Raw genomic sequence first — 144,179 nt, forward strand, 5'->3', positions numbered from 1 at the left:
TAATTTCCTTCCTCGGGTCTGATTTCAACATATGTGGTCCCTCATATGAACCACCGCTCCTCAAATTAATTAAGTTTACCGTCTCGTGTGGATTTTTTTTAGCTTGTGACGGTAAATGACCCGGTTTCCTTGTGGACTGGTTCGCGGCTAACTGGGCAACTTGAGCTTTAAGTGCCTTGATGGATGCATCGTTTTGTTGAGCACTCAGCTGCCACTGCTTTGTCAACGACTGCAACATCGTCTTCAACTCACCTAGCTCACTTACCCCACCAGAAGACGATGCACGTTGATTAGGTGTTGGAAAGTAAGAAGGCTTCTGAAAGCCTTGTTGAGTCTTATGTGGAGGGACATACGGTTGCTGCTGCTGCGGAAAATGGGTAGGATGGAGCACATTTTGACTAGTCCACCTCAAATTAGGATGGACAGCCCCTTGGTTGTTATAATAGGAACCCCCTCCTTGCCTATATTGTTGAAAAGCAAGGACCTGTTACTTCTCCATAAGACAGCTAACAGCAGTGTGACCGTCATTGCTCCCACATCTCTCACATGTAACAGTCTCCCCTCTAGTAAGCAGGTGAGCCGTCTGAGGCTCCCCAACAGAATGTAGCTCCAACTTATCGAATCTAGCATTCATGGCTTCCAGCTGAGCAACAACTTCCTTATCGACTGCATGAACTGTTCTAATACCATCCCTCGGGTTTCCATACTCAGCACAGTGGTTCGCCATCTCTTCAATAAGGGCCCATCCCTTATCATCGTCAATGTTCTCTTGGAATCTTCCATTAGATGATGCATCAAGTATGGCTCTGTGATCATCGTAAAGCCCATTGTAGAACTGGTTGGACATAAATCACAGATCAAAACCATGGTGAGGAAGAGACCTCACCAACTTCTTGAAATGGGACCATGCTTCATAAAAAGTCTCATCAGGTGCCTGCTTAAAACTCGTGATCTTTGCCCTCAGCTGATTGGTGCGCTGTGGAGGGAAATATCTCTTATAAAAAGCAAGAGCAAGGGTCTCCTAGTCTGTAACCCCTGCGGCTGTGCGCTCCAAATCAGTTAGCCACTCCCTGGCTGAGTCGGTCAAAGAAAAAGGGAACATAACCTCCTTAATCTTGTCTTGAGTTACCCCCTTTGTGGCAGGGATAGTAGAACAGTAGTCCGTAAAGACCTCCATATGCTTCCTCGGGTCTTCACCTGCCACATCTCTAAAGAGATTTCTCTCCACCAGATTGATATAGGAGGGACGGATGTCGAATGTATTCCCATCCTCAGTCTGGAGATTGAAACCCTTTGGAATTGATGATGCTTTAGGCTCCGAATGACTAGCAATGTTCAGCATCTTTACTGGTTGGCTTACAGAACTAGAAGTATCTTCTTCAAAAGATGGATTTTCTGTAAAAAGGAAATGCTGAAGCTCTGGTTCGAAAGTACTCAAGTCTTCCTTTCGTGATTCTCTTTGCAGACGAAGTCTATGCCTAAATAGTCTCTCTGGCTCAGAATTAGCTGCAACTAACTCAAACCTGTCTGACCTGGGCATACACAACACTGAAAGAAAATAAATAGGAATTGCCTCAAGGAATAAAAATTCCCTGAGACGGATAAAATAAACGAAACAAAGACAGATAGGGCAATTGCCTCCCCGACAACGGCGCCAAAATTTGACAGGGTTGTCGTATACATATAAAAAATAACTAACTAAACTAACTATATAGCTAGGGAAGTCAGGTCGATCTCCTCAGGGAGGCAAGATATCTGTAAGAGTCCGTCTATTTGGTCACAAAATGGGGGGTGTTTAAATTGTTTTTCTAAACAAAAAGGTTTAAAGGAAGAGAAGCAGAGAAAAGAGCGATAAAGGCAGAAAAGGATGCTAAACTATCAATAAAGAGGGGACATGTCAGGATTTCGGTTCACTACGGTTGTCCAGTGACTCAACTGTAAACAACTTAGATAAATTACTGTGAGACGGAAATGGAAAAGTCCTTCCGGTCCACTTTCTATCCTAAACTTCCACTAACTTAACTTCCGTCCACTTCAGGGTAGTCTACTATTCATAACAGGTCTATTTAGTCCAATCTTCCGATCCAGGATTAAATTTAACCAGATTAAAAAGGAGACTCAGAAGCGTGCACTCAACTAAGTCGGTAAAATACAGTTATATTGCTATGGTGACAGAATCTCACAATTAATTCTTCTAACCTATTTACTATATCGTCACATTTCTACCGTAGATCCCCTAATCCCGACATGAAACAGATTTAGCTACTCATATCGCTATTAATACTATCAATACTAACAATAATTAAATAACCAATATTTAACATGATAAAACAATAATGAAGATGCATAAAAGGTAATTAGGGCAGAAATTTAATGAGACAAAACAAGTAATTAAAATGAACAATTGAAGGATTAATATTAAAGAGGGAGAAAGAGATTACAATCATAAGAATCCGGCATAAAGAACAAGCAAATCTGAGCGAAATAACCCCGAAAATAAAGTTACAGTGAAGAAGAGAGAGTACGCAGTCTTAGAAAAATAGATGAGATAAAAAATGCTAATAACCTAGTTGACGTATGCTTAAATATAAAATCAACTAAGTTCAATAACTAAAACAAGTTCACGGGCTAATTAAAGCCCACGAAAGCCAAAACCACTCGATCGAGTAGTCTGAAACCACTCGATCGAGTAAAACTCCAGATAATCTACTAGATCGAGTAGAATTGTTACTCGATCGAGTAACCTCTCTTTCCAGCTCTTCTTGATCGAGTATAAATCCACTCGATCAATCAACCAAGGCCACAGAAACCACTCGATCGAGTAATAAAACCACTCGATCAAGTATTCTTCCTTCAAATCAGGTCAAACTCGTACCCGACTGCCTCGTAAACTGTGCCTTCACGCATCCTAATGCAGGAACTCACTCCGAAAAATCCCGTCTCCTCAAAATGCATGCAAAAAGGACGAAAAATGGTACGATTCAACTACTTTCGCTTTCATTTCTACAAAACGGACAAAACGAACCAAAGTAGCCAATTCGGGGGCAAAATGCAATATAAAAAGTATGAAAGTACATAGAAATACGTGCTAAAATAGACTAAAAAGACTATATAAAATGCACATATCAAATGTGGTGTTACTAGTCTTATCTGTAAGGGACATATTGATCATTGTCAATGATGGAAGACTTAGGAGAAGATTAATACATCTCCATGGTAAACAGACCTATAAAGATAGTTCTAAGAGGATATTAGCGTTAAATGAATATTCTTATGTTAATAAGAATCTTGACAAGTTCAAAAGTATTGAACATGTAGAAATTGAATCCACATGCTTCCGCTGCGGGATTAAATCATTATGCTAAGATGTATCACCATTCTTAAACTTCGTATACTTGGAGTATGACGAGAAGTTATAAATCGAATCTTTGAGAGAAGTCTCTATATAGCCACATAGTTTATTAGTTAGTACTCAGGAAGTACTAAAGATAAGAAGCTAAGCATTTAGAAATTAGATGAATTTATGTGCAAGGAGTTACACAAAAACCATATTCTAAACGCATAAGGATGGTGAAAGAACCATCTTGGCTATATTAATTAAGGAGGATATCTGCTAGAAACATCCTAGGCAGTTGAACAATGAGATATACACAACAAAAATTGAGTACACTTGCAATAAAGAGATATGCAAGAAGGAGGGGATCATATTAGCTAGGATTCGGTTTTGTGAATTGGAGGAACTATGGTAGTTCGTTCCAATAACCGAAGTTCCTATCCCTACACACTGTGAAGACAGTGGGAGTTATTCAAGGGCAAGAGAGCCTATGTCTAGATTGGATATTGACATGTACTCAAAGAAGTTCTTATAATACTAGATTATTCACAAGAATGGGAAATAGTATATAGTAAGGTTAGGGAAAGTACAAAGTGTTGCTAAAACTTGCTAACCAAGGCTTTTTCATAGGCTAAGCATGATAAGTCATGCCATTTCAATTGAGTTGAGATGTATAGTTATATACAATATTAAGTATGGATTATAGATTATAGATTATGTAGTAATATGATATGGTATCAATTTTACATATGTGATAATAAATTCATCGTTTAAGTTTTATCAAAAACTCTTTTATTACTTTGTTATATCCAAATAGGTTGTAAGGACAATGTTTAACCCTATTAAAGTGAATTGGATTAATATAGTAATGGCCCCTAGTTGCTTATATGAGGTGACGTCTCCAAGTGACTAGAGTGTGATGCGATTGATGGTAAGTTCAAGTGCCATAGAGTCATAAGAGATGACTAGTCGATCATATAGGCAGACTGTATGGGACACTTTGTCGGGCAGTGACCGCTTATAGAGTTCTGGTAATTTTTATAAAGCCTGGTCATGGCGAGAGCTACTATAGTATTCTTTTGAGTCAATTCTTTGACTAGAGACTGTTCGCCCAAGGTGGCACAGTTTCTGAGTGTCTTTGATTTATGCTCTATGATTTTCGTAACTGAGGTCAAATGGGCATCTTTTAGGTCATGATGAGTTGTGGCTATTCTAAGGGAATAGTGTGTCCACCCCTTGTCAGGGTTATCTTAAATCTCAGGGCCACTCGAGGAGTAGTGAACTGAAAATGCGTGGCCACGCTCGGAAGGTATCTACGGTAGATAATTCCGGTCAAACAGTTACTCTGCAGATCGAGGAAACAACTTAAGATATGATCAAATGCAAGTAGGACCTGCAAGACACCTTGCATTGAGTGGGAGATGATGTAATAGGACAAGAGAATTGGTGACGCACACTTGTCTCAGACAAGTGGAAGATTGTTAGAGTATGTGTCCTCAACAATAGTGCGATCACATAATAAATCTCATAACAAGAATACAAAAGGGATGATTCAATTATATAGTCAACTGATAAACATTAATTGGTAATGATTGGCTAACTAGAGTTTGACATTACTGTCGTTTGACGGTGGTGATCAGTTGATCCCTTAAGGTCACGCCTATAGGACAATTCCCTTAACTGATAAGTTTATTAATTGTATGTCGATACAGATTAATTAATTCCTTAAATTGGATAAATTTTATCAATGAGTGAGAGTTATATATCTTATTGTAATGTGATTAAATAAGATTCAATTTAGTAATTAATTTGTTATCACAAAATATTACAAATGACAAATTACAAAGTTAAAATGGAGTCCATTTTTTATGGTAAAACCGGTTTTAGGGGTGTTATAGGGTGATTAATTTTGTTCTTATTTTATTCATTTGCATGCTTAAGGAGGACATGCTTGCATTGCCTTAATCTAGTCTACTAGCTAGACAAGCATGCAATTAAAATAAGAAAAAGAAATCTCTCACCCTACCCTATGCAAAAAATCGGCCACCCCCTTATTACATGGGAAGTTGTTCTCATTTTTGCACCACTCACTACTTCTCACATATTCAAAATGCATAAAATTGTTTTCATGCTTAGAATTTGTTCTAAAAATCTAATATCATCAAGAGAATACTATTGTAGTATTAAAATTAATATTAGATCTAAAATTTAATGAGACTAATACATATTATCTAGTTAATAATAGTATTAGTGTTTGAGATAGTCTTGGGTGCAACTAAGAAGAGAGTTCCTTTCTTGGAGCTTTGGGTTTTGGAAGATCATCCATCATAATAAGCTCAAGATCTAGATTAGGAAGGAATCCTAATATAGTGCCCAAAAGTTTTATCCATATTGTATGTAAGAAATATAATTTCTCCTTTTTGTTCATTTTGTTATGCATGCACTAGATCCACAAGGTTTATATTAACAAGTTATTTAAATCACTATTAGAAGAGTCTAATAAGGGTATATGAACCTAACATCTCTAACCTCACAGTCAACCGCATTTTGATGTGCCAGGGTTATTTCCCGGGCCTACCTCTCCACCCGCTAAAGAGAACCTTGCCTCCCTTGAAACATGCCAAGGTCCCTAACATTCCCTTCGGGCTAGGAGCCTACCAATGAAGAGATCCAGGAAATGAACCTCCTAATACGAAAGCGCAAAAAGTACGGAGTCATCCTCTGTCCCTAACATCTGACTCTCAATGGATACTTCATCTCCGAGGGAGAATCTGAGCTCTACAACGGCCTTCATGAGCCAATCTACGACTCCATAGCTAAAGTCAAACACTCAGGCGTAGAGGTCTTTCAAGACTGCTACTTCATCCTCGACTACCACTCCGTAGCTAAAGTCAAACACCCAGGCGTAGAGGTCTTTCATGACTGCTACTTCATCCTCGACAACACCAAAGCTGCGTCGACCAAATCTGATTCGACCTCATGCCTGGATGGACAAGCCGTCAGTCTCCTTTCCGGAGAAGACAACATCAAGCACCTACACTATGAGGACATCATCAAAATTGCTCTAAAAGACAACCAGTTCGATCCCACCGCTTTAATCTCTGATATTGACCCGGAGAGAGCTACACAAGGCTGGAGGAAAACTGTCAAGTGGACCGATCGCCAATGCTTCATCCTCAAGGTCACAACTGGAGAAGGCCCTATGTTCAAAGAGGAAAGTGAAGGAGAGTCTGAGTCAGACTCAGAGTCAGATTCTGTCCTAGCTCATAGCGCTCCTGATATCCCAGTCAAGCTCCCTTTTCCATTGTTTTATCACAAACTTGTGCCTGCTTCAGAGGCCGAGTCAACTAAGGTTATCCCCACTCCCATGGAAGGTAGCAACCTGGAGTTTGTTCCAGGGGCCACCTCCTCTACTGTGTCGCCTCTAAATACGCATGAGATGTCCGTCCTATCCGAGCTTTTCGCTCAAGTCGACTTAATGAACGCTAAGTTTGCTTATTACTCGTCTCATTTTAACTGCAATGCAATTCTGAACGAATAGTAGGAATTTGACTTGAGTGACTACCCACGTCACATAGCCAAAGTACTCGACAAACGAGAGGATATGACCCCCATCATTGAGGAGACAAAACCTATTAACATATGAACCAACAACACACCACAAGAACTTAAGATAGGGACCACCCTTGAGCCCTCGTAAAGACAGCAATTCATCAACCTCCTGCACCAATACAAGGACGTATTCGCGTGGTCCTACAAAGACATGCCTGGAATCGACAGGGAGATTGCAGAGCACAGGATACCCATTAAACCCGGAGCTAAACCCGTGAAACAAAAGTTGCATCGAATGCGCCTTGAATGGGCCTTGAAAATCAAGGAATAGGTAGACAAGCAGTTCAAAGCCGTATTCATCAAAGTTTCTGAATACTCTGACTGGGTGGCCAACATAATTCCTATACCCAAGAAAGACGGGAGAATTAGGCTTTGCGTCGACTTCAGGGATCTGAACAAAGCAAGTCCAAAAGATGACTTCCCTCTGCCACATGTTGACATCCTGGTGGATAATACCGCCGAGCACGCCCTACTACCATTCATGGACGGGTATGCTGGGTGCAACCAGATCAAAATTGCTGAGGAAGATATGCACAAGACTGCATTCATTACACAGTGGGGTACATAATGCTACACTGTCATGCCCTTCGGTCTAATCAATGCCGGAGCAACTTATTGTGGACATGGGTCACCCGTGGCGCGCGCGGAAGCGCTTGAAATAAGCGTGCATTTGTGGAGTCGCCACCAATTTTTATAGGAAATTGGAACCGTTTGAATAACTCGTGTCATGTCAAGACACAAAGTAGTGACATGAACACTAAGAACTTGTTACCCTTAGGATTCTATGTCTAGAATGACTCTCGTGGATGTCAATGAACACGGATGTGCACAGAGATATAGAGTAAGGGGTGAGGGTACGTATTAGGAAGTCCTTTTACTGAACACCTAATCCCGGCCGCCTCGATAGCGGCCTCTACTAATGATTAGGGAAGTACTCATAGTTGATATGTTGTCGATTATATGTATGCAATGCAACATCCAACGTTTTAAACCTAGCATGTGAATTATACTATGTCAGTGAACAAGTAATTAGGCAACAAATTATGTCGAATTGGGAATTAGAATTAATTATATGTGAAAAACAAGTAAATAAAGCATACATAAATACGATAAATAAATAACGATAATTAAAATAGCAATAATTAAAATTACAAAGAATTAAAATGGATGATCGATTTACGTCAAAAATACATTCAAGACGAACATTTGAAGTCCATTAGACTACGTAAGGAGGCTCGCAAGCCATAAGAAGAAACCATACCTGAGACTTCTTTCTCGAGACGTTTTCGGAGTTGTATAGGAGCTAATGGTTAGACCTAACCGGAGTTGCGTAGAAGCTAAGGGTAAGACCTAACCAGAGTTGCGTAGGAGCTATGGGTAAGACCTTAAAAGATATGTGAGGATTGTGCTAGGGTGTGGGATCCTAAAAAGCTAGGCGTATAAGCCTGGGCAGTTTGGGAACCTAAAGTGCTAGGTGTATGAACCTAAAAGGATGGTCGGTATGGGAACTTTTGGAGAACGACACCCCTGCCGAGGTCCGGGAGGAAACAAATGTTGCAGTATTTGTCCTCAACAATAGTGCGATCACATGATTTAAAATCATAATTAAATCTCATAATAAGAATACGTAAGGGATGATTCATTATATAGTCAACTGATCAACATTAATCGGTAATGATTAGCTAACTAGAGTTTAACATTACGGTCGTTTGACGGTGGTGATCAGTTGATCCCTTAAGGTCACACTTATAGGACAATTCCCTTGATAGACAAGTTGATTAATTGTATGTCGATACAAGTTAATCAGTCCCTTAAAATTGAACAATTCATTTGTGAGTTAGAATATTGATATTTTATTGTAATATTGATTAAATAAGATTTATTTTAGTAATTAAAAGATTTTATTACTAAAATTCATTATTGTTTGTGAAACAATCAAGTTAAGAATGATTGATTGATTATAATTGAAAAATGTTGTGAATTATAATAGTGTGACCCATTTTATTTATGTGATCAAGAATTACTTGACAATTTGTTATATGTAATTTAATTAATGTATATAATGATATTTATTTGATAAATATGCATTAAATTACTTAATAACATGTTATATGATACATGTGACATATTGTGTGACAAATGAGAAATTGACAAAATAAAATGGGAGACCATTTTATATATTAGTCGAAAATGGAGAGGTTGTGGTGGATAGCAGGTGATTTATTTTAATAGTTAGAATTACCATCATGATGACCCTAATTCACTAGCCTTACACACCTAAAGTATAAAAAAGAGAAAAAGAGAAAGGGAGATGGCCATGCATTGGCCTTCTAGCCTCTCCCAAACCGGCACCCCTTCTCCACTTAGAGAATAGGTTCTCTATATTTTTCTCTACACATTATCACTATCATTCATTCACTCAATCTCACCTTATCTCTCTAAAAATAGTTTAGAAACTCTAAAATTGTTCGTCTAAAATTCTAATATCAATATATGAGATTACTAGTGTAGTAATAAAGATATTATTAGAATTATTTTAAGGATACTAGTATATTATTCTAGTTAGTTAATATATTAGTTTGAGGGTTTTTGTTTTGGGTGCAACAAGAGGAGGATCTCAATATTTGGGATTTGGAGGATCATCCATTACATTTAAGCTCAAGAACAAATAAGGAAGGTGTCCTATTAGTGCCCTATTTTCGAACCAACAACAATGTAAGAACCATTGTTTTCTGATTATATATTTAATTTAGTTATGCATGCACTAGATCTAAAGAACTCATATTAAAATGTTAATTAGTTCACTATAAGAAATGTCTTATAAGAGGTATATGAACCTAACAATTGGTATCAGAGCATAGGATGTTGCATGCATAATCGATTTATTGTTTTTTCGAGTTATTAGTAACTTATTTAAAACTAAAAATTTGAATATTGATTCATGTTGTATATTCTGGTCCTAATATGTATTTAGGTCATTTTTATGATTTATGGTATTTTATTGCTCATTTTAATGATTTTTAGTGATTTTATTACATTTTAATGCTTAAAATGGTATTTAAAATACTAAAAATAGTTAAACTTAGTTTCTGACCTTGAAATTTTTATATGACCTCACATGCATATTTTTCTTATTGTATGTAAAATTTCGTATAATTTGATTTATTTTGCATGATTTATTATTTTTATGAGATAGGCCATGAAATTTTAATATGTTGTCGCATGCATATTTTACTCACTGTGTGTAAAATTTAAGATGAACTTGATTCATTTTGCATGATTTATGATTTTTTAATGTAAAAATGACATAGATAGTGAATATTTTAGCATAAATGGCTAAATGAAATTACATGGCATGAGAAAATTGTTTTAGGTTGCAATATTATCCCACTTATCAGATCTAAAGTTGTAAAGTTGATTAGATTAATTTTTGTATGCTTTAGATGTTTTATTTGATAAAACCGATAAATCGCAACTACTTTTTCTCGAAATAAATTCGAAAATTTTAACCATGATTTTTGACATTATGAGTGTCATGGATATATTCCAGAATGTTCAAAAATTAAAAATTCAAATTTTGAAATTATTCTAATTAAATTTTGATTTATTTCATAATATTTATGATTTTAGGGTCAAAATGAGCATGAAATTACATCAAGTTGAATTATTGTCAAAAATTGAGTAATGACTAATGTTTCAGACCTAAGAGTGTTAGCATAATTAACTTGGACTAAAATTAGTTTTTAGTATTAATTTACGATTTTAATAAGTTAAAAGTCGTGAATTTCCATAAAACCGGGTTATATGATCGATATAAGTTAAATAGGGCGATTTGGCACATAATTTGGCATGATAGACACATATTATAATGCTGTATATTTCATTGTTGAATGTCATATTTTATTTATGTAATTTTGAATTATGTAATTTTATCTTAGTATGGCCTTAGTTTTAATCGATATTACCCGTAATATAAGGGGATATTGATTCGGTTGTAATTTAATGTGATCTCGTATCACTTTTATTTTTACTAATTTTTCATATTACAAATGTATAATAGGAATAGCTATGTATTTTTTTTTATTTGTAATTCCGGAGTTTCTTCAAGACGGTGCCATTCGGAAAGGCGTTCCGACAAATACGGTGTTCTAGGGAGGCGTGCCACTTGAAGTTTCGAGGGACCTAAGGAGTTGGTTTCCGATTATGTAATACATTATTTGATTACTATTTTAGGAAGGCCATACTAGGAATTTATTATTTGCTTTGCATTTCTTTTAATATGTTGCATGCATTGCCAAATCGTCATAACAACAAATGCATATCATATCGAGTCATCAACCGTGTCAATTATAATTATCGGTAATTCGACTTTAAGTTCACTTAAAATTGATAGATAATAAATTGACAAAACCTTTACTTTTAAAAGATTCAGACTTAGCCTTACCAAATAGTAGGACCCATGACTCCCCATGACATTTGGGGTAGGTTCGGTTTTCCCAAGGTGCCTTCATTTGTCATTGGATAAGTGGGGTAATAAAACGTTATTACACGCGAAATTTCGTTGGTCTCAATGGGATATTATGACTAGTCTTATGTTCCATGGCTAGATATAGATTTTATGAAAAACATCGACCGGGAGTTCTAAAGTAGAATCAATTAAAAAGTTAATTCACCAAATTTGTATAAGTATGGGATGTATCGGTTTCCCCGTGCCCATATTTGTATAAAGATAGATCTCGAAATTATTTATTATAGTTGGGTAGAGGTCACTATATAAATGTTAAACTTGTTTAAAAATATTTACAAGTTTTACGACGATTAATGTTTATAATTCCTTCATTTTCTATTTTGTAGTCAATTTGATTAGTTTGCAATGTCGACTCCAATTTCATCCGCATCAACTAGCGCAAACGCTCCACCACTCCCTAATGCTTCTTGGCTCCGATCCTTCATGGATCGATGTAAACTTGAAAAGAATGGTTCTAACTTCACCGATTGGGATGCGCAACTCCGTTTGGTCGTGGAAGGTGACGACAAGCTTCGTTACCTTTTCAAATCCGCTCCCACCACACCTACTACTAGGTCAACCACCGTGATGGTGCGTTGTCGTCACACGCCTAATCAATCACATTTATATTTCTCAACAAACAACTAGTTAGTGGTTAAGTCGAGGTCGATCCACGGGACGGTGTGCTTTAGGTTCTAAGTCTATCTATCTTAATTTATGCTAGTGTCACAATTGATTTGGGTTTGTAGTTGGTGAGTCTAGACTAATGCAAGCAATAAAGTGGAACAAGCAACAAAAGGAAGGATGTAAACAAATGATTAAAAATGCTAGGATATCATGGGTTCATAGGAGATTAATGGAAGTTGATCATAAAAACATGTTCTCAATTATACATCAAGCACTTATTGTTCTGATGGGAGTTGGTGTATAAGCTTACAATCCCTAAGAAGGTTTGGGTCCTGGAGCCGAATCGATTAGATTATACAACACCTACAAGTCGACTTAATCCTTCCTATTCAACATTATGCATGGTCTAATGAGGCTCGAGTTGGTTTATATGCTTACAAGCCTCATTGAAAAGATAGGTGATGGTTAAAAAAATGAAAGGATTCATAGGCTCGCATTTCATCAAACATAACATGTGCATAAGTTGAAATCACAACAAGCAAGCAAATTAATTATGAAAAATATTAGATTAAGAACGAATCATTCCCCATGTTTGTTTCCCCTAATTCCCCATTAATCCTACCTAGAAGACTACTCACTCATTATCAACTTCAACAAGCTAATAAGGTTGTCAATCATATTAACAAAGCAAAACACGATGAATAAATGAAAGTGATTAACAATAATTAAACAAGGGTAAAGAGAATTATACCTATGAAGATGATTCCAAATAATAAAGCAAAGAATAATAGAAGAAAACTTGATTGATTGATGAAGAGTTGTCAGTTCAACAATAATAACCCAATAATATTCAACTACCCAATAATAATAAACTTGAACAATGATTAAGGAAAGATTAATGTGTAATTTTGTGGAATGATTGAGATTTATTTATTCTAATCTACTCCTAATCTAATCTAAGGGGATTTCTTCTAAGCTAAGAGAACTTTGCCTCCACTAAGAGGGCTTAATCTCTTGATTATTACAAATCGAGTATATAGAGTAGTACATCATTAGGTTAAGCAAGGGTAGATTAGTAACTAGCATTACTAAGTGTTGAGTAGGGAAATGCAAGTCCCAAAGGAAATGCGCATATCCTGTTGCTAGTCCTACCACGATCCGCTCGGATCAGCTTGGAGCATGGCCAGTCTGTGAAGGAATCCGCCCGTCTTGCAGGGAAGACGCTCAGATCAAAGGTGTTGGATCCGCTCGTCCTGTGCTCAGGCCGCTCGAATATGGACCAGGCAATTCGCCCGTCTTGTGCTTAGGATGCACGGATCTTCATACAGTTTTCCACCTCTTGCTTTAGAAACCCATGATCTCGTATACTCTTTATTCTTAATTCGTCGGTTTCCGTTCTTGCCTCTTCTTTAAACTAGTCCATCTAAGATCGTCAACAAGCTTCCGAATATGCACAAGGGACAGGAATTCCGCCTCATTATCTTCTTTCCTACAAGACATATACAATGCAATAGGAAAGCGAAATAGGAAGGAATTGACGGATAAAATGGTCATGAAATGCTATATTAGTATGCAAAATGGGTTCAATTAGGGGACTAAATGTGCTCAATTAAGAGTCACATCAAACCTCCCCAAACCGAACCTTTACTTGTATCGAGTAAAGAGGTGACTAGAACTAGACCTTTATTTAAACTATCCTTATAATATAACGATGTGAGACAATTAGCGGGTCTCACTCCGCCCCTTCAACTCACAACAAGACATCCATGAGGTAGGGTGCCTTCTTGCAAGGCAAGGTAGGGCTTGCTAAAATGGCGATACATCCAAGCATTAAGCACACAAAATAAGTAATGGATGCATCTACAAAAGAATAGCCACTTTCCTTATCTAAGTGGCGAAAATAATCTAAGGGGGAAGCAATTCAAAGGTACACACTTCATTATAGATATTATTTCTCGGCGCTACTAAGTCTAAGAGGATACCAACAAATCACCTACAAGTTGTGTCAAAGTAGGGTACTTTTGTCCTCAATCGCTAAATGCTTTTGTCAAGAGTAGGCTCCCTATGGTGTTAGAAACATTGTAGGATTGTGGAATTCCCCTATTGCGTAGACAAGAAGAAGGGTCGTCCCCTTTCCACCATGCAACAAATAAGATCAATGGATAAAAGGGATCAAGATTTTTTGAGTTTCACATTTGTAGCTTGCTTTTGATTTGTTTTACCCCCCAATTTCTTGTGGTATTTGATATTTGAGAATATTTCTTTGCCCTTTCTTTGATGTTTGGCATTTTTGATACTTGGCAATTCTTTCAATTTTTGCATTTTTGAACATTTTTAAAAGTAACCCTATTTTGTAGCAAGGGTACTTTTATTAAAGCATAGGAGTCTATTTTTGCTCCTCTTTTCATTGATGCATTTTGCAAACTTTTGGATTTTCATTTCAATTCTTGAACTCAATTTTGGAGATTTTAGTGCCAATTCCTTTTTTGTTGGCAAAATATATATGATGATAGAAGTGGAAGAACGGTTGCATGGCTTCAAAGGTCACCTTGCAATAAACGGTAGCCAATGAGTTATCATACCACAAGGTACTCTTGACTAGGCCTTAGTGCGTGGGTCACAAGATACTAGTATGATACATCCTAGGGTGTATTGAGGGTATTCTAGCAAACAAAGTCTAAAGGAGAAAAAGTATTTACAAGGGCCTTATATACACTTGTCAAGCTTCCCAAATAGGCATTTTCACAACATTTTCTAACCATGCAACTACATGCCATGATGCAACTAACATATATACAACTCTAATGCATATGCTTCTATCAACTATTATGCCATGTAAACTAAATGCAAACTCCTAACAGCACATAGATACACAAGCCGCAACAACAAAATACACCACATCCTCCTTGACATGTAAGCCCATCCTCTTCATATGAATAATGAAAAAGAAATAGAAGGGAAATAGGGATTAGAATGATCATACCAAGCGGTCTTCACATTCTCTTGACAATGCCTCAAATGTAGTGTTGTATCTATGTGAGAAGAGAACAAAACACAAGTATATACAATTCTATACTACTAAATTAAAGAACATGTTTTTGAAATTTTTAATTTTTTATGGATTTTGTTTTTATGAAATGAAAGAACATATTTTTGGGATTTTTCGTAATTTTTCATTTTTTTTTTGCATTTGGAATATAAATTCCCATCCCTCACTTTATTTTGGACATTGTCCTTAATGTACATGTAGGAGTAGGAATGAAAAAGAAATACATGTTTTTGGATTTTTGATTTTATTGAAATTGAAGTACAAATGCAATGATATGATATGAATGAATGCATGTTCTAACTAAATGCAATTCTATATGACATATATAACAAATGAATGCAATCTAAACTATACTATATGATGCATGTTTTCACCTATGATCAAACCTCCCCAAACCGATTTAAGCACTATTTCTAGTGTAGAAATGAATAGGTTTGGTCATTAGTGGTTAAATGAATGCAACTAACTATATGAAATATATCACAATGCAAACTAAACTACTTTTATGAGATATATTACAATGCAACTATACTATATAAACTAACTAATGAAATATGGAATATAATACAAATGAAACTAAATGCAAGATAATTGAAAATGAAATAAAACTATACATGAGAGAAAGGAAAATAAAGAGTATCATACAATTGGAGGTGGTGTGGTAGACACCTCTTGCCCTTTCATTCGTCGTCATCATCGTTATTGTGGTATCCATGCCCGCTAGAACCTCCTTGGTCATACCCTCCTCCTTGGCCAAAGAATCCTCCACCTTGGCCGCCAAAGTTTTCGTCTTGGTTCCCTTGGTCAGGGAAAAAAAGGTGCGGTTGAGCCCAAGATGGGTGCGGGCCTCTAGGGTTGATATACCCTTGTTGAGCCATGTTATAGTAGGAGGGGTACTGGGCCAAGTAGTTGTCAACCCTCCCATCGTAAACTCCAAGATCGACACGTTGCATGTGTAACACCCCACGGTAATTGAAGAGGTCCAGTGATAGACTTAAATGACTAATGCTTAAAGGGATTTGATGTACTACTCATATCAACAAAGTGCACTTTCTTTTATGGTCATCCATGTGAAAGAACTCCAAAGTTAAGCGTGCTTGACTGGGAGTAGTCTTAGGATGGGTGACCTCCTGGGAAGGTTCCCGGGATGCGTATGAGTGAGGACAAAATGCGCTATAAAGGACCCGTGTTGATCTGTGGGCCATGTACACAGCCTGGTGAGCTATCATAAGTAACCGCTCCCGACCCTAGGTTTGGGTCGGGGTGTTACAGCATGAGCTTCATTAAGTCATTCATGTTTGGGGCTCTTGGATCTTGGGGAGTGAATTGTACATATGGCGTCGGGTAGGGCGGAATGGGCACATATGATGGTGGTATATTACCCCGTTTCGGCAACTCATGAGGTTGACGGGGTTGACGAGATGCTTCTTCTCTTTGAGGAGGTAGCTCGGTGTAGGTGAGTACCGACTCAACCGTGGCTCGGTAGGTGGTACGTTCTACCCCATGAGGACAATTGAAGAGCATCCCTTTGTAAACCACTCCACACTTCCGGCTTGATTGTAAGTGCACCATCGGTGGTGGTTGAAGATAGCATCTTCGCCAATCAAAGTGCTCCCTTGGAGCTCTCCATAGGCCCCATGAAGGTTAAACCCAGGGCAAAGATCGTTTGCCAACATTGTGGTTAGGCCTCCAATCACAAAGGTCTTAATGTTAGAATTCCCTTGAGCATAATCAAAGAACCTTGTAAGCATCTCAAGAGGCGTGTTTAAATTGTAAGCCCTCATCCCTTGAACATTTAAGTAGGACTCTAAGAAGGTCAAGTAAAAAAGGGTGCACCTATCTTGTTCTAGCCTCCCATTGATGGTTCCGGCTATAAAGCGCTCGGTGATCCGAATCACCGGATATTGGATGGCAAAGGTATAGTATTGTTTTAAGGCATAGAGTTCCCTCCCGGAGATGGCTCCTCAAATGCTGTTAACAATGAAGTTGGAGGGCATATCGGTGTTTTCCCTTGGCACTTCAAGACCAAAAATGTTTGCAAATTGGTCAAGGGTTAACCTATGGTCTTGATTACAAAGTCGGAACTCAAAACAAACATTTCTCCGAGTATTAGTGACGATGTGGAGACTACACAAAAACTCGAGGGTAAGACTTAGGTAGGTATTCTCATGAGCATAGAATAGCTTCCCGAGACCCAAACCATCGAAGAACATTTCGGTTTGATACCTTGTACCGAGAACTTCTAAAACAACGGTATCAATAAATTGAGTGGGCTCGTAATGCTTACCTATCAAATGTACGAATTTTTGACGGTGTTCATCGCAAGTGAAGATTACCTCGGGGAAGTATTCGAGTTGTTCAACACCTTGTATCACCACATTGTGATGGCCCCTTGCCTCCCTTGGGGTGCATGAAGAAGTACCCTTGCGCTTTTTAGGTGCGGCCTTGGCGGATTTCTTGCCCTTGCCTCTTAGGTTCATCATTTTTGATTGAAAAATTAGGGTTTTGGGTTTGTTTTTGTGATGGGGATTGTTTTTGATGATGATATGAGATTTTTAGGAGATAATATAAGGAAAAAGAGGGATGGTGGGGGTGTTTATAAAGGATATGGGTGGGGGACGAGTGGTCCAGGGCCGGGCTCAGGCGGATGATTCGAGAATTCTGTCAAAAAGCTGCGCCAATCCGAGCGTCCCATGCGTTATCCATGCATCTTGAAGCAGAGGTCCGAGCATCTTGTGCTGGAGACGCACGGATTCATAGTCAGGGAGCTGTGTAAAATTACATCTAGTTGAAGATGAGCAGATTGCTGGGGAGACGAGCATCTCTGCTGGGACGAGCGGATTCTGGATAATCCGTGCGGAATCTCATCCAGTGCAAGAAGTTTCTTAGGACGTTGTCTAGGACGATCGTCTCAAGGCCAATCCGAGCGGATCCTTTCTGGGACAGGCGACTCCTTGCTAATCTGGGCGGATTCTTAGGCAGTGCGGATTTGAGCTCGTAGCATGGCTCAAGACGAGTGTCTTGCGGCCAGGCCGGGCGTCTCTTGCTGTTCTTCATCAATCTCTTGTTCCTTTCTTTTGAATTGTTTACCTTACACCCTTTTGTTATTCCTTCTTATCATTTTCTGAAAATATGCTCGATGAATGGGTAAGGAACCCTCTCTCACTTCTCTCATGCAAGAAAAATAAAGGTATATACAATTTTATATAATGCAGAAATTATGGGAAGGCATATCTTACAAATGGTGGTTTGAGATAGGACTCCACCAAACTAGTTTGAATTACGAAGATTCTTTGTCCATAGAGCTCAAAGCTCTTAGAAGAAGATCAAAGGCTTGTGAGCATGCCCCAAATAAGCATAAGTATGGTTTGCTCAAACTCAATATAAAGCTTGGCAAAGGAGGCTTGTCATTCATTCTTTCTTTCACTTTGCCCTTAGCACTTGAGTGTTTGTAATGCGTGAAATTAATAAGCCCATGATACTTGTCAATATGAGGCATGAAGTATGGCTCATTTTTATCCGGAGACTTCCGCTTACCACCTTCTTCTCTAATTTTGGTGATGATGATAGCATTTTGATTTTTTAATCCTTCAAGAGTAGAAGGAGAATTCTCATGGCATTGATGACGGGGTACCTTAGGAATTGAGATTTTGGGTGCCAAATATCCACAAGTAAGTTCATTCGCAAGTTTGTTCTTAAGCTTTTCCACCAAGTATCCTTTATATGATGTTTTGACTTTTTGAAGAAGGTCCACCATATCATCTGTTGGAATATGTGTCCTCCGACAATAATGCGATCATTATTGTCGATCATGATGATCACATGTTTAAATCTCATTTCAAGAATACATGTGGGATGTAATATTTTACAGTCAACTGGTCCACACATATCGGTAATGATTGGCTGACTAGAGTTTGACATTACTGTCGTGCGACGGTGGTGATCAGTTGATCCCCTTAGGTCATACCTATAGGGAAATACTCTTAATTGATTATTTAATTAATCGTATGGCGATACGAGTTAATTAAATTGCTTAAAATTGACGGATGTTTTTGTGAGTAAAGTTAACATGTCTTATTGTAATTTGATTAAATGAGATACGGTCTAAGTAATCGAATTGTTTTATTACTTAGATAAAATAATTGTTTAAGAAACAATTGAAATTGAAATTGAATGAATAATTTATTATAAATACAAGACGTTGTAATTTATAATTTGATAAACCGTTTTGGTACAAGTAATTACGAATTACTAGTCGATTTTGTAAATGACATATTTTTTGAGTATGTTGATTTTTAATATGTTAAAAATACATTACAATTTCACATGTCAAGTAACATGCATGTCACATATGTCACAATTGACAAATGACAAAAAATAAAATGGACCTCCCATTTTATTAAGTGTACCGAAATAGGAGGGTTAGGGTCTTTAAAATTTTGTTAATTATTTTTAAGTGCAAAACACAATGATAAGACCTTGCTTGTAGCCTTGCATGCCTATGATTCTTGGGTAGAAAAACTAGCCCATGCATTGGGCACTTTTACTCCTCCAACCGGTTTTAACAAGAGGAATGATAGAGTTTTTCCTCTATAATTTTCATTTACAACTTCAACTCATTTTCTAGTGTAAGAAAAATAATTCTCTCTACTATTTGTGAGAATCTTAGAGAAATAAAATAACAAAAATTACTCCCTCTTGGACCGATTTATTCAAGAGCAATTACAAATATTTTTGTGTCAATTTTTATAGTAAGACTTATATTATTACTAGATAATAATAATAATATTAGTTATTAAGAGGTTTCGTTGGGTATATGCTTTTGGGAGAGATTCTAAACTTGAATCTTGTTCATCCATTATTGGAAAGCTCAAGAACTAACAAGAAGGAGCTATTGTTGGTGCCCATAAAACCGAAATCATATAGTAAGAACAATGATTTCTTCTCTTATCTTATTTATGTTTGCATGCATAAGATCCAGAATTTACTTTATGACTAAATAAATTGTTTCATATATGAATATGTAAATTAATGTGATTAATATTTTCTATCAAGCGGTATCATGAGCCTTAGGTTGTTTGCATGCAAATCGGTTTATAGTTTTTCCGAGTTATAGGATTAACATACAAAACTAATTAATTTGGTTTTATGAAGATAAACCTTAAAATAAATTTGCATGTTAAAAGTTTCTGGTCCTAAGTGATTTTTAGGACATTTTGGTTTGTTTATGGATTTTCTTATTCATTTTATATTATAATGGCATTAAAATGTGATTTTTATGATAAAAATGTCATTTTTGGACTAAAAATAGCTAAACTTTGATTTTTTAAGTGTTTTTTGGATATGGTTTCACTTATATTATCTACTGATGGCCTGTAAACTTTCATGATAAAATGAGTTGCTTTGCTCGAAATAAGGATTTTTCAAGTTAAAATCGTATTTAAATGGGAAAATAGGTTAATATGAGTTATATTTTGAATATGGTCATGGAAATTTCGTATGATGTCACATGAAATTTTACAAGATGTGTGTAAAATATTTGGCTATAATTAAGTCTTCATGCATGATTTATGAATTTTTGATGAAAAATCACATAAATAGTGACTTTAATTAGTAAAAATGCTAAAACATACTTCATGACTAAATAAAAACGTCACATGTTGCAGTTTATCATATATTTCAGATCTAAAAGTGAAAAGTTGATGAAAATATTTTTCCTTATATTTTTATGGTGATAATTGTTAAAACCGATAAACCGCAACATTGTTTTTCTCGATAAATTTTCGAAATTTTTAACCTAAGTTTTTGAATAATATGAGTGTCATGGTATTTTTCCAGAATGTTCATGAGCTTAAATTTCAAATTTTGAAATTATTTGAAATTTTTATGATTTAATTTGAAGTTTATGGCATATTTTTGTATTTTAGGTCCATTTATGAACAATATTAAGAAATCTAGGTTAATTATTGTCAATATGTTAGTGGAGACTAATTTTGAGTCCTAAGTTGGTTAGGGTAATTAACTTGTACATAAATATGAATTTATGTAATTATTGTGATTTTAAAAGGTTAAATCACGCAAATCCGTAAAAACCGATTAATATACGATATTGGCTCCTTAAGGCGATTTAGCATAAAATTGGGCATGTTCATACATATTATAATGCTGCATTTTATTTATGATTGTCATATTTTAATTTTATGTAATTTTTGAATTATGTAATTTTACTTAGTATAACCTTAGTTTTAATTGGTATTACCCGAAATGTATGGGAATATCGATTCGGTTGTAATTAATTGTGATCTCGTATCACCGTTTTGTAATTTAATAGATTTATTTTTATTTTAATTACAAATGTATAATAGGAAATTAAAGAAAATGTTGCCTTGAAATGCGTGCCAAGACCGAAGTTCAAGGGACCAAAGGACTTGGTTTCCGAATTTTTAATAGTTTATTAGATTTACTTTTTTAGGAAGGCCATACTAAGATTTTATTTTTGCTTTGCATTTTATTTATATGTTGCATGCATCGCCAAATCGCCATAACTAAACATGCATTTTAAATCGAGTTTATTGACCGTGTCAATTACAATTATCATAGTTCACCGCTTTAGTTCACTTAAAACATGATAGATAATAAATTGACATGATAGATATTTATCCACCGAATTCATGTTGATGAGGGATGTATCGGCCCTACCGTGCCCAAGTTGATGTCGATTTGGATCATGGACACATTTATTCGAAATTTGGATTGAGCTCAACGGAAGTATTCGTGACCGTAGTCGCATGTGTTCCGGGCTAAAGATAAATATTAATGTAATTTTATCGACCAAGAGTTCTAAAAGTAGAATCGATTAAAGAGTTAATCCACCGAGTTATATTGATAAGGGATGAATCGGCCCTACCGTGCCCAAGTTAATATGAATTTGGGTCTTGGGATCATTTATCATAGTTGGGTAGAGGTCACTATGTAAATTCTTTGCTTGTTATTATATTTACAAGTATTAATAAAACGATAAATGTTAAGTTTTCCACTATTCCGTTATCATATTGTTCTATTTCTTTACCACAATTCATATACGATATCATTTCGTTTTTTGATTCAAATCTCCATTAAAACATCGTAACTAAAGACAAAATTTGAATTTTTCTTCTAAAAACCTCGTATTATCCATTGTAAGGATCTCTTGTGAAGAGTATAGATGAAAGTTATTCGCGATCAAAAGGGTTTTTGATTTTTGACTAACATATCTACTTACAATAAATTGGTTCTCATATGCTTAATTGAGTTAAGTACTTTGAAACGTTAAATCATTTTGGTGACTAGATTTGTTGGAAATCGTAATAGACCAAAATACCGCAACCACTTCAATGAAAGTTTTAAGACTAAACGAATAAAATGAAGAGTAGTCTTCATGAAATTCAATTTTGCTTCTCTAAGCAAAGACTCATTGAAATGAGTGGGAGCATTCTCTTAACCGTTAAGAAAAGGACGAGTTGCCAAGAAGTAAAGATTAGAATGGAATTGACAAGACAAAGGTAAAAGTAATGACTAAACCTATCAATTCCAATCGATAAATTTTCCTTTTGGAGGTGTTGGACACTAGAAAGGAACCTACCCCAAATTATTGAACAATAGGCAAATTAGTTGTCAGACATCTAGTGAGACTTTCTTCTATAAATGTTTATTTGATTGACATAAATTTTGGTAGTAATACTTCGTCAATAGTAGAAACCGGTGGTGGTTTTCATCATTGTATTTGATACATAGGATGATTAGAATATGACGACTAGCAACAATAATGTTGGAGAGTCATTGTGTACTCAATCTAGTTTTTGGGTTTAGAGTTGTACTTAATTGTGACTATTAAGTGCATAAACTCTAAATAAGAATATAATAAACTTGTTAAGATACAAAAGAGTTTTTCACTTTTGTGACCCTATACACCATGGTTTGATGTATGGCTAGCCCATTATCAAGGTGATTATATTCTAAACCAAAATGATATATCATGTAGATGATGTCAGACTCAAATTGGTAACCCAAAATTAAACCTTAAATTCTGGAATGATGATCGCAAAGAGTTATCGAGTACTCTTGAAACCATTAGATTGTTAATCTTATGGTATATGCATATCTTGTATTCAAAGCAAGATGTCTCGTGCCTTTTGGTTGAAAAGGAGATCGATGTTGTAAATCATTGATCCAAAATAGGTTGATCATTTTCTTTTACCAACGATTTAAGTTGACACTAATGTGTTCACTTAATAAGGTAAATAAAGAAATCTTTAAATAAGTTCAAAGAGTTCCAGGAATCACGATTTAGTCGTGATGGGATTATCAAAGTGAAGACTTTAATAGAAGCCAAATGAAATGTGATATAGTATCACAAGTTAATCTCTCTTAACACACATTATGGGATAATGTGTGGTTGGATAGGAAATCAAACGCTATTCGATATGGTTTGGACTTCAATCAAGTTACTTTGAGTTACTTGATCCTTTTGGGGATTTAATCATTTTGTCTAAAATTTATTTTTCCACTAAATCTAAAATGAATCATATGAGATATGAAATGGTAGGTTACCATGTTTGTAAGTTTTCAAAAGAAACAAATGCTCATTTTTCCTTACTATAATCACGAGTACAACGGGATTGTGGCTCGTGAAGCTGTCTTTCTAGAATACAAGTTTATTTCTAGAAGACAGAGTGAGAGAAATTATTCAAGAGCCACAAAAAATGTTATGTCACAAGAAACTGGTCTTTCTTGGCTACATGAGACGTCTTGTGTAAAACGTTGTTTCTTCAAAACCTAGGAGGTTAAAGTCATCACTTGTTGAAGATGATGAATTAGGGTTACCTTTAGAAAGTAAAGTGCTTGCAACTTACAAAGAAATCATTTGATTCAAGTTTATTACTTCTGGAAAGTAATGAACACATGACTTACATGAGAGTGTTTAAGTCACAACTGAATACAAGCCTTAGAGCCATAAAAATCCTAATAAAATTCCAAGTGGAATTATTGGATATCAAAGAGAGATATCAAAGCTTGATTAGTTTCAAAGTGTTTTGCACTATTCAGGTCTTCTTAGGGATTGTATTTCATTATGATCATATATAGCGAGTGAATCTAAAACCCACTTTTTAAACTTGAAGGAATGTATTAAATACATGTCTTGAGTTTTGTAGATTCTTGCAATCCTAAGATAATGTGAAACTTAAGAGAGGGTCTTAAGTAGGACATCAACGAGTTGGAATCAATGTTTTGATCATGTTATAAAAATTTTCTCGATAAGTCGAGAAGATGTGTTTATACATGGAGTTTAGTGGGAGTTACAGTAATTTTAATTAGTCTAATATGTGGATGACATATTGATCATTGGGAATGATTTATGACTTTTGGAGTATAATAATACATCTTGAATATCCGGTTTTATGGAGATAAATCCACATGATATTAGCATCAAATAAGAAGTCTTATGTTGATAAGATTCATGATTAGTTCAATCGAGTTGAACATATTTGATTGATTCAATTTGTTTCCGCTGCGGAATCAATTAAATAGGAAATGATGTATGACACTTTATATACTTTGAGTATGATGAATTGTTTCAAATCGAATTTATGTAATAATTACGAAGTAAGCCATAAAGATTACCCTTAAGTGCTTGCAAAAGCATTAAGGATGTAAAGCAAAGTATTTTTGATGGAATTTTGTGTAAGGGTGTTACACAAATGACAATTGACAATTGAGATTGTGCATGGTTTCTGACAAAACCATAATCAAAACACATTAGGAGGGTTACTAACCATTGTGGCTATGTTATTTAAGAAATAGATTTTCTAGAATCGTTCTAGGCAATAAAGAACAATGAGAGATATTTACAACGGAAATTGAGTACACTTGAAATCATGAGATGTGCAAGAAGGATGAGTCCCGCACACTGTGAAAACAGTGGGAGCAATTTTAAGGCTAGAGGGCCTATGTCTAGATTGGATCTAGACACGTACTCAGAAAGTTTTGTAATGCAAATGTATACATTACAAAGGAAAACGAATATGTAGTAAGTTTGAGTTAAGTACAAGAAGTTGATAAAACCTACTAACCAAAGCCTTTTCATAGGCTTAACATGATGAGTCATGTCATTTCAATTGGATTGAGATTAATAACTACATACAAGATCAAATTAGATTATAGAATATGAAATAGTAATCAGGTATTGACTATTCATATGTGATAATCACATTTGTCGTTCCAGTTTTTAAAAATCTGAAAACTCCTTTTATACCTTGTTACATCCAAACGGGTTGTAGAGACAATATTGAACCCTGTTAAAGTGAACCCGGATTAACATGGTATTCGCCCATAGTCACTTGTATGAGGTGACGTCTCGAAGTGACTAAAGTGTGATGCGATTGATGGCAAGTTCAAGTGCCATAGAGTCATGTGAGATGACAAGTCGATCACATAGGCAGACTGTTAGGAACTTTTTATCGGGCCTTATGACCGCTTATAGAGTTCTGGCAAATTTATATAGCCTGGTCGTGGCGAGAGCTACTATAGTATTCTAAAGAGTCGATTCTTTTGACTAAAGATTGTTCGCCTAAGGTGGCACAGTTTCAGATTAACTTTGATTTGTGTTACTACGACCTTTGTAAATGGGGTCAAATGGGCATATTTTGGGTTATGATGGTTGTGGCTAGTCGAAGGGAATAAGTGCGATAGGAATTTTCCACCCTCTTGTCAGGGTTAAAATAATATCTCAGGGCCACTCGAGGAGTAATGAAATGGAAATGCGTGTCCACGCTCGGAAGGTATCTATGGTAGATAACTCCGGTCAATCAGTTGTTCTCCAGATCGAGGAAACTACTCTCGATATGATCACTTGCAAGTACGACCTCAAAGACACCTTGCATTGAGTGGGAGATAGTAATAGGACAAGAGAATTGGTGACGCACACTTGTCGAGGACAAGTTGGAGATTGTTGGAATATGTGTCCTCCGAAAATAATGCGATCACAACTGTCGATCATGATTATCACATGTTTAAATCTCATTTTAAGAATACATGTGGGATGTAATATTTTACAATCAACTGGTCCACACATATCGGTAATTATTGGCTGACTAGAGTTTGACATTACTGTCGTGCGACGGTGGTGATCAATTGATCTCCTTAGGTCATACCTATACGGAAATACTCTTAATTGATTATTTAATTAATCGTATGCCGACAGGAGTTAATTAAATTGCTTAAAATTGACGGATGCCTTTGTGAGTAAAGTTAACGTGTCTTATTGTAATTTGATTAAATGAGATATGGTCTAAGTAATCGAATTGTTTTATTACTTAGATAAAATTATTGTTTACGAAACAATTGAAATTGAAATTGAATGAATATTTTATTATAAATACAAGACGTTGTAATTTATAATTTGATAAACCGTTTTGGTACAAGTAATTACGAATTACTAGTCGATTTTGTAAATGACATATTTTATGAGTATGTTGATTTTTAATATGTTAAAAATACATTACAATTTCACATGTCAAGTAACATGTCACAATTTACAAATGACAAAAAATAAAATGGACCTCCCATTTTAATAAGTGTACCGAAATAGGAGGATTAGGGTCTTTAAAATTGTGTTAATTATTTTTAAGTGGAAAACATAATGATAAGACTTTGCTTGTAGCCTTGCATGCCTATGATTCTTGGGTAGAAAAACTAGCCCATGCATTGGGCACTCTTACTCCTCCAATCGGTTTTAACAAGAGGAATAATATAGAGTTTTTCCTCTATAATTTTCATTCACAACTTCAACTCATTTTCTAGTGTAAGAAAAATAATTCTCTCTACTATTTGTGAGAATCTTAGAGAAATAAAATCACAAAAATTACTCCCTCTTGGACTGATTTATTCAAGAGCAATTACAAATATTTTTGTGTCAATTTTTATAGTAAGACTTATATTATTACTAGATCATAATAATATTAGTTATTAAGAGGTTTCCTTGGGTATATGCTTTTTGGGAGAGATTCTAAACATGAATCTTGTTCATCCATTATTGGAAAGCTCAAGAACTAACAAGAAGGAGATCTTGTTGGTGCCCATAAAATCGAAATCATATAGTAAGAACAATGATTTATTCTCTTATCTTATTTATGTTTGCATGCATAAGATCTAGAATTTATTTTATGACTAAATAAATTGTTTCATATATGAATATGTAAATTAATGTGATTAATATTTTCTACCATCATCTCCAACAATCATAGGTTCCATGGTGGGTGCGAAAAGGTCTTTATAGGCAATAGGGGAGAGGCATTCATTTTCTTCATGATATGATATGTCAAATTTTTCAAGGATAGGCTCCTCAAGTAAGGTGATTTCACAAGTCCATTCTTCTTCCCTATTCCAAAGGTCCTTGCAAGACACATATTCCCCATAAGCTTCTTTTACGATATTGCCATCATGGCTATCTTCATAAGAATCATAAATAGGGGCTTCATCTTTCTTCAATAGTTCACCCTCCACCATCTCAATATTCACATCAAAAGTTACACCCTTATACTCACAAAGGCTAAAACTTATTGGCGTATTCAACCTCACATCTTTTTCATCAAACAAAACACTTTCATACTCATAAGAGCTCAAGGAGATTGGCTCTTCCCACTTCTCATCTTCCACATCAAGGGTTACTTTTTCAAACTCGCATTCATGGATATCGTCTAAAGGAAGGTGAGGGGTAGTTATTTGGGCTTTCTTCATTTGTGAAATTTGAATTTCCAACTCCTCACCTTGCGTAACAATGCGTTGAAGAACATTGTTGATGAGTCATAATTATATACATATTTATGTCTCCCCTTAATTACTTTTGATACGGTTTTCGTGCTAGTTTATATCATTTACATGCCTTTTATGTTAGAATGTTGATACTTACGCCTTTTGATGTTTAATGCAGGAATGATGCATTTGAGGAGAAAAGGAATGAAATGGGCATCGCAGAGTGAGCATGAAGGGATATACGAAGCATGGCACGAGAATCCATAAGAATGAAGGAAGAGAAGTTAAGAAGAAAACACGAAGAAAAGAGCTTCTTATTAAAAATGCCTACTTTGAAGAGCATATCTATAGTTCTACAACAGATTATCAAGTTTTTTTAATTGGAGGTGAAATATTATCTTCTTAGCTTTCCAACGCCACAAAAATCGCTTGTTTCTGACAAGTAACGAAAAAATGGCGGCTGTTTGAAGTTCAGTGCGCGAAGGAGGAAATTGGTGCCTCGATCGAGTCAACCTTGGCTCGATCGAGTCACCTCTCGACTCGATCGAGGAACCAACCTAATCAATAAACTTTGCAATGTCGAGAGTTGGGGTATCTGGGAATTGGTGCCTCGATCGAGTGCACCTTGGCTCGAAAGAGGAACCACTAGTTTCCGCAATATTCCGCAAATTTCCTTAAGTCGGTTATGACTACTATAAATACCAAAACTCGTACTCTAGGTTATATTACTCCTTATTTTACATAGGTTTAGTATAGCTACCTTAGAAAACTCTCTCAAATACTTAGTTTAGTTTAATTATTGTTCGGATCTATTGCTTTTAATTACGGTATTGTTCTAATCTTTCTTCAATTATTATTTCAATTACTTGTTTATCTTTATTATTGTTCATCATGTTTTCCATTACTATTATTGTTATTCATTCTATTATGCGTAGCTAATTTCCTCATCTAGGATGAAGGGGATCTAGGTTAATTAAAAGGGGAAAATTGATTAATTGCTAGGGAAATCATATAAGTTGTCGTTTGATTATTGTTCTTATTCTAGTTAATTAACTTAGACCCGAGTTGTTAATTAGTGTAGCGAATTAATCCTTTCACCGACCGGGTTAGAATTAATATAGGTTGCGATAATCAAATAGATTGTATCTAATTATAGCGACCGCATGTTAGAATCGATCTAAAGGGCATAATAGAGTCGACCGATCTTATGACCTTAGACAGCTTGACAGATCTAGCAATTGATTAATAGACCCCATATAATTGACCTAGTGAACCGGAAATCCTAGACCTTTAATATTATTGTTATTTGCCCTTTAAATTACTTGCAATTAGTTGGTTAGCATACAAACAAAACAAACCCCCACAATTGGTTACTTTAAGACAGATTTAAATATAAACAAACTAGATAATCACCGCCTCCCTGTGGATTCGACCCTGACTTACCGCTAGCTATTTTGTTAGTAGTAGTTTAGGTTTACTTTGATTAAGGTGATACGACTTTAGCCTTATCAAATTTGGCGCCATTGCCAGGGAGGCAACAATTGTTCTGTTTTTTCTGTTTATTTTTGTCTTTTGTTTCAGGGAACTTCATTTCCTTGAGACAGTTTTATCTTTTCTTGTTGTTTTCGTGTATGCCCAGATCTAACAGGTTAGAGATTATAACTTTTGATCCCGAGCCAGAAAGGACTTTTTGGTACAGACGAAAATTTCAAAGAGAAGTAAGTCAAGTGGAAGACTTGAGTACACTTGACTACGAGCGGTATACTTTTGCAGAAGATCCGTCCTTTAAAGAGGACACTCTTATTTCTGCAGCTGTGACTTCTACAACGCCAAAGATGCCGATATTGGCAAGTTACTTTGAACCCACGGTTCATTCTTGGAGTTTACCTGACGCCCCTGCTGCTGCGTCATATCTATGGAGCAAGGAAGTGGATGAGATAGAGAAGCTGATTTATGGAGATGTTCCTCCTCCTGAGATGGTTTACAACTGTGATGGGAATGTTAACATAGAAGCTGAATTGGATGCTTTGGATGCTTTCAGAGAAGAGTGAGTTAGAGTTTTTGATGCAGCTTCTATGACGGACGAAGTGCCTTATCTCCTTCCTCAAGAGGATGACCTGAAGAACAATGACCATTGCTCTTATTTTACATTAGATTTTGAGTTTGATGAGCAAGAATTTTATTTGTCATCTATTTTCTCTTGGACTATTTATTGGTGCTACTTATGCTTGTGTGTAGCACATGCGCTACTTTTTGATTTACTGTTACAAGCATTAACTTGTATTGATTATGGTTTGTGTGCGCATTTGTCTTAAATGCAGGAAAGTTTGCCCGACAGAAAGTTTCCTCGATCGAGTGTCATGGAGCTCGATCGAGTCACCTCGTGTTTTTGGTCAATAACGTAGCCAGACGATGATAGTATTTGCGAGGATGATTATTTACCCCTGTTTTACAGCTGGTTTGGGGGAATCATAAGCTCTTACCCGGTATTCTCTTCCCTTGTACCTTCTTTTATTGTATTATCTAGTTATTTCCCATTCTTTTTGTTAGTTGTGTCCTTTAGGTTGCTGGATTTGTGTGTGATTGCAATGTTGTAGGCGTCACAATGAGGACACTGTGACATTTAGGTTTGGGGGAGGGTCTTTTATTATGTTGTGTGCTTTTTATTTATTGTTGTGTGCATTTATATAAAAAATCCATAAAAATTAAAAAATTTCAAAATACAAAAACATGTTTTTCCTTTGTTTTAGGTCGAGTCTTGGTGAATTGAATAACAATGATGTTAAATTGCATTGTTTTTGCATTTGAATCTCAAATAGTTGTCCATGTACATTGTTTTGATTCGTTAGGCATGAAAACAAAGATCATAATTCATGTTTTTACCGTATTGACATGCCTTATATTGATTAGATTTGACATAATTACGTTGGTAAACTACTTAAATTCTGAGGTCTATAGAGCTTCCAAGGCCAGAAACATCAATAAACTGGTCTCATTGTCAATTAGGCTTGAGTGTGGTTTCTCCTTGTGAAATGTGTAATATCAAATTGCATAAGTGTGACATTGATTTCTTGATACTTTTATTGCTTTCATTTGACTAAGTACATGTGGATAGGCGATTCTTATCGTTCAAATAAGCCTTACATTACCTTTTGTTAGCCCGTTTGAACCCTTGTAGCCAATATTAATTACATCCTATGAGCTACAATCCAAGAATTTGCCTACCTTTTCGGGACAGTCGCAGTTGCTTGTTTATCATGTTTATTTTGCTATTATGGTTGGGTTGGGACTTATTGTTGTCATGTGCGTATAGCAAAATACTTTTAGCGATTGTGTTGTATCCTTGTGTTGGAAAAAGAAAAATATGAAGCAAAAGAAAAAAAAAAAGAAAAGAAGAAAGAAAAAATCGAAAAATAGAAAAAGAGGAAAGAAAAGAAAAGAGATTGCTTCATTTGGTTTTGTCAAGGATAAAAAAGATGGTTGTTAGAGTCAAATGTATAATTGGAGAGTAGTTTGTTAGCTTTCATATGTTGTAAAGTTGAGATCATTTCTCTAAGTTGGGTTCTTTTGTTATTTTAAGATTTAGATTTGGTTTGGGTTAGTGCTGCGACTACCGTCTTAGCTCCACATATCCATAACGTGCTTTGGGACAAACCACTTCTATTCCTTTAACCCATTTGCCACCCTTATTGTCCTTCATACATGTACTTTTGTCTACATATGATTATTGCATATTAGTTGGGGAAATGCCTATCACATTAGATTGCATGCATGTTTCATAAGTTGAGTGAGTGTTTCTACTTCTTTCTATCTTCACATATAACTCACCCTATATACTTATGAGTGCATGAGTGAATCCGCGAGAATCCGACTAATTTGTCTTGCAAGATCGAAAGGTATTTGGCATTTGTATCTAGTATGGTGACTTGAGACTTGAGCTACGTTTTTTATTTCCCGTACCTTTGAATTTTTTTTTATTGGTACACTTTAGTCATTACTTTGTTACAAATATGGATAGCTTGGGATTTGTATTTGCATTAAACATTAGCTCCGAGTCGTTAATTCGCCATTTGTATGATTGCCTTTTGTATTGTGTGTTGCTTTGCTTGAGGACAAGCAAAGAGATGGTTTGGGGGAGTTTGATGAGTCATAATTATATACATATTTATGCCTCCCCTTAATTACTTTTGATACGGTTTTCGTGCTAGTTTATATCATTTACATGCCTTTTATGTTAGAATATTGATACTTCCGCCTTTTGATGTTTAATACAGGAATGATGCATTTGAGGAGCAAAGGAATGAAATGGGCATCGCAGAGTGAGCATGAAGGGATACACGAAGCATGGCACGAGAATCCATAAGAATGAAGGAAGAGAAGTTAAGAAGAAAACACGAAGAAAAGAGCTTCTTATTACAAGTGCCTACTTTGAAGAGCCATATCTAGAGTTATACAACGTATTTTCAAGTTATTCCAATTGGAGGTGAAAGCTTATCTACTAATATTTCCAACGCCGCAAAAATCGCTTGTTTTTGACAAGTAACGAAGAAATGGCGGCTGTTTGAAGTTCAGTGCGCGAAGCAGGAAATTGGTGCCTCAATCGAGTCAACCTTGGCTCGATCGAATCACTTCTCGACTCGATCGAGGAACCAACCTAATCAATAAACTTTGCAATGTCGAGAGTTGGGGTATCTGGGAATTGGTGCCTCGATCGAGTGCTCCTTGGCTCGATCGAGGAACCACTAGTTTCCGCAATATTCCGCAAATTTCCTTAAGTCGGTTATGACTACTATAAATACTAAAACTCGTACTCTAGGTTATATTATGCCTTATTTTACATAGGTTTAGTATATCTACCTTAGAAAACTCTCTCAAATACTTAGGTTAGTTTAATTATTGTTCGGATCTATTGCTTTTAATTACGGTATTGTTCTAATCTTTCTTCAATTATTATTTCAATTACTTGTTTATCTTTATTATTGTTCATCATGTTTTCCATTACTATTACTGTTATTCTTTCTATTATGCGTAGCTAATTTCCTCATCTAGGATGAAGGGGATCTAGGTTAATTAAAAGGGGAAAATTGATTAAGTGCTAGGGAAATCATATAAGTTGTCGTTTGATTATTGTTCTTATTCTAGTTAATTAACTTAGGCATGAGTTGTTAATTAGTATAGCGAATTAATCCTTTCGCCGACTGGGTTAGAATTAATATAGGCTGTGATAATCAAATAGATTGTATCTAATTATAGCGACCACATGTTAGAATCGATCTAAAGGGCATAATAGAGTTGACCGATCTTATGACCTTAGACAGCTTGATAGATCTTGCAATTGATTAATAGACCCCATATAATTGACCTAGTGAACCGAAAATCCTAGACCTTTAATATTATTGTTATTTTCCCTTTAAATTACTTGCAATTAGTTGGTTAGAATACAAACAAAACAAACCCCCACAATTCGTTACTTTAAGACAGATTTAAATATAAACAAACTAGATAATCACCGCCTCCCTGTGGATTCAACCCTGACTTACCTCTAGCTATTTTGTTAGTAGTAGTTTAGGTTTACTTTGATTAAGGTGATACGACTTTAGCCTTATCAATTGTCCCTATTTTGGCTTTCCCCTAGCATTTGTTTGAAGAAGTTTTATTGATCTCCCATCATTTGGAGAACCACATTTTGAATTGCAAATTCATGCTCAATTTGTTGTTGTGGGTGGGTGTAAAAGTGGTTGTATTGTGGCAATTGAAATTCATCATGAAGTGGTTATTCAGTGGGTGGTTGTTGTGGATATTGGATGTGGGGATTTTGGTGGGAAAATTTAGGGTTGTAGTTAGGATTTTCATTGTATGAGTTGTAAGGTAGGTTTGTGTTAACTTGCTCCTCAAACTCCCCATACCCATAGTCATACTCAAAAGATCCACCACATATTCTATATATCAAGTCTTGAGTTATCATAGCTAAGACAAGGAAACAACTACAAACATGGAAGCCACAATAAAACGGTAAGAATGAACCTTGAGGGACAAGTTCCTCAAGATTAAAGCACAATTAAAAATAGACAAACAAGTAAGAACTTAATCACATAACACCGTCCCCGGCAACGGCGCCATTTTGATGGTGCGTTGTCGTCACACGCCCAATCAAACACATTTATATTTATCAACAAATAACTAGTTAGTGGTTAAGTCGAGATAGATCCACGGGACGGTGTGCTTTGGGTTCTAAGTCTATCTATCTTAATTTATGCTAGTGTCACAATTGATTTGGGTTTGTAGTTGGTGAGTCTAGACTAATGCAAGCAATAAAGTGGAACAAGAAACAAAAGGAAAGATGTAAACAAATGACTAAAAATGCTAGGATATCATAGGTTGATAGGAGATTCATGGGAGTTGATTATACAAACATGTTCTCAATTATATAGCAAGCACTTATTGTTGTGATGGGATCGAGTTGGTGTATAAGCTTACAATCCCTAAGAAGGTTTGGGTCCTGGAGCCGAATCGATTAGATTGTACAACACCTACAAGTCGACTTAATCCTTCCTATTCAACATTATGCATGGTCTAATGAGGCTCGAGTTGGTTTATATGCTTACAAGCCTCATTGAAAATATAGGTGATGGATAAAAAAATGAAAGGATTCACAGGCTCGCATTTCATCAAACATAACATGTGCATAAGTTGAAATCACAACAAGCAAGCAAATTAATTATGAAAACATATTAGATTAAGCATGAATCATTCCCCATGTTTGTTTCCCCTAATTCCCCATTAATCCTAGCTAGAAGACTACTCACTCATTATCAAGTTCAACATGCTAATAAGGTTGTAAATCATATTAACAAAGCAAAACATGATGAATAAATGAAAGTGATTAACAATAATTAAATTAGGGTAAAGAGAATTATACCTATGAAGATGATTCCAAATAATAAAGCAAAGAATAATTGAAGAAAACTTGATTGATTGATGAAGAGTTGTCTATTCTCCGATAATAACCCAATAATCTTCAATTACCCAATAATAATAAACTTGAACAATGATTAAGGAAAGATTAATGTGTAATTTTGTGGAATGATTGAGATTTATCTATTCTAATCTACTCCTAATCTTATCTAAGGGGATTTCTTCTAAGATAAGAGAACTTTGCCTCCACTAAGAGGGCTTAATCTCTTGATTATTACAAATGGAGTATATATAGTAGTACATCATTAGGTTAAGCAAGGGTAGATTAATAAATAGCATTACTAAGTGTTGAGTAGTGAAATGCAAGTCCCGAAGGAAATGCGCATATCACATTGCTAGTCCTACCACGATCCACTTGGAGCACGACCGGTCTGTGATGGAATCCGCCCATCTTGAAGGGAAGACGCTTGAATCAAATGTGTTGTATCCGCTCGTCCTGTGCTCGGGCCACTCGGATCTGGACCAGGCAATCCGCCCGTCTTGTGCTTAGGACGCACGGATCTTCATACTGTTTTCTGCCTCTTGCTTTAGAAACCCATGATCTACGTATACTCTTTATTCTTAATTCGTCGGTTGCCGTTCTTGCCTCCTCTTCATACTAGTCCATCTAAGATCGTCAACAAGCTTCCGAATATGCACAAGGGACAGGAATTCTGCCTCATTATCTTCTTTCCTATAAGACATACATTATGCAATAGGAAAGCGAAATAGGAAGGAATTGACGGATGACATGGTCATAAAATGCTATATTAGTATGCAAAATGGGTTCAATTAGGGGACTAAATGTGCGCAATTAAGAGTCACATTACGCCGCTGTAAGGGAAGCCTATGAGGCCTACCTAAAAGAGCTGGCCGCTATCAAGAACGTCTTGATTTTCTCTAGGATAATCCAATATGAGGCGGCCTCCGCATTTTTCGAAATCAACATCAAAGAGGGCCAAAAGGTTAGCCCTCATGTGCTCAAATTGATTGAGCTTGTTGAGATTCTTAAGATCCAAGGGGTTGACATTCCCGAAAAACTCGTTATAGACCGAGTTTTACATTCCTTGAACAAAGTCAAAGCATATGTGCAGTTTAGGGTAAACTACAATATGCAAATCATGAAGACTTCTCTCCATGAATTGCGCAAATTACTTGTACCAGCCGAGAGAGATATGGGTCTTAATGTTACCTCAACCAAGGATGTGCTAGCAATTAACAATAAAAGCAAAGGGAAATTTAAGAGGAGTGCTAATAAGAGCAAGAAACCCACTTCCTTCAAAGGAAAAGGAAAAGCAATTAAGAAAAGCTTTTCCAAAAAGGGTGCTACTTCTGAAGACAAATGCCATTATTGTAATGGCATAGGACATTGGAAGAGGAATTGCCCGAAGTATCTTCGAGATATCAAAGCTGGAAAGATTGTTCAAGTAGGTAATAAATAAAATTCTCCCTATCATTTATGTTTTGAATTTCAATCTCAACTTTGATATTTGGATACAAGTTGTGATTCTTACCCCTTTTTAATATGTTTTTAAGGGCATCCGAGCAAAGACAAAAGCAAAGACAAGCAAGCCTAAGGAGGCTCTTCAAGGGAAGCTAGAGTAGTCGCCCATAGTAGAAGACTTATGGAAGCTTGGCCTTTATATTGATAGTCTTCTTTTTATTATTGTATTTTGAACTTGTTGTTTTAGAACTCTCTTAATTTCCTTTTTAGACATGGGAATTAGTTTATTTCCTTTTATTTTCAAGAACAAGAAGTTGTATTTGAATTTTAGTGGCTTGGTTTTCAACCCAAGTCATTGGGTTTGTGAAAATTTTTCGTTCTAAAACTTGTCATTATACACCTCACACATCAAAACATAAATTATGTTGACTCAATTAATCATAAAAGAATTACAACGATTGGATCATTGTAATTAGTTCATAAGCCAAGAATTAGATTCTCAATTATGCTTTTGTGACTTAACATCACATCTTATTTGATATAAGAAACAATGATTTTAAAGTCAAAAGGAGTTATTTGAACTCTAAAAGGGGAAATTTTATAAACCAATTGGCTACACAACTTAACTAAAACTTGAGACCACTTATAAGAATCCATACGAGCTATGGGAGAGCTTAAGACCTTAATATTATGTTTGACATGGATATGAGTCCAATCCTTTACTATATAAGGACTAGTCTACTTTGAAGCTTGATTATAATGTATTTACAAAAGAGTCATCTATTAAGGTTATAATATATGATATTTTCTTACTTCACCAACATAAGTCTGAAATGATTTGTTGCTTATAAGGCTATCTTTCGAGAAAAATAGATGTATTTTTCAAAAGATAGAGTGCACTACTACAGATACAGCCTATAACAACGGGTAAAAACCGTTGTAAAATAAAAAAGCGGACGTTGTTAAAGCGGCCGTTGTAGAAGGTATTTACAACGGTTTGCTTATTTAGGGAAACCGTTGTCTAAAGTATTCACCACGGTTAAAAGCCGTTGTTGTTGGGTGTGCTCCGTTGTGGAAAGTGTTTCAAAATTTTGGAGGGAATAATATAACAAAGGTTGTCGTATGTATAACCGTTGTTGTAACATTCCCTCCAAAATTGTGAAGTCTTTTGACAACGGGTTTATGGTACATACCCGTTGTTGAAATTTTTAGTAACAACGGTTTTATGTTTAATACCCGTTGTTGTAATTTTACCTCCAAAATTGTGAAGACTTTTAACAACGGTTTTATGTTTAATACCCGTTGTTGAATATTATGCGCGGGTATTTGTGAATGTCATTCACAACGGTGTTATTTTTATTAACCGTTGTGAAAAGTATTCACAACGGTTTTTTTTAGTAACCGTCATTATTACATACTCCTAATGTTTTGAAAAAATAAATTTGTTTCATGCCATTCAAAAACCTGCATATGTCAGAAGAAGATATACCAAAGACTAAAGATAAATCACATTTGGGTTCATCGAACTCAATAGATTCAATTCAACCACAACAAAGAATTTGCATCATATATATATATATACTTACAAGGAGTTGAATTTACATGAACTAATCATTCCCTAACTTCAACAAAAAATTTACTAATAAGTTGATCTAAACTCTGAGTATCATGCATTTCTAAATATATTCTAAGACGTAGTTGCCCCACATGTCTCTTACCTCGTCTATATCTACACTTGAGTCTTGCTCAACTGTTGAGACGGGTTGATTGCATACTGCGGAAAAAACAAAGAGAAGACATTATGGTATATATAGCAGCAAGCAAGACAACATTAGCAACATCATGGTATATATATATAGCAGCAAGCAAGACAACATTAGCTCTAATTTAAAAAAAAGTAATAAACACATGTTTAAATTATTACTAACCTTATCTGGAATAACGAGATATCTTCGCCTAATAATCTCCAACATGAACCAACAAGCGTAGTATCCACATTGTATGTTATCCGGTGGCGAGGGGCCTATTATTACATAAAAAAACAGACGAGAGAAGGCTCACATCGTCAGAATCTTGAACTTTAGGTATTGTATTAGTATTAAACACAGATTTTGCACTTAATGTTATTGTATTTGAGCACGTACCCCTGTTATCGTAATAAAATCAGGGCCAACATCAGAATCTTCCGTGGGTTGATCCTGCTCGTTTGCTCTTTTCTTCTTAAAGGCCCTTTTTTTAAAAAATAAAAAAGGAGGCAGAAACTAATTTTTTTAGGGGCAAAAATATGAAAGAACTTTTTTCTATAAATAAAAAATGAAAATGTTATTATAAATAAATCAGTATTATAAACTTACATATTAATCAAGTGCTTAAAAGTCTCGCTTGGTTGATTATGTAAAGAGTCCAACCAGAAAACTTTATTCCTTGTCGGCATGATGGCTGCTAGCACCCAATGAGTCCTACATCAAGAGACATCATCATTATTAACAAGTACATATATTAGGTATGAAAATGCAATTGTAGGGGGAAACGTAATATTAATTTGTTTATTACCCTTTTTCATTATAAGCGCGAAAATCGACTTCTTGGTTGTCGCCAATTCTTTGAGCAATATAATCTACCCGTTGTTCGAACGAGAAATCCGGAATAAATAAAGATAAAACATAGGGGCACAGGAATCCGTATAGATCAGATGGAATTTTCTTCTCGGGGATCACTTTCAATTTCAATATCCTACATTATTACGGTATTAATTCCGGTATTTAAAACACTATCTAGTAGTCAGAATATTAGACTATGAAATTATTTATTAAGAAACTTACTTCATCCAAACAAATATGTGTGATACATCAATCTGGTCTAGGCCAGCCCATACGGCTAGCAGATCCCATGATATAAGCGCTTGGCGCTCAGCCCCTAGAATATCCTCCTCGAGCGGAATAACTATCACTTGCTCGGTGGCTATGCGAAGGCCAGCCTCCTCATGCAGTCTCATCATCGTCACCGTTCTTACTTTTTGCATGTAATCCTTCCCTTTATATTTTGTGGAGTTTAAACTCCTAACTTTCAGGTCCGGGAAAGAATGAGTCTTTGATTTTGTGCTACTACCACCAGCCTACACATGTAGTAGATAATTAAAATAATAAAAAATCCAAAGGTAACATATCCTAGCAGTTGGAGTAATAAAAATAAAAGCGTACTTAATTAAATACCTCGTCAACCTGCTCTTTCAATGATGAGGTAGTAGTAGCAGGTAAGACTGGTGGGGACTTAGGCTTATCAGTCTTTTTTGTCCCCTACACAAAATTACCATGCTTCTTATAAATACAGACAAAATATAAATAAAGGGAGCGAGGTTTTTAAAAAAATGGAGAAGTTAATTAAATACCTCATCAAGTTGTTGTCTCGACGAGGTCGTTGGCATGTCTGTGGACTTAGGCTTATCCGCCAAAGCCGCCTTTTTTGTTCCCTACAAAAAAAAAAATAACATATAAATTTAACATATAAAAACATTCAACAACTAAAAATGTAACATATATATAAAGGTATTTCTTCTAACCCCAATCGCTTTCCATTTGCTCGGGCGCGGAGATATCTTCGCCAAGTAGATGTGAGTATCGAGACCATTGGATGAAACTTCCAAGCGCATCTCCCGAATGGTAATGTCGTCACGAATGGGACGGCGGTTGAAAGTTTTCATGGCCTGGATTGATTGTGTAGTTATCTCTACTATTCTATGATTCGGCAAAAGTTTTTCGCCATGAACTACGATTTCGCTGCAGATTTGTTTTCTACGAGACCCCGGCCAACACGCACATGTGGCTTTTCGATTCTATTAGGGTCAGCAAGAATAACTGGCCTCTTGTTTACGGCCTGAAGAATATACACATACATTATTATATCTTTGCAAAAACGCTTCAGCATTCAAAAGATTTTGCAAAAACGCTTTCTGTCTCAGGCCGATTTTTGCACAAACTTCAATATAAATTTAACTAATTAAACACTTCATGCATACCTTACTGAAAACAGGGAACTGACTTGAAGGGGATGTATGCTGTTTTCCATCAGCCGTCTTCTCATCAAGTTGCATCTCCTTTTCAGACCCATTATTTACCTAATAAAATTAACCATGTCAGAAGTTGGCAGTGAACACACCCCCTAATCTTACCCAAAAAAAAAAAACAAAAGAAAAATAAGGAAGTATTAGGTACCTGATCGGCTTTAGTTGTTACAACTTCAGAAGCATTATTAGGTACACGATCTTTCGAATCTCGTTGACCGATACTTCCTTCTCATGTATTGCCAAGGTAGTAGCGGCCTCTTCACCAATCTGTTGTACCTTATTATTACCCCCTTTAGAAATGACATCCTCCATCATCTTCACTTCTTCTTCGGAAAGCTTACCTCCAGCATTCAGCTTTAGTAGTACGGATGCCATTAATCAAGTCGCTTGCTAAGAATGTAATGTGTCGGCAATTTTTATCCCAACAATAACATGTGAATTGAACTTAAATGAAAATAATAGAATAAATGTTACCATGTCGGCGTTCTCGGACTTAGTCTTCCTTTTCTTCTTTATCGGGCAGTTTTCCCATAATATTTCGTTACTCCAACCTGTAACGGACGCCCCTCAAACGACCTGGATGTTCGGGTCGGCCGATCGCTCTAGCAAGAACGTCATTACGACCACCGGGAGTGAATTTCCCTTCTTCTACCTCTTTCAATACGTTATCCTATAATATATTAAATAAACTTAAAATTATATTTGTGACTAAAATAATAAAGTTAGTAATGAACTCGTCTTAATAAAATAATGCTTACTATGTTGGCCAAAACTTCCTCATCATATTTGTCATGCGACGACAAGGGATCCTTTAGGCGTGTGCCCATGTTTATAAGTTACATGCCGATCCACCTCTTTCACTCCCTTTGCCACCTACACATTAACATGGTAACATTTATACACGTAAATGTGTATCAATGCAAGTCCAAGTGTGATTAAAAAAATAAAGTCTCACAGGGCAATAATGCATGCTACTTACGAGGTCCTCTTCTATCTTTTCAGAACCGCCTCGAGAACCATAGAATTTCCCCTTCTTGCATGAAATGTTAGCACGATTTCTTTTGCTAACGGCCTTCAAATAATTATATAAAAGCGCAAGTAGATGAGATAATAAAAAGATTATATAAAGGACTCATTAATTAAAAAATTGATAGGTAAATCGTTAAAAGGCGAGGATATTTAACCTGAAACTTCTCAGTAGTTCTCATCTTTTTGAAAAGATCCCATTCTTCTTGCTTGATGGTGGGACACTTGTTTTCCGGTGGGCTCTTACGCATCTCCCCCGTTGCCTTGTCCACATACAACCAATCCCTAGCAACGCCACACTTCCACTGCCTGTGGACATCCGCTGCCTTATGCATTAAATACTCATCATGGCTTATATCGGGTATAATAAAGCCTTCCTTTATACGAGCCAAGTATAACTCCGCCAATTTTGGATTCAAAGTTCTAACATCATCTAAATGGATAGGCACAAGCTGTCTTGTGCAAGCACCAATCCAATCGGAGAAAAGACCGCATTTGGGCGTAGGGAAACCCTTCTCACTCCATGTTATTTCGAGCACATTTTAGCGGCTATAGTGCAAGGACTTTCTTGCACTTCGTAGCACCCCTCTCACCAGGCTTATTATCACCAGGCTCATTATTCTTTTGACTTCTTTTACGTTTTTCACCCATGATAATCCTAAAACCCAAATATGAATGATATAGTAAATGAACAACTTAACAACGTACATGCAGAGTATTATCTAAAACCCTAAACCCTAATAGGAATGAAAATTTAAAACAACAGATTGAGCTTCTAAAATCCTAAACCCTGATAAGAGGAGTAAAGTAGATGATGCGGGATGATAAAGATAACAAAGAAGACGAAAAACAAACAGATGCATGAAAAAGAAACAAGATGATCGTCTTAAAACCCTAATGACGAAACACAAAATTAAAGTGAACATACCTGTTGATGATGATGATAAAGAGAACGAGCAGGATGATAAGGGAAGGCAACGGAATCGGGCTTGAAAGCGGCGGCGACGGCGGCGACGAGAATGTAAAAAGCGAGGAAGAGAGAAGAATTAACTCAGGATACCAACGGTTGAACTAATTATAATGTTGTGTGTGTTTGTGTATGGCATGCTGTATGGGTTTCTATATTAGTTTTTTATTAAGACAAACTATTGACAACGGGTGCTCAAAGAAGAACCGTTGTTATATGTTAATAACAACGGGTCAATAAAAGTAAACCGTTGTCAAAAGTTTATTACAACGGTTAAAATATACCCGTTGTAATATATTTTCACCAAATTTGCGCCAAAATGAAATATGTCAAAAAAAATAATTGACAACGGGTAGAGGTACTACACCCGTTGTTGAAAGTATTAACAACGGGTAATTTAAATATAACCGTTGTTATTGTTGAACCTCTTTTTTTTTTTAAATTACTGTAATTCCATTACGGTCCAAACTGTAACAATACATTTGCAACATTATTCAGCAATTTCAACACCAGCATCCACATCTAATAATAAGATCAAGAAAATAAGACAACTTACACCAGCATGCATGCATACTGTATGTGTCCTGATGAACTATCTCAGGATCGGGGACGTTTCTTGGATGTCATAGTTTCTTCGTTAACCCAAATACCTTCACCATGGTCATCACGCATATAGATGCTTTCAGTGTCCTCATGATCAGTGTCAACATCGTCGAAATAATATACAGTGGTAGACTGATCCATTCCCTCAAAAACGACATCCTGATCATCATCATCATTATCGGATGGACTACTCATTCTTTTCCTTATAGACAGTACAACAGACCACTTCTTATCCATAGGATCGGTGACATAGAACACTTGTTTAGCTTGGGATGCCATTATGAAAGGATCATCCTTATTATTGCCAACCTTACCCAGATTGACCAACGTAAATCCCATCTTATCCTTTCGGACACAATGGATGTTGTTATCAACCCAGTTACATCGAAACAAAGGCATTGTGAAATCAATGTAATCTAGTACCACAACACCTTAGCCGGGATCCCTTCCTTATCCTTATAACGCCACTCCAAACATTTAGGGCAATTGGTTAAGTTTTGATATAATTTCCGATACAATATGCAATCATTTGGACATGCATGTATTTTCTCATATTTCATACCCACTCCTCTTATTAGTTTTTTCGCCTCATATGTCTTAACAGGTAGAACATTACCATCAGGAAGCAACTCCTTTATCAAGGCTAAAAAACTAGTGAAACACGTGTCACTCACCCCATTTGCCCCCTTGATATTATACAACTTCACCACGGCCGACATTTTTGTGAACTTACAACCGGGATACGAGAGGTGCTTGGACTCACACAACTTCTCATACATGTTGTTAAGGTCATCCCAATTACTAGTGTCATCACCTACATCTTCAAAAGCAATGGACTCATCATCATTCTCTTCATTATCTATAGACCCAACATTCAACTTCTCTACTTCCAACTCTTCCAACTCAAAAAACTCGGCAAACTCAGGATCATCAGTTAGCCTTTCGTGTACCTCAACATCATCTTCTTCAGAGTTATTCTCTTCCTCTAATGATTCCCCATGAAAAATCCAAAGTGTATAGGATCGACTAAATCTCCACTTTTCTAGGTGTATTTTAACGTCAGGAAAAGCCATATAGCTAATATTACCACATCTTTCACAAGGACATGCAATACTAGAAGAACCTTTCAAATTGTTCGAAACGAATTCATAAAATTCAGCTAAACCATCCTTCTAGGTGCGGTCACTCATATTTGCATCAATCATCCAAGTTCGAGTCATTATTCTACATTCGTAATAATAGGCAACTAATTCAGAAAATACAATAATAGGCAAACAAATAAACGAAATTCAGGAAAGCAATTAAGCTAAATTATCAACAAATTAGATAATAACCCAAAAAATCCTATATCTAGTTATAAGCGTTGCTAAGAAACATATATATATATACCTGATTGATAAACACGATGAGGGAGAGAACACGTGACAACAGTGACGGAGATGAAGACAGAGAGACGATCAGGGAGGAATGGAGGATGATATAGTAGCAGTATTAGCTTGTGTTTGTAGTGTATAGCAGAATAAAGCAATATGTTGTTCTTAAGATTTTCATAATATTAATAACAACGGTTATTGAGTCTACAACCGTTGTTAAAAAGTATTAAAAACGGGTTCTAATATAACCGTTGTGATTACTTTTCACTAATTTGGCGCCAAACCATTAACAACGGTTAAAATTTAACCGTTGTTATTAGTTTTTTCATTAACAACGGTTGTTTAAGTATGACCCGTTGTTAAAACAAATAACAACGGCTAACAACACATAACCGTCGTAATTAAGTTTGGTAAAATTCGCGGAATAAATTCTACAACGTGTTTTGATGATTTTCGTGAATAAGCGTTGTTAAAGGGTCGTTGTGGTTGCCTGTATTTGTAGTAGTGGTGGGAGAAAAATAGCAACAAACATACAACTAGTTGGGAACTAGTGAGGAGACATAAAGAAAGCGTTATTAAGTGAAACTCATGACATGTGAGGAGACCAAAAGAAAGCTTTCTTAGGTAAATCTTTAGACTAGTGAAGAGACCAAAAGAAATTGTTCTTTAGATAATTAGATTATAAAGTGGTTGTATCAAGTAAATTCAATTATATTTTGCATAAGAGCCGTATGAACTAAAGTAAAATCATTGCAAAAGGGTAAATTGTTTAAAAGTTGCATAGACAGGCATAAGAGATGTCTACAAAAGCTAAGTTAACGTGTAACTATGCTAAGATCCATGTTATCATTGCTACACCTCTTAGTGTGTATGTTCAAGTTAGATGTCAAAACCAATTTCTAAATAAGTATTTTGTTACATAAACACAAAGTTTTAAATATCACTTAAAAATAGCAATGATCCTTTCAATCATGTGAAAAGAAACTAGTTTTCACTCGAGTTGTCGAGAAGCCATATGTATGCATGGATTTGAGTGGGAGTCAAGATTGCAATGTATAGACATAAAATTCAGTGGGAGAGATTGTCTTCTATATTGATGTCATATTACTCATTGAGAATATTAAGCTAACACTACCATTGATGAAAGAGTGTTTAAAATTTTCAATTTTCAATTCTCAATGAAAGATGACATACTGCATTCCAAAATTCAAATCTATTATGAAATAGGGAATTTTAGATTGGCACTTAGATAAGTATCCTATATTGATGAGATTCTTGATCTGCTTAACATCAACAAGGTTCAGTTGGTTATTCATATTGATGAAAGTATAATTACTATGATAGAGTCATAGTCGCTCACTGAACCTAATAAGTTATTGATCACATGAAATCGATTGCTAATATTGTTGGAGTTTTTGTCCTCCACAGTAGTGCATGATAATATTATTAAATCTCATTAAGGAATATGCATGGGATATTCATTTGCAATACTAGTCAGCTGATCAACGTATATCGGTAACGGTTGGCCAACTAGGGTTTGACGCTACTGCCGTGAGACGGCAGTGTTCAGCTGATCCTTTTCGGTCACACCAAATGGAACGAGCCCCAACACGAAAGCTAATTAATTATATGAGATACAGTTTAATTAGTCCCTTGATTAAATTGACTAAGAGTTAGTCGATTAATTTATTTTAGAGAGACATCGAGTTGTGAACTCGAGGCGCGGAAATTATTATTTAATTATGCGATAATTAAATAATGAATTATTTGAGACGGGAATTAATAATTAAGCGGTTAATTGTTAAATTGGTACTAATTGACTATTGTGATTAGTATTGGTACGTAAAATATATGTGTAGTTATACACGTATATTTACTGAGTGTTTTAGACGATATTAATCGGGAAGTATTTAAACATAAATCGATGTTTAAAGTAAAATTTACACGTATTTGTACGACAAATATAAGAACCAAAATGGACCCGTAAATGAGACATTGGACCGTGTAAATGGACTGTAGTGGATGACTATAAACATAATCATTTCACTTTGCTTGTTTTTCTTTCATAAGTCATCTTATGATCATTTGCATGTGATATAAGATTGGACAAAAATAAAACAAGTACGCTCCCTCACTCCACCTACTTCCACCGGTTTTCCTCCTCTATATAGACCAACAATTGCTCATTTTAAACACTACTTCATTTTTGTGTATTTTGAATGTGAATGAAGTTGTTGGTCTTTTCTCTCTAAAATTAATATAAACATTTTTACTAAGTTGTTAATAAGCAAAAATTGTTACTAAGATTGTTAGTAATATTTATATATTATCAAGGGTAATCTTACTAATATCTAGTTAATATTTGATGTGACCATAATTGGCGCATATTTAGCCCCCGAATTACCCTTGTTTCCATGCTTTTTAGTGCTTATTTGGGTCATTTCTTATCTTTAGTTCTTTGTTTTGCATATTCTTTGAGATTTTGATCCCTTGGTAGGAAAGGAGTAAGAATCTTGCATTTTCATGGCAAATCAAGACTAAATTGATCAAATTCAATGACCAAGCATCAAGGAGAGACAAGATTAGAAGGCCTTTGTACATATCATAGTAGAAGAGCAATGTTGAGAAAGGATCCTTGAGTCCCCAAGGAAATCCCCAAGGAATTTATGAAGAAAAGGGAAGAAAAAGAAGAAGTATCACGCTGACTGACAATCCGAGCGGATTGTCAACAATCCGCCCGTCCTGCCCTTGCACAATCCGAAAGCGTCCCGCTGGAATCCGCTCGGATTCCCCCTCAACAATCCGCCCGGATTCCCAAGAATCCGCTCGGATTCCATCGACCAAATCCGGCCGTCCTGACCCTAATCCGCTTAGGATTCCTTCATAGCGGGTTGTCTTCTTCAAGCTACGAAAAGAGAAGCCCTTCTCTCCAAAAATACCGGCTTCTCCTTGCTCTACTTAAAAAGTGTAATTACTAGTTTAGCCCTTAGTTAACCCTAATGCATCCTCCCTAATTTTCACTATAAATACCCCATTAGTCTAATTAGAGGAGCATGTTCTTCTTATCAATAATTAGTGTAGTTAATATCAATCAAATCTCTCTTCAATATTGTAATCAAGTATTAATCAAGTTTTAATCCAAGTTTTAGTTCTTTAATCTCTCTTTTGTTCATCCTTTATTTTGAGTAATTGAAGATTATTTGGGTTATTATTGAGAGATTGACAACCTCTCAATCTAGCATTCAAGTACTTCTATTATTCTTGCTTTATTATTGGAATCATTAGTAGGTATAATCTCTTAATCCCTTTTAATTATTGTTAATTACTTTCATTTATTCATCATGTTTCATATTGTTGGTATGATTGACAACCTTGCTAGCATGATCAACATGATAATGAGTGAGTAGTCTCTTAGCTAGGGTTAATGGGTGATTAGGGGAAACCAACATGGGGAATAATTCATGCTTAAATTAATATGCTTTCATATCTTATTTGCTTGCTTGTTTTGATCTCAACTCATGCACATGTTATATTTGATGAAATGCTAAGCCTATGAATCCTTGCATTTACTATCATCTCCTATCTTTTCAATGAGACTTGTAAGACATAACCCAACTCGAGTCTCATTAGACCATGCATGTTGTTGAGTAGGGAAGATTAAGTCGACTTGTAGGTGTTGTACAATCTAATCGATTCGGCTCCGGGACCCAAACTTTCCTAGGATTGTAAGATATAACCCAACTCAATCCATCACAACAATAATTGCTTGCTTATAATTTGAGAACATGTTTGTATGATCATATCCCATGATTCCCCTATGATCCCATGACACCCTAGTGCCTTTAATCAATTGTTTACACCCCTTTAATTCATCTTGCTTGTTTATTTTCATTGTTATTCTAGTTTAGTAACCTTCTACATTAACCCAATTTGTGACACCCCTTAGACACCACTAGTTACAATAGAAATCTCATTTCAACTCCCGTCCCTTGGGATCCGACCTTTACTTGCCTCTTTACTAATTGTAGAGTTGCTTGTTAAGCTATAAATTGTGTTTTGATTCGACCGTGACCAACGACCACATCTATTTATTTGTGAATACCAAACGGACCGATCAAAAATGGCGCCGTTACCGGGGACGGTGTTTGTTTGATTTAGATTTCCTTTTTGTTATTAGTTGTGTCTTTCTTCGCCTTGAGGAAGTAAAAATCCTCAAGGTTTGTTCTAATCATTTTTCGAGTTGTTTGATATTTTGCGAGATGGACTTCATAGACTGTTTTGTAGAGGACCACTTGAGTATCCCCTACTTCAAGGATCCCATGCGAGCATTAGAGGCCTTAGAAGCAAGTGAGGCTAAGAGCATGTATTGGGAGTTGGAGGTGGATCTCTTCGAGGCCGCTCTAGCTAACAAGGAACTTACTCATGCACAATCCGAGTTGGTGCATAATATTCTAGTAGAAGCATGTCAACCCGTAGAGGATGAGCAATCCATCCTAGAGGATATTTTGCAAACTCAAGAGCAAGAGGAACCCATCATGGGATTTGAATATGATGAGGTTGATGAAAGTGAAGTTGAGTATGCTATGAGAATGGAATGTTTAATGGAGATGGAGCAAATTCTCAATGAAACTCCAAAGGAAGAAAGTAAGTTACAAACTCCTACTTTGAAACCCCTTCCCCCAAATTTGAAATATGCTTACCTTGATGAATCAAAGACCAAACCCGTGATTGTTAATGATAGACTTGATGATGACCAATTGGGAAAATTGCTTGATGTGTTGAAACAACATGAGAGGGCTATAGGTTATAGTCTAGATGACCTTATGGGGATAAGTCCCGACTTTTGCATGCATAGAATTCATCTAGAGGACGACCATAGACCTACCATTCAACCCCAAAGAAGATTGAACCCCCACATGCAAGAAGTTGTCAAAGGAGAAGTCATGAAATTACTTGATGCGGGAATCATATATCCCATATCGGATTCTTTGTGGGTTAGCCCCGTTCAAGTGGTACCTAAGAAAGAAGGTACCACGGTAGTGACAAATGAAAAGAATGAATTAATACCCACAAGAATGATCACCGGTTGGCGTATGTGCATTGACTACCGGAAATTAAACTCCGCAACAAGAAAAGATCACTTCCCCTTACCATTCATTGACCAAATGCTTGAGAGGCTAGCCTCTAACAAATTCTTTTGTTACCTTGACGGGTATTCGGGATTCTTCCAAATCCCTATACACCAGATGACCAACATAAGACCACCTTCACATGCCCTTATGGTACTTTTGCATATAGGAGGATGCCTTTTGGATTATGTAATGCCCCGCTACTTTCCAAAGATGCATGATGAGTGTCTTCTCCGATTACCTAGAGACCATAATGGAAGTTTTTATGGATGATTTTAGTGTTTATGGAAAGGACTTTGACTCATGCTTGCATAATCTTTCTCTTGTATTGCAAAAATGTGAAGATGTTAGTCTTGTTTTAAATTGGGAAAAGTGTCATTTCATGGTCAATGAAGGAATTGTTTTGGGTCACTTGATTTCGGAAAAGGGCATCGAGGTCGATAAAGCTAAAGTTGAGGTGATAGAGAAACTCCCACCTCCCGTGAATGTTAGAGAGGTGAGAAGTTTCCTCGGTCACGCGGGTTTTTATCGTCGTTTCATAAAAGATTTTTCGAAAATAGCAAAACCCCTCACTCAACTTTTGCTTAAAGATGCCCAATTCCAATTTACTGACGAGTGTGTTGAAGCTTTCAATAGAATCAAAGAAGCATTAATCTCGGCACCAATCATTCAACCCCCGAATTGGGAGTTACCCTTCGAGATTATGTGTGATGCTAGCAACTACGCCGTCGGAGCGGTTCTTGGCCAACGGGTAGGGAGAGCTCTTCATGCCATCTATTACATAAGCAAAACCCTCGACCCTTCTCAAGTAAATTATGATACAACCGAAAAGGATCTTCTTGCCATTGTATATGCTTTGGACAAATTCCGTTCCTACTTGCTTGGATCCAAGGTGATTGTATTTTCGGATCACCGTGCTCTTCGACATCTCTTGATAAAGAAGGAGACAAAACCAAGATTGTTGAGATGGATTTTGCTTCTTCAAGAATTTGATTTGGAAATAAGAGACAAGAAAGGAGCCGAGAATGTAGTGGCGGATCACTTGTCAAGAATCCGGTTTCATGATGAAAATGGAGAAACCCCGATCAATGACTCATTTCCCGACGATATTTTGATGGCTATTCAAACACAACTTGAAAGGCACATCACCCCATGGTTTGCCGATTATGCCAATTATATTGTTGGAAAAGTGCTCCCTCCAAACTTGAACCACAACCAAAGGAAGAGATTCCTATTCGAAGTGAAGAGGTACTTTTGGGATGACCCAAACCTCTACAAGGAGTGTAGTGATGGGCTCTACCGGAGATGCATCCATCAATGGGAAATCCAAGGAATCTTGGAAGGATGTCATTCATCACCCTACGGTGGGCACCATGGAGCAAGAAGAACCGTTGCAAAAATCCTCCAATCGGGCTTCTATTGGCCTACAATGTTTCAAGATACAAGAGAGTTCATCATTCATTGTGATGTTTGTCAAAGAACGGGGAATATATCTTGGAGGAACGAAATGCCACAAAGAGGCATCCTAGAGGTAGAAATCTTCGATGTTTGGGGAATTGACTACCAAAGGCCCTTTGTGACATCCAATGGGAACAAGTACATCCTTGTGGCCGTCGATTATGTCTCAAAGTGGGTGGAGGCAATTGCCACCCCAAATGATGATGCGAAAACGGTCACCAAGCTTTTCAAGAAGATCATTTTCCCAAGATTTGGAGTTCCTAGAGCAATCATTAGTGATGGAGGAACACATTTCCATGAGAAAAAGCTTGCATCCCTTTTGACCAAATATGGTGTTCAACATCGAACCGGCTTGGGGTATCATCCTCAAACAAGCGGTCAAGTAGAAATTTCAAATAGAGAGATCAAGCAAATCCTTGAAAAAGTTGTGAACAAGACTCGGAAAGATTGGAGCACAAAGCTTGATGATGCTCTTTGGGCTTATAGGACGGCCTACAAGACTCCCATAGGAGCCTCCCCCTACAAACTTGTATATGGAAAAGCATGTCATTTGCCAATTGAATTGGAGTATAAAGCTTATTGGGCAATCCGAGCACTCAATCTTGATCTCAAATTGAGCGGTCAAAGGAGGATGATTCAAATCCAAGAGTTGGAAGAATTCCGACTACAATCCTATGACAATGCAAAGATTTATAGAGAAAGAACAAAATTACTTCATGACAAAAGAATTCGACAAAAGGCCTTGCACAAGGGAGACAAAGTCCTTCTATTCAATTCCCGCTACCGACTCTTTCCGGGAAAGTTGAACTCTAGATGGATGGGTCCTTATGTGATAACCGAAGTTGGGAAATATGGAGATTTCGAACTCAAGGCCGAAGATGGAAGCAAGTTCAAGGTAAATGGTCAAAGGTTGAAGCCATACTATGAAGGAGCATTCATTGGAGAGGTCGAGGCTACCTACCTCGGGCCTCCTCCCCCTTGAAAGGACCATCTAAGGGAGAGTTTGGTGGAGTCCTCCCTAAACCACCACCTGTAAATATACTAACCCTATAACTTGTATTTATTTATTGCATTTGTTTTAATAATAGCATGAACTCTTTTCATGAGCGTAAGTGAGGGAGGGTTTCTAATAATTTCTGAATGAAGGAAGGAACAAATGCCCGAGTGTGGGGACGCATGGAAGAAAGGAGAAAAAGTCAAAATTCGCTGCGTGAATCCGTGCGGATTCCAGAGAATCCGGCCGTCTTGTCAGAATCCGGGCGTATAGGGGAGAAACCGCACGTCCGGCCTACGCGAGAAATTGAAGATTTACGGACCGAGGTCGAATCCGAGCGGCTGTGAAGAATCCGTACGTCTTGAGGAATCCGGCCGGATCGGAAGAAAGACGCCCGTCTTTTCACCTATGCATTTCAAAGAAAAATCTGTCTCGGAATCCGCCGTCTTATCAAAAAGACGCCCGTCCCACCTTGAAAGAATCCGAGCGTCTTATGCTCGGGACGCCCATCTTATGGCGTCAAAATTTTGGAATTTTACTCTGTGGCAGAATCCGGGTGTATTGCCCAGAATCCGCCCGTCCCGTGAAAAGAGAATCCGAGCGTCTTCTCTTTAAATCCGCTCGTCTTCTCGTTATTTTTCAACCCGACTTTTTCCAATTAAATTACCACCCCACCACACATACTTTGACACATCACTATTCCTTCCACTTACCCTATAAAACCCACCTCCTTATGACTCCCATACATATCCAAATCACTCTCTTTGCCCTCAAAATTAAAAATCCCCAATCTTCTAGGGTTTCCAATTCTCAATCAACAAGGAACATCCTTAGCAAATCTTCAAATCAAAAGAACCCAACAAAAGAAGCAAGAATGGCACCAAAGAGATCCTCCTTTAGAAGTGCAAGAAGACCAAGGATGGTGGGAAGTTCCTCTACCTCACATCTCAACACCATTAGAAGGGAACATGTAGAGATTGTAGATCTCACAAGGCTCGATGATTTCTCGAATGTGGAATTCCTTGATGATGTGCAGCGATTGGTCTTCCACCGACTCTTAAGTAAGAATATTCTTCCCACTAAATTTCTTTGTCATGATACCTTAAGAAAGCTTGGAATTTTTCACCAAGTAGAAGCACTCTTTGAGGTTTTTGGTCTTTCGACTCTCTTTCGCATGTTTGAACCAACCTATCGGTCCCTTGTGCTAGAATTCTTAAGCTTTTTGAAGATTACAACCGTAAACAAAGTGATATGCATAGAGTTTCGGTTGGAAAATGTTTCTAGGATGATGACCCTTGTCGAGTTTGCCAATGTGTTCGGACTTGATGTTTCGCCTACCCGAACATCAAAGCCCAAAAAGTATAATGTTGCACCATTGTGGAGGGCCATGACGGGCCGGGATTTCATTCTTACCAAAGATTGTCTTGCTTTTCACATCCAAAACCCGATCTTGAGGCATACATATCGATTTCTTTCGGGTACTCTTTTCGCCCGCCGAGATCCGGCCATTGTCAACCAATTGGACCTTGTATTTATGGAATCATACCTCAACATTCAAGGGAGAGATAGGTATCACTTCAACGCACCTCTAGTTTTGCTAGAGAAGTGGGCAAGGTTTAGAAATGGGGATGATGATGGAATGAAGCACATAGTGAATGGTGGACTCATAACTAGACTTGCAAAGCACTTCAACCCAAGGTTCAATGAGAACAATGAGTACACCCCACTTACGGGGGGAACAAGAATTAATGAAGATCTACTTGTCGTCCAACACCATTGGATAACCCTTGAGGGGGTTGATAATAGGATAAAGTGGTTGACAAAAGGGAGCGATCCACTCTATCTCCCAATACACGATCTACCTCGGGTCTCCCCAAGAAGAGGAAGCTTATCCCCAATGCCCTCCTACCTCATCCCAAGTCAAACAAGGCAAACTCCACCTCCACAAAATCCACCACCACAACAAGAACAACAAACTCAAAATGAGAAGATAAAAGTGCCTCCTTACCCCTTTCCCTACCAACCATATAACCATCCAAATCCCTTCATCCTCCCCGTGACAACTTTGTCACGGAATTTTCTAAGATTTACACTACCGTCAATATGAGACCTCCGTGGACACTTATTATGCACTTTACCCCCAATACTATGAGATGGCTCAAAAAGGACGGATTAGTGAGGAAGGAGCTTTCCCCTCATGGGCTCAAATGGAATTGCTCTTTCCCAACTCGGAGAAGGCTAATGAAGGGGCGAACGGTCGCAAAGGGGAAGAAAGTGGGGATTCTTGTGGAGGTGATACGGTGAAGCTTGAGAGTGAAGATGAATTCATGGATCCAAGTTTAAGTGATGCTTCAAAGTATATTTGGGATAGAGATATAGAGGGAGATGATGCGGATGCCTAGGAGACTACTTCATCACTAGGTGGAGCAAGCATGAGCGGCCACCTAAGTTCAAGTGAAGTTCACTCATCTCTTCTCTTTATCTTTATTTTTCATGAAAAGAAGTTTGTGTCTATATCTCTTTGTATTCTATTTCATTTTGATCATTGTTGGTTTAGTCCTAGCAACATCAAAGGACTCACACCTCGGTACCATTGAGGTGTTCTTATTGTTCTCATTTGTAAAATCCAAAATGACAAACTAGTTTCATGCATAGCATAGTGTGTGCATGAACTATACCCATCCTTGGACATTAGCAATAGTGTCTCACTCGGTTTGGGGAAGTTAATGCATACACAACGGGAGGTAATCTAAATTATCCTCTCCGTCATAACAAAAACCATGCATCATGTAGTGTAGCTTAGTATAGAATTGCATTTAGTATAGAAATCATGCATCATCTTTGCATAATTTCCATCATTTTGGCCATTGAGGACAATGCCCATATTAGTGTGGGGATGGGAATTCTAACATTTAACTCTTATTCAAAAACCCATAAAAAATGAAAAATTTCAAAAATCATAAAAATTGAAAAAATTGAAAACCCAAAGACAAGTTCATTTCCTTTGTAGTGTAGTCATGTATATATTATTGTATATATTGTGTTTGTTTATCCTTGTTCACATTGATTGACTACGCCACATCCGAGACATGAGGATATTGAAGACCGCATGGTATGATCTTTCCAATCTCCTTTTTCCTCTTTATGTTAATGACTATGTGGCTTTATTTTGATTGATGCGGTATAACAATGTGAATTTAGGACTTGCATTTAGTTTATATGGCATATTAGTTGGTAGAATCATTTGCATTAGGATGTTTATATGTTAGTTGCATCATGGCATGTAGTTTGCATGTTAGAAAAATTTTGTGAAACCGTCTACTTGGGAAACTTGACAAGTGTATATAGGCCCTAGTAGATGCTTTTTCTTCTTAAGACTTTGCTTGTTAGAATACTTGTAAAACACCCTAGGATGTGTCATGCTAGTATCCTTTGACCCATGGATTAAGGCCTAGTCAAGAGTACCTTGTGGTGTGATAACTCCTTGGCTACCGTTTATTCCAAGGTGACCCTTGAAACCATGCATTCATCCATCATCCATGTTCTACCACATTTTTGTCATTAAAGGGAATGGGCACAAAAAGAAATCAATTTGAGTTCAATGAAATGAAAAGTGAAATAAAGTTTGCAAAAATGCATCAAAAGAAAAGAGGAGCAAAAATAGACTCCTAAAGCTTCAAATACAAGGCACCCTCGTTACTAATTGGGGTGACTTTGAAAATGTTCAAAAAGAAATGCAAAAAGTTGTCAAGTATTGAAATGCCAAAAATCAAAAAGAAATGGCAAGAAAGTGTTCTCAAATGTCAAATGCCACAAGAATTTGGGGGGAAAACAAAAAACAAAAGCAAACTCCCAAAGTGAAACTCAAATATCTATTGATCCCTTTATCCATCATATCCATTTTTGTGCATGGTAGAGAGGGGACGACCCTTCTTCTTGTCTAGGCAAGAGGGGGAATTCCGTGATCCTCCAGTGTTTCTAACACCATAGGGAGTCTACTCTTGACAAAAGCATTTAACGATTGAGGACAAAGGTACCCTAGCTTGACACATTTTGGAGGTGATTTATTGGTATCCTTCTAGGCTTAGTCGTTTGAACAAATTGCATCTATGAAGGATTGTGTACCCTTGAATTGCTTCCCTTGTAGATAATTTCCGCCACTTGATGAGGGAGTGGCTATTCTTTGTGTAGATGCATCCATTATGTGTTTTTGTGTGCTTAATGTTTGGATGTGTCGCCATTTTGGCAAGACCCACCTTGCCTTGCAAGAAGGCATCCTACCTCATGGTTGTCTTGTTGTGAGTTGAAGGGGCGGAGTGAGACCCGCTAATTGTCTCATATCGGCTATATTATTAGGATAGGTTAGTATTGGTCCTAGTCTTTGTCACCTCTTTACTCGGGACGAGCAAAGGTTCGGTTTGAGGATATTTGATGTGACCATAATTGGCGCATATTTAGCCCCCGAATTACCCTTGTTTCCATGCTTTTTAGTGCTTATTTGGGTCATTTCTTATCTTTAGTTCTTTGTTTTGCATATTCTTTGAGATTTTGATCCCTTGGTAGGAAAGGAGTAAGAATCTTGCATTTTCATGGCAAATCAAGACTAAATTGATCAAATTCAATGACCAAGCATCAAGGAGAGACAAGATTAGAAGGCCTTTGTACATATCATAGTAGAAGAGCAATGTTGAGAAAGGATCCTTGAGTCCCCAAGGAAATCCCCAAGGAATTTATGAAGAAAAGGGAAGAAAAAGAAGAAGTATCACGCTGACTGACAATCCGAGCGGATTGTCAACAATCCGCCCGTCCTGCCCTTGCACAATCCGAGCATCCCAGCTGGAAATCCGCTCGGATTCCCCCTCAACAATCCGCCCGGATTCCCCAGAATCCGCTCGGATTCCATCGACCAAATCCGGCCGTCCCGACCCTAATCCGCCCGGATTCCTTCACAGCGCGGGTTGTCTTCTTCAAGCTACGAAAAGAGAAGCCCTTCTCTCCAAAAATACCGGGTTCTCCTTGCTCTACTTAAAAAGTGTAATTACTAGTTTAGCCCTTAGTTAACCCTAATGCATCCTCCCTAATTTTCACTATAAATACCCCATTAGTCTAATTAGAGGAGCATGTTCTTCTTATCAATAATTAGTGTAGTTAATATCAATCAAATCTCTCTTCAATATTGTAATCAAGTATTAATCAAGTTTTAATCCAAGTTTTAGTTCTTTAATCTCTCTTTTGTTCATCCTTTATTTTGGGTAATTGAAGATTATTTGGGTTATTATTGGGAGATTGACAACCTCTCAATCTAGCATTCAAGTACTTCTATTATTCTTGCTTTATTATTGGAATCATTGGTAGGTATAATCTCTTAATCCCTTTTAATTATTGTTAATTACTTTCATTTATTCACCATGTTTTATATTGTTGGTATGATTGACAACCTTGCTAGCATGATCAACATGATAATGAGTGAGTAGTCTCTTAGCTAGGGTTAATGGGTGATTAGGGGAAACCAACATGGGGAATGATTCATGCTTAAATTAATATGCTTTCATATCTTATTTGCTTGCTTGTTTTGATCTCAACTCATGCACATGTTATATTTGATGAAATGCTAAGCCTATGAATCCTTGCATTTACTATCATCTCCTATCTTTTCAATGAGACTTGTAAGACATAACCCAACTCGAGTCTCATTAGACCATGCATGTTGTTGAGTAGGGAAGATTAAGTCGACTTGTAGGTGTTGTACAATCTAATCGATTCGGCTCCGGGACCCAAACTTTCCTAGGATTGTAAGATATAACCCAACTCAATCCATCACAACAATAATTGCTTGCTTATAATTTGAGAACATGTTTGTATGATCATATCCCATGATTCCCCTATGATCCCATGACACCCTAGTGCCTTTAATCAATTGTTTACACCCCTTTAATTCATCTTGCTTGTTTATTTTCATTGTTATTCTAGTTTAGTAACCTTCTACATCAACCCAATTTGTGACACCCCTTAGACACCACTAGTTACAATAGAAATCTCATTTCAACTCCCGTCCCTTGGGATCCGACCTTTACTTGCCTCTTTACTAATTGTAGAGTTGCTTGTTAAGCTATAAATTGTGTTTTGATTCGACCGTGACCAACGACCACATCTATTTATTTGTGAATACCAAACGGACCGATCAATATTAGTAAGGTTGTTGGGTAAGTTCTTGGGTGCATTTGAGAGGAGGCTTTCTCTTTGGAAGCTTGGGTTATGAAGGATCTTGCCATTGATAAATAGCTCAAGAACAACCAAGATGGCGATCTTAGTTGTGGCCAATTACTACCATTTTTCAATGTAAGGAATATTATTTTCTTCATCTTTTATGTTAATATGCTTTATATAGCATGCATGTTACATAGATCAAATAAACACAAATTATGAGATAATTTGATTTTTAATTAGAGAGTCTAATTAGGATCTATGATCTTTCAAGTGGTATAAGAGCCTAGGCTTGAAGAGGTTTTAGCACGAAATTCAAAAATTGTGTTAGAAGAGGTTTTAGCACGAAATTTTTTGAGCATGCATACCTACTGATCTCAAAAGGTTCGTGGTAAAAGTCGGTGATTTATGAAGTTATTTTGCTAATTTTAATGATTTTTGGTAGAAAACTGAGTGAAAAATGCCGTATTTTGGTTAAGAGTTAACTAAAAATAGTTAAATGTTGATTCATGTCATGAAAGTTTTATGGTGTTTCATGCATAGTTTCTACAAATTGTATGTAAAATTTTGAAGGTTGGTTTGAAGTTTTGCATGTTTATTGATTTTATGAGATAAAAGCCGATAAAAGTGAAATAATTTAATCATATACTCGAAACATTTGTTCTTTCCCTTGATAAATTTATGTACTTTTAAAAATATGTTTTAAAAGTTAAAAGTGAAATTTAAAATGTGATTTCACCATGTTTTGATGTTTATTGGTTTTAGTGGTTAAAAACCGATAAATATCGATCTTTTTCTTCATAAAATGTTATCTGAATTTTTGAGCAATTTTTCTGACTTTTTAGTGTTCTTTGGAGTGTTCCAGAATACTCAATTCTTTTTGTTTCATTTTTGGTAATATTTTCAATTATTTTTGATTTATTACTTAAAAGTTATGATTTACCGATTAAATTAGCAAAATATCACTAAATCAAACTAATTATTCATCATTAAATTAGTGAGGAGTAATTTTGAGGTCCAAAATAGTTTGGACAATTAGTTTGGACTTAAATGAGACTTAAGAGTTGATTATTGATTTTTACAAGTTAAAAATCGATTAAATCCACAAAACCGAGATGGATACCAACGATTGATTTATAGGGCGATTTTGGCATCATTTTACAGCATTTTTAAGAATATTTATTTAAGTTGAATGAATGATTGTCATTTATTTAAAGTATTTATTTTGTTGTCCCTAGTATGGCCTAGTTTGTTTTAATCGTTATTACCCAAAATGAATGGGAATAGCGATTTGTTTGTAATTAAATACGATCTCGTATCGTCGGTTTGTAATTAATTAATAGTTTTATTTATTTTATTAATTAATATATAATAGGAATAGCTATGTAATTTAATTGTAATAGTTATTCTTACCGGCGTTTCCAAAAGACGGATTTACATCGAGACGGAGTCTATTTTTGGAAGGTGTTCCAAATCCCACAAGAAGAAGCCACTTATGGAATGAAGAGACAAGGGACCAAAGAGTTGGTTTCCGATATGTAATAGTCTAGTTTTTATTAACTAGGTGGCCATACTAGGATTATTCATATGCTTGCTTGCTTTTATTTTCGCCCATGCCAAAATCGCCATTCACATGCATTTTATTTTCGCGATTGTCAATTCACGTTATTTACATTCACCGACTTAGTTCACTTATAGGGAATTTATGACTAAATTGGCAAGATCTCTCACATAACTAAAATTGAGATTAGCCTTACCAATTAGTAACACCTATGAATCCCTTGTTCATTAGAGTCACGCTCGCCCAAGCGGGGTGTTCTCTTTTTACCTCGAGTAAGTAGGGTGGTAAACGGTTATCACGCTCCAAAGTTGGTTGGACTCAACGGGGTATAAGACGGTATTGTACTCTGGGGCTAGTAGATGGGTTTGTTGAAATCCGTCGACCAAGAGTTCTCATGGTAGAATTAGTCAAGCGTTGACTTACCCAATTTAGATAATTATGGGATGTTTCGCCCAAGCGATGCCTATTTTTGTCTAAAGACGGATCTTGGAATCATTTATATAGTTTAGTGAGACGTCATTATATAAATGGACTTGTTAAAAATGTTTATCAAGTTTTTAAAATATTGAATGTTAATTTTTCCTATTTTTTCGTTCATTCTCATAAATGTATGACATCACGCATTTCATCCTCCTTACATCCTCTATTTAATATTATATTCATTTTCGTTCTTTCATAGAAAGCGGTTTATTTGAAGGAATTTGGTAGCAATGATTGGTAACATGATTTACCAATTCACCTTCATAAGCTTACAACAATTATTGCGATTATTATACAACTTAACATCCATACATATTTAAAAAGGGGTTTTTCATGTTGCAAACTCTTATTACGAGTTTAAAAGGGATTCACATTTTATCAAGAGTGTATTGATTTCGAAAGTGATACCTCCGTCATGATGATGACATATTAGTTTTAATTACTCAAGAGTAATTCAAAAGTTTGCGAAAAGAGTTTTCAAAAACACAAAGAATACTCCAATATGATACCGTCAAATGGCTCACTTCAAGAAAGGCCAAATCGATTGTTTATGCGCTGAAGAGTTTAGGCATATGATGACAATTGAACGGTTAGGTAGTCCAATTTCGCAAGAAGTTGAGATTTTGCCACATGTTGCACTCACTTTATAGTAATTCACTCTTACTAAGTGTATAAAATATCACGAATGACTTGAAGAGAGGTCTTCATAAAATTCATTTTTGCTTGTTGAAGCAAAGACGAATGTGAAAGTGAGTGGGAGTTAAGAAGAAGCAACCCTAGATGTATGCAATAGGACAATGTTGAAGGAGACAACTACTCAAAGGATAGGCTAGGTCCACTATCTTGGTATGAGATATCAAGTATGGGTCATTTATTTGTAAAGAAGTTTACATGAATTGATAAAACGTAAGACGTCTAGCATAGGACATTTTTGTATCGAAATGATGCTAGAGTAGCAACAATTTTGATAGGTTCAAATGTACCTAAATTTGGTTTTTAAAAGAATGTAATCATCTATGTTTATAAATAGAAGGCATCACTTATGTGATTTAAAACAAAATATTGTACCTAATCCTATGATAACTTGGTGGTTCGTTTACACCACTCAAGTTGGAGGAATTTTACATTCTTCATGAAAACTAAATATTATACGATCTTGTAAATTTTAAAGTCTCTAATCCGGTGAACCCAATTAATCAAACCTCAAGTAAATTCGTTTTTCGTATAAACAATAAGCACATCAAACAACCATTTGATTGAGAATGTTATGTTGAGTGTGCATAAATTATTTTTTCTTTTGCAGAAAAGAAACACAAATAGTGAGGTGATTGACCATATACTTACGGATGTGTAAGGCCAATAGTTGGTTATATATATACTTTGTTACTTTTACCGTAATGTTAAGTAGATATGAAAACCTCGTATCTATTTAATAAGACATAAAAGTGATTTTGAAACGTGGAATATTTTCAAAATGAAGTAGTAAACCAAAACAACGACAAGATCAAAATTGGGTAATATCAAGTAATGAAAACCTCGTATCTATTCAAAATGAAATTTCAAAGTAATGACTTTGAAGGTCAAATTGGGTAATATCAAGTAATAACCTTGATGATCACTGAGAAGATTGTGAACCAGTTCACATATACCTTCACTTAGGGACACCACAGAGTATGGTGTAGTTAAGAAGATAAACCGAACATTATGAGATATAGTTTGAGGTTTTTCGCAATTTTTTAAGCTATTTTCTCACTAAAAGTTTAAAACCCGACTATAAAAGCCTTAATGATTCCATATGAGATATGGATAGGGAGGGTCCCTTATTTGTCATTTTTATACATTTGGGACCATAAGTGTTTATGTTCAGAATGAATTTATGTATTTGTGAGGGTTATTCAAAATTTAATCACTTGGATTTTACTCCTCCAAAACGAGAACAAAGAGTTAGTGGCTCATAATGCTGTCTTTCTAGAAAGATTTTCATTTTTTGAAAGACAGAGTGGGAGAAATTTTGAACTTACGAAAGTCCAATGCCCACAAAATGAGTGTAATGCAAGAAGACGTTCTTTATTGTGGCTCAGTGGTTATAAGGAGATAATTTTGCGATAATATTGCGTTACTGTTCAAAAGTGACGAATCTTCAACCCTCATCAAAGGCTTTTCTATAGTATGAAATCTATGTGATGGCGTGTCACCATGCAATTCGAATTGGTCTTCTTGCACAAGATGTGATAAGGAAGGAAACATGAGTTGTTTTCGAGACTTGATTTGGGGCGAATACTTTGTACTAAATTAGGTTACCTTGATCTTGTCATAAAGGTTACATAAGATGTTTGAGAGTAGCATGGCACATCTTAAACATCCGGATCTAATGAGATAGATCTCCATGGATATTAGCATTATAGTCAAGAGACTTATGTGATAAGATTCTTGACTCATTCAAGTTGTTGAACAATTAATATGATCTCTTGTGCTTGCGCTGCATGATCTATTAAATATGCTAAAAGCTTCTCTCATCGGGACTTATCATGTTCAGAATATGAGAAGTCATTACCAATCATTTCCTAGTGAGTGTCACTAGATGATTATCAAGAGCATCCTTGAGTACTTCAGAAGCACTGAGAATTTACTCTTGTAGTTTGGAGGAATCTATGAATTCCGTGTAAAGGGTTACACAATTACATTCCTATGCTTATAAGATGTTATGGGCCTCGTTAAGGAATGGTTAGCATGTAAAAGAGTTATGTGCATAAATAATAATATGTATAAGAAGTTATATATATATATATATATATATATATATATATATATATATATATAAATATATATATGTATAAGAAGTTATACGTATATGTATGAGAAGTCATACATAAAAGATGTCATATGAAGGATTTGTATAAGATTTATACGTATAAATCATGTAGGAAAGCTAAGTACATTACAACATCCGATGTTGTATAAGAGACAGTTGATATCCGGAATTTAATGGAACTAGAGTAGTTCTGTTAGCCGAATATCGTCTCCCGGGAGACAGTGAAAACAGTGGGAGTGTTTGACTTGTTTTAGAACCAGTCTAAAAACTTGTCTAGACATGAACTCAGAAAGGCTCTATGTGATGAAAAGATTGCATAGAACAAAAAAAAGGAAAATAGCAATGGAAATTAGAGTGATGCAACCGTTGCTAATCCTCTAACCAAAGCCGTTGGCATAAGGTAGACATGATGGTTATGTCATCTCAATGTGATTGAGGAATATACCTTAATTGCTGAAGATCGTTATGTAAATATTGGATAGAGTATTAATATTTACGTAAGTCATGATCGCATTCATTGTTTGAGTCTCTTTAAGAACTCATTTATTGATTTATTTGAAAACATGATTACCTTGTTTATCCGAATTGGTTGTGGAGACAATGTTGAACCCCAATTCAAGTGAATAGGATGAACATTGTATTAGCCCCTAGTCACTTAATGAGGTGACGTCTCGGAGTGACTAGATTGTAAAACGATTGATGGTAGGTTCATCACCATACGGTCATAAGGATGACTAGTCGTTTACATAGGAAGACTGTGGGACACTTTGCCGGGCAGTGACATTTATAGAGTCTCTTAGTTCTATTACAGACGCCTGGTCGTGGCAGGGACTTCTATGATATTCCTATGAGTCGATTCTTTAAACTGGAGACTATTATCTGAGAAAGTGCAGTTTCCGAGTGATTTTGGTTTATGTCCTAGGTCGTGTCGTGAAAGGAGGCCAAAGGGAATCTACTGGGTCATGGTGATCTGTACTGTACAAAAGGATAGATAGAGCAGACAGGAATTGTCCACCCACATTGGGTTTAAACATCTCTAGGCCGCTCGAGGAGTTGTGACTGAAAAAATGCGTGGCCACGCTCGAAAGTAATCCTTGGTGGATTTTTTCGGTCTTGCAGTCACACTCCCGATTGAGAAAATCACTGACGATATATTCATGTGCAAGTGCGACCTGAAAAACACCTTGCATTGAGTGGGAGATTTTTGTTAAAACAGACAAGAGAATCGGTAACACACCCTTGTATGGTACAAGCAGGATATTGTTGGGATAAGGAGTTATCCACAATTGTGTGTTATAATCATCGCACAACTTGTCTCGGACAAGTGGGAGATTGTTGGAGTTTTTGTCCTCCACAATAGTGCATGATAATATTATTAAATCTCATTAAGGAATATGCATGGGATATTCATTGGCAATACTAGTCAGTTGATCAACGTATATCGGTAACGGTTGGCTAACTAGGGTTTGACATTACTGTCGTGAGACGGCGGTGTTCAGCTGATCCCTTTCGGCCACACCTAAAAGAACGAGCCCCAATACGAAAGCTAATTAATTGTATGAGACACAGTTTATTTAGTCCCTTGATTAAATTGACTAAGAGTTAGTCGATTAATTTATTTTATAGAGATATCGAGTTGTGAACTCGAGGCATGGAAATTATTATTTAATTATGCGATAATTAAATAATGAATTATTTGAGATGGGAATTAATAATTAAGCGGTTAATTGTTAAATTGGTACTATTTGACTAATGTGATTAGTATTGGTACGTAAAAAATATGTGTAGTTGTACACGTATATTTACGGAGTGTTTTAGACGATATTAATTGGTAAGTATTTAAACATAAATCGATGTTTAAAGTAACATTTACATGTATTTGTGCGACAAATATAAGAACCAAAATGGACTCATAAATGGGACATTGGACCGTGTAAATGGAGTGTAGTGGATGATTATAAACATAATCATTTCACTTTGCTTGTTTTTCTTCCATAAGTCATCTTATGATCATTTGCATGTGATATAAGATTGGACAAAAATAAAACAAGTACACTCCCTCACTCCACCTACTTTACCTACTCCCACCGGTTTTCCTCCTCTATATAGACCAACAATTGCTCATTTTACACACTACTTCATTTTTATGTATTTTGCATGTGAATGAAGTTGTTGGTCTTTTCTCTCTAAAATTAACATAAACATTTTTACTAAGTTGTTAGTAAACAAAAATTGTTACTAAGATTATTAATAATATTTACATATTATCAAGGGTAATCTTACTAATATCTAGTTAATATTAGTAAGGTTGTTGGGTAAGTTCTTGGGTGCATTTGAGAGGAGGCTTTCTCTTTGGAAACTTCGGTTATGGAGGATCTTGCCATTGATATAAAGCTTAAGAACAACCAAAATGGTGATCTTGGTTGTGCCCAATTACTACTATTTTTCAATGTAAGGAATACTATTTTATTCATCTTTTATATTAATATGCTTTTATATTGCATGCATGTTACATAGATCAAATAAACACAAATTATGAGATAATTTGATTTTTAATTAGAGAGTCTAATTAGGATCTATGATCTTTCAAGTATTTCCGCCATTAGAACGATTATGTATGCCATTAAATGCACATGCCATGATGAATCATATGCTTGGAGCATAATAAGTCAATAACAAGTTAATTCGAATGAAGGTCTTTTGAAAGCCTTAAAGAACAACCTTTAAGATTCTTGAGGAGAATTGAGGATTCGTTCTTATGTTTGGATGATATACTAAGTTGTGTGTTGATGGGTTACACAAACCTTTGTTTCCAAACCTATAAGGATTTATCAAAATCCTAGGCTGATTTTATTGACTTTGAAGTAAGTGACTAGAAAAATGTTTTAGTTTCAACCATTGCAAGTTGTACAAACGCAATCTAAGTACATTGTGATAAGATGGTAAACATAGGGAATGAGAGTAGATCCCTCTACCAAAGACTTTATCACAAGTTATATGATAACAGTAGGAGCATTTTTCAAGTATAAGAGCCCAAGTCTAGTAAGAAGACTAGACATAAACTTAGATAAATTCATTTCATTAGAAATAACATTGAATAGAAGGAAATAGCAATTCATAAAGTTGGAATGTATGAATACATGGTATATTCACTTACCAAGCTTTTATTGCAATTTAACTGGTTTAAAATGTACACTATAGATTATAAGATATGAAGTAGTAATATGGTATTGACTATTCATATATGATAATCACATTTATCGTTTGAGTTTCTTTAAAATCATTCATTACTTTGTTTTATCCAAATGAGTTGTTGAGAAAATATTGAACCCCATTGAAGTGAACTTGATTGACATAGTATGTGCCACTGGTTAGTTATAGGAGGTGACGTCTCTAAGTGACTAGATTGTGATGCGATTGATGGCAAGTTCAAGTGTCATAGGGTCATATGGGATGACTAGTCGATCACACAGACAGACTGTATGGGACACTCTGTCGGGCAGTGACTACTTATGGAATTCTGGAAATTCATAATGCCTGGTCGTCGCAAGAGCTACTATAGTATTCTTATGAGTCAATTCTTTTGACTAGAGACTATTCGCCCAAGTTGGTACAAGTTTCTGATTGGCCTTAATTTATACTCTACGACTGTCGTAATTGAAGTCAAATGAGTGTATTTTGGGTCATGATGATCTGTGGCTGAACGAAGAGAATAGTCTGACAGGAATTGTCCACCCCCTTGTCAGGGTTGCTTGAAATCTCAGGGCCACTCGAGGAGTAGTGAACTGAAAATGCGTGGCCACGCTCGGAAGGTATCAACGGTACATAATTCCGGTCAGACAGTTACTCTCCAGATCGAGGAAACCACTCAAGATATGATCAAATGCAAGTACGACCTGTAAGACACCTTGCATTGAGTGGGAGATTGTAATAGGACAAGAGAATTGGTGACGCACACTTGTCTCGGAAAAGTAGGACATTGTTGGAGTATGTGTCCTCAACAATAGTGCGATCATAAGATTTAAAATCATAATTAAATCTCATAATAAGAATACGTAAGGGATGATTCATTATATAGTCAACTGATCAACATTAATCGTTAATGATTAGCTAACTATAGTTTAACATTACTGTCGTTTGACAGTGGTGATCAGTTAATTCCTTAAGGTCACACCTATAGGACAATTCCCTTGATAGACAAGTTGATTAATTGTATGTCGATACAAGTTAATCAGTTCCTTAAAATTAAACAATCCATTTGTGAGTGAGAATATTGATATCTTATTGTAATATTGATTAAATAAGATTTATTTTAGTAATTAAAAGATTTTATTACTAAAATTCATTATTGTTTGTGAAACAATCAAGTTAAGAATGATTGATTGATTATAATTGCAAAATGTTGTGAATTATAATAGTGTGACCCATTTTATTTATGTGATCAAGAATTACTAGACAATTTGTTATATGTAATTTAATTAATGTATATAATGATATTTATTTGATAAATATGCATTAAATTAATTAATAACATGTTATATGCTACATGTGACATATTGTGTGACAAATGACAAATTGACAAAATAAAATGGGATTCCATTTTATATATGAGCCGAAAATGGAGAGGTTGTGGTGGATAGTGGGTGATTTATTTTAATAGTTAGAATTAACATCATGATGACCCTAATTCACTAGCCTTACACACCTAAAGTACAGAGAAGAGAAAAAGAGAAAGGGAGATGGCCATGCATTGGCCTTCTAGCCTCTCCCAAACCGGCAACCCTTCTCTACTTAGAGAATAGGTTCTCTATATTTTTCTCTACACATTATCACTATCATTCATTCATTCTCACCTTATCTCTCTAAAAATAGTTTAGAAACTGTAAAATTGTTCATCTAAAATTCTAATATCAATATATGAGATTACTAGTGTAGTAAGAAAGATATTATTAGAATTATTTTATGGATACTAGTATATTAATCTAGTTAGTTAATATATTAGTTTGAGGGTTTTTGTTTTGGGTGCAAAAAGAGGAGGATCACCCATTACATTTAAGCTCAAGAACAAATAAGGAAGGTGTCCTTATTTGTGCCCTATATTCGAACCATCAACAATGTAAGAACCATTGTTTTCTTATTATATATCTAATTTAGTTATGCATGCACTAGATCTAAAGAACTCATATTAAAATGTTAGTTACTCACTATAAGAAATGTCTTATAAGAGATATATGAACCTAAGAACAAATGATATTGAGGGTAGCAGGACGTCGGTAGAAACTGCTGAGGAATCCACTTGCATCGGTCTCAAGCGAACGCTCGTTGGGGAATATATTTGATGATTCTGTCTGGATTGAATCATTTCTGGGAAATCTGCTTGTATCTTCTTTCAAACAAACTCCGTCTCTCGAGAAGTGCAATCGGCTGTCATGAACTCTCGCTGGATAATAAATACCGATATGGGGGTGTGTCTTAAGCACTGCTAAGAAATATAAAGTGGCTTGACTGGTGGTGGCGCGTCCTAAGGGGAATCCCGATAAATGGAGGAATATAAAGAGGCTTGACTTGTTGTTGCAAGCGGAATCCCGATAAATGGAGGAATAAACTTGTGAAGTTAATTCAGCAGAAACCCTTGATGAGAGATAAAACACCGTGATGGCTTTGCAGCCCGTTTAGCAAAATACGGGTCCGGACAAAAGGGAATGCCCAAATACATGATATAAGGTGTCGGAGAAGAGGCGCACAAAATATGGGCACATAAATATCAAATTTATAACGAACTTTCAAAAATTGAGCTGGAAAGGCTCTAGGGAATAGGCGCAGCAAGAGGTGCAGCATTTGGAAAGGGCGCAGCAGTTGCTGCGTCATTTCCAGGGCTCGTCCCTGTCTGGGTAAAAACACGACTAAACCCGTGTGTTATTTCATTTATACAAAACACAATTTCTTTCTAAAATCTCTCAAATTCCAACCAAAATCTGTCAAAATTTGATCAAATCATTCCATAAATTATGACTAATCGAGATATGTATCACATTCTTGCTTTTAATTCTTGTTCTTGATCAATTTAGGGCCGAAATTTAGGGTTTCCCTCTCCCTTAATTTCGAAAAATTGGGGGTTTTGCCCCTAATTGATTTGTTTGATAAAATTGACATTAGAAATAGATAATTGGCAATGTTAGGACATAACCATGTATTCTTTTTGAATTTTCGTGAAGTATTGAGCATTTGAGCGAAAATAAGACCGTTTCTCAGTTGTTTCGAAAATCGCTTCGAAAATAGCCTTAGGATTGTCCATTTTTGATGAAACTTAATTTTTTGGAACCCTTGTGTAATGGGTAAACTTTCTATCATATCGAATTTTTGATTTGTGACAACTCTTTCAGGACACTTTCTAGGGCATAATCGCTATTATAGCGAAATGCTGCCGAATTTTTGACTCAAACCCGCAACTAGGCTTGAACTTAGACTTAACTTGCCCCAACCTACCATATGAGTGGTCGTGTTTTGAAAGAAATGGCCAAAGATGGCGATAAAAGCCGTTTTTAGAGCTTGAAAATGCTGGAAATGCCTTCACCGAGACTTGTCGTGACTTGACATGGCATGGTTTACCTTGATTTTGCAGGTGACATTCCTTCTACGTCAGGGAGGGCTCCCATGGACGTAGACTTCGACCCTTCTCTTGCTCTTGTAGGGGGTGAGAGAGAGGAAGTGGTTGAGGAGGAGGCCGAGGAGGTCCCGAGGAGGGCCAGCGTGGGACGAGGGGGTCGCCAGCTAATGGGTGCACCCGAGTGGGCCGAGAAATACGATGGTAGACATCTCATTTGGGCGGAAGAGAGCCACCTGTCCTACAGGACGGCGAGGAGTCTGGTAAGTTTCGAATCTTGTCATTTCCTATTACCTTTCCTATTTGCTTTATCGTTTCGTTTCTCCTTTGTTTTAAGCTACAGATAGCTTTGTTTTGTATTGATGCAGGAGGCCGGGAACATGAGATCCTTTTCCGGTTACACAACGATGACGGACGCCTACGAGAGACTGTCGGAGGAGGAGAAGGCCATCTTCGAGTTGTGAGCCTTTGGGGCCATGGTGGGAGCTTGGAGGGCGATCAAGGAAAGGAAGATTCGGGCTAACCTTTGCATGATTCGAGCTTTCCTTGATAGGTACTGGGACACGACCTCGACTTTTCATATGCCTTTTGGAGAGGTCGGGGTCACTTTGGAGGACTACGACATGATTTCGGGTCTGCCGTGTGGAGATGGGGCTTTGGTGTGGCCGTTGACGGCCGTGAGAGTAGACTCAGCCGATGCGAGGAGGCTTATCGGCTAGAACCTCGCGACAGGTGCTACCAGCGTTCCCGTGTTAGTGCCGAGTTCTTACGTCAGGGACTACTTCGCGGGTAGGACCCCGGCGACGGCGATGATGGATGGGAGGAAAGTGGCTCCTCCTGCTTGTGCTGCGGAGCAGAGGGCCCGCTTGTGGTTTTGGTGGTTCTTGTCTTCGATTTACCTCAGAGACAAGGGGGAGAGGCTGTCGAAAAAGCTTCTTCCCTTTCTGTCAGACTGGAGTAGCCTGGGTTGGTGGTACTGGGTTACTTCTGCCTTCGTGGTCCTCACTCGCTACATGAGGGCCATGGTACATTCGGACTTGATGGAGAAGCGGACTTCTCCTGCTACTGTCGGTCCTGGACTATTGTTGGAGGTACGAACCTTCCTTTATTTGCATTTATGAAAGATTATTATTTCTTCATTTCTGTATTTCTATTAAATTATAACAGATCATTATTGTAGAAAATAAATGATTATTCTGCTACAGGCGAGGGTTTATTCCTACTTTCCCAGCTTCGTGCCTAAGAGGACGGAGCCCGGGCCGAGGGCGTACCCAGTCGTGAGAGACTGGGTGGTGTGTCTTAGGAAGAGCCAACACTCTTCTTAAGATGTTTGTCGACGGGCGGTGAATGCCCTGACGTTGGACAGCGTAAGTGTTTTCGGCCCTTGTTTGATTACTTTTCCATTAGAAGTGATTATAGGAGTGACCCATTTCCCGTTTAGAGCCGATCATAGGAATGATCCTTTGTTTGATTATTTTAGTGGGTACCTAGACCCTGGGAGTACTACCCTTAGTCTCCATCTTTAGTGGCCTAGGTCCTTCGTTCTAGGAGCTCGAGTCGGCTGCTGCTGAGGAAGCCCATGGGACCTTTGTGGTACCTGGGCGAGCGTTTGACCCGACAGTGCTCTCGTGACACCTTCACGGTCCCCATCAATCCTCCACTGACTATGTTTTGGGAGCCTTCTAACGCCGAGAGAGAGGCTGACTTGGATGACGCTAGCGGTGACGCCCTCCTTTCGCCTGGCGAGGAGTACTCCGAGTTCGTTCACCGGAGGTTGGCGTACTGGCCGATCGTGGTAAGTTATCTTTCCTTTCCTTATTCTTGAATTGATTTGACAAACGACTAATGATCGTCAAATAAAGAGCAATTTGAACCTTGTAGGAGATCGAGGTGGTAGGCGTCGAGCCCCCAGCTTACTTAGAGACGCTCGAGTACACAGACGCGGCGGGTTTGAGGACAATCTCAGAGATTCGCGACTTCAGAAAGGAGGTGACGGACGCGGGTTTGGAGGAGTGGCAGCACTTGGTGAGGAGGGTAAGCCCCCAGCTTTGGCTGTCTTTTTGTTGCGTTGCATAAGAATGCCTTTATTCATTTTGAACTGTCTTTGTATTTGAATGCAGGTGGCACCGTCTTGGTACGTGGCGTTGTGGAGGATGGCCAACCGGCTGCAAGCTACGGCCATCGAGGTGCTCGTAGGTGCTCGGGGACGACAGGTATGAACCTCTCATTCCCTTATTTATTACATTTCATTGAATTTGCTTGCAATGAAAATGTTGCTTTATTTTGTTAAAAATGTTTGAAATGAGGCATTTCTTTATTTGTGTGTAGAGAGAGCGCGACCTTGAGCGCGAACATGAGCTGAATCGCAAGCTAGCACAGTCTCGGGAGGAGATAGCTAGTCTGTTGAGGGAGCTAGAGATCAGAGACACTGAGATCGCTTCCCTTGAGGCGACCGTGGCTTAGTTACTAGGCCACCAGGACTAGCTGCTTTTCCTTTTTTTTTTGTCTTTTGCATATTTGTACATTTTGGATTTTTTCGGACTCTGTTTTGGGCGGAAGTGTAATACCCGTCATTTTAGGGACCCGTTGACCGACCTTAGACACCTATCTTAACCTTCGGAAACCTTACAAGTAATGACTGGTGACGGTGTAAGCTTTGGTTGTGTGTTACTCGATCTATCTAGGGCTACTCGATCAAGTAACTTGGGAGCTCGATCGAGTAGGGGTCACTCGATCGAGTAAGTCAGTTACTCGATCGAGTAACGAGTTTGCAGCGGGGATTTATAAATCGATAATAGTGAAACCCCAAATCATTTCCGCACCTTCTCCCTAAACTTAGATGCCGCCACCTCCTTTCTCCTTCACCATAATCCTTCCCTTGAGGTCCTTGATGATGCATATATCATGGGGATGGGATGCTTGAGTCGTGAAGCGGTCTTAACGCCGGATTGCTATGTATTGGTATGTTATCGTCATCATCATCGTCATCATTGTTTTCAGTTAAGGTTGTAGCGGTAGTGATAGATGGTTGTACTGTTTGTATAGGTGTGTTGCTTGGTGGGTTGGTATCATGTGATCGAACACAAAATCGTTGCGGTTGGCTAAAGACAGGTTATCCTACTCAGTACTGTTGGTTGTCTAGAGTGTCTGTTGGTGTGGTCTGGTTGATGTAGTGTCGGTATTGTTGATTGATTGTGGTAGTTGGTTAGTTCTGTTGTTGTTTTGATTATCGTTGTCGTGGTACAGCAGATTGTGATTGTTTGTCTATGGTTCTTGAGGTGCGTCCTCAGCTGAGTGGAGTCACTTGCGCGAGTGGCTTCACGGCCGTAGTTCACCCTCCGTGGAACCCGCCACGGGAGGGGATGTGCACATTAATGGACATGGTTTTATCGCTCAGTTTGATGACCGGGGGGGGGCTTAGGTGGGAACGGCTGCGGTCCCCCGCTGGCAGGGATGGTCCAGTGGATAGTCAGTGATGGTGGTTGGTTGAAAGAGATGTGGTTTGTGTGTTATTGTGCTTGTGTTGTGTCTGTTTTGTATGTTCATTACTTCAGTTACTGACCTTGTTTGGTTTTGTTTTGTTGTTTGTTTCTGTTGTGTCTGCCTTGATCCCCTAAGGTGAGCAGTCAGTCTTATCAAGTGGTTGTTGGATCATAGCTGGGTGCTTAGAGGGACGAGTCTAACACGAGTCACGACAGAAGTAGTTCACGTAGCTGATAGTGGTTTTGAGTTGTATCTTTTATATAGCATTAGTTTTGTTAATCACTTGTAATATAACTTAAGTGTTCTTGTATCGACATTTGATTATTACTGTCTTTGGGCAACCGAGATGGTAACGCCCTTATATGCTAGGGAAGGTCTTGTTAAGGCTCCTTGGTATATGGGGGTGTTACAAAGTGGTATCAGAGCGATGATTTTGGAACTTGTAACAAATGAGTCTAACGAACGTAGAGAGTCTAATAAAATGAACATGGTGTACGTATCTTGGGAGCCCTAGCTGATGCTAGATTTTGGGTGAGTAGGCGCCCTCATTTCAAAACAATGGCCCCATTATGCTTAAGCCAGTCACCGGTTATGGGATATCAAGTCGGGAATTATGTGCCTAGTGTGTATAATGGTTATGTTAGAAATATATATCTGATGGAGTCTCTATTTATGTTAGGTTGTGTAATTGTGATGAGGAGCCCTGTAAGTCTGTGTTTGAGTCGAAGTGTGTATAGAAGTAGTGGAAGTGTTGAAATGTTTATAGTACGTAACAGTGTTGTGTGGTGTGGCGATAATAATGTTTTCTAAATCGTTCTATGCGTATTAGTTATAAAGTAATTGTGAGTCTTGTATGTGGTGATGATAGTAAGTAGTAAGTTTGAATTAGTGTAACGTTTGTCAAGTAGTGTTTGGTAAGTGTGATCGATGAATGGTTGAATGCTTTAATTTCATGATATGGCATAGTATGTTGAGTAATGTAGTTGATAATTTGTGGTGACTTGATTGAATTATTAACAAACTTGGATGATAAATGATGGTTAAATGTTAAGATGAATGCTTAGAGTGATATAATTGTAAGTTGTATTGTTGAGGTTGCAAAGGTATGATTAGAGGTAAAATAATGTGATGAATATATGCGTGGGTAAGCTAATAGTGTAGTCAATCGTTTCGCGTAATGTCGTTATAAAATAAATTGATATGTATCTTGGTTGAATGAAACCATTCCATTGCATTTGAGTAGTAGTAGTATGCCATGAATGAATATAATAATGTGTGACGATTTCCAAACTTGTTTTGGAATCGACACGAGTTGTTGTCTTGCAGGAACCGTTACTCAAACTCTTAACTTTTGACCTTGTTCTTAATCTCGCTCAACCAAGTAGGAGTGCTTACTCCATCGAGTAGACCTCATTCGATCTAGTTTGGAAGTTAGAACATCGAAAAAGTTGGATCTGGCAACGGAAACTCGACCGAGTAGCTTAACTCGATCGAGTAGAGGCCACTCGATCGAGTAACCTACTTACTGGATCCAGTAAGTGAACAGTACCCGGGGATTTGCGGGATTCATAACCCTTCTTCCCTATTCTTTTCTTTTATTCCTAATTCTTCATTCATCTAAACGCTAATTTCTCTATATTTCCCTAAGTTGCTCTCATCTTGTGTTGTGGTGATTAATTTCTTGGCGTTTTCTTTTGCTTAATTCATTCTACTTATTGGCTAATCATTCAAGGTAAGAACATCCATCTTTATCTATGTTTTAAATTGATTAAAGGCATGTCAAATAGTTGGTATTTGCTAGAAATTCGATTTATATGTGTAGAATCTTGCTTATAATTGTTATCACATGATCTACTATCTTTGAGTTAATGAGTATTGATGCTAGATATACAAAAATCGAATCAAATTGGGGGTTTTGTACTTACCGAATTGATTTTTGATAGTCTTTTGCATATGAAAGGGGAAAAATTAGGTGATTTTTTGTTATGGGTATCATGTTTAGAGTTGATTTTGATGATTTTGCTCAAAATTTTGCCTTAAAACTGCCCCAAACTATAATTCGTCCCACGTTATTGTGAATTTTGTCTATTTGTGAAGCTATTTTGAAGGTTTAATTTTCAAAATTAGTAGTTGTTTTGTTAATTGATGCCATACTTGCCATAATTTTTCAGCTATAGAGACCGTCTTATGATAATTTGAGAGCTTATACTTATAATTTCTGGATAGTTTGGCGAAAGCGTGTACATAGTAATTGTTTTCCATGAAAATACATGAAAGTGTATATGTTTTCAAGTTAATGTTGTTTGTGTATCTAAGATATGTGTTGGAAACAGATGCCGAGACTAACTGTCGGAACCCGCCGAAGTAAGAGGGGGGAGGGGGGGGGGGGGGCCTTTGAGCCGGAGGTAGGTGAAGGGAGTGGGGGACCTACGGTCCCAGCGGTACCCGAGTACCCTTCTATTGTCTTTGCGGACTTTACGAAAAGAAATGCTTTTGTTGCTCTACATAGACGTCGAATGAGACCCACCCGTTGCATAGACACCTCTCTCTTGACTGATTTGGGGATTGAGACTGATGTTAGGCACATCTTCGAGACCTTGGGTATGATCGGATTGTACCGTCTCCGGAAACACTCTTATGCCTTTCTGACCTTAGAGTTCATGACTTCTTTCAAGTATGATGCGGTGGAACAGACCGTTGAATTCCGCCTCACGAACACCAGTTTCTTTCTGACCATGGACATGTTTGCCACCTACCTCGGCCATTCTAGACTTGCGAAGGGAGCTCTTAGGAACATCCCGACTGAGTGTGGAGCTAGTAGCCTTATGCCTTGCTTTACCGACAAACCCGCCCCCACCTCCAGCAACATGTTGATTAATTATGTTCAACATGTCACCCCAAAGATCTTTCTTCGTGCTTTGACCTGTTTGCTTTATGAGAGTAAATATGTGAGTAAGCTTAACTCGCGTAAGGTGATGTTGCTTGCTGCGTACCTTAACCCCACCCGATCTCAGTGAGTCACCTTTAGTGCCCCGGACTTATTGTGTGCCAGCTTAGCCTTGATGGACACTTCAAACGCTCATTTTCTGAGCTGTGGTGCCATTGCCACTCGGTTGGCGGAGAGGCTTACCACCTTTGAGGCCTCCTCGACCTATACACCCTTGACCCCAGCGGTGCCTACCTTGAACCGTGAGTACTTTACTGACATCAAGTGGTTGAGGACTTTGAGGGTGGTGGGTTAGCATGGAGGGTTTAGGGTTTAGGGAATGGTTGAGGACCTTGAACCCGTCCTTTTAGGGACCCGTTGACCGACCATTGACACCTGTATTGACCTTCAGAAACCTTACAAGTAATGACTAGTGACGGTGTAAGCTTTGGTTGTGCGTTACTCGATCTAGCTGAGGCTACTCGATCGAGTAGCTTGGGAGCTCGATCAAGTAGGGGTCACTTGATCGAGTAACGAGTTTGCAGCAGGGATTTATAAATCGATAATCGTGAAACCCCAAATCATATACGCACCTTCTCCCTAAACCTAGATGCCGCCACCTCCTTTATCCTTCACCATAATCCTTGCCTTGAGGGCCTTGATGTTGCTTATACCATGGGGATGGGATGCTTGAGTCGGGTAGCGGTCTTGACGCCGGATTGCTATGTATAGGTATGTTATCGTCATCATCATCGTCATCATTTTTTTCTATTAGGGTTGTAGTGGTAGTGATAGATGATTGTACTGTTTGTATAGGTGTGTTCCTTGGTTGGTTGGTATCATGTGATAGGACTCGGAATCGCTGCGGTTGGCTAAAGGTAGGTTCGCCTACTCAGTACCGTTTATCGGCTAGAGTGTCTGTTGGTGTGGTCTGGTTCATGTAGTGTAGGTATTGATGATTGATTGTGGTAGTTGGTTGGTTTTGTTGTTGTTTTGATTATCATTGTTGTGGTACAGCTGATTGTGATTGTTTGTCTATGGTTCTCGAGGTGCGTCCTCGGCTGAGTGGAGTCACTTGCAGTAGTGGCTTTACGCCCGTAGTACGCCCTCCGTAAAACCCGCCACGGGAGGGGATGTGCACATTAATGGACATGGGTTAATCGCTCAGTTTGATGAGCGGGGGCTTAGGTGGGAACGGTTGCGGTCCCCCACTGGCAGGACTGGTCCAATGGACAGTCAGTGATGGTGGTTGGTTGGAGGAGATGTGGTGTGTGTGTTATTGTGCTTGTGTTGTGTCTGTTTCGTATGTTCATTACTTCAGTTACTGACCTTGTGTGGTTTTGTTTTGTTGTTTGTTTTTGTTGTGTCTGCCTTGATCCCCTATGGTGAGCAGTCAGGCTTATCAGGTGGTTGTTGGATCATAGCTGGGTGCTTGGAGGGATGAGTCCAACACGAGTCACGACAGAAGTAGTTCACGTAGCTGATAATGGTTTTGAGTTATATCTTTTATATATCATTAGTTTTGTTAATCACCTGTAATATAAGTTAAACGTTCTTGTATCGACATTTGATTATTACTGTCCTCAGGCAACCTAGATGGTAACGCCCTTATATGCTAGGGAAGGTCTTGTTAAGGCTCCTTGGTATATGGGGGTGTTACAGGAAGCCCCTGAGTTTGATGTAGATACTCGTCTTTCGGTTGTGTACATAGTGGCCTGAGTGCCCTTGCTGCTGATCGCTTGTTGTTCCTGCAGGTTAGCTTAAAAACAGGTTTGGTAGGTGACGGTTTACGCCGTCATGCTGCCGAAATTTACATTGTATATAACATATAGCATATAAGTGGCCTAAACTGGCGCAAAGTGGAAAAAAGTAAAAAACTGCCCGAAAATGAGTGAAAATGACCAAAAAGTCTAAAAAAACAAAAATGCTCAAAAATGCGCAAAACTGGCCATAAATGAGCAAAAATGACCGGACAGTAGGGAGGGCTACCCCCTAAAAAAAATTAAAAAAGAAATGTCTAAGTGTGAAATGTAGTGAAAAATAAGAGTGAAATTATTCCCCTACATAGAAAAGAAATAAAAATGGGTAAGTGTGCTCGTTTGGCGAAAATGTTGACTTTGTCTAGAAAAGCGAACCCGAAACGAATTAGGAAATTTAAAATTTGGTAATTTGATGGAATTACCAAATTAAAGCCCTATAGGAATAGGAAAATCTAGCAAAAAGCGATTTAGGAAAGATCCAAAGCTGAGAATCACGGAAAAGGATCTGAGGAAGAGGCGCAACAAGAGTTGCGACTCTTCAAAGAGGCGCAGCAGATGCTGCGTCATCTCCCCAGCCAGTCAGACCTTGATAAATATTAGGAAACAATGAATATTATAAATAGAGACTTCGGGAAAGCTTTTATTCACACAATTCCTCCATCTTTCTTCCGTCTATTACATAAAAGCTCTCATATCTCCTTAAAAAAATCTCAAAATCATGGATGCTTTTGAAAACCGTCTCAAGGAGTGGACAAATGAGTTCTCAAATGTCGAGAAACATGATATGGGTGCTTCTAATCTTGGTTCGATATTGAGTCTCAAATTAGTGAAAGTTGAGAAGCCTTTCTTGGATGGTTGTCTTGAGTATTGGGACCCAAATTTTCCCGTGTTCGCCTTTCCTGGAGGCGATGTTTGTCCTTTTCCGGAAGAAATAGCTGCTATTGGAGGATGGGATCAAGAAAATTTACCCGCTATACCCTTTAGCTCTCAAGGATATAAGAATACATTTAGGGACTTGCTTGGATTGACCAAGGTTGAGGTGGACCGTCTTGTGACCTCGAAAGGTGTCCGTATGCTTGACTTTATTCATCGATTCATAAATAGGGAGGACCCTTCCATTTCTTATGTCGCGAGGCGCAGGACCTTCAGGTTTTGTCTACTTCATTGTTATGGCCTTCGAGGGCATGTTGATGATGATAAGAGAGGGGATCCCCGTTTTCTTAGCCTAGTAGAGCAAATGGAGCTGCGCAAGAGCCCAACATGCCTTTTCTTAGGAGAGACCATTCTTGGTTTAGATAACAGAAAGGCCAACCGTGAGCTTCCTTATTTGGGAAGTCCCGTCATTCTGCAGGTAAGAACCATTTTTACATTTCAACCGTTTTTTTTTTTGTTTTTTTTTCTTTCTTTTCGTCTGTTTTTGTTTCTTTTCTTTTTTCGTTTGTTTTTTTGTTCGGTTGAAATAGGGGCATTAATTCCCGTCTTCTTTTGCAGGTTTGGCTGATGGAATGACTGCGATTGATCGAGCCCCCAGTTAATGTGCCAGGATACCATGCTCGATCGATTGCAATGAGAACCAGACTCTATATGGTAGACTTCACTCGGGTGTGCAACTATTAGCAGAATAAGTTTAAGAGTGAGGGTGGTCCCTTGATCCGATGGATTGTGCCATGGTGGCATCTCAGGTCACTCACTGGAGTCTCATCTTTGGATCTGACATGATCAGTTCGTATCCCTGGCTTAGAGTTTATGATTTGCATTTTCTTGGAGATATTGATGAGGCAGGTTGGCCTTAGGCATAAGATATCGAAACTTGATACCGTTCCTCAGACTGCATTGGCACACACTTCGGAGTCTTGTCGGGAGTGGGCAAGTAGGTGGGCTCAGAGGAACATGTGGTTCATACCAGTTCCGATTGGCTCCTTATGGGTATCTGACTCATATCTGCAACGGAGGAAGGCTAGTACTCTCGAAGAATGCGAGAATCTGAGGAAACACGAGCCCGTGGATTATAAGATCCACGAAGTAGCAAAGGAGAATCAAAAGTATTTGACAGAAGAGGAAGAAGAAGCCGGATTCCTAGTTACTCGTCCGTCGAAGAAACCGAGAGCTGCTCCTACCGTAGAGATGGTGATGGGTCGAAATGGTAAGACTAGACCACGAGAACGACCGATGGTGATTAGGTCAGAGTCAACACAAGAGCGCCCGGCTTGTGGTCGAGACAAGAAGTATGACAAGGGTGACAAAGGCAAAGGGAAAATGGAAGAATAGCCTTAGTCATCAATATATTATTATTATTATTATTATTATTATTATTATTATTATTATTATTATTATTATTATTATTATTATTATTATTATTATTATTATTATTATTATTATTATTATTATTATTATTATTATTATTATTATTATTATTATTATTATTATTATTATTATTATTATTATTATTATTATTATTATTATTATTATTATTATTATTATTATTATTATTATTATTATTATTATTATTATTATTATTATTATTATTATTATTATTATTATTATTATTATTATTATTATTATTATTATTATTATTATTATTATTATTATTATTATTATTATTATTATTATTATTATTATTATTATTATTATTATTATTATTATTATTATTATTATTATTATTATTATTATTATTATTATTATTATTATTATTATTATTATTATTATTATTATTATTATTATTATTATTATTATTATTATTATTATTATTATTATTATTATTATTAAACGGCGGGGTTTTTTACAATCCAAGCCTAGCATTTATTTTCAGCATTTTATATTATATGTATTTGGCGTATTAGTATTATTTATAGAACAAGGAATAAAACATTAAATAGTTAAGAGACTGTTGTGATTTTCTTTTATTATTCTTGTCTAATTGCAAATGCAAATGCAAATGTTCTCATATTTACCTTTTAAAATGACGGGTTGTATCCTGTGAGGGATTGCCTACGTATTCATTAGAAAAAAATGAAATCAAACCCCGTGCGTAGTTCAAGTAAATGTAAAGAAATAATTGTTCAAAGCAAGAACTTGTGAAGAACTTAAGAAAAATAAGCATGTGCTTTACTTACTCCCAAGGGATGTACAATTCAATTTATTTGATGATATGAGGATGTCGAAATGTCAAAATGCAAGAGCATAGAGACATATGCTTTAGTTGGCCAGGGGTCGGTTTTATTTAGTGTCCCATGAGCGGCACATAGGTTTACGCGAGGCGCGTTTCTGTCCTATGCTAAGGGTAGTACCGTTTCAATTGGTCTAAGTTAGTAGGATTAGAAAATTCATTCCCATCTAAGTCTCTAATCCTGACCGCACCCCCTGAGAGTATGGATTTGACTAAGAAAGGTCGACCTAGTTAGGTTTAAACTTTCCTCGTGGATCGACATGTAGGAGAGCTCTGACCGATTTGAGCACCAAATCTCCTTCTTTGATGTTCCTGGGTTTAACCCGTTTATTAAAGGCTTGTTTGATACGTGCCCGATATGTTTGCACATTATGTAATGCTTGCAGTCTTCGTTCACCCATGAGGATGAGTTCTTCATAACGATCCCTAATCCATTCAGCTTCTGGGATTTGACTTTCGAGCAGAATGCGTAGGGATGGTATTCTAGTTTAACTGGTTGCACAGCCTCCATGACATAAGTCAGAAAGAAAGGAGTAGCCCCCAGTGGGCGTCCTAACTGATGTGTGATAACCCCATAGCGCGAAAGGTATATTGCTAGGCCAATCTCGATAATTGTTGATCATTTTTTTAGGATCATGACGACATTCTTGTCAGCAGCCTCCACCGTGCCGTTAGTTTGAGGTCTGTAAGGCGAGGAATGGTGGTGCTTGATTTTATATTTAGCTACCAATTGTGCAGCTTTGGCTTAGAAATGTGACCCATTGTCACTGATGATCTCATGTGGGCAACCATATCGACATATGATATTGGTTTGTATTAACTTTGCCACATGTTTAGCTGTAAGAGCGGTGTAGGATGATGCCTCGACCCATTTAGTAAAGTAGTCGATAGCTACCAAGATGAAACAGTGACCTGCTGTTCCAGCTGGAGTGATTTTCCCAATGATATCGATTCCCCAAGCAGAGAATGGCCAAAGAGATGTCATGGTGTAACGCACTGAGGGAGGGACATGTTGCACATTCCCGAAGATTTTGGCAATTATGGCAACGTCTGGCGTATTTAATACAATCTGACTCCATTGTTGTCCAGTAATATCCTAGACATGTGATTTTCTTTGCCATCATGGGTCCACTCACGTGAGGACCGCATTCTCCATCGTGAACTTCTCCCATCACTTTCCGTGCTTGTGATTGATCAAGGCAACGCAAGATGACACCAAGAGGTGTTCTTTTGTACAATTCTCCTTGCTTGAGGAGGTATTGAGAGGCTAGTAGGCGTATGGTGCGCTGTCCCCTCTTATCCATATCTGGTGGGTATATACCATTGAGTTTGAAGTTTAGAATGCCTTGGAACCAGGGTTCCTCTGGGCTTTCTTCTTCATCTGTAATTTGGTGTACATAGGCTGGTTCTGACCGTTGTTCGATGCATAAAGGCATTTCGATCATGTTGTCTGGCATATTAATCAAGGCTGCAAGTTTCGCAAGAGCGTCTGCAAACTGATTCTCTTCACGAGGTGGGTGTAGATAAGTGACCTGATCGAAGAATTGGGCTACTTGATCTATCCTAGCCTGATAAGGTGCTGGAATTTTCTGAGATCCTGTAACTTGGTTAATGATCAAGGATGAGTCTTCATGGACTCGAAGATTCTTAATCCCTAAACTCACCGCTCCCTGTAGACCAATGAGGCAAGCTTCATACCCTGCTGTGTTTTTAGCCACCTCGAAGTCGAGTTTGACAGAAATTGGTGTATGCTCGCCTTCAGAAGAAATGAGCAACACTCCTATTCCGAATCCTCTTAAATTTGATGCTCTATCAAAATAAAGGTCCCAAGAGTCAACACTGGTCTGTAGGATGCCCTCGTCTGGAAATGACCATGCGTCTATTACCTGAGTATCATTGATAGGATTATCTGCGAAGAATTCGGCAACGACTCGCCCCTTTATGACCTTCAAAGGTACGTACTAGAGGTCAAACTCTGAGAGCATTAAGGTCCACCTTGCCAAACGTTCGTTGAGAACGGGTTTCTCGAAGAGGTATTTGACAGGATCCATTTTAGAATACACCTTGACAGAGTAGCTAAGCAAGTAGTTGCGTAGCTTCTTTGTTGCCCACACAAGAGCGAGGCATGTCTTTTCGAGAGGTGTTTATTTACACTCGTATTCTAAGAAATTCTTACTAAAGTAGTAGATAGCTCTTTCTTATTTTCCGATAGTTTGTGCGAGCATAGCCCCCATGGCTGTTTCCGTGACTGTAAGATATAAACCAAGAGGTTGATCTCGTTGGGGAGGAATTAGCACTGGTGGCTTAGCCAGTATCTCCTTAATCCTGTCAAACGCCTTTTGACAGTCGTCCCATATGGTATGATCTGTTTTCTTGAGCTTTTTGAAAATGGGTTCGCAGATCATAGTAAGCTTCGATACGAATCGGCTTATATACTGCACTTTGCCTAGAAATCCTCTAACCTCCTTCTTTGTCTGGGGTTGTGGCATTTCGATTAAAGCTTTGATCTTGGATGAATCAATTTCTATTCCTCTCTGGCCGATGACTTATACCAGAAGTTTGCCCGACGTTACTTCGAATGCACATTTCTGAGGATTGAGCCTCATGTTGTACTTGCGCAATCTTAGGAAGAATTTGCGAAGGTTATCGATATGCCCCTTCCTGTCTTTGGATTTGACGAACATATCATCTACGTTTACTTCCACTTCTTTATGCATCATGTCATGTAGCAAGGTGGTCGCAGTGCGTTGATATGTAGCTCCGGCATTGATTAGCCCAAATGGCATAACTGTACAACAATATGTGCCCCACTAAGTGACGAAGGCTGTCTTAGGCATATCCTCTATGGCCTTTTTGATCTCATCATAACTTGCGTACCCGTCCATGAAGGATAACAACGCGTGATCTGTTGTATTATCTACCAATATGTCGATGTGGGTAGAGGGAAGTCTTCCTTGGGACATGCTTTGTTCAGGTCTATGAAATCAACACAAACTCCGATTCGCCCATATTTTTTGGGCACAGGGACTATGTTAGCCACCCAGTCTGAAAACTCGGAAACTTTGATGAACCCGACTTTGAATTGTTTATCGACTTCTTCTTTGATTTTAAGAGCCCATTCGGTCCTCATTCGACAAAGCTTCTGTTTTATGGGTTTGAAACCTGGTTTGATTAGAATTCTGTCTTCTGCAATATCCCTGTTGATCCGTGTCATGTCCTTGAAAGACCAAGAGAAGACGTCGTTGAACTCGTGTAGGATGTCGATAAAATTGGCCCTTTCAGTTGGGTTTAAGGTCGTCCCTATCCTATGTTCTTGGGGTTCTAGTTCGGTTCCTACGTTGATTGGTTCCATGTTCTCTATAACTGGTGCCCCTTCCCCCTCTTGTAATATTTCCTTAACTATGTAGGGAGGTAATTCGACTGAGTCTGGGTCAGGATCATCCTCATTCTCATCGTAAATAGAATTGCATTCAGAAAAACACAAGGAGTAAGAAGAATCTGATTTATTCATATTAAATTTTGAAAATAGCTGAACAAAGAAGCTATCTGTTCAGTAGTCAGTGGCGGTAAAGGGATAGCTGCTGGGACATTTCCCAATCTATTGTTACTATGCGATGCTATGCTACGAGAAACAAGAGGATTGGGAGTGACGACAGAAGAAGACTCTCTCGCGACTTCTCTAGACACAGACTCTAACTCCGACACTGACTCCGACTCCGATTCTGACTCGAATTCGTTGTCTTCAGGTTCTCCTTTGAACATCTCTCCTTCTCCAGTAGTGACCTTGAAGAGCATTCCTTGGTTGTTAATCCACTTGATCGTCTTTCTCCATCCTTTCTACTGATTTGAACTGGTATCGGTAATTAGAGCTGTCGGGTTGAAATGGTCATCTTTAAGTTTCATGGTAATGATCTCATCTTGTGCTGCCCTGACGAATCGGTCTTCTCCTATCAGAAGGCTAACAACTTGTTCGTCTAAACAAGGTGTTTGACGAGTTTTGACGGTAGGAACCGTTTCTAAAGGGATGAAGTAGCAATCGTGGAAGACCTCGATTCCAGCTAGTTTCCTTCCCTTATAGTGCCAAGGTTCAGGAAACCCGTGAAAGTACTCTTGACTCCCTTCTCTAATGAAGTATCCATTTAAAGTAGGGAAGTAGGATCGGATTTGGATTCCTTTGTTCTTACGGTTTTGAAACTGAGTGAGCATTTCTAAAGCTTCCTCTTTCGTGGGTTCGTACCCCTAACCTAGTGGTATCCTTTGAGAATTTCCTTCTTTGTAAGGTGCAAAGGTATTCCTCTTGGCGGGGTTTAATGGCATTCCATAGAAGTATCCCTGGGACTTGAGTATTTGGTTGACCACTAAATTGGAGTATGGGTTGAAGTATAGAGGTGCCAGTTCGCTCTCTACAAGATTTATGCTCTAAAATCCCCCAAGCTCGTACACTGGGTCTGTGACTACTGGATTGCTTGACATTTTCTCTATCACAGCCTTGATGGGTGACGACGTGATCGTCACTACTTTACCATCTAGAGGAATTTTATTTTTCTGATGTAAGGTGGATGTTACTGCTTTGGAAGCGTGAATCCAAGGCATTTCAAGAAGTATATTGAAGGATGCCTCGATGTCCACTATTTGAAAATTGACCTTTCGCTCGATTGGCCATGTGGCTATACTGAGGTTGGTTAGTCCCAATACTTTACGTCGTGTTCCATCATATGCTCGGACACATTTGTTGGTAGGAGTCCAATCTGATTCTTTCATGCCTAACTTATGTGCTGTCTTTAGTGGTATGACGTTGAATGCCGAGCCAACATCCACCAAAGTCATTGGTACATTTTTCTTTAAGCATGTGACTGTAATATATAGAGCAAGGTTATGGCTGGAGCCAAAAAGAGGCAAATCCTCATCTGAAAAAGTAACTGGGTTATATCGCTTAACTGAGTCTTGGAAGACTAGGTTGACTACGTCGTCAGGCGTAGAGTTGTGCACTACGTTCAGTTTAGCCAATGCTTGTAGTAAAGCTTGGCGATGAGGAAATGAACTTGCAACTAATTGCCAGACTGAAAGATCAACCTTTGTCTTTTGCAGTTGTTTTAGTAGATGTATCTTCGCCATCATTTGGTGTGATGACATTGGTGTTGGTAAATGGACCATTAGCGGTAGGGCCATTTTGAGATACGTTTTGATATGGACGCCGTGAGCGAGTAAGGTGGTCAATATCTTGGTCTTCGCTAGCCTTGACTATATCTTCACTAGCTTTGACTAGATAGTGTTCTGTGAGGTATTCGTCTTTATCGTCATCTGCCTATATTTCGGTGAAGATATTGAGTTCTCTCAACCTGATGATTTCAGCTTCTAGACTAATTAGTTGCTCGACTAGATTGTCAACTACTGCTGTTACCTCTTGCATTGTATACTCTGGAGATAGAATTGGAGCTAGTGGCGTGTTTCCCTTAGGTATGGTGCTTGGGTCGCGTAGAGATGCCACTACGGCTTCCAGTTCTGAGACTTGCCTACTCACACTCTTTGCCCATGCGATAAAATCGCCGATGGTAGGAGAAATGGTGGAATAACTCCCTTCCTCTTCTAGTGCATGAATCTCATCCTCGAATGGAGAAATGAGTTGTGAACAATCCAAGGTGGATTCTTCAACTGTGATAGTCAGAACTCCAAGAGGATTCTAAGTGTTGTTGGGCTTACCTCCGAGAGGTATGGGTAAACGACTATGTTCGATCATATCCTGAAGGACATGTTTCAGTTTAAAACATTTCTCTGTATCGTGTCCCTTGCCTCTGTGATATTCGCAGTATGCATTCTCGTCCCAGAACTTAGACTTCTTCTCTGGGTCAGGTGTAGGTCCTATGGGTTGGAGCTTACCTTGATTCATCAACCTTTTCAGAGCATTGGAATATGAATCACCAATGTTCGTGAACTTCCTTTGCGGGTTATTCTTCTTAGCAGATTCAACAAGATTAACCTCATCAGTCTTGCTAGTGGAGCCATAAGAACGACTCGTTGAACCCTGTTATCCAGGACCTACCGTTTTGGACAAGAGTCCTTTAGGGGTGTTGTCTTCAATTCTTGTACCTAGCACAATCAAATCTTTGAAAGACTTTATGTTTTGGTACGTCAGATGGTTTGCATAAATAGGTATCAAGTTATCTACGAACTTTTCCATAAGAGTAGCTTCATCTGGACGTTCAACAAGTTGTGTGTTAGTCTTTCTCTACCTAGTTAGGAAGTCGGTGAAGCCTTCTTTCTCATTTTGGGTAAGAACCTCGAGAGTGCGCATGTTCACCATGGATCTTAGCATTATCCGTGTATTGTTTAGTGAACTCAATCGCAGCAGCATCCGAGGTAGAAATTTTCTTGTGCTCCAAAGAGTAAAACCATTGCTTAGGAATAGTGTCGAGAGATGAAGGAAAGATCCTTAGGAACATCTCGAGTTTGATGCCTTTGATAGACATATAATCTTTGAAGGCACGAATGTGGTTCAAAGGGTTTTCATGCCCTTTGAACTTTGGGATGTCAGTCATGTTGAAGTTGGTTGGCAATTGAGTATTTACCGCCTCCTACTTGCGATTATTCTCCCTGTAGATGTCATCTCCCTTAAGGTACATTAGTTGTTCCTCCAAGTATTAGAGTCGCTTTTCAGCTTCAGTAGGACCTAGTGGGGGGTTGACTTCTGGTTGTCCAACAAAGGGTGGAAGGTTATCATACACACTCGCGTCGGGAACATCGTTCTCTGCAGGAGGAAGCCTAGTTTCTACAGCGACAATTCGGCCTTCAATAGCATTGAGGCGATCATAAGCATGGTCTTGGCTTGTTTGGAGAAGGATGAGCGCATCTAGGATTAGATCATTACCATTTCCGGGTTGTTGGGGTTGACCATTAACGCTTGTGTGACTAGTTCTAGGCATCTTGGAAACTGGATAAGAGATCGACGACGAATCAAAACACGATCGACCATCTTAGCACACTTACTCCAAAAAACGAAAGACTCGACCTGTGAAGCGGGAGTGTGCCACTGTGTTATGTGAGGTTTGAAAATGACAAATTTTGATGTGTTTGTCCTAGACAACTGTAGTGTAGTCGTAGAAGTGCTGACTCGTGTTGAGTTTGAAATGGGTTTCAGGGCCCGAATTTTGACTAGACATTTGGATAGAGTTTCGACTCAATTTGCGCTATTTTAGGCCACTTTTGAAAGTATTTACATTCTAATAGGGATTTTGATTTCATAAAATTTCGTCATGGTTTTGTTTACAAAATGGTGATCACGTATATGATAAAAACAGATATACAAGCATTATAACGGTATGCTAAGTGCATCAAAGGGTTTTTGGCTTAAAAGATGGGTTGCCATACCAAGCGATCAAACCCTGGTCTGTGGAGAGGTCCGTGCCAAACATGAGTAAGGTCGATTCTTAGTCCATTCCCTCGAGTAGTGAAAGCCCTTGATACAAACATGAGTATATACCACGGTATCGTTGACATCAATCGCTATCTATCCTTAGGCCCAGATAAGAATTTGGACCGTTCAGACGGGACGATTGATCGAATGGGTTGTGTTGGGCCTAGGAAGGCCGAATAAAACGACCTAAGAAGGTCGAGTAATGAAAACCGACAACTGTCTCGTATATACTATTCCTAACCTCTTTCAAGTTTTACCCTGGGTAACACGTAAGTTTATGGTCCCCAGCGGAGTCCCCAAACTGTGGACATGGGCCACCCGCGGCGCGCGCAAAAGCGCTTGAAATAAGCGTGCATTTGTGGAGTCGCCACCAATTTTTATGGGAAATTGGAATTGTTCGAATACCTCGTATCATGTCAAGACAGAAAGTAGTGACATGAACACTAAGGACTCATTACCATTAGCATTCTATGTCAAGAATGAATCTCGTGGATGCCAATGAACACGGATGTTCACAGAGATCTGGAGTAAGTGGTGAGGGTACGTATTAGGAAGTCCTTTTACTGAACACCTAATCCTGCACGCCTCGATAGCGGCCTCTACTAATGATTAGGGAAGTTATTCATACTTGATATGTTGTCGATTATATGCATGCAATGCAACATCCAACGTTTTAAACCTAGCATGTGAATTATACTATGTCGGTGAACAAGTAATTCGGCAAACAATTACGTCGAATTGGGAATTAAAATTAATTACATGTGGAAAAAAAAGTAAATAAATCATACATAAATACGATAATTAAAATAGCGATAATTGAAATTACAAAGAATTACAATGGATGATTGATTTACGTAAAAAATACATTCAAGATGGAAATTTGAAGAAAAGAAAAGGGAAAGAAAAGATTAGAAATTAAAATAATAAAATAAAAGATTAAGAGTAATATTACGATTAATAGTCAACTAAACACATAACTAAAGACTAGGCCAAAGCGAGAACGGAAGTTCAGGGACAGAACTCATCTCGGAACAGGCGCAACATCTGTTGCGTCCCTTAGAAGAGGCGCAACTATTCCTGCGTCTATTCTTGAGTTGAGCTCTGGCTGTGAAGTCAGAACCGTGGGTAGTTAATATTCGTTGGTTTGTTTTATGATTGATTATCGAGATTCGACTCAAGTGAAGGTGATTTAGCAGGTTTATTACATATGGAACCGTCATAAAAGTGATAAACTAGAATTAAAATGATTAAAACGGGTTAGAAATGAATTTAAACGGTATAAAACGAATTAGGTTTAATATGAAGACGGAACAAACTCTGAAAGAAATTGACAAACTGAAAATTAAACAACGGAAAACATGTATAAAGACGAATTCCAGAGACTTGATATGATCAAATCGAGCCTCTAAAATCCGGGTTTGATTTAATGATGAAAACCCGGAAATATTGATTACAAGAGATTTTAAGTCGAAAGCAACATGATAATATTGAAGAATGATTAAAATACGGTTTATATAATAAAAGAATAAAAGAAAATAAGAAAATAAAACAAAGGAAACAAAACTGCAGAAACCCGAGGAAGAAGAAGAAGAGCAGGAGCAGCGGCAGCCTCTGGAAGTGGCGCAGCAGGAGCTGCGGCCCTTCAAAGAGGCGCAACTGCTGCTGCGTTTCTTCTCAACGTCTGGTAACTGCTGTTTCGCAAAACAGTTTTGAACAAAGTTTTTTAAAGTCGGTTTTGAATGTGTTTTTGATGTGAATCTTTACAATAATTGATACAAAAATGAAATACAATAAAAAAGATTGGATTTACACCCTCAGACTTACATGTTTGATGAAACGAGATTAACTAAGTTAACGTTTTAGTGATTGCTCGAATCGAATGTATCTAGAAAGTGCCCTCATTGGAGTATTTAGATTACTTGAATGATTGATGTGTAGTGGTCAAATTGGTCGGTCATGTAACGTGACTGGAACTCAGAATGATATGAGCATACGGGTCGATTGATCAAGAACGTAGGCGTCGAAAGCTTAGAGCACAGTCTAAAATGCAAAGAGAGAGAGAAGGGCGGACACTCGCGTGAAAAATATAGAGGCCGAAGGCTCCTATTTATACTAAAATATGTGGAGAGTTATGGAATTACCCAAACTTTGGAAACAAATCACGGAAAAATTCAGAAAACAGCGAAAACAAGCTGGAGAAGAGGCGCAGCAGCTGCTGCGATCCTTCTAAGAGGCGCAGCTCCTGCTGCGTCATTTCCCAAGAGGTTTCCTCCCGCGGAAGAAAGATTTTCGCGTTTCTATTATGGAATTGCAGTAGATCTATACTTCCTTATTCCGTAAAATATGATTTATGGATGATATTTTGCCAAAAGATATAAAATTAAATTATGGAATAAATATGTAACACCCCCATACTCCAAGTGCCTTACCAAGACCACTCAGGTATGAAGACATTACCATTTCGGTTACCCGAGGCAATGATAATCAAATAACAATGAAGAAACAACGTTTAATTATAAATACTTAGCGAAGAGTTACAATTCTCAAAACCAAACCAAAAGTACGATACATGTTCTCGAACTGACTGTTCTAACGGAAATGTAAATAACTAATAAGCTACAGCGGAAGACTCCTATCATCAGGTCGTGGCAATCCCAGCTATCCCAGTACTCATCTCAATACCTGCTCAATATCTGCTCACCATCCCCGAATGGATCACCGCAGGTTTACAAAACAACACCGGGGTCGTACTAATCACACAATTCAATATATACTAACAATAAAATAAAAGATGACTTAAATCACACACACACAATCACGCCAAATCCAATCATCAATCATCGATCGTCCACTTTGGACCAGCCCCGAGTGGGGGACCGCACTGCACCCACCAAATCCCCGCTCCACATAGTGAGCGATAACCCTGTCCATTAATGTGCACATCCCTTCTGTGGCGGGTTCCACAGAAGGCGAAACTAGGGCGTGAAGCCACTCCCGCAAGTGACCCCACTCAGCCGAGGCCACGCCTCGCGAACCATAAACAACGATCACAACCACAATCACAATACAATTGCTATATCAAACAACCAAACACAACACATCAACCAATATCCCATTATGGGACTAATACTGAGTAGGAAATCCTACCTGGTAAGCACACAATCAGACGGTCTCTCTCTTTGAATCAAAAGCTTCCTCTATGAACCCTCCTCCTATCATACAACATATAAAGGCTACCGAATCACATACTACACATAAACCCCCAAATCTCTAAATTAGGGTTTAACCAAATCAAAGGAAAGACAATAAAAAGGGTACATAGATCTTACCCTCGACGCAAGGAACTCAACGGTATAATCAACGCTAAGAACTGACCTTCCAAACTCCGGGTATTGCTAATAATGCGATTAGGATGAAGAACTTGCTTGCTTTCTCTCTTAAATAGTAATTTAGGTTTTGCAAAAGTGATTTAGAATAATGACGACAAAGCTTATATACCTTAATCGCATAATTAACAAAACCCGAGAAAACTCCCCGTAAAACCGGCTACTCGATCGCGTACCCGAGGTACTCGATCGAGTACCCCCTTACTCGATCGAGTGCCCCAGCTACTCGATCGAGTACCCAACAGGTCAGAAACTTTTCTAAAACGCAACTTACCCTTACTCGACAGACTAAGGCCTTCTCGATAGAGTACCCCACTTATAAATACGGAGTATTACAGTCTTCCCTCCTTAAAAGGAACTTCATCCCCGAAGTTCAAACCACTACTAAACAAAGGTACTCCCATAACATTCCCGACTCAACAATCAAACAAAATTCAACATAAAACATGTTACTAACCCAACTCATCCCGACAAACATCCCGACACAACATATAAAAGGGGTATAAAACTCTTTAAAACTGTTCGCGATCATCTCCTACCCCCCTAAAAGAAACAAGGTTACGTCCCCGTAACCATACATACCTGATCAAAAAGGAAAGGGCAACGCTCTTTCATAGCCTCCTCTGGCTCCCATGTAGCTTCCTCGGTCTCGTGGTTAGACCAAAGGATCTTGAGCAGAACTGTCTCACCACTCCTAGTCTTTCTAACCTTTCGGTCTAGAATCTGTTTAGGCACCTCAAGATATGATAAGGACTCATCTAGCTCTAAGTTCTCGGCCTCTAACACATGTGACGGGTCACTCACATACTTCCGCAGCTGCGATACATGAAACACATTATGCACTCTCTCTAATGCAGCTGGTAAAGCCAAACGATATGCAACTTCCCCAACCCGCTCTAAGATCTCATACGGCCCTATAAACTTCTGACTTAGCTTGCCTTTCTTCCCAAATCTCATAACCCCACGCATAGGAGACACTTTCAGAAGAACCTTATCCCCAACTTGAAACTCTATATCCGCGATGTAGATCTCGCATAACTCTTTTGTCGATCCGAGCTGCTCTCATCCGTTCCCCGATCATCTTAATCTGTCCCACCATCTCATGCACCATCTCTGGTCCTAAAACCACCTTTGCCTCAAAGCACTATCGTCCCAACAGATTGGACTCCTACATCTTCTCCCATACAAAGCCTCAAACGGTGCCATACCAATACTAGTGTGATAGCTATTATTGTAAGAAAATTCTATCAAGTCCAACCTCCGCTCCCAGCTACCACCAAAATCCATCACACAAGCTCGCAACATATCCTCAAGAGTCTTGATTGTTCTCTCATCCGCTGTCGTCTGTCGCAGGATGAAATCTTTGTACTCATCGTCAAAGTTGTTCCCAACGATTTCCGCAACTCCTTCCAAAACCTCGATATAAACCTCGCATCTCTCCGGACACTATGTCCTTAGGGACTCCATGTAACTTAAGCACGTTCTTTCGATAGGCCATAGCCAATTGTGCCTTAGTCCATGTATCTTTCATTGGAACAAAGTGAGCTGACTAGGTCAGTCGATCCACTATTACCCAAATCATGTTGTTACCTTATTGACTCTTTGGCAAACCCACAATGAAGTCCATGGAAATGGATTCCCACTTCCACTCAGGTACCTCTAAAGACCGAATCTTACCTTGTGGTCGTCATTGTTCCCCTTTAACTCTTTGGCATGTCAAACAACGGGACACAAACTCAAATTGTCTCTTTCTTCATCCCTGTGCCACCAAAACGTTTTCTTCAAATCCTTGTATAGCTTGTCACCACCCGGATGTATTGAATATGGTGTGCAATGTGCCTCTGTCATGATAGTCTTTTTCAACTCCTCATCATTAGGAATACACCACCTACCATCAAACCTCAAACTACCATCTGTATGAATAGAAAACCGGGACACTGTCCCTTTCTCTACTCCAGCTCTCCACTCCACTATCTTAGGGTCCATTGCCTGCTTACCTCGAATATCATCATAAAACTCAAGCTGTACTGTCATATCACCCATGGCATCTCCTTTCTGCATCATATGTATCCCAAAGCTCGCTACCTCATCTCTCGGCCTCATCAAAGATAGAGAGCTGCATACACGAGAGAATGTACACTCTTCCTACTCAAAGCATCAGCTACAACATTGGCCTTCCCTTCTTGGTAGATGATTTCCATGTCATAATCGCCAATCAGCTCCATCCACCTCCTCTGTCTCATGTTCAACTCCTTCTGAGTGAAGATGTACTTGAGACTCTTGTGATCAGAAAATACCTTAAAGATTGCTCCATAAAGGTAATGTCTCCAAATCTTGAGAGCAAACACCACCCCCAACCCAGGATCATGAGTAGGGTAGTTCTCCTCATAAGGATTCAATTGCCTAGATGCATAGGCAATCACTTTACCATTCTGCATCAACACACATCCCAACCCATTCTTCGAGGCATCCGTATAAACCTCAAAGTTCTCGGTCCCTTCAGTAATGCTAAGACAGGAGTGTGGTCAAACGCTCCTTTAATGTTTGGAACGCCGTCTCACAACTCTCATCCCAACGAAACTTGTTCTCTTTCCTCATCAACGCTGTCATAGGTCTAGCTATCTTGGAGAAATCTTTCACGAACCGTCTGTAGTATCCAGCTAAACCCAAGAAACTCCTAACCTCGGCAACATTCTTTGGTGCTTCCCATTTTGTCACTGCTTCTATCTTCGCCGGATCCACGGCTACCCCATCTTTAGAGATCACATGCCCCAGAAAAGCAACTTTCTCTAACCAGAACTCACACTTGGATAGCTTAGCATACAACTCATGATCCCTCAAAGTTTGCAACACGATCCTCAGATGCTCCTCATGCTCCTCCTTAGTCTTAGAGTAGACTAAGATGTCATCGATAAATACCACTACAAACTGGTCCAAGAACTGTCTGAAGATTCTGTTCAGCAAATCCATAAACACTGTCGGTGCGTTAGACAACCCAAACGGCATCACCACATACTCATAATGGCCATACCTCGACGTGAAAGCTGTCTTTGGTATGTCCACCTCTCTAATCTTCACCTGATGGTACCCCGACCTCAAATCAATCTTAGAAAAGACTGATGCACCACTCAACTGATCAAACAGGTCATCTATCCTTGGCAAAGGATACTTGTTCTTTATCGTCACTCGGTTCAGCTCCCTGTAATCTATGCATAACCTCAAACTCCCATCATTCTTCTTCACGAAAAGAACTGGTGCTCCCCACGGTGATACACTTGGTCTAATGTATCCCTTCTCTATCAAATCATCCAACTACTTCCTAAGATCCTCTATCTCCTTAGGACCCATACGGTACGGTGCCTTAGAGATTGGCCTCGTCCCTGGTTTCAACTCAACGGTGAAATCTATCTCCCTCTTTGGTGGCAACCCCGGAATCTCGTCAGGAAAAACATCGGCAAACTCCCCCCACCACTGGTATCGCATCAACTGTCGGACTCTCTATCCGGTCATCTCTCACATGGCACAAGATCGAAGGACATCCCTTCCTCAGATAAGACTTCAAGGTGACAGCTGCAATCAACTTAACTTTGGGTTTGACTAGAAACCCACGATAAGACACACTAACACCTTTAGGACCTCTTAAAGACACTTTCTTTTGATGACAGTCTATCTTAGCTTTATACTTTCCTAACCAATCCATCCCGACTATCATCTCAAAACCGTCAAAAGGAAACTCTAGCAAGTCTACAGGTAGATCAACTTGCCCAACTATCATAGATACATCTCTAAACAATCTCCCACATGATACAGACTCACCCGAAGGTATAAAAACTCGCTCACTAACAGACTCACATACCCTCAAACCCAACTGTTTAACATGACTCGAAGACACAAACGACTGAGAAGCCCCCGAATCAAACACAACAAAGGTAGGAATACCATTTACAAGAAAAGTACCGGTGATAACGTGCGCATCTTCCTCAGCTGCTTTCTTCTCCATCATGAATAACTTGCCATCGGTCTTCCGCCCACCTCCCCGGACAAGATCTTGGTGATGTGGTCGGCTTAGCACCGACCCTTGATTGTTGTTGTTGTTCGTTGGTGGTTTCTGATAAGAATTACCACCGTTGCGGTTGCCTCCACTGTAACTCGACTTCCCGGTTTGGCCATGATCCGGCCAATCTGTTGCTCGCGAAGCTCTGTGCAGGTCTCCCGGAAAGATCCCGGTGCACTTGTGCACTCATGTCTCTTGTGGCCTACACCACCACAGCTATAGCAGATCACTCCCCAACTACCACTAACACTTCCACGGCCACGCCCAAAGGAAACCCTTGAAGATCGAACCCCGGAAGAAAATCCCTTAGATCGACCGTGGTTGCCTTTCTTATGATTAGATTGGCCACCACCTCGCTCTCGACTTCCTCTTCTCACCACCTAACCTCTCCGAGCCATCTCCACCAACCTCTCGGCTCTCCCGGCCCTCTCATAAGCTTCCTTAACATCAGTAAGGACTCCCACGGGTAACTTATCCATAATCTTAGGGTCACCCCCTCTCAAACCTCAACGCAGGTTCTCCTCACTCAAACCCATATCCTCGGCATTCCTAGACTTCTCATTTAATTGCCTGTAGTACTCGGCCACGACATCTCAAATGTCATCTTAAAACTGTCAAACTCTTCCTCAACTTACTCCTCACATGTTCCGGTACAAACTCTTTCCTCACGGCCATTTAAACTCCTCCCAAGGTATAGCAGTAACCCTTGGTTTGTATATATCTCCTTAGCACTCACTTTCATTGTATCCCACCACTTGCCATTTGCCTCCCTCGGATAGAACGCAGACTGTTCCTCTCTCATCTCATCAGGACAGTGAACCAAATCTAATATGTTCTCCATCTCTCTCAGCCAACTATCAAGAAGGTTAGGCTCCCCAACTCCCTTGTACTCTTTCGGGTTAAACCTCACGATATAGAGGCTGATTTTAGAATGATCAACCTCCTTCTCCTTATCCTTATCCTTCTCTTTCCCCACAGTCTTTAAAGCCTCAGTGAGAGCATCCTGATGCTCCAACATCTTAACGATGTCATCTATGTTCATAAGCTCAGCTCTCGCATACAGAGCAGTCTTCTTGGGCGGCATCTTGAAACTATATATAAGAAAGGGTAGACATCAACACACGTACTAAACCTCAAAACGTGAAAACACGCAGCCCAGAACCTACTCGATCGAGTTCCCACACACACTCGATCGAGTAACGGGCTACTCGATCGAGTGCCCAACATACTCGATCGAGTACCCAAACATCAGACCCCAAACAGACCTTCTGATCTCTTACATACTCGGCCGAGAGTGACCCCTTACTCGATCGAGTACCCCTAGTTACTCGATCGAGTACCCAAAAACACGATTCTGGACTCAAAATCATTAAAAACCCACCCGATCAAGTCAGTCCCACTCGATCGAGTCATGCTAACTCCGAAACGCTACCCGCATACTATATCATATGCTAACATGCTAAAAAAAACTTTATAAAACCACATATTATATCATAACTAAGCATATAATGCTACGCATCCTTTCGTACGATCTATGAGATCACTATATCATGTGAATAAATGCCACCTTATAAAATCCAACATGTTATCACTCCAACAACAAGTCTACATATTTCATTAACCTTTCTTTCACATTCTCAACCTTCTACTTCAAACATCCAACAATTAACACATTTCATCACATTCTTACACAAGTTAACCAAACACACATACGACTCGACAAACACTCCCCCCATGTGACCGGTTCAAAATTGTAGGGCGACTTCGCGACTTTAGGACGTCTCCCAAGCCTTTGCATTAGCTCCAACAACTTTTACCCCGGGTTCATTTTAGTTGACTCCCTATGTTCATTAGGTTCATTGGTTACAGGTTTCAGGATCGTTGCTCTGATACCATTTGCAACACCCCCATACTCCAAGTGCCTTACCAGGACCACTCGGGTATGAAGACATTACCATCTCGGTTACCCGAGGCAATGATAATCAAATAACAATGAAGAAACAACGTTTAATTATAAATACATAGCGAAGAGTTACAATTCTCAAAACCAAACCAAAAGTACGATACATGTTCTCAAACTGACTGTTCTAACGGAAATGTAAATAACTAATAAGCTACAGCGGAAGACTCCTATCATCTGGTCGTGGCAATCCCGGCTATCCCAAAGATTACTCATCTCAATACTGCTCAATATCGCTCACCATCCCCGAATGGATCACCGCAGTTTACAAAACAACACTGGGGTCATACTAATCACACAATTAAATATATACTAACAATAAGATAAACAGGACGACTTAATCACACACACACAATCACGCCAAATCCAATCATCTCAATCATTGATCGTCCCCTGGACCGCCCGCGAGTGGGGGACCGCAGCCGTACCCACCAAATCCCCGCTCCACATAGTGAGCGATAACCCTGTCCATTAATGTGCACTCCCTTCTGTGGCGGGTTCCACAGAAGGCGAAACTAGGGCGTGAAGCCACTCCCGCAAGTGCATCCACTCAGCCGAGGCCACGCCTCGCGAACGATAAACAACGATCACAACCAGAATCACAATACAATTACTATATCAAACAACCAAACACAACACATCAACCAATATCCCATTATGGGACTAATACTGAGTAGGAAATCCTACCTGGTAAGCACACAATCAGACGGTCTCTACTGCTGAATCAAAAAGCTTCCTCTATGAACCCTCCTCCTATCATACAACATATAAAGGCTACCAAATCACATACTACACATAAACCCCCAAATCTCTAAATTAGGGTTTAACCAATTCAAAGGAAAGACAATAAAAAGGGTACATAGATCTTACCCTCGACGCAAGGAACTCAACGGTATAATCAACGCTAAGAACTGACCTTCCAAACTCCGGGTATTGCTAATAATGCGATTAGGATGAAGAACTTGCTTGCTTTCTCTCTTAAATAGTAATTTAGGTTTTGCAAAAGTGATTTAGAATAATGACGACAAAGCTTATATACCTTAATCGCATAATTAACAAAACCCGAGAAAACTCCCCGTAAAACCGGCTACTCGATCGAGTACCCGAGGTACTCGATCGAGTACCCCCTTACTCGATCGAGTGCCCCAGCTACTCGATCGAGTACCCAACATGTCAGAAACTTTTCTAAAACGCAACTTACCCTTACTCGACAGAGTAAGGCCTACTCGATAGAGTACCCCAAGACTTATAAATATGGAGTATTACAAAATATCTGGAATATTCTTGAACATTCCGACTCGGCATTTTTAACGGTTTCTTAGAAAATGAAGCAGTTTTTGGACCCAGACTCCAAGTGAACTCTAAATACTGTCAAAACGACCGTATCGGCGCGTAGATGACGACAAAGGGGTAGACACAAGTATTTGAGCTATCACTTAATGATAAACTTACAAACTGTCATAAGTCGTTCCGTGTACCAAAAATGTGGCCCAATCATCACTGGGTGGTTGGTGGAAGGTGTAGAAATTAGGTATCTAAACTTATCAAAGAACCGCCACCACACTCCTACATGATTTGATGCACAAGGAGGTGGAGGTATATGTCGATGACATGATCTTCAAATAAAAAGAGCGGGACGACCACATCAACGCCCTCCGGAAATTCTTCGCTCGTCTACGGAAATATAACATGAGACTGAATCCTCAGAACTGTGCATTCGGGGTCACCTCCGGAAAACTCCTGGGACACGTCATCAGAAAAAGAGGCATCGAGATTGTTCCTACAAAAATCAAAGCCCTTCAACAAATCCCTCGGCCTAAGAACGAGAAGGAGATTTGGGGATTTCTCGGTCAAGTTCAATACATCAGCCGCTTCATAGCCAAACTCACTATGATTTGTGAACCAGTCCTCAAGAAGCTTCGTGCCTCCAATCACACCGATTCGGACGACGACTATCAAAAGGCCTTCGAGAGGATTAAAGAAATCCTATCCAAACCTCCGTTGCTCATGCCACCTCAACAAGGAATTCCCTTATCCCTATACCTGACTGTCACCGACACAGCCATGGTGGCAATGCTAGCACAAACAGTCGAAGGCGAAGAACGAGCTATCTACTACATCAGCAAGAAGTTCATCGAGTATGAGACAAGGTACACCCAACTGGAAAAGACATGCCTTGCCCTTGTTTGGTCAACAAAGAAGCTGCGATACTACATGCTCAGCTACACGGTTCACATCTACTCCAAGATGGATCCGGTCAAATACATCTTCGAAAAACCCGTACTAAACGGAAGGCTGTCTAGATGGACACTCATGCTATCTGAATTTGATCTCAAATTCGTACCCCTAAAGGTTACCAACGGAAGGGCGGTCGCCGATTTCCTAGCAGAAAACCCTGTCAATGAGGATCAAACAACCGACACATGGTCACTTTCTGACGAGCACATCCTTTATGCCGATACCGACGCATGGGATCTATACTTCGATGGTGCGTCAAGCCTGAGAGGCTTCGGGGTAGGCATCCTTCCAATATCACAAGAGGGATAACATGTTCCAATCTCGGTCAAGCTAGACTTCGCCATCACCTAAAATGCAGCCGAATACGAAGCATGCCTCATCGGCCTAAAGGCAGCCATAATACTTTGCATCAAGAGACTGAGGGTCCACGGAGATTCCTCACTCATCATCAATCAGGTATCCGGATCATGGAAAATCCGAAGCAACAACTTAGCACCCTACCAAGCAAAAATCAATCAAGAGGCCGAGTTCTTCGACCAAGTCGATTACTTCCACTTACCAAGAGAGGAAAATCAATTTGCTGATGCCCTGGCAAAATTTGCCGCACTCGTCAACCTACCTAACGACATGACATCGATGCCCCTATGTGTCGAGAGAAGGAGCGAGCCAGCTCACATTTGCGCTCTCAACAACGACGAGGAAAACCATATCGAACCTTGGTACCAAGCCATTCTCAACTACAAAACCAAAAACAAATTGCCTCCCAACTCTGACACAAGAGGACAAAGAGCCATCCGTTTACTTGCATCACAATTTGTGATAATCCAAGAACAACTATACAAAAGAACACCCAAGGGATCCTCCTCCTTAGCATTGACCACCACAAAGACAAAAAAGTCATGGGAGAGGTCCACGATGGAGAATGTGGCCCTCACATGAGCGCAATGATGCTGACCCAAAAAATCATGCGGTTAGGCTACTAGTGACCCTTGAAGCCGATTGCAGAAACTACGTCAAACATTGCCACAATTGCCAAATCTTTGCTAACATATAACACATACCATCATCCCTTTTATACACCATGACATCACTCTGGCCTTACTCGACCTCGGGCGTCGACATCATCGGGAAGGTCAACCCGGTGGGTACCAAAGGGCATTGCTTCGTCCTCATCGCCATCGACTACTTCACCAAATGGGTGAAAACACAGTCCTATGCAGTCTTGACCGCCAAACAAGTGGCCAACGTCATCCAGGACAACATCATCTACAGATATGGGGTACCCCAAGAAATCATCAGCGACAAAGGCTCCCACTTCCGGGCGAAAACATAAGCCTTGATCGACAAATACAAAATCAAGCGGCATCGATCATCTCCCTATCGTCCCCAAACCAACGGAGCGGTAAAAGCAGCAAACAAAACTCTTGTCACCATTATCTAGAAGATGCAAGATAATTACTACGATTGGCCGAGCAAACTCCCATTCGCGCTCTGGGGATACCGAACCTCCGTTCGAAAACCCACATGAGCCACACCCTTCTACCTAGCATACGGTATGAAGGTGGTTCAACCAGTAGAGTTGGAGGTCCCATCTCTACGTATCCTGCTGGAGAGTCAAGTTACTGAGGCGGAATTGTGGCTCAACTCACGCTTCTAGACGAACGGCAACTCAACGCCTTGCACAACATCCACCTATACCAACGACGTATACAACGGGCATTCAAAAAAAGGTCCTCAAGTCAGTTCGAGCGCCATTACTCGTCGATCCGAAGGGGAAATTCAAACCCAATTGGGCCGGGCCATACCTGGTCAAGAAAATACTTTCGGGGGGCGTAGTGAGACTGAGTGACCTAGACGGTGATGATTTTACAAACCAATAAACCTTACCCTAATTTCACAACTAGCGACCACAATATCCCTTTCAAGTCAAGTTCCTCAACGCGTTTTGATTTGAAATTGCATGTTTTATCAAGTCTAAGTTGCGGCACCTTGCCATGTCTCAAACGTCCTTTGACCTGTCGAAGACAACATCCATTTGCACTCACACAAAAACACCTGAACTACGAGCATGGTTTGATTTCACCTTTTCAGGTGGATACGTAGGCAGTCCTTTCTCACAAAAGAATGATACAACCATAAAACCCAAATAAAATTAACGAAACACCTAAACTACAAGCATGGTTTGATTTCATCTTTTCAGGTGGATATGTAGGCAGTCCTTTCTCACACAAGAAGGATACAATCATAAAACCCAAATAAAATTAACAAAACCTTTCGAACTACGATCATGGTTTGATTTCACCTTTTCGGGTGGATACGTAGGCAGTCCTTTCTTACGCAAAGAAGGATACAACCATCTCCACAAATAAAATAAAATAAAAGTCACCCATATCAACTCCAAAAAAGAAAGAAAAAAATTTCCTTTCCCACAAAAAAGCACGAAAAAAGAAGCCTTTCTCCCTTCCCACAAAAATCCCATTTCCCAAGTGCAATGTTTAGGATAATTCAAACCGAATTACCTTTACAAATGGATGGAAGAAACAAGCGTTCATAATTTCTTTTGACACAAGCAATCCTCTTATTTTATTAATAATGAGAAGGATTACAAATTTGACAACAAATAAAGCTAAGCGAGTCTACAACTTGTCAAAGCTAGAATGTCGACTAAGACTTCTCACATAGTACAACTAGCACAAAATACACATTACATTTCTAGTACAACATAATAAAAACTCACAACACTATTACACCATAATAATAAAACGGATAATGGAGGTATTCATTCTTCCATTCTACCCTTGCCTTTTCCTTCGGGGTACATCTACCCCTTGCTCTTCTTGTTGGCCCGCCTAGCATAAACATCCTCTTCGGAACGGATCATCAACGGATCTACAATGGCGACGGCCTCCGGTCTCTTTCATGACCCCAAACTCGGTCCAAGTCAAGCCCATACATGGCCCACTACCTCTTTGAGACCCGAGCTTCTCCTCTTTAGTGGCCTCATTACATCCGGGCTACCATCACCAGAAAAGTCATCAAAGAAGGCACGGTTTGAGCTCTTGACAACTTGACATAAGCGGGAGTCACTCATGTCGTGGTAACGGAGTTTGGTACCTCCCAAATCGGCCGAGTGGCCAACTACCTTTCGAAGATTTCGAGGCGCTTGGATTTCCGAAAACACTCTCTTGGACGAGAGTATCTTGAGCGGGCACCTTTTGTTGACGCCCTATTTGCCTCATCAGCCTTTCGAGATAGATGATGGAAGCAACCTTCAAACCCACCACCATAAAAGAACATGAACTAACGGCCAAAGCGGGCAATCCCGTGAAGGACCTCAAGTGCCACCATGGCACCACCCAACGGATATGAGGACCACCCTCCTCCACTAATCTCGAGGTCCAATAGGCCTCGGTGGATGCAAAACTATCCAAGTACAACTTCTTCCTCATGGTAAGGTGACGGAAGGAGAAAGACGAAGAATCTGTCGGAGGCTTTACACACCTTAGCCTCTCCAATAGCCACACTTGGAGGATCCTTGGATATCCGAACGAGGGAGCTTCTCCGCAAAAGCCCTTCTTGTCCAAGGCTTGGATGATCTCGCCAAGCACCAACCATGATGGATCCCTACCATGCTCCATTTACTCAACCACATGCACAAGGGTCATACTACCGTAACACTTTGGCCCCTCCTTCTTTAAAGCATCGACAAGGAGATATGCATGCACTAGCCAAAAAGCAAGAGCTCTTCTCGTAACCACCTCCAAGACATTGACATCCAACTGGTTTGAGAAAATGTTGATAAGAGCCAACATATCCACGCCATGGGGACCAAGGAGAAAGTTCACTTGACTTGTTGACAAGCCCAACATTGAACAAAACTTTTCTTTGTAACACAACCGAGTCGGAGGAAGCACCGGAATACAACCAGGCCACCCACCAATGGCGCCTACTTCTTCGGCAAGAGGAGAAATTTCACCTTTCGGGAAAACGAAAAAATGATGTTTCGAATCCCAAAACTGAGAGAATGCTTCAGGAAACGAGGATTGCACCTTGACTTGACGAAGCAACAATAATTAACCAACTCCCATTACAACGAGTTGATACTTCTCGGGAGGTGACAAATCCTGACACCAATGTCGTAACCTATTTTCGAAAGCATCCATGAATTATTGTGTGGAAGAAGAAGAAAGGGTTTTCGTAGAGGTGTTTTTCGTGTTTCAGATGATGAAACAATGAAGCACAAACGTCCTTATTTATACAAAACAATCAACGCTTTTTTCCGAAAAAAGAGGAAGCTCACCTCCATCGCCCATGGCCTCGCGCCTCTATGGGTTGGTCCTCAAGATCCGCACCTTGATTTGTCCCTATCAAGTTGTGTTTCTTCCTGACACCTAAATCCTCCCACCACAGGGCTCGCGCCTCTTCGGGCCTATCCGGGATTTTTTGTGTTTTCTCACACTCACATTTCCTTGTTTTCGCGAGATCTGACACGGTTTCCAGGACGCAGCTTTAGACATACGGGTTTTCTCTTCTTTTTTTAAGGGGGAAGGGCTAGTCGCCCCGATCCACGTTGGATATTCTCTATATCAATCGAAAATTCCGAAAAATATTTCGCTTTTTCCACAAAAATCGGGAATTGATAACACGACGTCAATTTTCTTCAAAAATTCAAGCTCTTGCAAATCCGAGTCTTGATCTTACAAAAACAAAATCAGATACACTCGCAAAAATCTCTTTTAAAATTCAACCGTGACGGTTTGAGTTTTAGGTCTTTCGATTTGCAAATTAATTATGGCAAAATTCGGTGCAATTTAATTCAAACACGAGTTAATTGCTCAAAATTACGAATCAATTTCTTTTGAAAAATCCAAACATGACGACCTGACGCGGAATTTTCAAAATTTAATTTTCAAATTTTTACTTCGGGTCATCGTGGTTATTTTTTACTTTCATCAAATGCTTTTGCGTGTTTACGTTTATGCGTAAGTGGTACTGGTTGCCTGTTTTCTACACTAACAATGCAGGAACAAATGCAAAGCAAAAGGGGAATCAGCAGCTGACCGTGCTTCTCCGAAGCACAACACAAAAAAAGCCAAACAAAATAAACCACAATTCAAAAACACATATATGCAAACCGCCTCACGCAAAATACATCGACACACGTTTGATACAAACCACTGACCATACAAACAAGATCCGGTACAAGTATTTATCATACAGACACTGGCTTAAAACAACGAACTGGGGGCTATCTGCAACCTACCGAACTAAGCACTACTTATCCTTCTGATCGGAAAAGAAAAGGAGCAACATGAAAATGAAAGGAGTAACCGCAGAAGTAGAGGTGGTTACCATGACGGTAATACCTCATTCCTACTCCATGACAAAAACTGAAACAATGCCTAGCAGATTTCGGATGACATGACAATAAGGAATTGTGACTCAGTGCATCACCTCGACGTTAACCCCCAATCGTCGGAATTCGGCAATGAGAAGGAGCCATGACATAGGGCGCTACCCCGATGTTGAACCCAATCATCAGAACTGAAAAACAATCGAAGATGCTAACGTAGAAAAATGCACCCGTCTTGACCCCAAATCATCAGACGTCCGAACCTCTGCAGACAACAGCCAATGATCGACACAAAATCAAAGGTTGGACAAAGGTCGCCTGGGAGAAACACAACTCTACAAGGACAAGGCAACAACCATTTCTTCTCCTTCAGGATCATCCTCCTACTCTAGAGCCTCAGTAACGGAATCAGTGGGCCCAGAACACTCCTCTGTAATCGGGACAAAACAAAAACGTCAACCGAAATTTCGGCATTACGACGGCCCAAAATGGGCAGATCCAAAAAAAACACACCTACAAATGCAAAACACAACAAGGGCAAACCCGCCAAAATCCATTCAACAAAAACACTCGACATTTTACGCCCTTCTTTTCAATCAAAAGACGAGTCAAAATAACAACCAAAATTTTTCAAAAAACCATTTAACACCTCAAGGCTCACACAAGGCCCGCATAACAACAACAAAAATTCCCGACGCAACTGGGTATTTTTTGCAGCTCAAAAAGGCAATTTTACGCCAATTCGAGCACAACCTGGTCAAAAAAATTTAAAATAAGACCACAACAAAGGTACGTGATTTAATCATGTCTTAAAGCACCTAAACTACTGTTAAGGTCCATTTCAAGACAAACTGACTCAATTTGAGCTCAAACAGATGCTCATTTCATCAGACATAAGACCGTCGCAGAAAGGCAAAAACCCAAATTTTGCCTACAACACCCAACGAAGGTCTTCCCCAAGTACAATACAACCTAGTGAGGCCTACAACTTAAGCAAACGAACAAGGTATTGTGAAATAAGACAGTTTTCCCATCTCATTCACGTTTTTCGAGCCTAGGGGACGGGAACGGGGACCAAAATGCAAACTAAAAGCACCCCTTTACTCTTAAACAGGTTTCTAACCTAATGCAATCATCAATTTCACTCGAAAATGGCCTAAACAAAAACGCCTAATTCAATTTCTGAAAACTTAGGGTTTCGCCCTAATTCAATTAACCAAAAGACAAAACAAATTCATATGGATTCAAGAGGATTTACATACCTTGAGATGACATGATGATAAGGGCACGAAAACAAGCAACAAACAAGGCCGAAAATGACGTCAGTTTTTTCTGGTTTTTTGTGTTTGTGTCGAAGAAGATGATGGGAATGGGGAGCTTCCCATTCTTGCGACTTTTAACAGAAAAAAGGGAAGCTCTCTTCCTTCGCACAATTGCTCGCGCCTCGTTGGGGTGTCCCTTACGCATTCAACGGAATTTTGGGCTTTGGCCCAATTTTGTTGGAATATGTGTCCTCTGACAATAATGCGATCACAACTGTCGATCATGATGATCACATGTTTAAGTCTCATTTTAAGAATACATGTGGGATGTAATATTTTACAGTCAACTGGTCCACACATATCGGTAATGATTGGCTGACTAGAGTTTGACATGACTGTCGTGCGACGGTGGTGATCAGTTGATCCCCTTAGGTCATACCTATAGGGAAATACTCCTAATTGATTATTTAATTAATCGTATGCCGATACGAGTTAATTAAATTACTTAAAATTGACGGATGATTTTGTGAGTAAAATTAACGTGTCTTATTGTAATTCGATTAAATTAGATACGAATTGTTTTTTTACTTAGATAAAATTATTGTTTACGAAACAAATGAAATTGAAATTGAAATTGAATGAATAATTTATTACAAAAACAAGATGTTGTAATTTATAATTTGATAAACCATTTTGGCACAAGTGATTACAAATTACTAGTCAATTTTGTTAATGACATATTTTATGAGTATGTTGATTTTTAATGTGTTAAAAATACATTACAATTTCATAAGTCAAGTAACATGTCACACATGTTACAATTGACAAATGACAAAATAAAATGGACCTCCCATTTTATTTAGAGTGCCGAAAATGGAGGGTGTATTGGGTTAATATTGTGTTTTTATATTAGCGGAAAACATAATGATAAAAGACTACCTCTAGCCATGCATGCCTACTCTTGCCTTGAGAAGACCAAGACCATGCATTGGCTCCCCAATAAGACCCCCCCTCCAACCGGTTTTTATATGGTGTGTGCAACCATATGGATCTCTCTAATTCATTCTTTCTTTTCACCTAATTTTTCTAGTGTAAGAAAAAGCATGCTCTCTACAATTTGTGAAAACTCTAGAGAAATAAACTCCAAAATAATTCCTCCTCTCCACCGAAATAGTAGAGAGACAAATTAATATTTTGTGTCAAATTTAAGTATGATTAATATTATTACTAGATCAAAATAATATTAGTTTTATGAGTTTTCCTTGGGTATATTCTTTTGGGAGAGATTCTATACTTGAATCTTTATTCATCCATTATTTGGAATGCTCAAGAACTAAAAAGAAGGAGATCTAGTTGGTGCCCTTATAATCCGAAAATCATATGGTGAGAAAACGATTTCTTCACTTATCTATTTTAGTTTGCATGCATAAGATTTGTAATTAATTTATGACTAAATTAATTTGAAACATATATGAGTATGTTTAGTAATGAGATATAGATTTCTAACAAGTGATATCAGAGCCTTAGGTTGTTTGCATGCAAATCGGTTATAGTTTTTCCGAGTTATACGATTAACATATAAATTTGTAAATTTGTGTTATTATGATATATCACGAAAATAATTTATGCATGTTAAATTTTCTGATCCTAAAATGTATTTAGGATATTTTGGTTAATTTATGGATTTTATTGTTCATTTTATATTATATTGGCATTAAAATGTGATTTTTATGATAAAAATGTCATTTTTGGACGAAAATTAGCTAAACTTCGAATTTTCCAGTGGTTTTTGGATATGTTTTCACATATATTATTTTTAGATGACCTGTAAATTTTCAGAATTTTTGGAGTTTTTATGCTCGAAATATAGATTTTTCATGATAAAAATCCGATTTAGATGAAAAATAGGTTAATATGAGATAAATTTCCAATCTGGTCATAGGAATTTAGTATGTCGTCACATGCAATTTTACAAGATGTGTATAAAATAATAGGCTATATTAAAGTCTTTATGCATGATTTATGAATTTTTGATGAAAAATAGCATAAATAGTGACTTAATTAGTGAATTATTGCTAAAACATACTCCATGACTAAGGAAAAACATCACATGTTGCATTTTATTACCTATATCAGATCTAAAATTGAAAAGTTGATAAATCCGATAAACCGCAACATAGTTTTTCCGATAAATATTTCGAAATTTTAACCTAAAGTTTTTTTTGAACATTATGAGTGTCATGGTATTTTTCCAGAATGTTCAAGAGTTTAAATTTCAAATTTTGAATTTATTCGAATTTTTTGTGATTTATTTGAAGTTTATAGCATTTTATTGTTATTTTGGGTCCATTAATGAACAATTTTAAGAAATATGAGTTAATTATAGTCAAATAGTTAGTGGAGACTAAATTTTGAGTCCTAAGTGGTTAGGGTAATTAACTTGTGCATAAATATGAATTTATGTAATTTATTGTGATTTTAAAAGGTTGAATCACGCAAATCCGTAAAAACCATTAAATATACGATATTGGCTCCTTAAAGGCGATTTAGCATAAAATTAGGCATGTTCATACATATTATAATGCTGCATTTTATTTTTGATTGTCGTAATTTTATTTTATGTAATTTTTGAATTATGTAATTTTACTTTGTATGGCCTTAGTTTTTAATTGGTATTACCCGAAATGTATGGGAATATCGATTCGATTGTAATTTATTGTGATCTCGTATCACCGTTTTGTAATTTAATAGATTTATTTTATTTTAATTACAAATGTATAATAGGAAATTATGTAATTTGTTATGTAATTTATTTATTCCAGAGTTCCTTGAAGACGGTGTCACTCAAGAAGGTGATACATAAAGACGGTGTTACCTCGAGATGCGTGCCAAAACTGAAGTTCAAAGGACCAATGGAGTTGGTTTCCGAATATGTAATAGTTAATTAGATTTTCTATTTTAGGAAGGCCATACTAGGATTTAATTTATGCTTTGCATTTTATTTATATGTTGCATGCATCGCTAAAATCGCCATAACTAAAACATGCATTATCATTTTATCGACCGTGTCAATTACAATTATCGTAGTTCACCGCTTTAGTTCACTTAAAATATGATAGATAATAAATTGACATGACCTCTCGCTAAAATAAACAATTGAGACTTAGCCTTATCAAAAAGTAGAAACCATGAAAACCTATTTCATGAGGGAGTGCACTCGGCCCTACCGGGGTACAAACCTTGTTACGTAGGGGAAGTGGGTGATAAATGTCTATCCACCGAATTCATGTTGATGAGGGATGTATCGGCCCTACCGTGCCCAAGTTGATGTCGATTTGGATCATGGACACATTTATTCGAAATTTGGATTGAGCTCAACGGAAGTATTCGTGACCGTAGTCGCATGTGTTCCGGGCTAAAGATAAATATTAATGTAATTTTATCGACCAAGAGTTCTAAAAGTAGAATCGATTAAAGAGTTAATCCACCGAGTTATATTGATAAGGGATGAATCGGCCCTACCGTGCCCAAGTTAATATGAATTTGGGTCTTGGGATCATTTATCATAGTTGGGTAGAGGTCACTATGTAAATGCTTTGCTTGTTATTATATTTACAAGTATTAATAAAACGATAAATGTTAAGTTTTCCACTATTCCGTTATCATATTGTTCTATTTCTTTACCACAATTCAATTACGATATCATTTCGATTTTTAATTCAAATCTCCATTAAAATATCGTAACTTAAGACAAATATGAATTTGCTTCTAAAACCTCAAATGAACCATTGCTAAGGATCTCTTGTAAAGAGTATAGATTAAAGTTATTCATTATCAAACAAGTTTTTGATTCTTGACAAATATATTTACTTACAATGAATTGTTTTTCATATACTTAATTGAATTAAGTACCTTGAAATGATAAATTGTTTTGGCAATTAGATTTGTTAGAATTCGTAATTGACCAAAATAACGCAACCACTTCAAATGAAAGTTTTAAGACTAAAACGAACAAATGAAGAGTAATCTTCATGAATTCAATTTTGCTTCTCAAAGCAAAGACTCATTGAAATGAGTGGGAGAATTCTCTTAAACCGTTAAGATGAGGACGAGGTTCAAGAAGTAAAGATTATAATGGAATTGATACAAGGTAATGTTAAAAGTAAAGTTATTGAGAATAACGAGACTAAACCTATCAATCCCGACTGATAAAGTTTCCATTGTCTTAAATGTTGGACACCAGAAAGGAAACTACCCCAAATTATTGAAGAATCAGCAAGTTAGTTGTGGGACATCTAATGAGACCTTCTTCTTTAAATGTTTATTCGATTAACATAAATTTTGCTAGTACTACTTCGTCAATATTAGAAACCGGTGGTGGTTTTCATCATTGTACTTGATACATAGAATGATTATAATATGACGACTAGCAACAATAATATTGAGAGATAGAGTCATTGTGTACTCAATCTAGTTTTTGGGTTTAGAGTTGTACTTAATTGTGACTATTAAGTACATAAACTCTAAATAAGAATATACAGTTGTTAAGATACAAAAGAGGTTTCACTTTTGTGACCCTATACACCACGTTTTGACGTATGGCTAGCCCATTATCTAGGTGAGTATATTCTAAACCAAACTAGCATGATATATCATGTAGATGATGCATGACTCAAATTGGTAACCCAAGATTAAACCTTAAATTCAAGAATGATAAACGCAAAGAGTTATCGAGTACTCTTGAAACCATTAGATTGTTAATGGTATATGCGTATCTTGTATTCAAAGCAAGATGTCTCATACCTTTTGGTTGAAAAGGAGATCGAGGTTGTAAATCATGGATCCAAAATAGGTTGATCATTTTCTTTTACCAACGATTTAAGTTGACGCTAATATGTTCGCTTAATAAGGTAAATAGAGAAATCTTTGAAGAAGTTCAAAGTGTTCAAATAATCATGATTTAGTCGTGATGGAATTATCAAAGTGAAGACTTTGATATAAGCCAAAGGAAATGTGATTTAGAATCACAAGTTAATCTCTCTTAGCACGCATTATGGAATAATGTGTGGTTGGATAAGAAATCAAACGCTATTCGATATAGTTTGGACTTCGATCAAGTTACTTTGAGTTACTTGATCCTTTTGGGGATTTTATCATTTTGTCTAAATTATTTTTCCACTAAATCTAAAACGAATCATATGAGATATGAAATGGTAGAGTACCATATTTGTAAGTTTTCACAAGAAACAAATGCTCATTTTTCCCTTTCAATTATCATGAGTACGACGGGTTTGCGGCTCGTGAAGCTGTCTTTCTAAAATACAAGTTTATTTCTAGAAGACAGAGTGGGAGAAATTATTCAAGTGCCACAAAGAATGCCACAGAGAATGTTATGTCGCAAGAAACTGGTCTTTCTTGACTAGAGAATGTTATGTCGCAAGAAACTGGTCTTTCTTGACTACATGAGACGTTTTGTGTAAGATGTTGTTTCTTTAAAACCTAGGAGGTTAAATTCGTCACTTGTTGAAGATGATGAATTCATGCTACTTTTAAGAAAGTAAAAAGCTCATAACTTACAAAATAAATCGTTTGATTCAAGTTGATTAGTTCTAGAAAGTAATGAACATATGACTTACATGAGAGTGTTTAAAGTCACAACTCAATACAAGGCTTAGAGCCATGAAAATCCGAAATAAAAAGGCTTGATTAGTGACAAGAGTTTTGCACTGGTTGAAATGCTTAAGTCTATTTGGATTTTCTTAGGGATTGTGTTTCATTATTATGAAATACATAGCGAGTGAATCTAAAACCCACTTCTTCAATTAGAAGGAATGTATTCAATACATGTCTTGAGTTTTGTAGATTCTTGCAATCCTAAGATAATGTGAAACTTAAGAGAGAATCTTAAGTAGGACATCAATGAGTTGGAATCAATGTTTTGATCATGTTATAAAAATTTTCTCGATAAGTCGAGAAGTTGTGTTTATACATGGAGTTTAGTGGGAGTTACGGAAATTTTGATTAGTCTTATATGTGGATGACATATTGATCATTGAGAATGATTTAAGACTTTTGGAGTATTATAATACATCTTTAATATCCGAATTTATGAAGATAAATCTACATGATATTAAGCGTCAAATAAGAAGTCTCGTGTTGATAAGATTCATGACTAGTTCAAAAAAATTAAACGTATTTGATTGATTCCATTTGCTTCCGCTGCCGAATCAATTAAATAGAAAATGATTTATAACCCTTCATATACTTTGAGTATGATGAATTGTTTCAAAATCGAATTCAATAAATAATTACCAAGTAGCCATATTGATTACCCTTAAGTGCTTGCAGAAGCATTAAGGATATAATGCAAAGTGTTTTTGATGCAATTTTGTGTAAAGGGGTTACACAAGTGACAATTGACAATTGAGATTGCGCATGGTTTCCGACAAAACCATAATCAAAACACATTAGGATGGTTAAGATACCATTGTGGCTATGTTATTTAAGAAATAGATTTTCTAGAATCGTTCTAGGCAATAAAGAACAATGAGAGATATTCATAACGGAAATTGAGTACACTTGCAATCATGAGATGTGCAAGAGGATGAGTCCCGCACACAGTGAAAACAGTGGAAGCTATTATTAGGCTAGAGGGCCTATGTCTTGATTGGATCTCGACACGTACTCAGAAAGTTTTGTAATGCAAGTGTATACATTACAAAGGAAAACGAGTATGTAGTAAGGTTGAGTAAGGTACAACAAGTTGATAAAACCTACTAACCAAAGCCTTCTCATAGGCTTAACATGATGAGTCATGTCATTTCAATTAAATTGAGATGAACAACTACATTTAAGATCAAAATGGATTATAAAATTATGAAGTAGTAATCAGGTATTGACTATTCATATGATAATCACATTTGTCGTTCGAGTTTTTAAATCTAAAACTCCTTTTATACTTTGTTACATCCAAACGGGTTGTAGAGACAATATTGAACCTCATTAAAGTGAAAATGGATAAACATGATATTCGCCCATAGTCACTTGTATGAGGTGACGTCTCGAAGTGACTAGAGTGTGATGCGATTGATGGCAAGTTCAAGTGCCATTGAGTCGTGTGAGATGACTAGTCGATCACATAGGCAGACTGTTAGGAACACTTTGTCGGGCCTTATGACCGCTTATAGAGTTCTGGCAAATTTATATAGCCTGGTCGTGGCGAGAGCTACTATTGTATTCTAATGAGTCGATTCTTTTGACTAAAGACTGTTCACTTAAGATGGCACAGTTTCAGATTAGCTTTGATTTATGTTACTACGACCTTCGTAAATGGGGTCAAATGGGCATATTTTGGGTTATGATGGTTGTGGCTAGTCGAAGGGAATAAGTGCGATAGGAATTGTCCACCCCTTGTTAGGGTTAAAACAATATCTCAAGGCCACTCGAGGAGTAATGAACTGGAAATGCGTGGCCACGCTCGGAAGGTATCTATGGTAGATGATTCCGGTCAATCAGTTATTCTCAAGATCGAGGAAACCACTCTCGATATGATCATTTGAAAGTACGACCTGAAAGACACCTTGCATTGAGTGGGAGATAGTAATAGGACAAGAGAATTGGTGACGCACACTCGTCGAGGACAAGTGGGAGATTGTTGGAATATGTGTCCTCCGACAATAATGCGATCACAACTGTCGATCATGATGATCACATGTTTAAGTCTCATTTTAAGAATACATGTGGGATGTAATATTTTACAGTCAACTGGTCCACACATATCGGTAATGATTGGCTGACTAGAGTTTGACATTACTGTCGTGCGACGGTGGTGATAAGTTGATCCCCTTAGGTCATACCTATAGGGAAATACTCTTAATTGATTATTTAATTAATCGTATGCCGATACGAGTTAATTAAATTACTTAAAATTGACGGATGATTTTGTGAGTAAAATTAACGTGTGTTATTGTAATTCGATTAAATTAGATACGGTCTAAGTAATCAAATTGTTTTATTACTTAGATAAAATTATTGTTTACGAAACAATTGAAATTGAAATTGAAATTGAATGAATAAATTATTATAAATACAAGACGTTGTAATTTATAATTTGATAAACCATTTTGGCACAAGTGATTACGAATTACTAGTCGATTTTGTTAATGACATATTTTATGAGTATGTTGATTTTTAATGTGTTAAAAATACATTACAATTTCATAAGTCAAGTAACATGTCACACATATTACAATTGACAAATGACAAAATAAAATGGACCTCCCATTTTATTTAGAGTGCCGAAAATGGAGGGTGTATTGGGTTAATATTGTGTTTTTATATTAGTGGAAAACATAATGATAAAAGACTACCTCTAGCCATGCATGCCTACTCTTGCCTTGAGAAAACCAAGACCATGCATTGGCTCCCCAATAAGACCCCCCCTCCAACCGGTTTTCATATGGTGTGTGCAACCATATGGATCTTTCTAATTCGTTCATTCTTTTCACGGATTAATTGACGGGAATAATCCCACCTTTACACTCTCTTCCTATAATGATCCAAGCTTTCATTAATCTCGTAATAATCCGACCTTTTAGCCTTATCTTCTTTAAATGCACCCAAAGCCAGGTTACCTGTTGAGCCGGTTGCCCAAGTCACTAATCATTCATATTTCTCTTTAGTTGTCTTTCTATTAGTCTTGTTACAAGGCACACCCTCATTCTCTCTCGGTTTCTCCTGTTAATCTCCTGTTAGACCAAATTAATCTTCTTCCCAAGAAAATCAGTCATTCATTATACATTGTATTTATATAGTGTACAATGTATCTTTCGCTTGTATTACAGAAGTATTTCTTTGGTCCTTTAATGTTCCCTTACATCTTGCAAATCAATCAGAAAACATTCATCTTTCCATTTCCATTTGTGTCAATCTCTTTACCAAACATTTCCTTCATAGTCATTTTCTCCTCTTTTCATACTTCTCGCGTCATCTCCTTCATCGCCATTAGATTAATCATTTTGTGCTTTTTTTTGGTGATTTACGGGTGGTTGAAGGTGGCCATGGTGCACCTGATTGGGCCATAGCTGAAACGGAAGTGGACCATGGTGCCGTCGATGATTGTTTGTGGAGGGTTGATTTTGGGCTGGTGGGTGGAAGTGTGGAACCATGGTGGCTTAACTAGAGAGTTGTGGTGGTGCCGTCAGTTAAAGGTTGACGAAGGAGGTAATATGGTGGTCATCGGGTAGTTGATGATGGACGAGGCTTGGCAAGATGGTGCAGGTCATGAATAGCCATGACAAGTTCAGTATTGGCACCGAACTAGGATTGGGATGTTAGATGTATTTGGTCACCTTGACTTTGGTTCATTTGCTTAAAGTACGTATTAATTGAGATAAAAATGACTAATAAATTGGCAACATGAATAAAAGAGAGACATTAAGTAAGAGAATACAGCTAGTTACCTACTATAGCAAGTCTAATCTATAATAGGTGCATTTAAAGAAGATGGGGTTAAAAGGTCGGATTACTACGAGATTAATGAAAGCTTGGATTATTATGGGAAGAGAGTGTAAAGGTCGGATTATTCCCATCAATTAATCCTTCTTTTCACCTAATTTTTCTAGTGTAAGAAAAAGCATGCTCTCTACAATTTGTGAAAACTCTAGAGAAATAAACTCCAAAATAATTCCTCCTCTCCACCGAAATAGTAGAGAGACAAATTAATATTTTGTGTCAAATTTAATTATGATTAATATTATTACTAGATCAAAATAATATTAGTTTTATGAGTTTTCCTTGGGTATATTCTTTTGGGAGAGATTCTATACTTGAATCTTTGTTCATCCATTATTTGGAATGCTCAAGAACTAACAAGAAGGAGATCTTGTTGGTGCCCTTATAATCCGAAAATCATATGGTGAGAAAACGATTTTTTCACTTATCTATTTTAGTTTGCATGCATAAGATTTGTAATTAATTTTATTACTAAATTAATTTGAAACATATATGAATATGTTTAGTAATGAGATATAGATTTCTAACAAATTTCCCACACAAATCACCAAATTTTCAATGATGGCATTAAAAACCGCCATTTTTCAAATATAAAAACATAATAGTGAAATTCAAATTCGCTATTTTCACAAGATTTCAACGACAACATTAAAAACCGTCAATTTTCAAATACAAAAAAAAAATAGTGAAATTCAAAGTTCGTTATTTTCACAAATTTCAAAACGGCTTTAAAAATCGTCGTTTTTCTAATACAAAAAACAAAGTAGCGAAATTCAAAATTCGATATTTTCACAAATGGCATTAAAAACCGTCACCTTTCAAATACAAAAGACGAGTAGCGAAATTCAAAATTCGCTATTCTCACAAATTTTCATCCACGACAATAAAAACCGTCATGTCTCAAAAACGAAAACGAGTAGTGGGGCCTCAAATACGCTATTTTCACAAATTTCGACGACGGCATTAAAAATTGTAACCTTTCAAATAGAAAAACGAGTAGCGAAATTTGAAATTCGCTATTCTCACAAATTTTCAAAGACGGCAATAAAAACCGCCATCTCTCAAAAACGAAAACGAGTAGCGAAATTCAAATTCGCTATTTTCACAAAATTCAAAGACGGCATTAAAAACCGCCATCTCTCAAATACAAAATCAATAGTGAAGTTCAAATTCGCTATTCTCACAAAATTTTCAACAAAATTTTCAAATCTCAGGCAAACGGCATTAAAAACCGTCAAATCTTCAAAGAGGGATGGTGAAATTTACTACCCTTCACAAATCTCAAGTCGTGGGAAAACGAAATCGAAACCATTATCCCCAAACACACGTCGAATGGCAGAATATATATATGTCCTTTCTCTACAAAAGAAACGGCAATAAAAACCGCTATCTCTCTTCGAGATTCAAAATCACCGCCGACCACAAGAGTCAGGCTCGCGAGCCTATCTCTTTCCGGCGCCACAAAAATTCAATATAAACACTGAGATTCCCTAGTAAGATATCAGAGGCTTCCTCGCGGAGCCCGCTAATTCAAACAACTTCCCGAAATAGGCCCATCTTACTCGGCTATTTCCCACAGCCGAACAATCGACATTCGACATGGCTGGTGAGCCTCACAACGCACATCCGAGATGGCTGGCGAGCCTCACAATGCACATCCGACATAGCTGGCGAGCCTAACAACGCACATCCCACATGGCTGCGAGCCTCACAACGCACATTCAACTTGGCTGGCGAGCCTCACAACGCAAATTTAACATGGCTGGCGAGCCTCACAACGTATATTCTACATGGCTGACGAGCCTCACCATGCACATTCGACGCGGCTAGCGAGCCTCTTCATATCTGCAAGCGGCTGGCGAGCCCTATCATATCCGCAACACGGCTGGCGAGCCTTTGTCCGGAAATAAGAAATGAGGACTCTATTACTCATTTGGGTGCTCAACTTAGTGCTCATATTCATACCATCAACTTGAAGTTTGAAAAGGCTATGGCTAAGCTTGAAGAAGCCTCAAAATCACCAAAGCAACATGTTAATGCCATGGTAGCATCTTCATCGATTCCAAATGGAATATGTGAGAATTATGGAACTTTGGGACATGACCAAAGTGAATGTAGGGGAACAAATGAGGAAGTGAATGCTTTTCAAGCATACAAAAGTGGTACCCCTTATTCCAACTACTACAATGAAAACACCAAATTCCATCCAAATCTCTCATACAAAAGCCAAAATGTTCAAAACCCTCAACCAACATACACCCCACCTCCAATGAAAAACCAAAATCAAAGACCCTTTTACAACCAAAACCAAGGTTACCAAAATCAAACTCCATACAATCAACAAAATGACCAAGGTTTTGATGTTCAAAAAGCGGTCCTCCAAATGCAAAAGAATCAACAAGAATTTTTCACTCAAATGCAAAATGATAGCCAAGCAAAAGACATCACCATCAACAACATCCTAGTCCACACAAAAATGTTGGAAACTCAAATGACCCAACTAGCATCTTCAAACTCTCAAAGACAAAAGGGGCAATTACCACCTCAAAGTAATCCTCCAAGACATGAATCGGTTAGTGCCATCCACTTGAGGAGTGGTATAAGATATGAAGGGCCAAAGAAGCAAGTTGAGGATGAAGTTGTAAAGGCTAGTGACAAGGAAAGAGTTGTATAAAACTCTAGGGGAGAAGAACCCACCAATCAAGAAGTTGTAAATAACAATGAAGCAAAGGCCAAAGAGAAGGAGCCCATTGTGATTAGACTTCCATTCCCGAGTCATCAAGCTAAGCCTAAGTTTGATGACCAACTTGGAAAATTCATGGAAATTGTGAAGAATTTAGAAGTCTCGATTCCTTTCACGGAATTGATCAATCAAGTTCCGGCCTATGCAAAGTACATGAAGGACATCCTTACAAATAAGAAATCATTCCGGAAGCTTGAGACTATTGCCTTCACTAAGGTGAGTAGTGCCATCCTTCAGGGGAGTTCACCTCCAAAGCTCAAGGATCCGGAAAGCTTCTCCATTCCATGCACTATTGGTGACACTACAATCAACAAAGCTTTATGTGACCTTGGGGCAAGTGTTAGTGTCATGCCATATTCGGTTAGCAAGAGGCTAGGAATGAGAGAACTCAAATGCACCAACATCACGCTTCAAATGGCGGATAGATCGACAAAGACACCTTTAGGGGTATGGAAAGATGTTCCCGTGAGAATTGCAAAATTCTTCATCCCGGTGGATTTCGTTATTGTTGACATGGAAGAAGACTCCAACATTCCTATTATCTTAGGAAGACCTTTCTTGCACACCGCGGGACCAGTGATCGATGTGAAGCATGAAGAGCTCACCCTTGAAGTGGGAGATAATAAAACCATTACTTTCAATCTTGACAAGACCATGAGAGCTCCCCGATTACGTGAGCCATGTTTTATGGTTGATCACTATAGCCGGAAAGATGATAGGAAGAAGTTGGAATTTCAATGGAGAAAGAAAGTGGATGATGCCCCATCAAAAGAGCAAGGAAATTGCCACAATGAGAGCTTGAAAAGCTCACCCATGACAAGTGAAGAAGAAGGCCTCATTGGCCAAGACAAGAAAGAAGGAGAGTTGTCTTTATCAACTCAAGACTTTTTTAGTGAGCAAGTAGACGAAGTATGCGGTCTTTGGGATGATGAGTTTGAAGGGATATTCAATCCCTATATTGGTAATGCTATGACCCAAGGCCATCATGGAGAACAAGTGCAAAGATCTATTGAGGATCTTTATCATGATAATGAGCAAGCTTTCGACTACTTCTTCAAGGTGTTGAGTAACATCAACAACACCTTGAACATGCCCCCTTGACATCTCACATTGGATGAGAGTTTGGTGGAGTCCTCCCTAAACCACCATTTGTAAAAATTCTAACTCCATAGCTTGCATTTTAATTATTCTATTGCATTTTTGTCATTTTTGGATTTACATTTTTGTGCCTTGATCAAGATATTCATCATTTTGAGAGAAGTGAGGGAGGGACTTATGAATTTATTGATGTGTAGTGCTTTGACTTAGTGTGGGGATAGTAATTGCCTAGGCTATTCATGCCTTTGTAGTGCTCCTACAATGAAGAACACAAGAATTGAAGAATGAAACGACACGGGTTATGAAGCACCCACGGATGGACCTGAATCCGTGTGGTCAAGGAAGAATCCGAGCGGCCTGAGGGATAATCCACTCGTCCTGTAGAAACTCGAGCGTCCAAGCCATCAGATGCTCGTCTGGTGAAGCTGTAGAAATTAAAATTTTGGTATGACTGTTAATCCGACCGTCCCATCCAGAAAGACGCTCGTCTCAGTCTGGACGGTCGTCCATAAAGAAAGACGCTTGTCTTTTTGCTGCCAAATTCTGGGATTTTTCCCCGGAAAGGAATCCGAGCGTCCTAAAGACACTCATCTCAGCTCAAGGAATCCGCTCGTCTTTCCTGTGGTCCGCTCGTTCTGTGCCGTCTTTTTATGAACCCATTTTCTGAAGAATCCGAGCGTCCCGACCCCTGGTCCGCTCGTCTCCCTCTGCAAATTCAAAACTAATGGGTCTTTTTAAACCCTCCTGTAACGCCCCGTAAATTTCGGACCGTTAATATATTTCGAAAATAATTTATTAATCAAATAAAATTTGATATTTAAAGTAATTAAAGTAAAAATAATTCAAAGAAATATAATTTTATTATATTTTAAAGAAAAGTATTTATTTTGATAGTTTCGAAATGTTTAAAAATAGTTTAAACCGTGTAAAACTTTTTATTTCGAAATAAGGGCGTATCGGGGGGAAAATGACAATTCTTTTGAACGTTGGGTAAACGAAATTGGAAATGGGCCGTATGAATACTCAATTTTCTTATAATCTCGTGTTTAAAAACTTTGGTCTTGACGGAATTTGCGTTTGACTTACGGATTTAGTTATTATTGAAACGAGTCAAAACCCACTCGTAAAAATTCTCGACTAAAAATCCCGCACCTCCTTTCCTCCTTTCCTTTCTCCCTTACACGGCACCCCCTTCCCCTTACCTTTCTTTTTTTCTGATTTCTTGTTCATCATCATCTTCAACATCCTAACATTTCCCAAAACACATTTCATATACATTTCAAGCTGTTTTGGCCATAATTCCTTCGTTTCTTATCGGATTTTCACGAAATTTACCTTTCGGAATCCCTCTTGAGATCTACAACTTAGTATGTTCTAATTTCAGTTTTCATTAAGTTGTTTTAAGACCAATTTTCGGAAATTTCGGTTTATATACTTATCTTTGTGTTTTAATTGTTTATTTAGGTGAAGAATTGGAGGACGAGTTCGGGGACTCGTATATTGTAGAGGATAGCGGCTAGTTGTTGTTAGGGTTTCGGTTTTGAGGTGCTAATTGCTCATTTTCTAGCTTAAGGTAACATATTTCGAGTTACTCGACGAAAGATCGTCACATGTTGTGTTGTTTTTGTATGTTTTATGATTTTTGTTTATGTAGTAATTTTCACATGTTTAAAATGGTTGCATGCATGTCAATTATTAGATTAAATTATAATAATAGTATGGAAATGATATGGGAACGATTAGATAATGCTTAAAACGAGTTAAAATGAAGAAAAACGGAAAAAAAAGAGGGTGTTGGGGACGGGCAAAAGTCGGGCAGGCCGTGGCAAAGCCCACGGCCGCCCGGTCGGCCCGTTGCTTGTTTCGCGGTTTTCCATGTTTTGTCCGTCATTTTAGGTTCATTAAGGATGTAATTAGAATAAGTACACATGGTTAAACTTGTGAAGTGAATCATAATAGTAACCAAAAGTTATGTTAATGGTAGAAAAATTATGTTATATTGATAATTATCACATGTTAGGATAGTTTACAAGATGAAATTGTAATTAATAGGCTCAAAATGAATTTTATAGTGATAATTGTAATGTTTTGTTGATTGTGCCGAAAACTGAGCCTTAGTCCCTTTGATCGATGCGATGTCGATTAATCGAGTGATTGGTCACAGCAATTTAACCCGCACTGCCGCAGGTGGGGTTGCGGGTAAAAATTCGGTTGAATGAATTAGATAATCGGCCTTTTTCTTGCTTTAGGCCATTTATTATATCTTTATTCCACATGTGTAGTTAGTTGAATTTAAGTAGCTTCTTATATTGTAGAAACGGCCCTAGATTCCCTGAAGCCTTTAATTTGGTTAATATTGTTAGAATTGGTAATCAGTATTGAATACTTATTGAGGAACTGTTGGTTTATCTGCTGAATAGACATTTATATAGCCTTTCACATGATAGAATGTTAGAATTTATGTTGGTAGTTGGACTTTTTGCCCTCTTAAGGTTAAGTGGGTGTCTTACTTGACTTGTGTGTTGAGTCTTGTGTGGTGTGGGCTAAAGTATTCAAGCTGGGACTAGCTGGGACTAGGTCCTAGGTGAGTACTTCGGCCTTCATCATAGATAGGTCTTTATAGTCTTTGACGAGTATATGTTCACTGCTTGATAGCCTTTGTGTTCCTGACTAGTGGATGTTTATCCAAGTTGGGGCATGACCTCCAGTTACTTATTTTGATAGTAAGTGGTCAGCTTAAGTACTAGCCAACCCTTTGGTGGACTCCTTAGGGTACTCACTTCACTTTGTTTTAAAAAAAGTTGTGGGTCTTGGGTGCGGTGGTGTGTATCCGCATGTCTAGGTCTGCGCAGATTTTAGGCTAGGGTTGTGTTGTCTCTTGGCCATGTTTTATTAATATTAACCGCTGAGCCAAGATACCGGTTCGATTACCTTCCCTACCTCGTGGTATAGACTCGAGTTACAAAGTGACTATTGACCGTACTAAGAACTTATGCATGTCTTTGATATATTGCCCTTTCTTGTTTGATGATTCTATGAATCATAGAAGGTGAGATGCAAGCCGGCTATGGTTGATAGAGTTTGGATTACAATTTGTTAAATGTTTCACGTGTTAGTTTAGTTTGGTCAATTTAGGGCTCATATGTTAGAATAATTGATAATTGAATTATTTATCATCTTGTTTACATGTTTTACTACATGTACATTAATTTTGACGATTCGTGGCTGGGAGGACTCGAAGTTACTCCCCACTGAATTGTGGCTTTCGTGTTTGCATAAAATGCGATTGACAGGTTGTTGATTCTTTGTTGGGGTCACGGACGAGCTAGTGAGCAAGGAACCTTGGACCTAGTTTTGGCTATTCTATTAGTAAACCTTTTACCTTTTGGTTTTGTATATTATTTGAAGGGACATATGTCTCCCTTTTCTATTTTGGGTTTGTATCGTTATATTTTCATATAGTTTAGCTATGGCAGGTAAATCGGTTCGTTAGCAATGCAGGTTTTGGCACCCGACTCATGGGAATGTTGGATATGTTGTGATTGGTTTAGAAAAATTTTTGAAATTACAGGTTTTTATATAGTTGGACCAATTACAAACATATCCTACCAGTTTTTCCGTAGAATTTTCGTATTTATTTAAGGCTAGATTTAAGGGTGTCACACTCCTCTCCCATTCATTCTCATTACTTAAAAATACAAACACTACCCAAAACCCCAAAACCCTCATCCTCTCCATCAACAAAAAAAAATTTCCTCAACCAAATTCAACCAAATCAAATCCAAACTTCCTCACAACAAAAAATTAATCACTCCTTTTACAACAACAAGTGATTGAAACACCAAAATCTCCAAGTTTTGAGTCGATTTTTAGGATACAAAGCAACATTCATTCATCCTAAATCGATTTGGGCATTACTAGAAATCGAAGATTTCAATCTTTCATTTGTGAAATTAAGCAAAGGAGAATAGCAAGAAAAAAAAAACAAATCCCAAAATTCTTGACATTAGAAATAATGTCTATTTTGGTTTGGGGAAGTCCATGAATATGCCTTGGGAGCTAATCTAAATTATGCTCTCCGCCATAACAAAAACACAAGCATCATGTAGTGTAGTTTACATTAGTTTAAAAAGCATGCATATTCATTGCATAATTTCCTATTGTATTGGCCATTGAGGACAATGTCCATACTAGTGTGGGGATGGGAAATTCTAATTTGACTTTTATACAAAATCCAAAAAAATCAAAAACTTTCGAAAAAAAAAAAACAAAAAAAATGTGAAAAATTGAAAATCCAAAAATAAGTTCATTTCCCTTTGTAGTGAAGTCTTGTATATATATAGTTGTTTTGTATATATTGTGTTTGTTCATCCTTTTTCACATTGATCGACTACGCCACATCCGAGACATGAGGATATTGAAGACCGCATGGTATGATCTTTCGAATCTCCTTTTCCCTCTTCATGTTAGACTATGTGGCTTTATTTTGAATAATGCGGTATAAACAATGTGAATCTAGGACTTGCATTATGATTATTTGGCATACTAGTTGGTAGAATCATATGCATTAGGATGTATAAATGTTAGTTGCATTATGGCATATACTTTTCATGTTAGAAAAATTTTGCGAAACCGTCTATTTGGGAAGCTTGACAAGTGTACATAGGCCCTAGTAGATGCTTTTTCTTCTTAAGACTTTGCTTGTTATAATACTTGTAAAACACCCTAGGATGTGTCATGCTAGTATCCTTTGACCCATGGATTAAGGCCTAGTCAAGAGTACCTTCTGGTGTGACAACTCCTTGGCTACCGTTTATTCCAAGGTGACCCTTGAAACCATGCAACCATCATTCATCCATATTCTACCATATTTTTGTCATCAAAGGGAATGGGCACAAAAAATGTTCAAAAATTTGAGTTCAAGAAAAGAAAAGAAAAGAAAAAGTTTGCAATTGCATCAAAAGAAAAGAGGAGCAAAAATGAACTCCTAAAGCTTCAAATATAAGGCACCCTCGTTACTAATTGGGGTTACTTTTAAAATGTTCAAAAGAAAATGCAAAAGTTGAAATTGTCAAGTGTTGAAATGCCAAACATCAAAAGAAATGGCAAAAAGAAAATGTTCTCAAAAGTCAAATGCCACAACAAATTGGGGGGAAAAACAACAACAAAAGAAAACTCCCAAATGAAACTCAAATCCTATTGATCCCTTTATCCATCATATCCATTTTTGTGCATTGTAGAGAGGGGACTACCCTTCTTCTTGTCTAGGCAAGAAGGGGAATTCCACGATCCTCCAGTGTTTCAACACCATAGGGAGTCTATTCTTGATAAAATCATTTAACGATTAAGGACAAATGTACCCTAGCTTGACATAATTTGGAGGTGATTTATTGGTATCCTTATAGGGTTAGTAGTTTGAAGAAACCATATCTATGAAGAAGTGTGTACCCTTGAATTGCTTCCCCTTTAGATAATTTCCGCCACTTAGATGAGGAAAGTGGCTATTCCTTTTTTAGATGCATCCATTATTTGATTTTGTGTGCTTTAATAATTGGATGTGTTGCCATTTTGGCAAGACCCACCTTGCCTTGCAAGAAGGCATCCTACCTCATGGTTTGTCTTGTTGTGAGTTGAAGGGGCGGAGTGAGACCCGCTAATTGTCTCATATCGGCTATATTAGTAGGTTAGTTTAAATAAGGGTCCTTGTTTTGTCACCTCTTTACTCGGGACGAGCAAAGGTTCGGTTTGGGGATATTTGATGTGACCAATATTTGAGCATATTTAGTCCCCGAATTAGCCTCGTTCCTATGCTTTTTAGTGCATATTTGGGTCATTTACTATCTTTAGTCCTTTGTTTTGCATATTCTTTGAGGTTTTGTTTCCTTGGTAGGAGAGGAGTGCAAACCTTGTATTTTCATGGCAAAATAGAGCTAAATTGATCGAATCTAATGACCAAGCATCAAAGTGACGACAAGACTAGAAGGCCTTTGTAAATATTGTAGTAGATGGGCACTGATGAAGAAGATCCTTGCATCTCCAACAAGATCTCAGAGGACTGTTGGAAGAAGGGAAGAAGGAAAGAAGAAAAAGCTCGCTGGACTGGAATCCTCTCGTCCCAGCATCGGGACGCTCGTCCAAGAGCTCCACAATCCGAGCATCCCACCTGCCTGGCCGCTCGTCCCCCGCCTGCACAATCCGCTCGTCCCGACCTTTTGGACGCTCGGATTATTCTCCAGTGCAGCCCGACTTCTTCTTGTTTTATTCGAGATGCGCATATTTTCAAAAGACTAGCAAAAAGAAGACTCGCATCTTTCTTCGAGAGGAGCATTTCCTCAACTTTTCTTAAGGACTTAATCGGCATTTAAGCCCTTAGTAACCGTAATTTGTGCACCTAATCCCCATTATAAATACCCCATTGTACTAATTAGATTATCATGTTCTTCTTATCAATCTTTAGTGTAGTTTATATTATTCTAATCTCTCTTTAATCTTGTAATCAACTTTTAATCAAGTATTAATACATATCTTATTTCCTTAATTTCTCTATTGTTCATCCTTTATTATGGGTAATTGAAGATTATTTGGGTTTATGTTGAAGGATCGACAACCTTCCAATCATTCATCAAGTACTTCTATTATTCTTTTCTTATTATTTTAGAATCATCATTAGGTATAATTCTCTTAATCCCTTTTTAATTATTGTTAATCATCTTTACTCATTCATCATGTTTTGCTTTGTTGATATGATTGACAACCTTGTTAACATGTTAAACTTGATAATGAGTGAGTAGTTTCCTTAACTAGGGTTAATGGGGAATTAGGGGAAACCAACATGAGGATTGATTCATGCTTAATCTAATATGCTTTCATAATTAATTTGCTTGCTTGTTGTGATTTCAACTTATGCACATGTTATGTTTGATGAAATGCGAGCCTGTGAATCCTTGCATTTTTTTACCCATCACTTATCTTTTCAATGAGACTTGTAAGACATAAACCAACTCGAGTCTCATTAGACCATGCATATTATTCGATAGGGAGGATAAAGTCAACTTGTAAGTGTTGTACAATCTAATCGATTCGGCTCCGGGACCCAAACCTTCCTAGGGATTGTAAGACATACACTAACTCGATCCCATCACGACAATAATTGCTTGCATCTAGTTGAAAACATGTTTGTATGATCAAATCCCATGAATTCCCTATGAACCCATGACACCCTAGTCCTTTTAATCAATTGTTTACACCTCTTTTTAATCATCTTGCTTGTTTACTTTTATTGTTATTTAGTTTAGTGATCTTCTTCTCTCAACCTAAATTGTGACACCCTTAAACACCACTACTTGCAATCGAAAATCCTACATCAATACCCGTCGCTTGGGATCCGACCTTTACTTACCTCTTTACTAATAGTAGAGTTGTTTGTGAAGATTATAAATATTGTTTTGGTCTAGGTACTCCTAACGACAAGTAACCAAAATCTAAGCTAAGAAAGCGACCAACCAAGCATTAAGTCAAAAGTCTAATGTTGATAATATTCTTCGTCATTTCAGAATGGATAAATCCAAGAGGGATTTTATTCCAATGGGTTATGAGATTACTTTGAACCAATCATAGTTACCCACTGAACTGAAATTGTTGAACGCATGAAATCGATTCCCAATGTTTCCGCCATTGGATCGACCTAATTTGTTAAGATTTGCGCAAGCACTGATAAATTGTATGCTTTAAGCAAGACAAGTCAATCCATGTGAGGGTCAATGGATAGCAACTTGATACATCCTTCAGTTCTTGAGAAGGAATAAGGATTCGTACTTATCATTTATAGAAACATGGAGTTTTGTATGAAGGATTAAAAAAGCTCGAGTTTCTTAGGCTGATCTTGTTATCAATTGTCAGAAGTGCGAAAAGCGAGAACAACCTTGAAAAGTCAGTCATTGTGAATTCTAGAAATAGAGTCTGAGTACTTTGTAATAAGGATAAAATGATTTGTAAAGGATCTAAAAAAAATCCTTTAAACCATGGATCTTGTCACAAGTAATATGATAACAATGGGAGCATCTTTCATGCAAAAGAGCACAAGCCTAGATCAAGTCTAGACATATACTTTGAAAATTTATGTAATTAAGAGATTACATTGAAGGAAGGAAATTGCAATTTATGAAGTTGGGATGAGTGGATTATATTGTATATCCTCTGACCAAGCTTTTCTTGCAGGTTTGACCAAACCACCATGAAGTAACATGGATTTTATATTATTAAGATTATGAGATATGAAGCAATAATATTGTATTGATTGTTCATATGTGATAATAGCATTTATCGTTTGAGTTTTATTTTAAAACTCTTTTATTACTTTGTTATATCCAAATAGGTTGTAATGACAACGTTGAACCCTACTAAAGTGAACTGGATTAACATATTATTGGCCCCTAGTCACTTATATGAGGTGACGTCTCCTTGTGACTAGAGTATGAGTCGGTTGATGGAAAGTTCAAGTATCATAGGGTCATGAGAGATGACTAGTCGATCACATAGGCAGACTGTATAGGACACTCTGTCGGGTAGTGACTGCTTATAGAGTTCTTGAAATTCATATAGCCTGGTCGTGGCGAGAGCTATTGTAGTATTCTTTTTTAGTCGATTCTTTGACTAGAAACTGTTCGCCCAAGTTGCCATAGTTTATGATTGGCTTTGTTTTTTGCTCTACGACTTCCGAATATGGAGTGCAAATGGGCATCTTTTGGGTCATCATGAACTGTGGCTGAACAAAAGGAACAAGGTGATAGGAATTGTCCACCTCCTTGTCAGGGTTATCTAAATCTCGGGGCCACTCGAGGAGTAGTGAACGAGAAATGCGTGGCCACGCTCGGAAGGTATCTACGGTAGATAATTCCGGTCAAACAGTTACTCTCCAAATCGAGGAATCCACTCTAGATATGATCACATACAAGTACGACCTGCAAGATACCTTGCATTGAGTGGGAGATGTAATAGGACAAGAGAATTGGTGACGCACACTTGTCTCGAACAAGTGGGAGATTGTTGGAGTATGTGTCCTCAACAATAGTGCGATCACATATTTAAATCTCATAGTAAGAATACATAAGGGATGATACATTATATAGTCAACTGATCAACATTTATCGGTAACGATTGGCTGACTAGACTTTGACGTTACTGTCGTTTGACGGTGGTGATCAGTTGATCCCTTGAGGTCACACCTATAGGATGGAACCTAAATTATTAACTAATCAAATGTATTTGATGCAGGTTGATCAGTCCCTTATATTTGTATATGTATATATTTGATATATATATATATATATATATATATATATATATATATATATATATATATATATATATATATATATATATATATATACATATATATGTATATACATACATATATATATACATACATGTATATACATACATATATATATATATATATATATATATATATATATATATATATATATATATATATATATATATATATATATATATATATATATATATATATATAGTTGTGTGAGTTTGTTGGAATCGAGTTTAGAACTCGAGTCAACACCAGTTTATTATTCAATTATGCGATGATTCACTAATGAAATTTTATCGTATTATAATGTGATTAAATAATATTTAATTTAATAATTAAGCGTTAATTCGTTAAATTAGTCAAGGTTTTGTATTTTTAGAGGTAGAGGTTATTCGTTGATTATATTTTACAAAGGGATGTAAATTAATTTAATTGGACATTAAAGGACTCATTATATTTTAATATAATGACATAATTATCACTTAAAAGTTAAGTGTATATTAATTATTAGTTTATATTATATAATTGTTATATGATCAAACTAATATTTATTTATGCAAGATAAATAAACATATGATTCTTATATTTGTGTGACAAACATTACAAAATTAAAATGGTCCATTTATACTTATGTTGACCGAAAATATAGTGTTGTTGGACAACATTTTATTTTTATCTTTTCTTTAATCAACCACTTGCATGTAATCATTCACCTAATTGCATGCTTATGACATAACCTACTCTAATGCAATGATGCCTATGTTTGCATGCAATAATAAAATAAGAAAAAGTAATAGCCCACTAATGGACATGGGGTGCCGGTTTTGTGAGGCTTTTAAGAGCAATTTTGTTGCTCATTTTTTCTTGTTCTATGTGTGTAAAAACATCTCTCTAATATTCTCACACAACCATATTATTAATATTATTACATTACTAGAGTAGTAATAAAAATAATATTAAGGGATTAATTTCTTATAATATCTAGTTAATATTATAAGAAATATTTCGGTAATATCTTGGGTGCAATCAAATGGAGAGTTTCTAATTTGAAACTTGGAGGATCATCCTTATATTCATAGCTCAAGAACAAGGTTGGAAGGAGTCTATCCTTGTGCCCATATTTCCGTCTAATTCTAATGTAAGGAAAACATTATTTTTTCTCCTGACTTTTTTTTTGCATGCAACTAGATTCTTAACATCTAAATTAATTAGTAAATTAGATATATATTCAAAAAGTCTAATAAGAGGGTTAAAGAACCTAACACTGAAAACAATTGATTTTGTCCCTTGATTGAGGTGCGTTAGCTTTAGGATGCATGGGTGCTTTTCCGTTGTATCATGTGGTTTGGGTTGCTGGCTTAGGTGTTTCAGTGATTTTAACACCAGTATAAGGTTTGAATGCTGGTTTGGTGGAAAATTTAGGCGTCACAGGTTTCATTTTTCAAATTTCTGAATCCTCATAGCCAGATTGATAACTTTATCAAATGACCAAACTTGCTGCATCCTTACCTTACTAGCAATCTTAGAATCTAAACCCTCAACAAACCTGGCAATCCTTTGCTCTAGCTTTTCAGTGACCTCACATTGCAAGGTTAGCTACTCAAAGCTCCTAAGATAGGCTTCTACAGACAGTTGTTCTTGCCTCAACTGAATCAGGTTAATGAAAATATCATGGGTGTAGTCTTTGGCTATGAAGTTCTCTTTTAGTTTCTTTTTCAGTTTAGCCAAGACCTGATTGGTTCCTTACCATCTCTAATCCTTTGGTGTTTCAAGCTTTCATACCAAAGAGATGCATATCCCTTGAGTTTTAAAATGGAAACTTTAAAAGCTTTCTTGTCATTGTACCTTTTAAACTCAAGAGCCTCTCAACAGACCTAAGCCAATCTAGTAAATACTCAGGATTTAGACTACCATGGAAATCAGGGATCTCTACTTTAACATTTTTATCTCTAGTTAATTAGTTACCTTCTTCCATAAGTGATTCTTATGACTTCGAGTTGATCTCTTCTTCATTCTCACGTTGTGGTTGGCCTCTCCCTACTCCAATGAGCCCCCTGCTGTTAGAAATCTATATCTCATAATACAACATATTCTTATATGTTACAATTTAATTTAGTCATAAAATTAAATACAAATCTTATGCATGCAAACATAAATAGAAATAGAAGAAATCATCAACCCTTACTATGATAATTTCGGTCTTGTGGGCACCAACAAGATCTCCTTCTTGTTAGTTCTTGAGCTTTCCAATAATGGATGAACATTCATGACTTCAAAATAGAAGCCCTCCAATAAGTAGCACCCAAGACAATCCCTAATCCCACAAACTAACATGTACTAGATATTTGAAATGTGGTTTACCTTAAAATCGGTTACTAATACTCATATACTACTACTAGTATTATTAGTGTTTGATTTGTACAAATTAGATTCATAAAAATGAATTTTATGAAGAACAAGAGAGAGAAGGTATTGTTTTTCATAAAACATAAGAAGAATGAATAAAATTGAGAAAAAACTCTCTAATCCCTCTACCAAAAACCGGTGGCCTCTATTGTATATGGACCATTTTTCTTTTTCCTTTTTGTCTTCACAAACAAATGTGTAAGCCTTTTGTCCATAGTCATGTCACTATCAAGCATATTAGACAAATGAATAAGACAAATGGAAAAAGTCAAAACTTCTCACATTGCCCACCAATTTTCGGTTTATATGTGTAATATGGAGTCCATTTTATTTTTGTCAATTGTACAATTGTATGTCATGTGACATGTGACATGTCTTATGTCATGTTTTAATTTAAAATGCATATTTAACAAATTAAATATCATTTACAAATTAAATAAATCACATTTAACAAATTGACTAGTAATTCAAAATTACTTTCACATAAAATGGTCATTTAATTACTAGTTAGTATAATTCACAACATCTTGTAATTATAACTAACTTATCATTCTCATCTCGCGTGTTTCGCAAACACCGATTAATTTTAGTAATATAACTTCTTAAATTACTAAATAAAATCTTATTTAATCACATTATAATAAGATGTCATTTTCTCTCTTATGATAATAATTTGTTCAATTTTAAGGAATTAATTAATCTGTATTGTCATACAATTAATTAACCTTTTTCAATTAAGGGAATAGTTCTTTAGGTGTGACCTCAAGGGATCAACTGATCACCACCGTCGCACGACAGTAATGTCAAACTCTAGCCAGCTAATCATTACCGATATGTGTGGACCAGTTGACTATATATGTAATGTATCATCCCTTTCGTATTCTTGATATGAGATTTAAATATGTGATCAATATGATCGACAATTGTTATCGCATTATTGTCGGGGACACTTACTCCAACAATCTCCCACTTGTCCTCGACAAGTGTGCGTCACCAATTCTCTTGTCCTATTACTATCTCCTACTCAATGCAAGGTGTCTTTCGGGTCGTACTTGCAAGTGATCATATTGAGAGTGGTTTCCTCGATCTGGAGAATAACTGATTGACCGGAATTTTCTACCATAGAAACCTTCCGAGCGTGGCCACGCATTTCCAGTTCATTACTTCTCGAGTGGCCCTGAGATATTGTTTTAACCCTGACAAGGGGGTGGATAATTCCTATCGCACTCATTCCCTTCGACTAGCCACATCCATCATAACCCAAAATATGCCCATTTGACCCCATTTACGAAGGTCTTAGTAACACAAATCAAAGTTAATCTGAAACTGTGCCATCTTAGGTGAACAGTCTTTAGTCAAAAGAATCGACTCATTAGAATACTTTAGTAGCTCTCGCCACGACCAGGCTATATAAATTTGCCAGAACTCTATAAGCGGTCACTGCCCGACAAAGTGTTCCTAACATCGCCTATGTGATCGACTAGTCATCTCACATGACTTTATGGCACTGAACTTGCCATCAATCGCATCACACTCTAGTCACTTCGAGACGTCACCTCATACAAGTGACTATGGGCGAATACTATATTAATCCGGGTTCACTTTAACGGGGTTAAATGAAGGAAAAGTAGATCTATATACTTAACATACTCATATATGTTTTAATTTAATTTGTCATAAAATTAACTAATGATCTTATGTATGCAAACTAAAATAAATAAGTGATGAAATCATTTTCTCACCAATTAAATTTCGGTCATATTGGGAACCAACAAGATCTCCTTCTTGTTAGTTCTTGAGCTTTCCATTAATGGATGAACATTTTTTGACTTCAAATTAGAAGCCCTCCAATTAGTTGCACCCAAAACAATCTCTTAAACCCACAAATAAACATGTACTAGATGTTTGTAATGTAGTTTACCTTAAAATCTATTACTAATACTCATATACTACTTCTAGTATTATTAGTGTTTGATTTTCACAAATTAGATTCATCAAACTTGAATTTTTGATGAACAAGAGAGAGAAGTAGTAGGTTTTCATAAAAACATGAGAGAATGATAAAAATAAGAAAAATCCACTCTCTCTTCTAACCAAAACCGGTTGGTTATAGTATATAGACCAAATTTTTCTTTTTCGTTTTGTCTTCACAAGACAAATTGGTGTAAGGCTTTTGCATGGTCATGTCACTATCAAGTGTCATAGATAAATGAATAAGACAAATGAACAAAACAAAATTTCTCACAAGCTCACCCAATTTTCGGTTTACATTTTGTAATATGGAGTCCATTTTATTTTTATCAATTGTACAACTGTATGTCATGTAACATGTCATTTACAAATGCATGTTTTAATTTAAAATGCATATTTAACAAATTAAATATCATTTACAAATTAAATAAATCATATTTAACAAATTAAATAAATCATATTTAACAAATTGACTAGTAATATAAAATTACTTTCTCATAAAATGGTCATTTAATTACTAGTTAGTATAATTCACAATATCTTGTAATTATAACTAACTCATCATTCTCATCTCGCGTGTTTCGCAAACACCGATTAATTTTAGTAATATAACTTCTTAAATTACTAAATAAAATCTCATTTAATCACATTATAATAAGATGTTATTTTCTCTCTTATAACAATTTGTTCAATTTTAAGGAATTAATTAATCTGTATCGATATACAACTAATTAACCTTTTCAATTAAGGGAATCGTCCTTTAGGTGTGACCTCAAGGGATCAACTGATCACCACCGTCGCACGACAGTAATGTCAAACTCTAGCCAGCCAATCATTACCGATATGTGTGGACCAGTTGACTATATATATTATGTATCATTCCTTCCGTATTCTTGTAATGAGATTTAATAATGATATTTAAATCATGTGATCGCACAATTGTTGAGGACACATTTCCCAACAATCTCCCACTTGTCCTCGACAAGTGTGCGTCACCAATTCTCTTGTCCTATTACTATCTCCCACTCAATGCAAGGTGTCTTTCGGGTCGTACTTGCAAGTGATCATATCGAGAGTGGTTTCCTCGATCTGGAGAATAACTGATTGACCGGAATTTATCCACCATGGATACCTTCCGAGCGTGGCCACGCATTTCCAGTTCATTACTCCTCGAGTGGCCCTGAGATATTGTTTTAACCCTGACAAGGGGGTGGACAATTCCTATCGCACTTATTCCCTTCGACTAGCCACGGCCATCATAACCCAAAATATGCCCATTTGACCCCATTTACGAAGGTCGTAGTAACACAAATCAAAGTTAATCTGAAACTGTGCCATCTTAGGTGAACAGTCTTTAGTCAAAAGAATCGACTCATTAGAATACTATAGTAGCTCTCGCCACGACCAGGCTTTATGAATTTGCCAGAACTCTATAAGCGGTCCACGCCCGACAAAGTGTTCCTAACAGTCTGCCTATGTGATCGACTAGTCATCTCACATGACTCTATGGCACTTGAACTTGCCATCAATTGCATCACACTCTAGTCACTTCGAGACGTCACCTCATACAAGTGACTATGGGCGAATACTATGTTAATCCGTGTTCACTTTAACGGGGTTCAATGTTGTCTCTACAACCAGTTTGGATGTAACAAAGTATAATAAAAGAGTTTTAAAGTAAAACTCGAACGACAAATGCGATTATCACATATGAATAGTCAATGCCTGATTACTATTTCATGTTCTATAATCTAATTTGATCTTGTATGTAGTTGTTCATTTCAATTCAATTGTAATGACATGACTCATAATGTTTAGCCTATGAGAAGGCTTTGGTTAGTAGGTTTTATCAACTTCTTGTACCTTACTTGACCTTACTACATACTTGTTTTCCTTTGTAATGTATACATTTGCATCACAAAACTTTCTGAGTACGTGTCGAGATCCAATCAAGACATAGGCCCTTTAGCCCAAGAATGGCTCCCACTGTTTTCACAGTGTGCGGGACTCATCCTCTTGCACAACTCATGATTGCAAGTGTACTCAATTTCCGTTATAAATATCTCTCATTGTTCTTTATTGCCTAGAACGATTCTAGAAAATCTATTTCTTAAATATCATAGCCACAATGGTATCTTAACCATCCTAATGTGTTTTGATTATGGTTTTGTCGGAAACCATGCGCAATCTCAATTGTCAATTGTCACTTGTGTAACACCCTTACACAAAATTGCATCATAAACACTTTGCTTTACTTCCTTAATGCTTCTGCAAGCACTTAAGGGTAATCTTTATGGCTTACTTGGTAAAGATTACTTAAATTCGATTTTGAAAACAATTCATAATACTCAAAGTATATGAAGTGTTATACATCATTACTCATTTAATTGATCCGGCAGCGGAAGTAAATGAAATCAATCAAATATGTTCAATTTAATTGAACTAGTCATGAATCTTATCAACATAAGACTTCTTATTGACGCTAATATCATGTGGATTTATCTTCATAAAACCGGATATTCAAGATGTATTATAATACTCCAAAAGTCTTAAATCATTCGCAATGATCAATATGTCATCCACATATAAGACTAATAAAAATTTCCGTAACTCCCACTAAACTCCATGTATAAACACAACTTCTTGACTTATCGAGAAAAGTTTTATAACATGATCAAAACATTGATTCTAACTCATTGATGTCCTACTTAAGACCATCTCTTAATTGCACATTATCTTAGGATTGCAAGAATCTATAAAACTCATGACATGTAATGAATACATTCCTTCTTTTGAAGAAGTGGGTTTTAGATTCACATGTTGTATGCGTATCCTCATAATGAAACACAATCCCTAAGAAGATCCAAATAGACTTAAGCTTTTCAATTAGTGCAAAACCCTTTGCAACCAATCTTGCTTTAAAATATCTCTTTATTAGTGCAAAACCCTTTGTCACTAATCAAGCCTTTTAATTTCGGATTTTTCATGGCTCTAAGCCTTGTATTGAGTTGTGACTTAAACACTCTTATGTAAGTCATATGTTCATTACTTTCTAGAAGTAATCAACTTGAATCAAACAATTTCTTTTGTAAGTTATAAGCTCTTTACTTTGTTAAAAAATAGCATGAATTCATCATTTTTAACAAGTTACGAATTTAACCTCCTAGGTTTTGAAGAAACAATGTCTTACACAAAACGTCTCATGTAGCCAAGAATGACCAGTTTATTGCGACATAACATTCTTTGTGGCATTCATTGTGGCTCTTGAATAATTTCTCCCACTCTGTCTTCTAGAAATAAACATGTATTTATAGAAAGACAGCTTAACGAGCCGCAAACCCGTCGTACTTGTGATAATTGAAAGGGAAAAATGAGCATTTGTTTCTTGTGAAAACTTACAAGCATGGTACCCTTACCATTTCATATCTCATATGATTCGATTTAGTGGAAAAATAATTTAGACAAAATGATAAAATCCCCAAAAGGATCAAGTAACTCAAATAACTTGATTGAAGTCCAAACCATATCGAATAGCGTTTGATTTCTTATCCAATCACACATTATTCCATAATGCGTGCTAAGAGAGATTAACTTGTGATACTCTATCACATTTCCTTTAGCTTATATCAAAGTCTTCACTTTGATAATCCCATCACGCCTAAATCGTGCATCTTTGAACTTTTGAACTTCTTCAAAGATTTCTCTATTTACCTTATCAAGTGAACACATTAGTGTCAACCTAAATCGTTGGTAAAAGAAAATGATCAACCTATTTTGGATTAATGATTTACAACCTCGATCTCCTTTTCAACCAAAAGGCACGAGATATCTTGCTTTGAATACAAGATACGCATATACCATTAACAATCCAATGGTTTCAAGAGTACTCGAGAACTCTTTGCGTTAATCATTCCAGAATTTAAGGTTTAATCTTGGGTTACCAATTTGAGTCTTGCATCATCTTCATGATATATCATTCTAGTTTGGTTTAGAATATAATCACCTTGATAATGGGCTAGCCATACATCCAGTCGTGGTGTATAGGGTCACAAAAGTGAAAACCTCTTTTGTATCTTAACAAGTTTATATTCTTATTTAGAGTTTATGCACTTAATAGTCACAATTAAGTACAACTCCAAACCCGAAAACTAGATTTAGTACACAATGACTCTATCTCTCGACTTTATTGTTGCTAGTCGTCATATTCTAATCATCCTATGTGTCGAATACAAAGATGAAAACCTCCACTGGTTTCTAATATTGAGGAAGTGGTACTAGCAAAATTTATGTTTAATCAAATAAACATTTAAAGAAGAAGGTCCCATTAGATGTCCCACAACTAACTTGTTGATTCTTCAATAATTTGGGGTAGTTTCCTTTCTTGTGTCCAACATTTAAGACAATGGAAAATTTATCGGTCGGGATTGATAGGTTAAGTATCGCTATTTTCAACAACTTTACTTTTAACATTACCTTATATCAATTCCATTATAATTTTTACTTCTTGAACCTCGTCCTCATCTTAACGGTTTAAGAGAATGCTCCCACTCTTTTTAATGAGTCTTTTGCTTTGAGAAGCAAAATTGAATTCATGAAGATTACTCTTCATTTGTTCGTTTTAGTCTTAAAACTTTCATTGAAGTGGTTGCGTTATTTTGGTCAATTTTGATTTCCAACAAATCTAGTTACCAAAACAATTTATTGCTTCAAGGAACTTAATTCAATTAAGTATATGAATAACAATCCATTGTAAGTAGATGTGTTAGTCAAGAATCAAAAACCTGTTTGATAATGAATAACCTTTATCTATACTCTTTAAAAGAGATCCTTACCAATGGTTCATTTGAGGTTTTAGAAGCAAATTCATATTTGTCTTTAGTCACGATGTTTTAATGGAGGTTTTGAGAAATCGAAATGATATCGTATATGAATTGTGGTAAAGAAATAGAACAATATAATAACGGAATAGTGGAAAACTTAACATTTATCGTTTTAATAATAATACTCGTAAAAATTTATAATTTAAACAAGTTTTATGCATTTTTCTAGTGACCTCTACCCAACTAGATAAATGATTCCAAGACCCAAATTCATATCGACTTAGGCACGGTATGGCCGATGAAACCTTTATCAATATAACTCGGTGGATTAACGTTTTAATCGATTCTACTTTTAGAACTCTTGGTCGATAAAATTACTCTAATAATTATCTTTATCCCAAAACACATCCGACAAGGGCACGGTATGGCCGATGAAACCCTTATCAAAAACTTTTGTTGAGTTCAATCCAAATTTCGAATAAATGTGTCCATGATCCAAATCCACATCAATTTAGGCACGGTATGGCCGATAAAACCCTTATCAATATGAACTCGGTGGATAGACATTTATCACCCACTTCCCCTACGTAACAAGGTTTGTACCCCGGTAGGGCCGAGTGCACTCCCTCGCGAAATAGGTTTTCATGGTTTCTACTATTTGGTAAGGCTATGTCTCAATTAATTGTTTTAGCGAGAGGTCATGTCAATTTATTATCTATCACGTTTTAAGTGAACTAAAGCGGTGAACTACGATAATTGTAATTGACACGGTCGATGAACTCGATTAGATGAGGATGCATGTTTTAGTTCTGGCGATTTAGCGATGCATGCAACATATAAATAAAATGCAAAGCATAAAAAAAATAAATCTTAGTATGGCCTTCCTAAAATAGAAAATCTAATTAACTATTACATATTCGGAAACCAACTCCATTGGTCCCTTGAACTTCGGTTGTGGCACGCATCTCGAAGTAACACCGTCTTTATGTATCGCCATCTTGAAGAAATCCGTCTTTGGGAACTCCGAAATGAATAAAATTACATAATAAATTACATAATTTCCAATTATACATTTGTAACTATAATAAAATAAATCTATTAAATTACAAGACGGTGATACGAGATCACAATAAAATTACAACCGAATCGATATTCCCATACATTTCGGGCAATACCAATTATAAACTAAGGCCATACTAAGTAAAAATTACATATTTCAAAAATTACATAAAATAAAATTATGACAATCATAAATAAAATGCAGCATTAAAATATGTATGAACATGCCCAATTCTATGCTAAATCGCCTTTAATTAGCCAATATCGTATATTACTCGGTTTTTACGGATTTGCGTGATTCAACATTTTATAATCACAAAAATTACATAAAATCATATTTATGCACAAGTTAATTACCCTAACTTCTTAGGACTCAAAATTAGTCTCCACTAACTATTTGACCATAATTAATATATATTTCTTAATATTGTTCATAAAAGGACTCAAAATTACAATAAAAAGCTATAAACTTCAAATAAATCACAAAAATTACAAATAAATTTGAAATTTGAAATTTAAACTCATGAACATTCTGGAAAAATTACCATGACACTCATAATGTTCAAAAACTTAGGTTAAAAAATTTCGAAAGTTATCGGAAAAACAATGTTGCGGTTTATCGGATTTATCAATAAAAATCATAAAAAACATGAGAAAAATTATATTCATCAACTTTTCAATTTTAGATCTGAAAAAGATAATAAAATGCAACATGTGACATTTTTCCTTAGTCATGAAGTATGTTTTAGCAATTTTCACTAATTAAGTCACTATTTATGCTATTTTTCATCAAAAATCCATAAATCATGCATGAAAACTTTATTATAGCCTATTATTTTACACACATCTTGTAAAATTGTATGTGACAACATACTAAATTTCTATGACCAGATTCGAAGTTTATCTCATATTAACCTATTTTTCATCTAAAATTGATTTTTAACATGAAAAATCCATTTTTCGAGCATAAGAACTCATAAAATTATGAAAATTTCCAGATCATCTAAAAATAATATATGTGAAAACATATCCAAAACCCACTGGCAAATTCGAAGATTAGCTAATTTTCGTCCAAAAATGACATTTTTATCATAAAAATCACATTTTAATGCCAATATTATATAAAATGAACAATAAAATCCATAAATTAACCAAAATATCCTAAATACATTTTAGGATCAGTAACTTTAACATGAAAAAATTAATTTTGTGATATATCATAATAACACAAATTATACAAGTTTTATATTTTAATCTTTATAACTCGGAAAAACTTTTAACCGATTTGCATGCAAACAATCATGGCTCTTGATACCGATTGAAGGAAAAGTAGATCTATATACTTAACATACTCATATATGTTTTAATTTAATTTGTCATAAAATTAACTCATGATCTTATGCAAACTAAAATAAATAAGTGAAGAAATCATTTTCTCACCAATTAAATTTCGGTCATATTGGGCACCAACAAGATCTCCTTCTTGTTAGTTCTTGAGCTTTCCATTAATGGATGAACATTTTTTGACTTCAAATTAGAAGCCCTCCAATTAGTTGCACCCAAGACAATCCCTTAAACCCACAAATAAACATGTACTAGATGTTTGTAATGTAGTTTACCTTAAAATCTATTACTAATACTCATATACTACTTCAAGTATTATTAGTGTTTGATTTTCACAAATTAGATTCATCAAACTTGAATTTTTGATGAACAAGAGAGAGAAGTAGTAGGTTTTCATAAAAACATGAGAGAATGATAAAAAAAAGAAAAATCCACTCTCTCTTCTAACCAAAACCGGTTGGTTATAGTATATAGACCAAATTTTTCTTTTTCTTTTTGTCTTCACAAGACAAATTGGTGTAAGGCTTTTGCATGGTCATGTCACTATCAAGTGTCATAGACAAATGAATAAGACAAATGAACAAAACAAAATTTCTCACAAGCTCACCCAATTTTCGGTTTACATTTTGTAATATGGAGTCCATTTTATTTTTGTCAATTGTACAATTGTATGTCATGTGACATGTGACATGTCTTATGTCATGTTTTAATTTAAAATGCATATTTAACAAATTAAATATCATTTACAAATTAAATAAATCATATTTAACAAATTGACTAGTAATATAAAATTACTTTCTCATAAAATGGTCATTTAATTACTAGTTAGTATAATTCACAATATCTTGTAATTATAACTAACTCATCATTCTCATCTCGCGTGTTTCGCAAAAACCGATTAATTTTAGTAATATAACTTCTTAAATTACTAAATAAAATCTCATTTAATCACATTATAATAAGATGTTATTTTCACTCTTATAACAATTTGTTCAATTTTAAGAAATTAATTAATCTGTATCGGTATACAACTAATTAACCTTTTCAATTAAGGGAATCGTCCTTTAGGTGTGACCTCAAGGGATCAACTGATCACCACCGTCGCACGACAGTAATGTCAAACTCTAGCCAGCCAATCATTACCGATATGTGTGGACCAGTTGACTATATATATTATGTATCATCCCTTCCGTATTCTTGTAATGAGATTTAATTATGATATTTAAATCATGTGATCGCACTATTGTTGAGGACACATTTCCCAACATTAAATATCGTCATACAACCCGTTTGGATGTAACAAAGTATAATAAAAGAGTTTTAAAGTAAAACTCGAACGACAAATACGATTATCACATATGAATAGTCAATGCCTGATTACTACTTCATATTCTATAATCCAGTTTGATCTTGAATGTAGTTGTTCATCTCAATTTAATTTAAATGACATGACTCATCATGTTAAGCCTATGAGAAAGCTTTGGTTAGTAGGTTTTATCAACTTCTTGTACCTTACTCAACCTTACTACATACTCGTTTCCCTTTGTAATGTATACATTTGCATTACAAAACTTTCTGAGTACGTGTCGAGATCCAATCAAGCCATAGGCCCTCTAGCCTTAGAATAGCTCCCACTGTTTTCACAGTGTGCGGGACTCATCCTTCTTGCACATCTCATGATTGCAAGTGTACTCAATTTCCGTTATAAATATTTCTCATTGTTCTTTATTGCCTAGAACAATTCTAGAAAATCTATTTCTTAAATAACCTAGCCACAATGGTATCTTAACCATACTAATGTGTTTCGATTATGGCTTTGTCGGAAGCCATGCGCAATCTCAATTGTCAATTGTCATTTGTGTAACACTCTTACACAAAATTGCATCAAAAACACTTTGCTTTACACCCTTAATGCTTCCTCAAGCACTTAAGAATAATCTATATGGCTACTTGGTAAATATTACTTAAATTCGATTTTGAAACAATTCATCATACTCAAAGTATATGAAGTGTTGTACACCCTTACTCATTTAATTGATCCAGCAGCGGAAGTAAATGGAATCAATCAAATATGTTCAACTCGATTGAACTAATCATGAATCTTACCAACATAAGACTTCTTCTTTGACGCTAAAGTCATGTATATTTATCTCCATCAATCCGTATATTAAAGATGTACTATATTTCTCCAAAGTCTTAAATCATTCGCAATGATCAATATGTCATCCACATATAAGACTAATTAAAATTTCCGTAACTCCCACTAAACTCCATGTGTAAACACAACTTCTCGACTTATCGAGAAAAGTTTTAGAACATGATCAAATCATTGATTCCAACTCATTGATGTCCTACATAAGACCCTCTCTTAAGTTTCACATTATCTTAGGAATGCAAGAATCTACAAAACTCGAGACATGTATTGAATACATTCCTTCTAATTGAAGAAGTGGGTTTTAGATTCACTTGCCATATGTATATCATTATAATGAAACACAATCCCTAAGAAGATCCAAATAGACCTAAGCATTTCAACTAGTGCAAAAACCCTTTGCAACCAATCAAGCTTTGATATCTAACAATTCACTTGGAATTTATTTCGGATTTTCATGGCTCTAAGCCTTGTATTGAGTTGTGACTTAAACACTCTCATGTAAGTCATATGTTCATTACTTTCCAGAAGTAATCAACTTGAATCAAACAAGTTCTTTGTAAGTTGCAAGCTCTTTATGATGAAAAACTAACACTAATTCATCATCTTCAACAAGTGATGACTTTAACCTCCTAGGTTTTGAAGAAACAATGTCTTACACAAAACGTCTCATGTAGTCAAGAAAGACCAGTTTCTTGGGACATAACATTCTTTGTGGCATTCTTTGTGGCTCTTGAATAATTTATCCCACTATGTCTTCTAGAAATAAACTTGTATTTTAGAAAGACAGTTTCACGAGCCGCAAACCCGTTGTACTCGTGATAATTGAAAGGAAAAAATGAGCATTTGTTTTTTGTGAAAACTTACAAGCATGGTACTCTACTATTTCATATCTCATATGTATCGTTTAGATTTAGTGGAAAAACAATTTAGATAAAATGATAAAATCCCCAAAAGGATCAAGTAACTCAAAGTAACTTGATTGAAGTCCAAACCATATCGAATAACGTTTGATTTCTTTATCCAACCACACATTATCCCATAATGTGTGTTAAGAGAGATTAACTTGTGATACTATATCACATTTCATTTGGCTCATATCAAAGTCTTCACTTTGATAATCCCATCACGACTAGATCGTGATTCTTTAAACACTTTG

At 37.3% G+C, this 144,179-nt stretch overlaps 1 protein-coding gene and 1 long non-coding RNA gene across 2 annotated transcripts; both read right to left on the reverse strand.

Moving 5' to 3' along the window:
* Positions 1-39,134: 39,134 nt before the first annotated feature.
* Positions 39,135-39,774, reverse strand: LOC141632951 (uncharacterized). Its single transcript, XM_074445450.1, has 3 exons — positions 39,705-39,774; positions 39,529-39,612; positions 39,135-39,431 (listed from the first exon to the last, which is right to left on the reverse strand). The coding sequence occupies exons 1-3, from the start codon at positions 39,738-39,740 to the stop codon at positions 39,135-39,137; spliced, it is 417 nt and encodes a 138-aa protein (XP_074301551.1). The 5' UTR covers positions 39,741-39,774.
* A 328-nt stretch (positions 39,775-40,102) lies between these two features.
* LOC141630062 (uncharacterized) lies at positions 40,103-40,559 on the reverse strand. The gene is made up of 3 exons (XR_012537421.1): positions 40,528-40,559; positions 40,332-40,430; positions 40,103-40,189 (listed from the first exon to the last, which is right to left on the reverse strand). It is a non-coding gene; the product is annotated as an uncharacterized LOC141630062 (long non-coding RNA).
* Between the last annotated feature and the right edge of the window lie 103,620 nt (positions 40,560-144,179).

This window comes from Silene latifolia, chromosome Y, assembly GCF_048544455.1.
Source record: "Silene latifolia isolate original U9 population chromosome Y, ASM4854445v1, whole genome shotgun sequence".
Lineage (NCBI taxonomy): Eukaryota > Viridiplantae > Streptophyta > Magnoliopsida > Caryophyllales > Caryophyllaceae > Silene > Silene latifolia.

Excerpts from the sequence above, each read along its gene's own strand:
- LOC141632951 (XM_074445450.1), bottom strand. The coding sequence starts at position 39,740 with ATGCCAACGACCTCGTCGAGACAACAACTTGATGAG. Across the intron at positions 39,613-39,704 it reads CGAGACAACAACTTGATGAG|GGGACAAAAAAGACTGATAA; the intron begins GTATTTAATTAA and ends AATTTTGTGTAG. Across the intron at positions 39,432-39,528 it reads TGAAAGAGCAGGTTGACGAG|GCTGGTGGTAGTAGCACAAA; the intron begins GTATTTAATTAA and ends CTACATGTGTAG.